Source organism: Bactrocera neohumeralis, chromosome 3 (assembly GCF_024586455.1).
Source record: "Bactrocera neohumeralis isolate Rockhampton chromosome 3, APGP_CSIRO_Bneo_wtdbg2-racon-allhic-juicebox.fasta_v2, whole genome shotgun sequence".
Taxonomy (NCBI): domain Eukaryota; kingdom Metazoa; phylum Arthropoda; class Insecta; order Diptera; family Tephritidae; genus Bactrocera; species Bactrocera neohumeralis.
The window spans coordinates 28,950,127-29,094,305 of record NC_065920.1 but is presented as its reverse complement, the minus strand read 5'-3'; the positions used below and the strand labels follow the sequence as shown (position 1 = coordinate 29,094,305).

The following is a 144,179-nucleotide window of genomic DNA, read 5'->3' as shown; positions in this document are numbered from 1 at the left end:
GTACAAACTCTGTGCCAGTATTAAAACCAACCAGACTTCACTGCAAGATAACCGGTTCTAGAACGAGGGCAAGAGAAACTACCACATGCAAGGACTCCTCGCGTGTTGGAAACTACGTCACTGTTTGCAGCTATAAATTTGAAAAAGTGGCAGACTATGTATATCTTGGAACCAGCATAAGTTCTATCAAAGCTTAGGCTGGAGATCAAGCGCATATTAACTTTCATCAGCAAGTGTCACTTTGGAATCGGTAGGCAATTAAGAAGCAGACGCCCCTTCCGACGAACTAAACTTACGCTCTATAAGTTTCTCATTATATACGATATTATTATACGACACAGAAGCCTGGACGTTGACGACCCGAGATAAAAAAGCATTTGTAGCATTCGAGCGAACTGTACTTCGCAAGATGGAACCACGAACTGTATGAGCTCTAGCGCATCATGGATATAATTAAGCACATAAAAATCCAACGAATGCGCTGGTCAGGACATGTCGTATGCATGAATGGTGATGATCTAGCGAAAGACTCCATCGATTCGAGTTGGGTGGACAACAGAAGAAAAAGAAACCATGCGCATAGCGACCTGTATGCACTTCGGATGTACAACTGGCGTGACCTCGCAAAGTATAGGTGCAACTGGCAAAGTTTTTTGTTTTCGGCCCATGTCAACCCACGGTTGGCAAAGAAGAAGACACGATATTCGAAGGACTGAGTAATATATTGTCCTATGCAATCGCATAAATAGTGGGCAAACTTATATCATATTGTAGAAGTTCACGCAAGTGAGGAAAGTTCTCTCAACGCCATTCACTTGGGAGAGGCCAGAAATGATTATTTTACATATTGCTCAAGCAGCTCAAGACTTCCGGTCTTATACTAAGTATCCTCTGTGTAGCCAAAGAACATCCGATTGCAGTCTAGCTAAAGTGAGATGGCGAACCATCCTCTCCAGGGTTGTGCGCTGGGTTTGGTACTCGCCATGTAAAAAACGCCCTAAATGAAAAGGAAACAACAGCCTCTAATAAGAGTCTATCGAGCCTACTGTGTAAACCGTAAAACCCACCGTCAACAAACTTAGTAGACCTTATCAGTGTGGCTTTAGGCCTGGAATTCAAGAATTGACCAGATATTCATAATGCGCCAAATCTTGGAAAAGACTCGTGAAAAGAGGTTCGACACAAACCACCTTTTCGTCGATTTCGTCGTGCTTTTGATAGCACGAAAAGGAGCTGCTTTTTTCCTGGTGTGTCTGAATTTAATATCCCCGAAAACTAATACGGTTGTGTTAACTGACGTAGAGCAATAGCAAAAGCTCCGTTAGGATCAAGAAGGGCCCACGAAGTACCTTCTTCTATCTTCTCTGGCTCTGAGTGTATTCGACGCAGTCCCCAACCGGGGGAAACAGAGGAAGAAGAAGACCTCCATTACGTTGGAAAGAAAAGAAAAGGTGGAGAAGGACATGGCTACACTTGGAATCTCTGGCCAAAAGATATAGTAATAAAAAAGCAAAAAATACTTCCACCGATTTTGGCTCATCCACGCTCTGTCCAGTTTGAGTTTGTGGCCAAGGTGCGAGTCTCTCCTTTGGTTATTTTTTGCCGAGATACTATAAGAAGTATTCATTGATAGCAGTTTGGAGGACTAAGTTGTTATTAATCAACTTTTTGGTGTCACCTGCAGAATTTGGATAGAAACTATTGTAATTATATGTCACATATACACATCCTCAAGTTGTTTTCCTACTTATTCTTAAGTTAAAAAAATTATTTAGTTTTCTTTAGGTTTTTGGATAATACGAATCGCTGAATGCAATGTATTTTTTGACTTTTTTTGCTTATCTTTTAGCAACGGAACTTGGCGAAACAATAGTGTGCGTCGGACAGACAAACACATCCTGCCACAGGATGCTGCCAAGACAATCGCAATTCAAGTACCAATCGTATTGCCTCGCAAGGGGTCATCACAATGGTTATCTTTGCAAGACTTCCGCCTTTACAATTTGTGCGCGCACTGTCCCGGCAACTGACTCCTTCCAATTACTACGGTCGGCGTTGAAGGCGGACATATGTGTGTGGACAATACGGATTTTCGAAATTGTGTGAGTAAGTTGTATAAATAAAAAATAACAACAATAATAACATTTGCATATGCCCATCCGTTTGTGTTGCTGCTTTAATTGTATTTTCATTGGGCAGAACGAAAATAAATTGAAACGAATCAATTAGTTACGTACTGTGGCTAGCGTAATCGTAAAGAGGTGTGTGTGTGCACATGCACAGCTGTTTTGGTGGCGGTCACATATTCATCTCTTCATTTTCTGATTTCATTGACCTTTCACTTTTTCCGCATTTATAATTGGTTATATATATGTATGTATGTGTGTACTTATATCCGGCAGATTTGTTGTTTCACACACAGTTTTTGGGAGTTAGTTTAAAGGACACTATTAAGTGTATAAGGGATCTGTTATGAGCGAATTTGGTTTTTGTAGCTTAAGTGGCTTACAATATGTTTACATTAAATCAATTAGAGGGCGAGGTCATGCCCACTTTTTTAAAATTTGAAGCACACAGGTGCCCTTGTTACTGCAACCAGCTGTGCCAATTAGAGTTTTATATCTCAGTTAAGTGTTTAGTTATGATACTTTATAGTTTTTTCGGTTAACGCCATGTTTGTAAGGGCTAAAACTAAAAGAGTCAGATATAGGGTTATATATATCCAAAGTTTTTACTCAAGCTACAGCTTGCACGGATAGATAGTCTGTTCCGTCCGACTTCGTCCTTGTCTCGTCATCCTGATAAAAATTGAGATATCTATATATATACATAAGATCTAATAATGGGCAAAATCGGCCTTGTCACGCCCAAAAAAGCGAAAATAAAGATATTAAAGTGAAATTTGGCACAAAGGATCGCATTAGGGAGGGGCATATTTGGACTTAATTTTTGGAAAAGTGGGCGTAGCCCCTACTAAGTTTTATACATATTTCGGAAACTACTGCTATGTTAAGAGTCGTTTGCTTCCATATACAGTTCAAAAATGGAAGAAATCGGATAATAACCACGCCCACCTCCCATACAAAGGTTATGTTGAAAATCTTTAAAAGTGCGTTAACCGACTAACAAAAAACGTCAGAAACACTAAATTTTACGGAAGAAATGGCAGAAGGAATCTGCACCCAGGCTTTTTTTAAAAATTGAAAATGGGCGTGGCGTCACCCACTTGTGGACCAAAAACCATATCTCAGGAACTACTTAACCGATTTCAATGAAATTCGGTGTATAATATTTTCTTAACACCCTGATGACATGTACGAAATATGGGTGAAATCGGTTCACAACCACTCCTTCTTCCAATATAACGCTATTTTGAATTCCATCTGATGCCTTCTCTGTATAATATATACATTAGGAACCAATGATGATAGCGGAATAAAACTTTACACGAATACGGTATTTGAAAAATATGAAAATGACGGATAATGAAATCTCGATTATCACTTTATGATGCGAGAGTATAAAATGTTCGGTGACACCCGAACTTAGCCCTTCCTTACTTGTTAATCTTAGTTTAGTGTTTAGTTATGATACTTTATGCGTTTTCGATTAACGCCATCTTGTGGGCCATCCACGTTGAGCTTTACGCTTTTGCCAAGATATCTAAATTTTTACTCAAGCTACAGCTTGCACGGATAGATAGGCGTTCACCCGGACTTCAACTTGTCTTGTCATCCTGATCATTTATATATACATATATACATAAATCTATATATAACCCTTTGCTGTACTGAAGCGGGTGCATATATCCGTTACAACAATATAGTGGTCAGAGTCGATGTTACAGGGTTTGTCTGAAAGTAATAGGACTGAGTCGATTTAAAAAAAAAATGTATTGAACCAATCGTTACAATTCTTTAAAAACTTACAAAATAGGCTCCTTCTGCGTCGATTCAGTGCTGCCAGCGTGATTTGAAGGCGTAACGGAAAGCATTCTCCGGAGTTTCCTTGAGAGCCGAGGTGCAAGCTGCTTGGATCCCATCTGTCGTCTCAAAATGCTTGTCTTTCATCGGCCTTTTCAGGCAATCATACCCAAAGATCCATGACTCGTCACCTGTGATTACGTTATTCAAAAATTCTGGGTCACTTTCACAGATGTTAAAATTTTCTTGGCACACTTCCAATCGCCACAATTTCTGATTGTCAGTGAGCAGTTTTGCGACCATCTTTACGCACACCTTGCGCATGTTCAAGTGCTCTGTCACAATATCATGAACCACAAATTTTGATAAATTTAACAACAGGGCAATTAAATGAATAGTTAGTTGACGGCCTGAATTCAAAACTTTGCGCACACGAGTCACATTGTCGGTGTTTGTCGAAGTCGCAGGTCTCCAGCACGGTCTTCATCAGCGACATCTTCCCGGCCTGGTGCCACCGAAACACAACACTTCTTGCTAAAGCAACATCTGGATAACCCTGCTAGATCATAACATATGTCTCTGTCGTAGATTTACTGAGTTTCACACAGAATTTAGTCGCATACCTCTGCTCTAACATTGCATTTTTGGCTTGCTCCACTCACAGAAACACGTCGCGCAAAAATGTTTGTCCTCACTCTACAGTCGGTGCGCGCACGCTCCGAAGTACAGTCGCGGCAGAAGAGAATCAGTATTATTACTTTCCGGACAAACCCTGTAGGTCTCGGACACTGTAGATCAAGGACACTGCAGACGTATCTCTTATAACATGATCGATTTGGTAACAAAGTTTTCGAGCCGGAGACAGCCAAGTAGCTTAATGAATGTTCTTGCACTGGAATCTAGTACTACTGACAACCATATTTCGGGCCCCTGCGAAGTCCATCAGCATCAACCCATTTGGAGAGGTTTCACCATGGAGGCTCAATTTTCAGACTGTTGTACCAAAAATGCTTTTGGTCATATCGTTCTTCTCTTCCGGCAGGGCGTGGACACAAGTCAGTGTTATGTTGAAAAATTTTATTTTGATGCGGATTGTGGCGAGACGCTCATCGACTGGTGTAAATGCCTTGACTTGCCAACGGATTCTATCTCCCACCATGAATCTCACACCAAATTTTCGCTCCTTTATATGGCCACTCTAGTAAATGCCTTCAGGACTTACTCGTCTCAGTCCTTGTACCGTCCATCGCATTTCTTGGGCGGAGGTGATGTCAGCCTTTATTTTTACGAGGCCAGCTGGGCAGTGACATCTTCCCAATGAAGAGACTGGACATTTCAGGTCCATGCTCTTAAATCATAATCTTTAATATGTTTGCAGTGGTCGTTATCGAAAGGTGGGTCTGTCATCCGAGGTTGTTGTGTCCTTTTCATTGGTGGTGTTGTTTTATATGGCGGGTGCTAAACCTAGAGCACAGCCTTGGGGAGGGCTGATTCGCCGTTTCACTTTAGCTTGCCTTCAAACGGATGTGTTTTGGCTACTCAGAGAATACTTAGCCTAAGACCGGAAGTCGTGAGTCACTCTCAAGTGAATGGCGCTTAGAGAACTTTCCTCACTTGCCTGAACTTCTACACATGAATCCATCCTCTGAAGGACTTACTTATCGGACATTTAAAAGTATTGTAGCCAAATGCTTCTATAGTAACTTTAAAAACATATTTATACGATATCTATCATACTTAAATGACAGCCGTTAAAACTAATTTTGGAGCGATGAAGTCTTTCCGCATTGATATTTTTTACATTTTTTGAGTTACAAGCACTCGATCTGAGTTAGAGATGATATCTGTTTTCGAATGAGATGATTTTTCTTGTATAGGAATATATGATAATGTCGATGGGGTTGTCTTTGCGATATACATATTTAGGTATCTTTCTCAATGATTCTTAGGCGCGCTATTTTCTCCTTATCGGCCCCTTTTTTGTCCACTCCACTAAGTGACGCGGGACGCAACGAATATTATATACAAACATATGCAAATGACTAATGACATTTTATAAAATTCACAAAACTAAATACACATAATTCTGGAGTAACCGCAAAAAATGGGGAGCAATCTCAAAGGTATTTAATCGTTGTACCATAACTGTTAATGCGACCGCAATTACGAAACCATGATCTAAGCTTTTTCTTGCCAAATTGTATTTCAAACACAATATGAGTAGCATAAACCGATAAGCATGCATCAAAGCCACCAAGAATGAGTAAAAGCTGGCAGGCGCGAAGGGGAGAAGGTGTGAAAAGTCGGCATGTTCTCGCTCATTCTAAGCGCTTGTAAGTATTTGGATTAGGACTTAGAAAAACACGTTTGTATATGTTGTGACCACACTTGGCCAAGAAATCAACTACTTCCGCAGCGGAAGCTGAAATGTTAAGGCGTAAGCATTCGGTAATTTTCTATGCCAAACAAGCTGGCAAGCGCCAAGAACAACCCAACACCGGCGCAGGAATTCAACAAGCATGTTGCTGGGCCAATGGGCGGCTGAGATTTGCCTGTTGTTCTAGGCCCGAGGTGACTTCTCACACACTTTTCCTCATGTAAATATGTTCACCATTTGTTTTGTGCACCTTTGCCTACATTCATACATACAAATATACGTACACACACATACACAAGTAGTAAATGTGGCATTATCCTTTTACCTAAAACTAATTGCACAATCAACGAGTATCTGCCAGCGCACCCCCAAAATTACACACATGCATATCTTGTATGTGTGTGTGTCTGCTAGTAGCTACATTTATAAGCATGTAAGCGCACACAGATTAAGTACATACTGCATCATCGAAAGTGTCTGATTTTAAGTACCGCAACTGTGATTTTCGTGTTGCGGCTGCTTCTGAGCGCATTAAACGGCGTGGAAAATTATGATTTATTAAAATTTCTATGCTCTTTCTCCCCAATTCTTACGCTACATAATTTCTGCTTCATTTTGTTCAATGTTTTGGCTACGAAAAGCACGCAAACTCGCGCTCTCATGCCAATGAAATTCGAATGTACAATAAAAATGGGCATTTAACTGTTCGCTTGAGTCTCCAGGCTGTCTGCGAGCGCAGCGGGTTCTTAAGGGAGTGCCACGTATGTCATGTGTGTTGCAAGCAGCCTTCATGCCGCTTCGTAAAATTACACAATTCAATTATTCTCTGCTCCGCAACGCCTCCATATAGTAAAAATCCTAAGGTCGGCGTTCGGCCGAAGCGGCGGCGGAATGAAGTTGTTGCGTCTGTTCATCGATGATTTGCAGATTTTATGATTTTTTGCTGATAGATTTCTGTGAAAACGTGCCAGAAAGCTGATTGTGATAGTGATTGAAGTGATAATAATTATACTAACTCAATAAAAAGGGGAAAGTTCACACGGGTTTAGGAGAAAAGTTTGCTAGATGCCAACATATGAAGCAATGTGCGAGCTAAACAAGGAGAAGTACAAAGTTAGTGGGAAAACTGATAGAATTAGACAGCGAAAGTTAGAAGTGTTGAAAAATGGAAGCAAATTAAATGAAATCTAAAGCAATTGAATACGAGTAGGTAACCATAAATAATAACATAATCATTACTGCTATTCAAGTCGACTTTATGCCGAATACATCGGTTAATGTGTGAGTTATGATTGTAAAATTGCTTGGAAAAATTTTATCAATATTGCCTCAATATACCCGAAATAATGATTTTCGACTTCTCATCTGACGTTAAACAGTTTCTTCTTTCCAGAAACACCGCTTACGCGATTATAGCCGAGTTAAAACAACACGCCAGTCGTTTCTTCTTTTCGCAAGGTGGCGCCAATTGGAGATACAAACTGCAGCCAGGTCGTCCTTCTCCACCTGATCTCTCCAAAGGAGTGGAGTTCTTCCACTTCCTATGCTTTCACCAGCAGGTACTGCGTCGAATACTCTCAGAGGTGGAGTGTTTTCATCCAACATGACCTAGCCAGCGCAGCTGAACTAAGTTATATCTCGTACAGCTGATCGTTTCATCGACTGCGATATTAGCCATTGCGAAATCGCAAATTGTGTTCTACAAGAGTACGTCCCGGTCTTGAAACCTTCCTTTAGTCGCCGCATCTTATCGTAGAATTTTCGAGCATTACTCCTGTCGACCAGCTTCTCAAGCCCTTCAGACTCGTGGTTTTCGTCCTCTTTCTATTTTTATCTGCATATCCGTCTCGCTTCCCTCTTCAACTCTCATTATCTATTGTATTTAATGAGCTTGAATTGCTGACCCACAGTTCCCCTATACCGAATTGCTGCTGAGTACCCTCAGGGTGCAGAAAAAAAAAGTTTGTGATTGTAACTTCTTAACGTCGTTCCTTCCTTGTCTTTGTTGACGGAGTGTTTTGCTGTACAGAGGCGGGTGCGTAAGTTCGCTACAACAAGAACGAGGTCCTCGGAGTGTACGAACATCAAGGACACTGGAGACATGTCATCCATCTATCACAACATGATCGATTTCGTTTTGAAATTTCCGATCCGAAGACCGCCAAGTTGACGAAGTTTCTTGTGCTGGAATGTAGTACAACAACCAACCATACTTCGGACCCCTGCGAAGTCGATCAGCCTCAATCCATTTGGAGTGGTTTTGCAATGGAGGCTGAATTTTCCAACGGTTTTACCAAAGATGCCTTCTTTTGCCACCCTGGAGTTAAAATCGTCAAGCACAAATCCTTTATAAGATCACAAAAATTTCTTTGAAAGTATAATGGAAGTATATTTGGTCACATTTAAGCATGGACGAATACAATGGAGCCTCTGTCGATATAGACAAAATACTGGATTTAGCAAAACTAACTTGTTTATATCAGCTAAATGGACGACGTCGAAGAAGTAGTTCAAGAATCAGCAAGTACCCTTTCTAATGACGAGCATAAGAAAATAGTTGAGCAAGAAGAAAAGAAAAATATTAACAGCAGTGATTTTGAAGAAGAGAAATATAACTTTCCATGGCATTTGTGAAAAGAAGTTTGAAAATAATTAAAATTTTGAAAATTGGAAATACAATATGGACAGAATGATCTGACCGAAACACAATATGGACAGAATGATCTGACTGGCTTAGAACTTTAGTTGTTTTTATAAAAATACTCGTTTATAACGGGTGAACCAAGAAGAGTTTTTTTTTGATAGCTCACGCGTGAGTCAAGCTGTCATATTATTTTTGTTTCCCCATCATGAAAAGACTTACGCCTGAACAACGTTTACAAACCGAAGCTGAGAGCGTACTCGAAGACCGTGGAGAGTCGATTCGGCGCCATTCGCAGTAACTCAGACTAACATAAGGAACGGCTATTTTACGTCGAGATCTTAAATTGAAAGCGTAGAAAATACAGCTTGTCCAAGAACTGAAGCTGCACAATCTTCCCAAAGGACATCGCTTCGCTCTCTGGGCTCTTCAATATTTCCAAGAGGATTTAACATTTTCGAGCCAAATTTTGTTCAACGATGAGCCTCATTTTTGGGTATGTAAACAAGCAAAATTGACGCATTTGGAACGAAGAGCAACCTGAAAAGATTCAAGAGCCAGTTTGTTTGTGGAATCAGCGGTTCATATTTCTTCAAAATAATTCCGATGAGAACGTAACCGTCGATGGTGACCGTTATCGCGTCATGAGAACCGACTATTTGATGCCTGAAATTGAAGCTCGTGATCTCGGCGACTTTTGGTTTCAACAAGACGATCGCAACAATCAATGGACTTATTGTGATAACACTTCGGTGAGCAGATAATTTCGAGTTTTGAGCCGGTTGATTGGCCACCAAGTTCGTGTAATGTCACACGGTTAGAATGTTCTTTCGAAAATAATAAACATTCCCCACTAAATTTTAAGTTTCCGTAGTTTTTCGTGCAAGAAGCGGGGAACCTCGAAATGGATCACCCTTTACGTGTAATGTTTGATATTTATATATATATAATTATGTAGATCAGTTGAAGTTTGAAAAAAATTTTAAGAAATTATAATGGTAAGTTCCGCGTGGCCGCAAGTGTATATATGAAGAAAACGTTAGACAATTTGGAGTGGCATTTAATCATAGCTAATAACTTTCGAAGCGCCCTTGTAAAGTAAGGCGCACAGCTTTTGCCCTCTAATCTGAAATTGTTATTTAGTTGGCAATTACATTTGCATATTTATGAATAATGAACGCTAACCAGGCTTTAAGCAAATCATACCACTATACTAACATATATGTATGTATATTATTGGTACATGCATAGTTATAAAGGTGTATCTGTAGGTGACCTAAAGGCCTGAGCAATATACAAGTACTTCACACACATACATATGCGTTTAAGCACCTGCGAGTGTAACGAATTCACGGGTCGCAAGCGATTGTCCACACGCTGCCCTGAGACGCTGAAGCGCAGACTCGTTTTCAATGGAAATTATTATAATGAAAATTGCGAAGAGAAGTGGCAGGAAGTCGCTGTGGCGCACTGTCTTGTGCGGCCCTTCATTAGGCGCTGATTGCATGCAACTTAGCCAGCGTACTCCGCCCGCTTGTTGCTTGTTGTTGCATTACTTAGTAGTGTCCGCGTGTGGAACAAAGAAGACAAGACGCTCGTCAACGTCGTCAACGTCGTCGGCTGTTGTCGCGGTCGAGTGGCGCGCATAGACATTGGTCACGAACGGAAGTGCTGATAAGGCGGCCAATGTTTTAATTCGTGCTCTCGTGCTTAATGTCCTTTTGTCGTGCTCAATGTCCTTGCGCTGCGTTGTCGGACGTTCATCATAGCGCGTAGCGAGCAAGCACTTGTCCACCACCTTCGGCCGGCGGTCCCGTCAGCCCCACATAAAAAAACACTTAAAAGCAGCTTTGTATGGCACTCAAATCGTATAAAGTATATATATAAAATATATTATATGTAAAGTAGCATATTCAAATGGATTTTCTCGCGCGTTCTTGATGTTATTTTATATTTATATTCTTTTTGATATCCATATTTTTTGAGTAATGAATCACAGACATTACTTGCACTCGTGTTACGAGCGACAAAATACCGCACGCAAATAGCTAAAACATGAGATCATACTTTCTGGTAATCAGGCTTTTCGAGAGTGGTTCTGTGGTATAATTAAAATGATAAAGTGCTTAGAAGATTGCCAAAAGACGCAGAAGTGTGGAATTTCAGAATTTTATTTAGTATGTACATGTATGCTATAAATTCCCGTTATGCCGATAAGCTGTTCCTTATATTCTCAAAAATATTTATCTCTGTGGTGAGCGAACTTAGAAGTTAAAATAGTAAACCACATTTAACTTTTCTTAGTAGATATGTCGAAGCTGCGGAGAATTAGTTATGGCTGAGGCTCAGCACATTTACAGTTGGCACTCATACATATCATAGCTACTGTAGTGTTATTCGCAGTGTTATATACCACATGAAAATGTATATACCATTTGCATGTATAAATGATAAGCGTGTGTCCGTCTGTATATACGCTCATTTTTCGGAACCGAGATATCAACAAGAAATTTTGAATACGCCCTTTTCTCACCAAAAATCTGTTCATTTTTCGGAGCCAACGATACAGGACACGGTTGACTACGCCATTCTAGAAGAAGAACCATAACGAACAACTAATAATTTAGTCGTCATACAAACTCACCGACCGAACTGAAGTCTTTGTATGTATAACTTCTTTATTTGACAAGTTTTCGTCCCGGTATTTGGCACAGATCATTTGAACTGGCCGATCAAAATCAAGAAAAAATATCATTTTATATCTTTTAAGCTATAAAGAATGCACTTGTGAAGGGTATTATGGCTTCCGGTGCAGTTAAAGTTAGCGCTCTTTTGGTATCCACATTGTGGAACTTAAAGTAAAATAATTGCTTTATTTCTTAATTTATTATTTTTAACAATTTGGAAACTATGGTTGAACTATTTTTGATATATGTTGAGAAATTTTGAAGTTTGAGAAATGCACCGCAACCTGTGGTCTATTGTGTCCTCTCCTGTTATCACAACACTTCGTTTAACCAGTCAAAGCAAAGAGGCTTCGAAAGCCGAAACAGCTTCGTTTGTCGAAGTCCAGTTACTTGTTACCAGTGGCGTTTTCTAGTGGCCTTTTCCTCTTTTTGTAGCCCTTCTCGAAAAGTGTGGGGGCTGGGGTGTGGTCCGGTTCTATCGGACTGGCTGCCTCAACTTGTTCATTTCCATTGTCGCATCTATGCCCAGGAATCATTTCTTCATTACCACAACTGGTAACCCCGTTAAGAATTTTATGCACTTCAGTACTATTGTTGACTTCATTTTGACAAACTAGATTGCCGGAAGTGCCACTTGACTATCACAGAGAATGATCATACGTTCCCGTTTCTCGCTGCACATCTGCTTATGGCATACACCTAATTTTCAAAAAATGCTGATGGATAAATTTCTGTCATTTACATATTTTTCAAATACCGTATTTTGCAGTTTTATTCCCAAAAGTTTGGCATATATACTTGGTATCAGCGTTATATTATAGTAGACACGATTCCATCTGCTGTTTTCCCTTTTCAGCGCAAATTATCTTGGTAATGTCGCCTTTAGGAAAGAATGTCAAGGGTAGACTCTCTCTAATGACACTCTATTCCTGAACGCTTATTACCATGTTCATACCATGGCCTGATGACAGCATGGCTAAAATAAATCATATCAGTCTCTGCACTTTCGTCAGTCTCATATACTCAACGTTTAAACTGAAGTAGGTTATATAATATTTTTAGACAGCTACCGATTCTTTTAAAATATCCTTACTTCGTAGAAAAAATCACCTGGTTATATTAAAACTCAAACGTGGTGCTCCATAACGTCGTTTTAAAAATGTCAGCAAAAATTTATAAATTAACTTACTGGCCCAGTTTTGCGGACGTACAGGTACTACTGTGAGAAAAAAAGTGAAACTTTTTTCATAAATTTTAAAATTCTTAATTTATTCTTCACAATCTATGTCGCCCCTCAAAGTAATCCATTTTGGCCCCAGTACAGTACATTTGTGCCAACGTTTTTTCTAATCCTCGAAACAGTTGTTAAAGTCAATCTCCGAAATAGTCTGTAATGCTCGCAGCGATTCACGTTTAAAGTCTTCAACTGACTCAGAAGTCACACGGAGCTAAATCGGGCGAATACAGTGGTTGCGGCATGATATTGGTCGAAAATTTGGCGAAAAACACTCGAAGAGTCAATTCAAACCATCGGTCCATAATTCCGGGTTCTTTTTACGAATAGCATCGCGCAAACACTCAAATAGTATGCCTTATTCACAGTTTGGCTGCACCACACCTCGGAAATCGAAGAAAACTCTCAACATAATTTTCATTTTTGTCCTGATTTGACGTGTTTTTTCGTCTTCGGCTTGCCTTTGCCACGAAATTCGGCCGATTGATCGTCTGTTTCCGGGTCGTAAGCATAGTTCCAAGATTCATCGTCAGTAATAAAACGTTTCAAGATATTATGGTGGTCGGAAAGCATTGTTTCACACATGTTAACGCGAGGCTGTTTTTTGAAAGACTTGAGTGATTTTTGAACCAATTTTTCTTTGACTTTTCTTGGGCCCATATGATCTTTCAGTGAGATCTCTGACCATTAGTCGTCGATTGTTTTCGCGCGAAATTTAAATTAAAAAGTCTTACTACTTTTTGCTCACATTAATATTCGTTATCAGATATTGCAATCGCCGACATCAAAATAGCTCAAACATATTCTTTCTTTGACTGACTAAATTAGAAAATAAAAGTTTTCAAATTTAATCATTAAATTTAAAATGGACTTCATGTGTGAATCTTTAAAAAAAGTTCTCATATACTTTAGACAACCTTCACTGAAATGCATACAGAGTGGAAATAATTACAATTTCCTTGAGAATTGATTTCAGCTGCTTCACTACTTTGTATACGTGACTTGCAACGATAACAAACATCTGCATACTATGTATATGTACACTTCATCTCCCTCTGTAGAGATATCTGGCAGATACAACATATACACTTGGTATATTTGTTAGCACTGAGGGTATCATATAAACAGGGGGTACAAACGCCGCGTCAAAAGGGGTTAGGGATAGTCAGAATATTCAAAAAATCAATTTTGCGTTTTCTTAAAACATAATATCTTAAAAATATTCTCCGAAGTAAATCCGACAAATATTTTTCGTGTTGTTCGATAAATAGCAAAGGTTTTTTGGGTGCTCTGGAACGTTAGTGTTTAACCTCAAAACCATAGTTTTTGAACTGGCGACCACTGTAGCTCAAAAATAGCTAGAGAGTAGATTCAAAGAAATTTTTTTTGGAAATTTTTATCCCGAACACGCATATAAGTATGTATGTATAATCTATTTATAATACAAAATTTTATTCTAGTATTGATTTTAGACGCTCTCCAAGGATTAGTGTTGGTCACCGCAAGGCTTTTCGTTTGGAAGTGGAACTGTTTGTGCTGATCCATTACTTTTAAGTTGTAGACTCGGACTACACCTAACCTCATTAGAAAATATTATATTTAATAATGTATAGAGTTTTAAATACCGATGTTATTGAAGTGATCACACTAACAATGAGATATCGACCTCAATACCCAGCGAGAAAAGAGGAAGTTCTGAACTGATTCAATTGTTGCTATATTTAGCATTATACTTAATGTAGCGTAATCGATATCGAAATCGCAGCTACAAACTCTATCCATACCTTAGATATGTACCATATAGTAGTAAGCAACCCTGAAAATATGTCAAAATTTTGCAAATTATCTCGTCCGGTTATTCAAAATTCCAACCAACGTGAGACTCGCATACTATTTTTATATTTAATTGTCCTTAAAAAAAATGAAAGGAAAAAAAATTACACGCAGTGTTACCACCATCTTTCTTTACGTATTATTCGTAATCGTAAATGCGTTTGGCATGGTCGTCTGGAATAGGGGGTCTCGAATCCGAGGCTCGTTTCGTTCGTCATTGGGGTGTCATTTTTAATGTGGCGGGTCCCAAACCCAGCATACAACCCTTGGGAGATATCGTTCACCTTCTCACTTTAGCTCGCCTTCAAACGGATGTCCTTTGGCTGCTCAGAGGATAATTGGGCTAAAACTGTAAGCAGTGAGCTGCTTGAGTCATATGTAAGAGAATCGTTCTGGCTACTCCCAAGTGAATGGCGATCAGAGAACTTTCCTCACTTGCCTGAACTTCTACACATGACTCCAACCTCCAACCATTACTCAGTTTATATTTTGAAAATGCTTTATCAACGCACTGGAAGCGAAGTAACGGTACCTTTAATGCTTTATGTCTTGTCCCTGTATTCGAACCGAGTTTTTTTTGGTTTTGAGGTTGTACCTTTGCCCTCAGTTACCTGCGAACCTGACCAACAAACTCTTTAGTGGGATACTAGTTATACTGTATGCGGCTTCAATATGGATCAAGGCGGTAGTTATATGCTTGACCGTGCTTGGACTTACGCTTATTAAGAGCTTTCCGAACGATATTAAGGCCGCCTATATAGATAACATGTGAGCTTGGATTTCTACTTAACCCAAAAACTAAGTGATAATGTGTGCTTTAGAATTACAATTTTCGGAATGACCTTAGTCTGTACTGTACGACGTGTTGAAGACTCTAAGCACGTATTAATGAAGAATTTGATAGCACTTTTTTATGTGTGAGTCGTCTGTTGAATGGAAAGCTTTTGGTGAAGCGTGAGCTCTAATTATGAGAAGAAGGAAACAGCAACAGGTTAGCTCTAACTATGACTATGAGTGAGGCATTTACAACAGATTAGGAGTCAGTCGGTCCGTGACATAGAGGAGACTAAATATCTTCTTCTTTCGCAAGAAGTAATACTTATTAATTAGTGGTTCAGTGAGAGAGATATGAAATGGGAGTAGGTTAGGTTGTGCGGATTAATGGTCTGTAATTCGGCTGTCAATATTTTTCCCTACAATTTTATGGAGCAAACATTTAAAACTACAAATATGTAATTTCTTCTATACTCAATCTTCTTGAAACAAAATCTGAAAACGGAAATTGCGGGTCAGAGTCAGGTTTTCTCAGGCGATGACCAACTTGTTCGAATATGACAACTTAAACAGATTTGCTTGGCTGCTTCGATGTTCCTACGGGGTATGGTGTTCCATACTTTTAGGTCTCGGTCCAGATTGACGATTCGATTGTGTTAAAAGTATTTCACCAGAACAAATCTCGCAAATTGATCGCATTTTTGCGGCTGATATATGCACTTGTTTACGGATAAAAGCTAATTATACAAACGATCATCGAATGGATCGGATTACTTCGGTTATTGGCGTTTCGTATGAAAACAGATGCACGCGCGAGATGCACAAATCAGGCAAATCCAACCACAGACTGACAAATAAACAAATGTAAGTATGAATGCGAGTATAGTCTCGGTACTTAGCTTCGGCATTGTAATCGAGAAGTAATTTACTGGCGAAGAGAAATCAAGTGCCACACTTACTTACAACTTTGATGTGCGTAAAAATAGCAAAACAACAAATGGAGGACTGAAAATTTTATGCTCGGGTTTTACGGGTATATACGTCAGTATGTATGTGTGTCTGCATGTACTACAAAGATCGTTTTCCGCTAAGATGCGCAAAAAGCTCCTCAATGCAATGCAACAGTCGCACCGAAAGGCGGAATGTTTGTTGTAAAAAGTCAAACGCTTCACAGAGAATGGGAGCATTGAAGCTGAGCGGTAGCTGGAGATGCCTTGAAAACGCCAATTAAAATGTTACACCGACCTGGGCACTGATGGTCGTAATGCGTCACACAACTCAACGTTGGAGTACCTGTCCCCACAGCCGCTACAGCGCAAGCTAGTGATGATTTGCACACAAAAATGGCAACTATGTTAGCGAGGCGGGGGTAGCGATGGCTTCTGTGGCTAGTGCTCGTTGGCGATGGCGGCGGAAAAATGGCACAATCTGTATGAGCATGAATCCCCTGCGTCGTCACCGGTAGCTGGAGCGCAGGCAGGGGCAGAAATGACGGTTGATGGCACTGTGATTTGCGAGTGTTGCATTTCGTTTCACTTTGTGCTCAGCAACGCAACTCAGGCATAACATTCACATCTGAAGAATTCATTTGCCGCACATAACTTTATGCTGGCGCGTGTATGCATATTTTTGTGTGTGTGCGTGTATTGGAGGTGTGGACCCCTCAACTAGCGTGTGCCGTTACTTTGTCGATATTCGTGGAATATGATGAAAAGGTAAAAGGTATTCAAGTTAGGTCGGTGCTTCAAGTGTGCCACTTCCAAAGCGCCAACCAACCAGGCCAGCAGTCGACGCTTCGTCGTGGGTGATTTAGTCAAGCGTGTGGAAGAAGCGGCCATTTTGTGGGACGCTTGCATGCTTCAATAAAGTGAAGAGTTGGCAAATGTGGTTTTCAGAGCTACTTTTTTCAAACTTACGCACACAAAGACACATACTTATTTGAAGAGGTGTGAGAGTACATCTCATTTATATTGCGTTGTCACCATTTTTTATTTTTGAATTCACACTTTGTTTGTGAAAAAACCGTTAACAGCTATCGTATTAACTTCAAAAACTGTATTAATTTCGAAACACGAAGTTGTAGAGCCACCACTACTAGTTAGTGAAGCAGAAATATTCCAGAATGCCATAGCCAGAAAAATTAAATTCAGACATATCAAACAGAGCCTTAAAGGAAGCCATGAATTTAGAAGCAATTTTATTTGCAAATATGTATAATGTGAACTTAAAAGAAGTGATGTTCTCAGACTCATGGAAAATTCAGCGATTGGTTCTACTTTGTAAATCAGAATAGTGCCCGGTGAAACCTTCATCACATCGAGGTCTGTTCATGTTTGATTGGCAAAGTGTTCGAAAGCATATTAAGAAATCGCTTGGAGTCTGCACAGCAGAAAGTCGGCGGATTATCAGAAGGATAATATAGCTTTGTGAAACAGAGTTTCACCATTGAGGCACTAAACAATGTGATTGACACTGCAAAATACGCAGAAAATGAAGATAGATGAAAAGCCGGGACTAAAAAATATTGCGCGTTGATCATCCTAGGTGTGAAGAATGCTTTAAGGCTAGTAAAATTAGCAAACATAATCGCATAATCTCAACACTATTATAAGTTATTTTGAAAATAGACTATTCGACATATGAAGGCCTCAAGTCCAGTTTTGAGTGGAGTACCACAAGGCTCGTTGATAGACCTATAGACTTTTCGACATATGAAGGCCTCAAGTCCTGTTTTGAGTGGAGTACCACAAGGCTCGTTGATAGACCTCCTTCTTTGGAGCCTAATTTATGATAGGGTGCTAAGGAATCATCCACCAAAAGCCGTAAAATTAATCATATACTTGGATAACCTTATAGTGGTAGCAGTGGGACGTAGATGGCTTCCGGAACAAATTCAATGAGTGCACTAACGGCGTGTGTCAGTGGTTCCTTCCCATGAGCTTAGAATTGGCAAATCACAAGAGAGAAGTTTTGCTTATAATCACTAGAAAAGTGGAAGAAAAAATATCGCTCTACATAAAGGAGTCACAACTGTGGTATCTGGGATTAAGTAATTTAAGAAGCATCTGATAAAGCGAATAAAATCTTAAATGCAAAAAGGTGTGTGCGTTCCAGCCCGCGATTTTTACTTGCAAAGATAATGAGATCAGTTATGTCGTATACGGCCCCTATATGGATCCAGACGCGAACTCGCGCGACTAAACAAGTCATAAGCGCCGAAAACAGAAGAGAGAACTAGAAGCACAACAATGTGGCAGCAACAGTGGCAGACCTCATTCAAAGGACGGTGGGCCCATAAACTGATACCGGAAACTTTATGAAGAGACAATTAATTCGTGGATAAACAGACGACATGGGGATCAACTCTATTTAGATAAGATTTGGATATAAACTATGCAAAATATAGTGAAAAACAATCTGGAAAAAACTTCGAAATAATATGTTAAGAGCTACTTCGACGGAGGCTATGGGAAAATCTGCATTTATATGGTTACCCTAAGGTCTAAACGAAAACAAAATTCACTGCTACGTTGGGCGACACAATATTGGTAGAATAACTTAAGCGTTAGTACATAGCTATTGAAGAATTTCTAATAAGTAGGCTCTCATAGTTTTGTAACATATTAATTGTCATCATGACTTTTCTCATATTCTACATTAGACTATATACATATACACATACATATGCATATATGTCATTTGTCTTGTTGCGGTCGGTCAGTCGCGCTGCGTCGATTATTTATGCCAACCACTCTTATTATCCACGCTTTCAAGTGTCTGTGCATCTTAATTGCGGCGGGAAAGTGTGAAATGCGAGTACATCACAGCACTTAGAGACACTTACATAGCCTATATTCAACTACATACATAAGCGTTTACCTCCACAAAGTCGGTGCACTTCAATGGATATGCCTAATCGTGTCATCTATTGGGAAACATAAGAAGTTTGAAAGGCGTAAAATTGTGTTTATATACTACTTGAGGTCGACTACTTAAGAACTTCAGCTCCAATATTACATCTGTATGTAAACATTCATATATGGTATACTTGAGTGTACCATACAAATACTCGTATGTATGCTTTTTCGTGTGTTTGGCTGGGCCACACAGTTGCACTCGTATTTATTGTCCACGACTCGAGTGACCGCAGATTGATTTTTATGACTGTGTCGTGTTCGTTTTTGATGAGAATTGTTTCTTAATTGTAATTTGCTTCACATTGTCGTATGAACTCTCCCATAATTAGTTTGGGTTTAAATATTACAATAAGAAGAAGAAAAAAATCAATTAAAATTAAATAAGCAAAATAAAATAAAATTTTATTAAGAGACAATTAATTTTTATACCCTAAGGGTATTTTAAACTCATATAGAGTTTGCTTTGATGTTTTTAACATCTAAAAAGAAATGTTGGACACCCTCCAAAGCATAAATGACCCTGTCAAAGCACTATGGGTCAATTGAATGGTTTTTGAGGCAAGAAATCACAGGAAGCAGCTAGAGCCTCAAAATTTAGTACAGGTGACTACGATGGGCATCTTACTCTTCGATAAAAATCTCAAGTCGATCCGCCCTAACCACGTCCACTTCTAGTAACTATATTGTTTACCATGTTAAAATTATTAGAATGCCCACTTGCATTGACCGGAAAAGTAAGCTTAGCAGTGGGAGAGTTAATAGAAAACACGGTACTTGGATAATGGAGCATTCTGCTAGAAATAAAATTTTATTAACTAATCAAATTATTAACATAAAACCATGAAATTAAATAAGTCTTCTTTTGCTAGTGATCGGCTTACAAGTTAATTTGTGCTTCCAATGCCATCAAGATTTAATTACACTAAAAAGAGAACATTAAATTTTATAAAAGTTAGTATATTATAAATAACTCGTACTTCAAAATTGTACCCGACAACTGAGAAGATTTTGTTTCCGTAAGTACGTTCAAAACTTTTCCATCAATTAAAGTCATTATAAATTCATATTTTACTGATATTTTTCTACCATTAAAAAAATATTCTAAGGGCTCAAGGTTTTTTATTTGCATATCCAGATTGTTTTTTTCTTTCAAAATATGTTCCTTCGTTTCCTTAATAAATTCAATTTTAAGTGGTCGGCAAAAACGAACAGATTGAGGTGTACGATTAATCAAAACGGTTTCATGATGCGACGTGATTAATTTTAGTGGTATAATTGATGTCACAAATAACGAGTTATCTAAACTTTCTGGGGTATTGCTGCTGAATATTTGTTTAAAAGAACTTTGTCCTCTGGAACCGTCGAAACCATAACTTAAAACCAATCTGACATCACTCAGCTCATCTATTTGCATCAAAACTTCTTCTTGGGATGACAAAATTCTTGTTGCTGTATGGTTAACCAAGCTCTGCTGAGGAATTTGTGCTGATGATTCCGTTACCGATAGTCCATCAGGTCGGCATTGCAGTTTGCACTCTTGTATTTTTTGGTAATGTGGATAAATATCACAGTTTCGTGAGTTGCTCATTGCCCGAATGTTTATGTACTGTTGCTTTGTTAAATTATTTTCTATCAAAAATAGTAATGCTTCCTCGGGGGATAGTGGTAGATGGAGATGAAGCTGCTTCCTATAAAACAAAGTTTAAATTATTTGCTTTTGATGCATAAGCTGATATTGAAGCAGCATGGACCAATAATTTGGTATCGTGACCCTGCACGGACGACACTTCGGAAGCAAGTTTCCGTTTCTGCCTCGCACTTCCCTCGCTGTATCCAACATGAGGGCGACCTCTTTTGTTTGCGACATCACTCTCAGAAATTTTAAATTCAGTCACATTTGATAGCCATAAACTTTCGTTGTTCTCAAATCTCTTCGCACATCTTTGGTTCTTGTTCCGCTTTTGGGTAGCATTTGCACAAAAATTGTTAATTTTCTTTTTGTTTGATGCCATACATTCGTCATCCACACTTCTATTAAATTTCTTGAAAATCCAGTTGACAACAATCGTAGCATATCGGTTATTATCTAACCAAAATTTAACTATATCCGTATTTTTTATTTTTACGCAATCTTAAAAGGAAAATATAAATAATTTAGAGCAGTTGGGCTGCAGTTGGCTGCAGTTGAAATTATAACCACATGAAAGTACACATCATAACCTTTCTCCACATATATATTGTTCAACAAATACGTTCCAATAAACAAAGTACTACTCCAAGAAACACGAGGTCAATAACCAAAACTCCACAGTAAATACGACACACTTTGATGCAACAAAAAATTTACAACAACAACATTTTTATGAAACTTATTAATAACATTTTTTTTTACATACCTGAATTAACATTTTCCATTTTATAAAAATTGTATACAATTATAATATTTTGTTACACAATGGATTAAATGTTAGGCACTATAAAGGCTAATGTCAGAAAACAAAACCAACCAAAAAAAACTACAACTTTGACAGCTTGGCTTTAAGGCATGGGTTGCCACCTGACTCTAATTTTTGTATTTTTGGGTATTTCAAAATGTTTATTACAAAATGCCATTATCCTTTTTTTGAAATAGTACATCTTAAAAATTGATTTTTTGCCTCAAAAACCATTCATTTGACCTATAGTGCAAAGGTTAAAATATGGCATAACAAAAGGGGCCAAGTGGGATTTTGCTCTAACCAGCATATGGAAGCAGGTAACTCGGTTTATATCATCTGAGTAACCAGTTAGTTAGAAAAATTTGAGAAAAAAAGGCAGATCGTAGCTAAAAACACAATTTCGCAATTCCGTAGCTATATGCTATAGTTAGACCGAAAAAAGGCAGATCGTAGCTAAAAACACAATTCCGCAATTCCGTAGCTATATGCTATAGTTAACCGATCTGATCAATTTCTTCGGAGATTACATTGTTGCCTTAGAAAATAATCTATACCAAATTTGGTGAAGATACATTGTCAAATGTGAAAGTTTTCCATACAAGAACTTGATTCCGATCGTTCAGTTTATATGGCAGCTATATGTTATAGTGGTCCGATATCGGCCGTTCCGACAAATGAGCAGCTTCTTGAAGAGAAAATGACGTTTACAAAATTTCAAAAGGATATCTTAAAAACTGAGGGACTAGTTCATATATATACAGACAGACAGACATACACATGGCTAAATCGACTCAGCTTGACATACTGATCATTTATATATATACTTTATAGGGTCTCCGATCCTTCTTTCTGGGTGTTACAAACTTCGTGATAAACTTAATATACCCTGTTCAGGGTATAATGACAACGAAATGTAAGAAATATTTATTTTTATAGCGACAGAAAACCTTTCACGGAAGGCAGCGACCTCCAAAACGGCCTGGTGCCACCGAAAGACACCACTTCTTGCCAAAACAACATTTGGGTAAGCCTGCTTGTCATATCAAACATCTCTGTCGCAGATTTCCTGAGTTTCAGATAGAATTTAATCGCGTACCTGTGATCTAACGAACGCGAAAATGTTTGTCCTGACTCTCCAGGTGCTCGGAGACAACTGTCCAGCAGCTGATCGTTAGGAACACCTTCTACCGAATCCAGTCGGTGCGCGAACGCTTCAAAGTACAGTCGCAGCGGAAGAAAATCAGTCTTATTACTTTCCTGACAAAACCTGTACATAAATTCGCTCAGGTTGTCATTGGAATGAAATGTGTGGAAGACCGTTATAAGCAGTAGATCGCTATGAATAGCACCTATGTTGTATAATAAAATGAAGAACTTTAGCTAAGAGACTATGCTTATGAAACCGGTTTTAATTTCATTCAGATATCTCAAAAACTGAAGAACAAATTTATGCAACCCTAAAAAACTATGTACGCCTTAAAGCTCAACATAACCAGCCAAGTGAGCGTACTATTCGCAACACCAGCACCTATCTTAATACCCAGCATTCATTATTAGATCATATTCGACTGAATAGACCACGCTCACGACGCAGTGAAAAAAATAGAGGAGCCGTAGCTGAAACTGTACACGAAGACCGTGGAGAGTCGATTCGGCGCCGTTCGCAGCAACTTGGACTGACGTAAGGAATGCATTTTACGTCGACATCTTAAATTGAAAGCGTATAAAATACTGTCTGTGCAAAAACTGAAGCCGCTCGGCCCTCCTAAGCGACATTGCTTCGCTCTATGGGCTCTCAAAAAGTTCCAAGAAGATCTGACGTTTTCGAATCAAATTTGTTCAGCGATGAGGCCTATTCCTGGCTCAATGGCGTCGATCCATATTTATTCAAAAATGATGCCGATGAGAACGTAACCGTCAATGCCGACTGTTATCGCGCCATTCCCCCTGCGGATACGTGGGGACCCCCTCAGGGTTCGGGGGGGAAACCGAATATACCCGCGGTAAGGCATGCCTGTCGTAAGAGGCGACTAAGATCCTGGTCACCAGTCCAGAGCTGTATGGAAGCTCAACTGGTCGTAGCTTCGGCTACAAGGTCATACCAAAGACTTTAACCTGGTACCACGGGGAGCAGTAGCCCCTGGAGTTCGCTCCAGTCTGCTCATTGGGTTTGGCCCTTTGTGGAGATTCGTGGTGGCTGTGGTTAAAACCCAAATCGCGGGAAGAACTGACTTTGTCAGTCGAATGTGGAGTTGCATTACAACCGGGTGCTGGACCCAAAGTACGGCAGAGGTTTTAGATGGGCCTCGAGCCCTACCAAGGTGGTTAGTGTGTCCATGCCACACTGCCAATTGGTACTGAAAATGTTTACCCAGTTTTCAGGGCGCTGATCGACGCATTGTATTGATCCGTTGTGCTTTTGAGCACCGTGGAGTTAAGCTGTCGACAGCAGGATCCCACGTTAAACACAATCAGACGTTGTTATCGCGCCATGATAACCGACTATTTGATGCCTGAAATTGAAGCTCGTGAATTCGGCGACATGTGATTTCAACAAGACTGCGCCATTTCCCACACATCGTGTGATATCACATTGTTAGACTTTTTTCTTTGGGTATGTGAAAAGTCTAAGTCGTCTATGCGGACAATCTCGCTTCGATTCACGCCTTGGAGCAAAACATCACGCGTATCATTCGCCAGTTACCAGTCGAAATACTTGAACGAGTCAACGAAAAATGGACACAACGTACGGATCATCTGAGACGTGCCGCGGCCAACATTTGAAAGAGATAATCTTCAAAAAATAAATCCAAAGAATTTGAATTCTTTTGACTGATAATAAACATTATCCATTAAATTTGAAGTTTCTGTGATTTTTCTTCCCCAGTTCAAGGGTATTTGTGAATGTAAAAATGGTTGATTCCGACAGTATGGTAGTTTGAAAAAGTTTCGCATAAAAATCCATCGGGTACTACAAATAAAGATACTTAAATAAAGATAATATGTCATATGTTTATGAAACTATAAGTGCTCAGGTAAGAAATTTTCGCACTCAACTTGTCGAAAATATACGTGAATGACGTTTGTGGCCGAATCAAGTGAGCCAGGATATCCACATGGGTGCATATGTAGATATGTAATTGTATATGGCGTGACAGTGTTGAAAAAGGCTCAATGGATATGCTCGTATGACTATGTAGAACGCCAAAACTAGTCAGAGCAGCAATAAATGCGCTTAGAATTGTGATTACATTGGGCGGATTTAGCCCACATAGGAAAATTTAGACACTTTGAAGCGGGCTTGTTGACCAACGAACCTATTTCAGTTCAATTAGTTGCCATATCGCTGTATACATATCTCTATATCATTAGAAATTACTTTATTAGAGTTGCAACGATTTGGAATTTGTTCCAATAAATCTAATAATATTTGAAATCTTTCCACAGCCTTCGTTAGTTACTTTGTCAGGTAACAGTTATTAGTATTTCTTACAAGGTAGACAGTGACATATTGACTATGTCCAAATAGCCACTATCAAGCACTTGTGCGCCACACGTGTGCGCTGAAAAAGGCTAATCTCAACATGAGCAGCAGTAAAGGTGTAACGCCGATTGTGAGGGCAACGGCAAGTAACCGCAATCGGTCAACATCCGGTGGCCGGAAGATGGCGGGTGGTGGTCGTGCAGCGCTCGTGTCCATTGAAATTAGTCTTGGTGCGACATACATACATATACACACATAGATATATATATATGTATATGTAGAATGCATATTTGGTATTTTCTCTTTTGCTGAAAATTATGTCCTTATCTCACTTCCTGTCGTGATACAATTTTCTATCATAATATTTCGTTTATGACGACTCAGTTGGGCGTTGGGTCGCCTGACTTTCGTAATAACTGTCTTAGCGTGGAAATAAGAGCCTTTGGAATTTCTCGCACTCAACCACAATAAGTCTCGCGTTGGCCGCACAAAATCGATATGTCCCATTTCATTGCATAAGGCGTATGATAAATGTTCGTCGTGCACGATTGCTGATGACTGACGTGCATCTATGAGTATTTCGCCACACAGTCTTCCATCTTTGTGACATTCTCTAACATTCTGCGTCGGCCATCGTCCATCATCATTCGTGCGCCACCGTCAATTGGTGGCCTACAATTGGTGAGCCGCAAAAAATGCATAATTTAAATAATCGCCAGCACACACTCGCTCCTTCCTTCCGTTTAATTGGATTGGTCGCGGGTCGTTGGACGAGCGTTGCTTCATTTAGCCTTTTGCGGTTGGTTGGTCATTTCGTCGTTGTCCACTAACACGCAATCTACTTCAATTGCGATTTAGTTTCCACTTTCGTGTCGCTCCTCCAGTGGGGTGGCGAGTGGAAACTTACTGATAAAATGACCGACCACATGCTAATGTACTTGGACGCTAACGTCGCTGCCATCGTAGTATTCTATGCCGTGCCATGTCTCTAATTTACGACGCTTGTCATTAAAGCTATGATGGAAAGTGGATGGATGATAGGGATCTCTATGACATACAATAAAATGCGCAGGAAGTGGCCGCGCAAAGTGGCGGTGTGAGTGTGGGGTTGGCCGCCATTATTTTACGAAGAATCGTGCTGCGAATGACATGATTTTGCAGAGACATTCTGCGTTGGTGGTGTGGTGGCGGGATGAGTGTGTCATAAAAGACAGACAGAGAGAGACAAAAGAAGTAGTCCATTAAATGCGCTCCAATAATGACAATAGTGGAGTCACTACTTTTGTGGGAGTATATAGTTTTATGTTGGCCAAAACGGAAATGAGAACGAGAGTTCTAATAAAAATGGTAATAAAAGCAAGTTATTTTTAATTAATTCGGGGAAAAGAAATTATTGAAGGAAGGACTGCACTTTGAAATCTTTAAGTTTTGATCTTAAATGGTCGTTATAGCTAGTGGAATTTAAAGATCTATTGTCAGATTTGTATTTGCAAGAAAAAAGCAGGTGTGTAAGAAAATATTTCTGAAAGTCTTTATAACCAACAACAATAAAAAAGTTACATCGAAGCTTTAATACCCTTAGCAGGTGCATTTTTATACCATAAGGGAGTAAAACAAGATGTTTAGATAATGGTCCGATCCGAAAGCGCTGCATTGAAAAAAAATCTTTGTCAAGTTTCGAAAAGATATCTTGTCAAAAGAAAAAGTTTCCATGCAAGCACTTGATTCCGATCGTTCAGTTGATTGACAGCTATGCGCTTCTTCGGAGATGACATTATAACCTTAATCCATGACATATTTCTTGAAGATGTCTCGTTAAATGGCAAAGCTTTCCATCCAAGAAGGTGAATCCGATCATCTGGTTTATATGGAAGCTATATGCTATAGTGGTTTGATATCGGCGGTTCCGACAAATGGGTAGCAGCTTGATGAGAAAAGGATATGTACGAAATTTCCGGACGATATCTCAAAAACTGAGGGACCAGTTCGCAAACAAGTTGCGTTCCAAAGTAAACAGGACTTAAAAAAAAAAACAGAACAAATGGGTTTTGCGGCAAAATCAATTTATTTTATTCAAAATAGTCTCCTTCTGCTTCAATACAGCTTTTTGCACGGTCCAAAAGCATGCCGAACGAGTGTTTTAACTCGTTGGCCGGTATGGCCGCCAGTATGCCGGTGCAAGCCTTTGAATGGCCTCTACGTCTGCATAACGCTTTCCTTTCATGGGCAAATGCATTTTTCCGAAAAGGAAAAAGTCGCACGGTGCCATATCAGGTGAATACGAGGAGTGGTTAATGGGTAAAATGTGATTTTTGGTCAAATAATCGGTCACAAGCGTCGATCGATGAGACGGCGCATTATCGTGCAACAAACGCCAACTTTCATCTTCGCGATATACGGGCCGAACACGTCGAATACGGCGCATCAAACGCTTCAAAACTTCATGGTAGAATACCGCACTAACGTTTTGGCCTGGTGGAACAAATTCTTTGTGGACAATACCCCTGGAATCATAAAAACAAATCAGCATTGTCCTCACTTTTGACTTCTCCATGCGCGATTTTTTGGGTTTCGGCTCGTCCGGTGCCTTCCATTCAGCGCTCTGGCGTTTCGTTTCGGGATCATATTGGAAACATCACGTTTCGTCACCAGTCACAATATTGTAAAGGAAGTTTTTGTCCTTTTTGACCCCTTTAATGATGTCCTTCGAATGTTGGTTTGTGAGCAATTTTTGGTCGTCAGTCAATTTGTGCGGAACAAACTATGTGCACACGTTCCGTAAGCCCAAATGTTCGGTCAAAATTTACGCACAGTTTCGATGGAATTTCCGGTGATCACGGATTTTTATTGGCCCATAAGTTGATCGTCATTTATGTCCTCACGACCACTTTGAAAACGTTGAAACTGCTCATGCACTATGCTACGGGATAGGCAATCATCGCAATAAACTTGTTTCATCAAAATCCTGTGTAACATAAATAGGAGAAAGTCTCTAAGGAACCACTAGATCCTTCCGCTGAAATAAGTTATTTTGATTTTTTCAAAGTTCTCATTATCCGGCAAATCATTCATTCCCTACTATCAAAATCGGCATTTTCAAAGGCAGAGACCTAATTATATTGTTCCAATTTTCCTCAAATCAGGTTTAAGGTATAACTGGTCAATTGAAAACACATTTTTTGGCATAATTGTTTTTTTTTTTTATTCAACATACATAGTTGCCTTCAAGGGTGATACACTCATTATAGCGACCTTCCAACTTTTCGATACCATTTTCGTAGTATGATTTGGCCTTTGCTTCAAAATAGGCGTCAGTTTGGTGATCACCACTGAAAATTTCTCCGTAGGTTCTTCCCAGCCGGCCTTCGACTTTTCTTTTAAAACGTTGAAACCATTCGACTTTCAAACGCTTCAATTGCGCACTTTTCTTGGAATTAAAAAGAAAAGTAAAATTTCCCGCAAATGTCGAGAATTCGGCTCAAAAAGTGACATTTTCAATTGAGAATAAGTTTGGAATGCAAACAGATCTCTACAAATATTTCGTTGGGTTAGTGTTGACGCAAATGTTCAAGATCGATATAAAACGATTTAATCGACCAGTGCTTGACCCTAGAGACATCTATTCGAAAACGGCGGAAGCAAAGTTGTAGACCTAATATTTCGAGGATTTCGTCCCCTTCCAATGGGCCAATAATGCTATGTAATAGTCGCTGTTCTTTCTTCCTTTTCAAGTAGTCAATAAAAATTATTCAAGCGACCCAATTGCGTTTACTTTTGAGTTTTTTTCTTCTTTGGAAAAGGGTTTATCGTATGCAGTCCACTTAGATGATCCATTGTCAAAGACACAAAATTCTGTAAGTCACTCATCATCACCGTCCTGCTATATGGTGCAGAGGCATGGACGATGACAACATCTAATGACCCGACCTTACGAGTTTTCGAGAGAAAGTTTCTGAGGAAGATTTTGGTCCTTTGTTTCTGATTGATCATCTCCATGAGGGGAATACGGCGGCATTGCATTCGATGCAACGATGGCTTGCTGTATGAAACTTGCAAAAATTCGACATTCCTCATAGTTTGAAACGCATCTTGTTAAGAGACAGCAGCTACGCCAAGGTCAGCATCGGTCGCCAAAAATGGATGAAACACATCCAGTTCTGAAAGTATTCGACGGGTACGGAAAAAGCAGTGGAATAGGAAGACCTCCACTTCGTTTGAAAGTTCAAGTAGAGTAGGACCTGGTTGCACTTTGAATTTGGAATGGCTCCAAACAGAAAAAAGGAGAACGACTAACGCAAATGCGAGTAATAGTTCGGCGCCAAAAAAGTATTTCAGTTTTGACATTTTCAGTTAAGACACTGTGCATCTTTCTGTGGTCCGTACTATAAAATACAATATAATAGAACAATAGAATGATTTGATGATGAAATGACTGGCGGAGCATTTTTGATGTACTTTTTAAATGCTCAGATTCCAAAGGGGCATTGTTTCTTTATTCTTTACAACTCTGAATTATTCATACTCTTCTCAAATCATACAAATCGCGATCTATCACAAACATTGCTTAGGTTATTCAACTTGAGTTGACAGACAACGTGACCAACACTTGATCCATTCAGTTCATGCACAAATTTTCCAAAAGCCTCTGGTTCGAAGCTACGCTCTATGTGATTTTATAGTAAATGTGGTTTATTACTTCAACATTGAGTAATTCTAACGATGCGCTGAGCTCAGACCGCTGCCACACAGCGCATCCGATGGCAATGCCTTGAAGGTGGTCTCTACAAAATATTGAATTTTGCTGGGATATTAAAACCAAGTCATCGCATGTGAAAAATCCGTAGTTTGTATGTAAGTATGTTTGAAATTTAAGATGTTTAACCTAAAAAGTGTCAATGCAAATACATACACGTGCATGCCACTGATTCATTGAATATACATATGTCCTCCTCAATACAGCGACTGACTCGGTTTGTCACATTACCCCAAAACAATTACCGACACAAAATATTATAGTGCAAATATTCAGAACGTGACAAATTGAAAGCGCGCATTGCAGCGAAGCAGAAACTACGACTACGTGTCCAAATTGCCGTTCGCATTGTCGTCGCTGTCGTCAATATTATCTTCGTCATCCATCCAGCTCCGCAAAAAAAACTGCTCGCCTATTGCCAACTGCTCCACCACCCATTCTGTCATGCATCCGTCGGTCCGTACATCCAAATGTTTGCTTTAACAGCTGCTTCATCAACGCTTTGTCCGGCTGTGTGCCACACAGCAGCTCTTTTGGCGCATGCGTAAATTTGGGTTTGTCGCCTGTTTCTTCGTTGCTGTCCGTCCGCCGTTCATGCTTTTCTGCATCCAGTGGTTCTGTGTGTCCAACGACAATGAGGCTTTGACGACCACTTCCTACTAACCATCGTTGCTTTCGGTGTGCTTGTGGGTATGTGAGGTAGGTATGTTGTTGCAACTTTTTCATTCATTGCGCGCTCAGTGTGTAAATAAACCATTTTGGTTGGAAGCGTATACAATGTGTCGAATACAGCACAGTGACGCAATCTTGATACTAACACAAATTTGTTGAGACGGCCAAAATCAGTTTCGGCTGTGTCTCCTGGTTCGTCGAAGGTATAACTGCCGAGATGCTTCAACCTGGATGTTGGCACTTCACCTTCTTTCATACATTTTTGACAATTTGCATCCGACTGAATTTTTTGCCTTACACCAAGACTGCCTATTGGATAATGCTTAGAAAAACTCCAACGATGGCTGCAAGATGAACTTTGGTAAGGGCAAGCAGTTCAGTAGATCTCCTACCTTCAACTCTAGGTCAGAAGAACCTTGCATTCGTACACCAGCGCCTGCTAAGCGCACGCGGGGTCCATAGGTTCAGTGCTAGATCGCAGACAGCGGAGACTCGACTCGTTCCCACTCCGATGTGAGCGGGGTAGGGATCACTTATATTTTAATGGAGCAGGCGCTGCAAAACTGAGTTGGAGTTAGCTGTCTTGAAGAGAACGTTAACCATGAGGATTTTGATGTTCAGAGAATACATCAATCAGTGGTCACTAACAAAAGTTCGTGCATAAAACTGAACCTAACCGCCATTGGAAGTAAGAAGAACATGAACCAATAGTTACTTAATCTAAACATCTTGTTCATGTTCGTCCTTCGCTTTTAATTTATGAAATTTCTGAGAAGTTTGTAATTTTTGACTCTTTGTTCGAAAGACTTTATCGCCGGATTTCCAATCGTTTGGGAGTATTTCTCAAGTTTTATGAACGTGTTGAAGAGAGTATCATTTTGAGGTGTTTTTACTCATGAAAACGATTAATGTGGAATTAGTATAAGTGACAAAGAAAACTCAGAAACGCGGAGAACAGTTCTCTCGAATGATCCAAGTGCTTTACCATCTTGATTCGTCTTTGTCCATGGTTCTGCGCCATATAATAGGACGGAAATAATGAGTGACTTATAGCATATAGTTTTTGTTCGTTGAGTGAGGGATCAAAACTAAGACTTACCGACCTAAACGGGGTTAGATCTCCAAAATAACAGCGCTTGGACGGATAAATCTGAGTCAATTCCGGTAACACGGAACCGGCTGTTGTAGGAATTGAGAAAAGGATCTACTTTTCAATTGGTTTCCGGTCCAAAAGTAGAACCTCTTGGAAATAGTTATTCTGTGTTTGATCTCCAGGCTTATAGATATGATACTACAAGTGTGATACTTGTATGTAACATTTTAGCAGTAACTGAAAACTAAGGATATGCTTTAGAAATATTTCTTGTCAGCTTAAGAGAACGAAAACGGAAGAAATACTCGTGACTCTGATAACGGATTCCAAATGAGACGAAGATATGACGGTTCAGCAAGTTTCAGTTATCTTTTGTTGACGTAAGAGTTTTGCACTAAATTTACAAAGTTAGGAATCTGCGACCGTTTCGTGAAGAAGCCAAAAAGTATTCTTTCATATATGAATTTGTGTTTGTGTGTTCCATAAGAAATCTGGAAAATAACGATTTCAAATTATCAGAGTCTGATGAAAAGGAACATATTATAAAATCTTTATTTACAATCAGTCCTTCGCAATAAGTAAGCAACAGAAATCACTTAATCACTTGGTGATCCAAAGACGATTTGTAAATTTTACAATTTAGAACCATGAACGATTCATCAGAAAATGAAATAAATTATAGTGAACTAAAATTGATTTTTTTTCAAATTGGGTTTATGCCGTCACCCTTTTCGGAGGACGATTTTTCACCCTAAGTAAAATTGTCTCTTTCGGACGACCTTCTCGCTCTCGTCCTTATTTATATTATTGTTTTTATTGTCAATTCATGTTTTAAAGATCCCCACTCAGAGCCGCTATTCACCTCTCGGAAAGGTAGTCGCCTTATATGGGGTCAAGCTTATCTCAGTTACGAGGCCAAGACACATCCTTATGAGTCAATGCGTTCAGAGCCGACAAGCGCAAAGGAGCAGTCATCAGGATAGATCTACCAGATCAATTTAATCATGACGGGAGGGAAACGTATTCCGTAGCTTGTCAAGGTTTCAACGGGATGGAGACAGCTTTGGCATGCCGCCATCCGCCGTTCGCAGCGTGTCAGCTCTGCATTCTTAGGTGGTCAACAGCCCAGAGTACAAACCAATCCATCTGGTAGTCCGAGCGAGATTCATGTGTTGCCAAGGGTCAGAAGTCAGAAGGAGACTAAAGGCAGTGGAGTCCGTAGGTCTTTCAGCGTTACTTAGGATGCACCGCGCTAAGGCGAACCTGCTCCACATCTCTCAGGAAAGATTTAAATCACCAATGTTATGAAAAAGGCAATGACACAGTTCCGGAAGCAGCCACGCGTTCGGAGTCGAATCTACCAGAATTTTTGCCGACTAAGAACTAACAAAGACTGTTTAAGTTGGAGAGTTCTTTGAGGAAAATATGTAACAATTCTGCGTAAGTTCGAGACTTCTTTGAGGTTAACATGTAAATTTAACGATTTTTAAAAACACTCCTTAAATTAAATAATAATCTTAATTACAGGATTGGCTCGCTGTTATACAAATTTAGATGCGAGTTTCCAGTTTCAAAACCACTGAGTCCACTGTCTTTCTCAGCAAGTGTACGTGTACATATTAACAGTTATATATGTGCGCGGCTGTGACTAGGCAAATACAATGGCTTTGTTGGTGTTCACTCGTCGTTCGCACTTTATAGCCCGACACAGTGCAATTCAATAGAGAGCAATGCCGTTAACTTCACTTCTGTTTGGTTAAGTTCAGTTCGGTGTATTTTCTGTAGCATGAAGTAGCTGCGCACAGTCATTTGCTCCTGATTACCGTGTCGAAGATCATAAATTTGTTTATGAGCCACTTTTTACGAGTTCGCATTGTCAACGCTACGACGAAGGAGCTACAAACGCGCAGCGCGGTGCAACGGGCGGCTGGAGCTACGATGAGCACAGCATAATGGGGAACAAATAAATATACATATATGTATGTATGTATGTATGTATGAATATATATGCATATGTGTATGCTAAATGAGCTTAAAAACCAGCACAGTGGATATAAGCGTTTGTAGACCGCGCGTCAGCCGCGCCGCGGCATTTCAATGCACCGAGTTCACAATGAAAACAGTCAGCGCGCATGATCGCGGAGTCTGGTCTGAGTGTGTATGTGTATGTGTGCGCGCGTGGTTTTTGCGTGGCATAAAGCAGTGCATCGAGTGTCATAACTTTTGACCAAATGAAGACATAAACAGACCATGCAGTGCGCGTCGCAGACAAAAGATACAAGGGTAAACGACAACAGCCGCAACAACAACAAGCGCGCAAAGAAAACATATTGAACCAGTGCTTGTTTGTTTTGTTGGTTTGGTTCGTGGCGAATTCGCTTTTAACTTTTAGTTTTTGTTTTTGCTGCTGCGCTTTATAGCCGCGCGCACACACACACACAGAAGCCTGCGCGTGTATTTTATAGACATCGGCGAAACAGTAGTTATTGGCAGCTGAAAAATCAATTTACTTGCGCTTAAAGTTTTATTTCTTTGACAGTTTCTAAAGATGTTTACACACTACGACCGCAGACGCCGCGCGAAGTTGGCTGGCAATGCGCTCCTAATGCAGGCGTACGTGTGCGCGCAATCCACAGATAAATATATAAATCCTGCATATATATATAAAGCAGATTACATAGCGCGGCTACAATGTACAATATAATGCTTTCGTTTGCTGTTGTCTTGCTTAGTCATTGGTCAGCGCGTTGACGCGGCACGCCGCGCGCGTCTGCTTGGCTGCTATTCTGTGTGCACTATCATTTTAGCCACCATTGGTAGATATGATAAGACAGCGACACACGCCACGCCTCTAGCTTATTGCTTCAGCACTCACCTCCATGTGAAACCGTGCGTCTGACAGACAAAATGTGTTGGCGCTGTTTGCCGACGGCGAAATGAAAGCGCCGCGAATTTTCGATTAAACTGTGTAGCGCCGGATATTTCAAGGACCTGCACACAGCTCTGAAAGAAGTGAAATGTCGACCACCAAGCGCTGCGCTGACCTTGTGGCGCCTTGTCTGCCGCATTCAAAGCTCTACGCAAAGGGCGCGCGTCAGCGCGGGTAGCGCACAGCGCGAGCGTCTGCGGTAGTTGTCCTCTTAACACACTTCATTAGTTGCAAAGATTGCAAAAAGCATATATATGACACACAAAGCCATGTTAATTACCGTAGTTGCCACCGTTTATTTCAATATTCGCCGCACTCCGGGCGAATTGGCAGCGTGCGCGCCAAGTACAGCATGCATGCCTACCATATTGCCTGCGCCAGTGCTGCTCATAATCAATCTCGCACTTGCCGCGCCGTCATATTTATTGCTTCATATTTCCACTAGCAAATGCCGCTGTACACTCAGCCAAACATAGGCATGTATTGGTATGTGCTTATAGAGTTTAGCTCCACCTCCGTGTGCTACTGCGCAGACGCGTAAAAAGCGCGCTCACACTTTGCCGCCGCGCGCTCGCCTGCTGGCTACTACGTTCGTGTCTGCGCTTCGTTGTGGGTGAGCGCTTGGCACGACGCGCCGTTGTTGGCTTTGTTGGGCACCTCACTATTGACATTCATATATGTTGTTGTTGCGCTTGTTGCTGCTTCTGCCGCTGCAAGTTGTTGTGGTGTTAGTGATGATGGTGTTCGTGGTGATGGTGCTGATGACAGACATAAGCGATTGTCGACAACAACGACGAGCAGCAGCGCACACGCTGAGATAATTCTGAGAGATAAGCGCCCGGCCGACCGACCCATGCCCGCCAGTCAGAAGACAGCATTTGCGCGCTGTGCTGCGCTGCGCTGCGAGTGTTGTGGCCGCGCGCTGTTGGTGTGCGTGCACACATACACACATGGCAGCACTTAGAATGCCGCTGTGGGGTGCAGTTGGGGTTGGCTGCGCTTTTGTGAAACAGGATGCCCATCACGTCTAATGGCGCGCTGTAGCCACTCGACTGAGTGTGAGTGTGTGTCTGTGTGTTTTTCTGTATATTGAGTAGGTGGCTGGTTTATCTAGTATTGTTGTTATTTTTTGTTTTACAAGAAACACATTTTAGTTGATGATAAAATTCCAGCGCTGCTGGATTTGACGAATGGGGCGGTGTAAGTGGCGCCAGCCCTCAAACTCACTGAAAATTTCCATTCATTTTGCTATATACAACAACAATAACAGGGGCAACAACAACAGCGGCATGGCTGTTATTTCCATTACAACGGTGCCTGCAAATTACTGGCGTCATTTCGAGTTGTAGCATTTTGGTGCAATAATAAAGGCAACTGAAGCAACAATAACAACCAACAGTCAGATCCGTTAGTCGCAGCAAAACTGCAGTTCAAGATAAATAATAAAAAATTAATATTTCATTATCTGAAATTGTGTGGCATAACTGTCAGACTCTGCCCACCGCCGCCTCCGTGCGCTGGCATAGAATTTTCACCACATTTCCTGATTATTCTCAGCTTTCAGCACCAAAATGCACATTTATACGGCTGTATGTGTGTATGTGTGTGTATTTATACACAGATTACTTTATTTTATATTTTTCATTTCTGTATTTGTTCGGCAAATGAATTTGCTCTAGCGTTAGTAGGCGATAGGCGGGTGGGGATTTTTCAATGGGATTCTCATAAATTGAGTCAGGGACGTGCGGCGGAGTGGACGAACGGACGCATGGACAAATGCCACAACTGCGTTCAGATAAATTGAAATGTTTTGAATTGGCATGAAATTAATTATTGATTTAAATATGCATTTGTGTGTGTGTGTTGGTGTGCATCTAGGCATTGTGGCTTTCTGAGTACACAGCCGCATGCACAGCTACATTGACTTGTAGGCTAAATTAAGCGCTAATATTTAATGGAGAATTTCTATGTAATTGGAGATCTCTAAAATATGGATATTTGCGATTCATTAAATTTGCGTTAAATGAGGAAGAATGCGAAAATTTAATATCCTTAGTTGTTTGTCTGAAGAAAAATTCATGTGGACTGCAAATTAATTAGTAAATTTATAAATACACAAAAAAACAGGCTTTTTGTAAGGCAAAATAACACAAAGAATTGAACTGCTCGCACATAATTGAATATTATATGAGTTTAGAGCTGCAAATAATGCATTAAAAAATAAAATTAAATAAAAACAATATAAAACGTTATCTTTGTTTATATCAAAAATAAAGTATTTACCCTTCAAATACAAATCTTCCACACAAAAACTTTATTTCGTTGCGTCACTTTGTATGACAGCTAAATGATTTAGTGATTTGAGCTAAATATTTTCTTTAGAGATTATACTTTATTTTTTAGTAATAATTCGAGCCAAATTTCGTGAAGATATCTCGGCAAATAAAAAGTTTTCCATACAAGGACATGCTTTTGCGATTGTTGTCTCATAAATTGAGAGATGGACGGACATAGCTAAATCGACTCAGCTCGTTACAATGATGATTTGTATATATGTATGTATATAATTTTAAGATTCTGTGTCGTTTCCTTCTGAGAAAGCAAAGAAAGGTATGTAAAGTTCATATACCTTCTTCGTGGTATAATAATTGAATTAACATTTGAATTAATATAAATTTTTGTAACACTGAACATCTTAATTAAAAAATAATAAAAGAACATTTAATACAAAAACAAGTTTGTACAATTTTTAAGTAGAGCTCGTACAGAGCTATCGGATGCTATACTCTAGAATACATACATACATATGTACATATACCGGTAAAGTTACACAATCAAACCATTTATGTTTATTAATTTTGAATTCAATTTAATGTTTTTTTTTTGTTTTGCAATATCTTATTATTTATTAAATCTGCTTTTATTTTTTTAATTTTTATTTAAAAATTATAAAACAAAAAAATAGTTTTTGTAAAAAAAAAATTATTGCATTTTTATAGTTTTTATTAAAAAAAAATTATTACATTTTTATTTTTAAAAATATAAAAAATATTTTTTTATTTAATTTTTTAATTTTTTTTAAATAAAAAAATATTTTTAAAAATAAATATGTAATCATTTTTTTTAATAAAAACTATTTTTTGTTTTATATTTTTTTAATAAAAAAATATTTTTAAAAATAAAAATTTAATAATTTTTTTTTAATTAAAAAAATATTTTTAAAAATTAAAATGTAATATTTTTTTTTTAATAAAAACTATAAAAATGCAATAATTTTTTTTTAATAAAAACTATACTTTTTTATTTTTTTAAAATAAAAATTAAAAAAATAAAAATAAAAGTTATAAAATTTTTATTTTTTAAAATATTTTTTTTTGTAAATCATTTTTATTTTTAAAAATATTTTTTTTTTTATATTTTTAAATTAAAAATTAATGTTTAACAATTAAAATCAAATATCTTTTTTTATTTAAATTTTCAAGATTAAAATATAAATTTTTTGTTTTTTTAAATCAAAATAAAATTTTTAAACCGAAAAAACGATTTTTTTCATGGAGCAATTGTTGAAGTTGTTTGAGAGTTGAAAGTAGTCGCTGATTTGTGTTCACTCAATGAGCTATCGTTGAAAGCATCTCACATTAAAAGCAACCATTTGAATCTATATATGACCAAAAAGTCTTTATTTACTTCGTCGTTGGCATTGAAACCATACTCGGGTCGAATTTTAATCGAACCTTGAAAAGATTATCATGTATTCAAACCAAAAAAAATTTCCATATAAGTTATGATAGCTTAACTTAAATATAAAAATCTCAAATGTATGTATTTCAAAATTATCCATACACAAACACTAAATCGCTTATTGGCATCTCTTTTGCATTTTCTGAGAATATTTACGTCAGTAATGTACAAATATAGTGTTTTTATACCATCAGAAAGTAGAGTTTTCAAAGAACATAAAGATTACCACCGACTTTTTTAAACATTCTAATATTTCGACGTCAGAATTTTTGATTAAAAAGTAGAGACTTTTTCGATACCAAGTCAAAATAAGAAGACAAAATAAATATAGTGAAGCGTCATAACTGTAAAAATTTCATGAACACAACGTTTTCATTATGATTTTCATACAAAAACAAATCCTATAACTGGACTTGAGTACGTTCCAATGATCGGACACGGATACTATTTCGGTAATATTTCGTGCAAATAACCTGTGATAAACGAACAATATTTTATAAAATTTGTCAAGAAAAATGTGATTCATTTCGAGATTTCCTACTTTTATAAGAAAAACACAGAAACATCAGATTTAATGGAGAATGTTTATTATCGTTCGAAAGAACATTCTTTGGCATTTGTTTTTTGAAGATTATCTCTTGCAAATGTTGGCCGTGGCTACGTCTTAGATGGTCTACCCGTTGAGTCTAATTTTCGATGACTCGTTCCAGCATTTCGACTGGTAACTTTCGAATGACACGCATGATGTTTTGCTCCAAGGCCTGAATTAAAGCTTGATTGTCCCATAGACTTTAGACTTTACCAATTCCCACAGGAAAAAGTCTAACGGTGTGATTTTACACGATCATGGTGGCCAATCGATCGGCCCAAAACGAGAAATTTTCTGCTCACGGAAGTGTTCTCTTAATGAATCTATTGATTGATGCGATGTGTGGGAAGTGGCGCCGTCTTCTTGGAACCAAATGTCGCCGAGATCACGAGCTTCAATTTCAGGCATCAATTAATCGGTTATCATGGGAAGGCTAGCGGCTTGAGTTCACGCACAAGCTGTATTTTGTACGCTTTCAATTTAAGATCTCGAAGTAAAATGCACCAGATCGTTCCATACGTCAGTCTGAGTTTCTGCGAACGGCACCATATCGACACACCACGGTCTTCGTGTATACTCCCTGCTACGGCACCGTTACATTTTATCCCAACGCTTCGAAACTGTTTTTATATCTTCATAGCATTTTTATAGCTTTTCCTTGCAGACCTCGCTATTGGGCCAGTAGGTCGGTGGTTGGTCTGTCGGCTGGAAATTCGCATTTGAAAACTATTATCCAATACAATAAAATAATGGGCCGTGAAGAAGATCAAAACAATAGTAAAATCAAAATGCGGCGCGTGCCGAGTCTGCTGCATTGCTTCTGATAGATGCAATAAGATTGAAATTCACGCGAACGCGCGATGCTGCGTCGTAGCTGCAAACGACCACAGCGCTTTTTCGGCCATAAAATTTTGCGCAAATTCATTTCCTCACTAATTGCGCTAAAGTGCTCTAAATTTTCCAGATATTTATTTGCTTTATGAAAATTGTGTTATAATAAGACCGAATTACGGATAAATTTTCAATTGTGGAACAGCTGAGGAGACGACTGTGCCTGTTTCCGCCGCAAAATGAGAGTGCGTAAATATAGACATGCGCATATCTCGTACATAGGTATGTATAGTGGCTACAAACGTTCTCCATATGGGTTTAGGGAATGTTTTCGTGGATTTCGGATAGGTTAGTCTGGTAGGCTAATTAGCAACACATAACACAGTTTTGGTCTTTAGCGTTACCAGATGGAGTGCGCACCTCTATGTATTACATGAAGAGTAGTCTTTATTTAGGAGGACTGCGCTTGACTTGAATTTTAACAGATACTATAGTCTCACTAACGATAGCTTTTCCAGTGCCTCATATAGTACTGTGGGACCCCAAATGCTTGAAGCACAAGGGATACTCCATAGTTTCTCTGGTGCTCTTGTAATTTCGGTCTATCAGCAGGCATGTGCTGCCACCAAACTGTGATCAGTGAGTATTCCTATCATGTTTCTACATTCTTTCCTATCTAGTGTAAGTAAGAACTTTGCGTGTTTCTGATCTACCACTGTTCTTATGACTTTTGCAGTTTTGCACCATATGGGTCGTTCCATCCGTCCATTCTTGATCTTGCCTGTTATGCTCTTGTCTTGATCTTTGTATAGACAATTCATGAGTTTACCAAATTCGATCACGTTTCGGTTGATAGCCGTACACCATTCTTGACAATCTAGTCCCTTATCTCATTGCCCTACAAGCCCTTGTGAGCTGGCACCTATAAAAAGTGAAGTCTCTGACACTCTTCACTTCTGCTCTACCCCCAAGACACTTTTAGCCGATATTCAAAACGAGATAAACGCCTTGATTATTTCTTGGCTGTCCACGTAGATGGTTATTCTGGCGGTGCCCGCTAATGCTTTACAGGCCATGTCCGCGGCATTTCCAATAGCATAGACCTTTCCTTGAAACATACTGCAGGGTTCGGCAGCTTAAAAGACTACTGTATGCCTAACTCTGGACAGTACATCCCGGCACCAAATGCCTTTTTCATTTTGGACCCATCCGCATAAATGTTTATTGTGTTGCGCGCATTCAACATAACTTTTCTCTTACTTTGTCTACTCTGAACCGTCTTTCCCAATTGAAAAATGGGACCTTGTAGACGTTGCTTGCCAAATGGCCAGTACCCACCGAGCTTTCATCGACGGTTCCAAATGTAATTAAGATATAAATTAAATGTAAAATGTATGATTGTTGGCTAATGTCGGATAAGGCTCGCTAGGATTGCGATGTTGATCATCCCTACGAAGCTCATGGCAGTCCCGCTTTAAACATTGGTTCTTTGTATTGCCAAAGCTCTTAGGTATATATAGTATATCAAGCGTAAACTCAAACAACTCTTGACTGTAAATAGTCTCAATTGGCCGAACTGCATGCAAGGAAAAACATGAAATTATCTCTTTTATACACCTGCTAGAATAGTAAAGAAAAGGACGCGTTCATTTTATTACTTTATCTTTTAGTGATTTAAGGGAAGCATTAAATGTTAGTGAAAGTCAGAACTATATTTATTTTCCTACACTTTTGAGTATTGCTTGGTTTACAAAATCTGAGAACTTGGAGCGCCGTACTTAAAATTAGGCGAGATCCCGCTGTTCCACTTTCCAAGCTTGGGTGATGAGGGTGAGTTGATTATGTACACCCTGTTTAGAATAGATGTCAGTGGTGTTAGCAACTGTTGCCTGCTGTCAAAGTCACCAACTCATGAATATTTTTGGTAGATGTTAGCCAACAATGAGCGGACATTAATACGCTGGCATACTAAGAACGCCGCGATGCATGTGAGTCCAGCGCAGGTGAACTACTTACATATGTATAACCATACATACATAAATCCGCACGCATGAGTCCCCGTGTGTGCATGTGATATTCAAAGTATCTGTATGGTAAACGTCAGCATTTTAGCTTGCGTGACTCCATTTGCATAAAGCCCACATCATCCAATGGAAGGGGTGAACTTCGCGACTAAAAAACTCTGTCGGCAGCTGCCCCACGTGTGTCGCACGCGCCATTCTAACACTAACGCTTAGTCGTCCAAGATTGTGCTGGTGGCGCTGGTGCCTAGGGTGGTAGTTCTGGCGCTAACGCTTGTGCAAACTGTCCTTAAAGCGGCGTCGCGGTCGCGGTCGCGGTCACAACGCTGATTTGCATTTTGTTGTTGCCACCTGACACCGCGTGACGCTCAACCACATAGGCACTTTGGCAACTGGCTAGACATTCAACTAGCCAGTCAGCCAGCCAGCTAGTCAGCCACTTGGTCTCTTGGCCTTCCACCTTAGCTCAATTGTACTGCCACTTAAGCGCTCACTTAGTCAGTCACTTTGCTAGTCAGTCAGTCATTTGGTCCGCTCATTCATCTATTCGCGCAGCACCACGCGGGTCATTTAGCCTTTTTCACTGGACTTTTGCAGTCGCGTCTTTTGTTTTTGTTTTGCGTGCTGTCTGTGTGTTTCTGTTCTTGCAACCAGCTCCACACCGCCCTCTACGGTCGCCACTAGTTGTGTCTCTTCGTTTGCGTTTTTGCTTTGTTTTTGTGTTTTCTTGTGTTTTTTGTTTTTGTTTTTTAGTTAGTTTGTTTGTTGTTTGTTGGGGGCGCCCGCCGAAGAAGTTTCGCGTCAGTCGCGTCTGAGGTGCTTCAAGGGAAACAGGTGCCATTGCCGTTAGTGCTGATGTTACTCGCGCAAAAAGTGCCGGTGCTATGTTTAAACGCCGCTGGCCGTTTTCCTTCGTGTGTGTGTGTGTGCGTCGGGTTGTGCCACTGCTGGTCGGCCACTTGGCCAAGTGAATTGAAAACCGAAAAATGCAAATAAAGTAGAAAATACTAGCTGCTGCATTAAAAGCAAAAACAACAGCTCAAACATAACAAATACTCAGCAAAAAGTGCCGTTAAACGTTTAGTGCGAATGTGCATAATGACGCGAAGAGTTTGGCAGCCGACTGACTGTGTCGTGGGGTCTGCGTTGCAAATTCACAAATAAATTTTGCGACTTTTGCTCGAGTTTTTGCGAGGGCTTCGTATGTTCTTTTGGAATTCGAATGTTTTTTGGGGCTTTATGGCGACATTGTTGCCACATTCAAGGTGAAGATTACCTGTAATTTTCAAAGGGTGCGATTTTACTGTTATTACTCCATCTATGGTGTTTACTCATATAAATAATGGGAATTAAATTCCAAAACGATGTGCATTAGATGAGTCTTTGATATAATATATATCTGGCATATAATGCATGATATATTTACTCTCCTGGCAAGCCAAAAATGAGAAGTAAATAAAGCGCGCAGCGCGAGGTATTAAATTTGAAAAAATGTTGATTTGATTTCAGTGCGACCTTTAGTAATCCCTGGAGATTAAACAAAAATTAATCGAAGAAGAGGTTTTACTGAAACGTTCCAAAGCACCCGAGAACCCTTTACCAATTATCAAATAACTCGAGAAGTATTTGTCGCATTGACTTTAAATTTTCAGACAACATTCTATGATTTTATATTTTAAGAAAATACAAAGGATGGGTAGTCATCCTTAAGGGGTTACATGAGTTTCGTCGGGTAAAAACAGTATTTTTTCAACTGTTTTTCTCATATAAAAAATAAATATTTTATTAGAATATTTTATAGTTACAAACACACATTGTTAACAAAGAAATTCTGAAATTTCTGTAAAAAAATTTTTTAACTCGTCCATTGCGACGCGACCCCACGGAAAAAAGATGCGCCCGCATTGGCAGGATAACTCCTAACAGGATCATTTAAGGTGAAAAAATACGCGTTTTTGTTAAAACCTTAGCTTAGAACTTGGGCGAAGGAAAAAAAAACAACTGAAAATTTGATTTTAGGTAGATATTTTCACAAAAAAATGAAAATTTCAGTGAACATTTCGTGAATTTTTTTTCACATATTTGTAATCGAAAATAACCAAAGTCTTTAAGAACTGTATCTCATGGACCTATGTAAAATTTCATGAAGATTGGTTTGCTAGTTCTCGAGAAATCTTGCCAACCGACTTTAAAACACACAGTTTCGAGAAAAACACGTTTAAAGACAGCGGACTTAGCCTAGCTAGCCTCGAGCGCACAAGTTCTCAAGGCTATATCTTCGAAACTATTACTCGGATAACTTAAAAATTTGGACAATATTCTAGAGGTGTTGTAGAATTTAATAGAACAAATAGAACAAAAAAAATAGTTTTGAAACCCGTAAACCCATGTAACCCTTTAAGATGTTTTACATATTAACCTATATATGTGCTTTAACACTAGATATACCAGCGATTGATAGTATACCTATTTATACCAAACCAGTCAAAATGACTGTTCTTAAAAAGAAAGTGTTTAATGTGGTTTCCAGTCTTTATTTACTTTTAAATACATACAGTATACATATATACAGTAATATAAACTTTGTAAAATTAATTCTTTAGTTATAACTAGCAAAGTCATGATATCATTACGAAAAAAAATATTACACGTAGTAGAAATTTTAAATTGAAATACCGAAAACAGTCATTTTGACTGGTCTGGTATATCTAATGTTAAAGTCAACCGAAAGTTCCAAAATATTTATGTTATATTAGGTCATCACAAAAATGTTCTCCCCAAACTTCAATACTAGGCTTCAGGGATTGACCGAAATGTTCGGTAAAAAATTAGTTGTATACACTGGGGTCCACATGTTTGGTGTTTGGGTCCTTGAAAAGTTAAAGTTCCGTTTCGACAATTTTTGAGCGTTACATGAAATGTATTCGGGACAGTATACGGGAATTTTTGTATTCCAATAACTTCATTGTGGTTTGAGTTGTATACTATAAGGTGAAAGAATCAGATGGAATTTAAAAGTTTGTTATATGGGAGTCAGGCGTGGTAACAGTGTTCTGGTGTTGCAGATCTTACTATGAGATATTATTGTTCAATATGTGTTTAACAAATTGTTCAGGAATATAGTAATTATTATTTTGGGCTTTAGTGAGAATAAACATACTGATGTTATATACAGAGTTTTTAATAAAGCAAACCATTCATTTCTTTTGAAATAACTGGATATTCTTGGTTTTCAAACAATATTTCTAAAATGGGTTGCTTCTGATCTTAGTAATAAAACTAAACAAGTTATATTTAACGATACTTTTTCTGATTTAGTTAATGTCCCTTCAGGCATTCCTCAAGGTAGCCATCTTGGTCCAATTCTGTTCTTGTTATTTACTAATGATATGTCATCTGTTATTAAATATTCAAGTTTAGTTTTATTATATGCTGACGATGTAAAACTCTTTAAATCATATACTTTAAATAGTGGAAGATGTCAGTTGACAGACTTAAACAACTTAGTCTCTTGGTGTGTTAGAAATGATGTGCCTTTCTCGTAGATCTGTAGCCCCTACTTCATACGTAATGTAGTCCATGGCGACCAGGCAGTTTACTTAAAAAAAGAATTACTTTATCTACTCTTAATAAGTAGCATTTAAAAATAATAAACTTACTTTAACTTAATTCTTAACTTTGGCTGTAAAAATTTTTGTTTCTGTAGCTGAGCAGCTTAAGATCGCAACGTTTAAAAATTCTCCTGTCTCTTCTGAGCAAATTCCGCTCGTTTGCGGATTGTGTCCCTCGCATCGGTTGCGCGGGAGGAGGGTAGTCGTTGGAAAGTATTATTATTTTTATTATATGCATATATTTATGTATAAATCAATACTATATATCGCAGACCTCACAGTTGAAGAAACAATCCAATATTGAAACCAAGAAGTGCAATACTATGCTAGTTAAGTAACTGACTAATTATCAAATACGAAAAAATATCGAAATAAATTATTAATGAGAAACGAGAAATTCCAAGCGAGTACTGGTGCGCGAAAAAAGGTTTTTATGTCATCAATAATCGATATAATTATGCGATCCAAAGCTTTTGCGCGCAGACTCAATCAAGGTAAGTTTAAAAGTCTGTAAATACCATATACATATCTAAAAACAAAATTTAATAATAAAAAATTTGTCACAAAACAAATTAAAAAAAAGTGAAGAAAGGAAATTATATTTTTATTGGTAAAGGAAAGGTCATCGGCAAATGCATATCTTCAGTAACAAAGAAAAGAAGATTAAAAAATCTGGGTTAAGCTTTAAAAAAAAATCTTTTATAACAGCACCAATTATTCCAAGTAGCCTGAACTTAACCTTTCTTGACTCGACTTGTATTTCGAAGTGTTGAAGCTTCAAATTAAATTTCGCCATCAAAAGCTTGCAGTTTAACGTCAAAAATGTATTTCTCTCGTAGCAATGTCTACAAAAACTGATTGACATTCAAACAAATTCAAATTTGGCGGAACTAAATCATTTAAAGTATACAATTTTGCTCCAAGCGGTCATTAAACTTTTAAAGTTGTGAAAGTGGTCATTAGCTTGAATTTTTTTTTTATTTCTTTCAAATTGGCCGCGGCTACGTCTCAGATGATACATACATCAGTTGAGTCAAAATTTCTTTAACTGGCGAATGACTCGCGTGGTGTTATACTCCAAGTCCTGAATTGAAGCGGGTCTGTCCGAGACTTTACATATCCCCACAAGAAAAAGTATAAATGTGTGATGTCACACGATCTTGATGGCTATACGACCAACTCAAGACGTGAAATTATCTGCTCACCGAAGTGTTATCTCAATAAATCCATTGATTGATGCGTGTGTGGCAAGTGGCGCAGTCTTGTTGAAACCAAATGTCGCCGAGATCTTGAACTTTAATTCTAGTCATCAAATAGATGATTATAATGACGCAATAACGGTTGTTGTTGTTGTTGTTGTTGTTGTAGCGGCAGAAATCTGCCGAGTTCACAGTCCTTGCCCGGATAAAAATCCGGATCCATTCTGGTTACGTAGACCCGACTGGGCGCAATAAAGGTCGCCATTAACGGTTACGTTCTCACTGGCATCATTGTGGAATAAATATAGACCGATGATTCCACCGACCTACAAACCACAACAAAGCTTTGTTTTTTCTGAATTAATGACGAACTCTTGAATATCTTCAGTTTGCGTTTGTTCCAAATGCGGCACTTTTGCTTGTTTACATATCCATTGAGCCAGAAATGAGCCTCATAGCTGAACAAAATTTGGCTCGAAAAAGTCGGATCTTCTTGGAATTATTCAAGGTCCCATAGAGCGAAGCGATGTCGCTTGGGAAGGTCGGACAACTTCAGTTCTTTTACAAGTTGTATTGCGTACGCTTTCTATTTAAGAGCTCGACGGAAAATGTGCCAAGTCGTTCCATACTTCAGTTCGAGTTGCTGCGTACAGCGCCGAATTGACTCTCCACGGTCTTCGTGTACACTTTCAGTTGCGGCTGCTATATTTTCTTCACTGCGTGCTGGACGTGATCTATTCGATCAAACGAATACTGGGTTTCAAGTATTGCGATTAGAACGCTTAGTAGTCCGATTATGTTGACCATAAATCGAGCGAAGCGCACGAAACAATACGAATCGATATTTGGCATTGAGAAAATTTCCTTCCCAACATTATAAAAAGATGATAAAATTAAATCTGAAACGAAATTATTGCGTTTGAAAATTAATGGCGAAACAAAAAACAAAAAAAAAGAAGGCACTATAAAAAAGTATGACACAATTTTTGTGATAAATTATTTCAATAAAGTTATTCTTGTTGTAGAATTATTTTTATTAATTTATTTTGAAATAGCATGTTGGCGATAAGTCACTGGTCTCATGTTAAAAGAGAATAGGAACAAATATCTGTATTCTGTATTAGGGTGGGTTAAAAAAACGAATGTCTTTTTCGATTCGTACGCTGAAAAATTGCATGATAGATATGTCTAAGAAGGGATCTTCAAGTATGAACTCTTAATCGTAACGGAAGGTCTTCTGACTAACGTTTTTCTATTTCTTCAAGTAGTTGTAGATGGGATACACATTTTTCTGATAAAAGGGAAAAAATATAAAGTCGTTACAATTAAGAGCTCATACTTGGATAGCATTTTTGAGTGGGGTTCATCAAACAAATTTTTCAGAGTAACAAGCGAAAAAAAATCATTTTCTTCACCCTCCCTAATATATTATATTTACAAACCCTACACATAAGTATGTATTAAGATATATGTAAATACATTTGCGGTCTCTGTAACGCTCAGGCTCTTCAAATACAAATGTATGTATGTATATTGTATATAGTATATATATACATGAAAAAGTTTTAAGATTAGTTGGCATCGAGTTTGGATCATGAACCAGCGCACATTCACGTGCAATTTCTGATTTTCTGACATGCTAAGGGTTCTAGTATAAAATTGAAAATAATTTTTTTAATTTTTCATGATACTGATAACCGGATATCTGTTGATATGAATAAATTCGAGATAGTTCGGATATCAAGTTAATGTTAGTTAACTATTCGGATATTTGTGTTCACGAATTTCCGGTTAAATTCCATATTTTGAAATTTCTTATTATAATTCCACGGAAATAATGGGTTGTCAAAAAAGTCTTGCGGTATTTTTATTGAATTTTTTTTTTTATTGAAATTGAAATGAATTTTTGATGACTCATGCCCAGCTCTTGACCGATGCTACGGCTGCTCCTATGCCGGTCTCTTTCGACCAATTCAGCGATTTTATGGCAATTTTCGACGACAGGCCTTCCAGAGCGTGGCGCATCGTTGACCATCGTTGTGCGGTGGAAATGGAAACTGTATCGGGTCCATACACTGCATAAATTTTATTGGCGGCTTGAGATGCATTTTTGCCTTTATCGTAGTAGTACTGCGACGCTATAACTCACGAACGACTTAAAAGAAACGACAATCAATCAAACACGTGTTAGCGCGTGAAATGAGCTTTCCAAAAAGGTATAGCATGACCCGATGCGACGATAAAACTAGAACTAAGCGCTTTCAGCGCCAACTAGCGAAAATACCGCACGACTTTTTTGACAACCTATTATATGGCAGCCACAAGGCGTTGAGAAGACAATTACCAAGTAGAAACACATTTTGCTTCTCGTAATGTTATATCAAGAATTCTTACTAACTAAAACTGTAAAAATATAATAATAACAAAAATTTGTGACGAAACATAAAAAGATTTTTATATGCGCACATATGTACATATATTTATATCCATACTCTGGCAATAATATCTACTACTTCGACTTTATCAGCTTCCAAAGTTCTAAGAAAATACGCAAATATTTAAACCTTACTTATGTATGTATATTATGTATATAGTACGAGTACATATGTTGTATAGAATGTGTTTAAAAACAACAACATTTAAATATCTAACTGATAAGCGCGTGGTTGGCGTCCATCGGTTCGCTGGCATAGTGGACTCGGTGAAACCCCAGTTGTAAGATGCTGCCATTATAAATAAATGTGTACTAAATGCTTATGCGTATGTATTTGTTATTGTAGTGACATTGCAGCCTAGTTTCGTGCTATCAGCAAGCACGTCCGATTACGGTACAATCGTTCGGTGTGGTGACAAATATTCAAGTAAATTAGTCTTTTTCTCCTGGGCCGTCGAAAATTTCGAAATCTCGAAATTATTTACTAAAGTCTTGTGGATTTTGAAAAATGCAACATTTAGATAAGAGGGAAGTGGAGATTAGGCGTTGCCATTTTAATAACGAAAAACCGCATTGCAAATGAAAAAAGCATATGGAATTTAAAATTGGGAATAAGGGAATTAGGTGTGGCTGAAGTCCGGTTTCGCCCATTTGCACACTGTACTATAAGCAGAAAAGTTTAAGTAATGTCTAGAGTTTGTTGAAATCAAATCATTTGTTCACTTAAATGAGACACGCCCATTGTCCAAATTTTATACTGGTTACTATGAAGTCCTATTGTACCACGGATAGTGTAAATGCATTTATTCATTGGGTTATCACATTTTTAGTCGTTTTAAACAAAATCGTTATATGGAGAGCGGGCGAGGTTATTTCAATTTACTTATTTTTACGCAGTACGTGGATAAGCTAGGGAGACTTGTTCTCAGCAAGTCTGGTGAATCTACTTTAGTGGTTCGTGAGTTTTGTGTTTCAATTTATTAGAGGGCGGGATAACTGCTAGTTTTTTAAATATCTTTAAATATGGATGCCCCTCCATACTACGACGCTTATCGCCAAATAACAGTTTTGTATACAAATTAATAAGCTTTCTAACAGCACTTGCTGATAGTATTCCAATTTCGAGTATATCTATCTGCAATATGATTTGTCCGACTAACTCGTTCCTTCAATAAGTATCTTCTTCTTTATTCGCAGCGAGGTCTGCAAAGTGGTTGCCTGTAATACCAGTAGGCACATTACTTGGATTTTCTTGAGGGGCACCGCGCGTTTTAACAGATTATAGCCGTGTTTGCAACCAGTCGATTTGCTGTCTTATTCCTTTTCGCTGTTTGCCGCCAACTAGAGAATCCAATTGCAAATAATGGACTTGGAGCCATAAACAATAACTTCCAGCCATTAGTAATTAGATTCCAGTTCAGCAAAGGTTTGTTGAAAGACTTCGTTTGGTGTGTTTTGCTTGGACAAAAACATAAGCTTATTCCAGGATGTCAGTGGTGAATTTCTCGTTACGTAAAATATTATTTTCTGCACCTGTGATAGTTGTATTTAGTAATGGGTTGGTGTTCTCAGCCGTTTTCGCAAGAATTTGAAGCGAAGAATCTATAATTTTGTCCGACTAACTCGTTCCTTCAATAAGTATTTTCTTCTTTATTGGGGTAGGCACCGCTTATAGTTATAGCCGTGTTTGCAACCAGTCGAGGCAGTCGTTATTCCTTTTCGATGTTTGGCGCCAACTAGAAATTCTAAGTGTAGCCAGGTCTTTCTCCACCTGGTCTTTCGAACGGAGTGGAGGTCTTTCTCTTCATCTGCTTCCCCCGCGGGTACTACGTCAAATATTTATACTCTCGCAACAAAGTTGCTAAGGAGAGTATTATAGTTTTGTTCACATAACGGTTGTTTGTAAGTCCTAAAACTAAAAGAGTCAGATATAGGGTTATATATACCAAAGTGATCAGGGTGACGAGTAGAGTTGAAATCCGGATGTCTGTCTGTGTCCGTCCGTCCGTGCAAGCTGTAACTTGAGTAAAAATTGAGATATCATGATAAAACTTAGTACACGTATTTCTTGGCTCCATAAGAAGGTTAAGTTCGAAGATGGGCAAAATCGGCCAACTGCCACGCCCACAAAATGGCGAAAACCGAAAACTTATAAAGTGTCATAACTAAGCCATAAATAAAGATATTAAAGTGAAATTTGGCACAAAGGATCGCATTTGGGAGGGGCATATTTGGACTTAATTTTTTTTGGAAAAGTGGGCGTGGCCCCGCCCCCTACTAAGTTTTTTGTACATATCTCAGAAACTACTATAGCTATGTCAACCAAACTCTATGGAGTCGTTTCCTTCAGGCATTTCCATATACAGTTCAAAAATGGAAGAAATCAGATAATAACCACGCCCACCTCTCATACAAAGGTTATGTTGAAAATCACTAAAAGTGCATTAACCGACTAACAAAAAACGTCAGAAACACTAAATTTTACGGAAGAAATGGCAGAGGAAGCTGCACCCAGGTTTTTTTAAAAATTTAAAATGGGCGTGGCGTCGCCCACTTATGGACCAAAACCATGTCTCAGGAACTACTAATCTAATTAATTTTACAGCAAAATAAAAAAATATGTAAGTGACGGATAATGAAATCTCGATTATCACTTTATCATGCGAGAGTATAAAATCCCAATCTTTCACTCGAAAACTCGTAACGGCGACTCAAAAGATCTTCCATGTCTCTGCACCACAAAGCAGGACGGGGATAATGAGTGACTTGTAGAATTTGGTCTTTGTTTGTCGAGAGAGGACTTTACTTCTCAATTGCCTATTCAGTGCGAAGTAGTACCTGTTGGTAAGAGTTATTCTGCTTCCGATTTCGAGGCTGGCATTCTTGTTAGTGTTAATACTGGTTTAAAGATAGACGAAATTAAATACAGCTTCAAAGTTATGACTGCCAAGAGTGACGAGGGGGCCATTCGCGAGGGCGACGACTTTTTGTTTGACGACAGCAGATATTTGCTTCGCTTCATTATCCAGTCTCGAGAAATCAGAACTAACGGCAGCGGCGTACGCTATTTAAAGGGTCATTAATTATATTTATCAACCTTACTAATAGAAAAAAATAAAAATAAGAATATAGTTTTAAGTCTGCTATCATAATTTCCTTCATCCGGCAGGTATTTTGGGGCTTTTGCAATAAATCCATGCGCCCTATGCTTTATTTTCGTTCAATATTATTATCCTATTTCATCATTTGTTAATCTATAAGTCTTCATTTTTCAACATTTTAGCTTTGCTTTTCGAAGTACGTGAAATTCGATTGTCACTCCGATATTCTATGGCTAGACTATATTATATTGATTATGTGTATACTTATGTACTGGATATATTCCAGTACGTATGTATGTATGCATGTGAATACATGGGGAAGTTTATGTGTGTGTTAAGACTGCTCCACAGGTCTACTGACCATCATATTTACAAACACTCACTCACTTATTCTTGTACAAATTAGTTTATTTGGACTTTATCTGCCCGAACCGTTATTTAGTCCGTCCAGTTGTCATTCAAGTCACCTGTGAGAGTGTGTTAATTTTTATTGCATTAATAAAGTAAATTTTTCTACAAACCTAAATACATACCTACATACATATGTACATATGTATATCACATACTCACACAATTCTAAAGCTACGCATCAAGACAGTATTTATCTTCGAGAATACCAACGCTCCGATACGATCGATTTTTTTGAAAAAGCTCAGCGGGCAATAAATTTCTTTGATACGACGAAACAATATTCGGAGGCAATAAATTTTTAACCAGTCCAAATAGCAACGAAATTGAAGCCAAATCATTGCAATAACAAGTTGCTGGCGGCTAAGCGGTGTCTTAAGCAATCGCAAGAGACATTATATTCTCTTTAGCGCTGGTTTAACCAAGCACAATAACAACAATTTTTGGTAAATATAGCAATATAACTGTATATCAATGACAATTGCAGTCATGTGTTTAATACCGTTACGTATGTGTGTTAGGAAATATGCGAGCAATAAAATATTTGGCTTGATAACGATTTATTTGGTTAGCCTGTCTTCTTTTAAGGAAATTGAGTAATCGTGAGTACTTGTTGTACACAATTATCAGAAGCTCCAAGCCAGTAGACCCTTCTGTAGTAGCAGACGATCTTCTGCCTAAACTAATTTATGTAAATACTGAGTCAAACCCTGTAGAAATGATTCGTTGCACGGATCAAACGAAAATATGTTGTCAAGTTTGGGCTTCCATGGTTTTAATTCGTCGCATAGTCGGATGTGAACTCTTTTACTCCATTTTTGCTACACTTAGGCACAATAGTTTGACCTACATTTCGGGAAAATAATTTCTAAAATTGGAAGTGCCATAGGCAACAACAATACTCTTGGTGATGGCTTCATATAAACTTCAGAAAGATCTCTGGCGTAGCTTTCCGCTGTTGGCATATCAAATAGTTGTAATAGATCTGGTTGATAATCAGTTATAATCTAAAGCCAGATATGATTATAATTTCTATATAATATGTTTGGAATTCCTAGTTTAATAAGTGAAGCTTTAATGAAAAAACTGTAATAAGACTTTAGGCGCTGTGAGCTTATACCCGGATGGATCAAAATTAAGAGAGAGTATAGGAGAATAGAATGTAGATAGGAGAAGTTTTCTGTCGGAAGCTTTTTATCAACTGTAGTTTCAGACTACTAGACCACTGTAGCGTCATTCAAGCGGAGCATCTTCGGAGTGCATCTTCCTTCAGATAGGTCACTTCGATAGCCGAGCTGCTATACTGACATTGAACTCACTAACTGTGCGCTCAAAATAAGTCAAAGAGTTCGTGAACTTTTTAGCGACAGTTTCAGGCTACCTCCATATTAGGCTTATAAGGGTGCCCGGACACAACGCAATTGCCGAAAACTGCAAAGCCGATGCCCATTAACCCAAATTCATCTGGTTGGAAGCGAGTTGGTTTTCAGAAATCCTTTTACTATATAACGCTGGTTTTATTGGACCTCCAGTGAGTTTGACAAGCGCTGGTTAACAACCAGATATTGTGCAAGTGCAAAATGCTTCTGACCCAGAGTGAACCTTGAGATGTCTTTCGAATTAGTAAAGTCAAAGCCGGCGCAATTCCAGGTGTGTATATTTTGTGTGACACTATATGGAGGAAGGCGAGGTGTAATTTTCTCCTCTAATGCTCAGTTTTTGCCAGTTTAAAATTGAAATATCTCCGTAACCATACCTAGCGAAAGGGCTGAACTTGGTATTAATCGCTTTAATAAATTTGTGGAGAGATCAAAACGCTTCGTCGATCTTAAGGAATCTGGTGGTATAATTTTGAAGTTTTTGGGTAATAAGGAAGATCCATCGATTAGGATCAACCCTATATCCTAATCTAACTTTAGCAATGTTTGATCACAAGTCAAGATTGGCGGTCAAGAAGGGTTTACTATGTGTATAATGGAAATTGCAGGGAATCTTCTACAATGATCATACATACGACTATACTCTTAATTCAGACCTGAACTATCATCAGTTGAACTGTCTGAGGAAGCATAATTCAGAAAGAATTGGAGTGCGGATTGCATTCCGCGAGGAGAAGGCTTTCGTTTTATGACGAATGATTTTGCTGGTGAAAAATTTGCCTCAAGTGAAGCTTGTGGAAATCGACTCTCCTAGTGTTTGATAATATTGACGAGGATTTAAGATTGACATTAGGAAACTATCTTCAAGATTGCAGCAAGATATTGAACAAAGCGGAAAGACCTTAATTTAATAACATAAAGATAAAGGTCCCAAACTCTGCGCACAGTCCAGAGGAGGAATGGTGTGCCTTCTCACTGTAGCTCGCCTTCAAACGGATGTTTTTTTTTGGCTAACCAGAGTATAAAAAGTTGATCTAAGACCGGAAGTCATGAACTGCTTGAGCCATATGTAAGAGAAGAGTTTCTGGCCACTTCTAAGTGAATGACGCTCAAAGAACTTTTTTCACTTGCGTGAACTTCTACACATGGCTCCATACTTAAAGTCGTATCTCGACAAAAAAGTCTCTATAAGTCACTCATTATTCCTGTCCTGCTATATGGTGCAAAGGTATGGACGATGACAACATGTGATAAGTCGACGTTACGAGTCTTCGAGAGAAAGATTTTGCGGAAGATCTATGGTTCTTTGCGCTTTGGCAACGGCGAATACCGCAGTAGATGGAACGATGAGCTGTATGAGATATACCGCGACGGCTATGCTGGCTAGGTCAAGTCGTTCGAATGAACGAAAACACGTCAGCTCTGTAAGTAGTAAGAGGAAGACCTCCATTGCGTTGGAAATATCACGTGGGTTAGGACCTGTCAACATTTTGAATCTCCGATTCGCGTATACAATATACAGACATATAGACTGACATGGTTACAACACAAAAATCAAATTTAGTTTAGCAAGAACAAAATTTCATTGCATAAATCGGTTTACTAATTGATATCTAGTAAGGAACTAACCGACAACTGTCTAAAGTCCAGACGAGCTTATGAGCCTCTAAAACATATGGCAGTGAAAATATGCGTAAATAAAAATCGCAATGTCAATATTCTCTCATAAATTGACAATTTTGTTTTTTTAAGGCAGGAAATCGCCCATAAACAAAGAATAAAAGAGTATAATAGAAGGCATTATTTTTTCGGCAGTATCGTCTGTTAGACATTACTATTATCAGGCAATCTAAAAAGAATACTCCAATACTGGGGCACATTTAGTCTGAAATGCTCGTATAAATCGATCGTCGTGATCGTAAACCATCGATGATAACGTCAAGCGAACGTACTGAAGTACAACGTCGATGTTGTTGTTTCTACTTCTGCCGAAGACGAGTGAAAACAAGCGCCAATTTAAAATTTGGTAATATTATTGTACTTATTTATATAATTTATGACTTCCACCTATAAAGAAGATTTTCATCGTTGGCTAAGCTCATAAAACACTATCTACAATTAGACATTTACCAATCGATATTGATTAGCGGCCAGCAAGGAGTAAGTCGCGTAATGTCATGCCCAATAAAAAATTAAAAAAAAAACAACAAAAACTTCATAATAGTAGGTGAAGAGCTTTTCGTAAAGCACATTTGCGACGTTGACTAATTTTAGAACCCACACACACACATACACAAGCAAACTCATGTACTTAGACCACGTCACGCACGCGTACGTATTTATGTAGGCTTCAACCGCTCTGGATTGTCTTGTCAAATGAAGCATAAGCAGATAACACCTGTGTATCATATCTATTTATTTGGTATAAAGTCGCATTTAAAAGGCATTGTGCTGTGACACGCAGTGATGCTTGCGAGCTGACATTCTAAGGCTGTGGACAGTAGGCATAAAATTTATGGTACCTGCTTTTTAATTTACAATGTCAGTGTTTGAATTTCTAGGGGCATGATGAGACGACATTTTAAAAAGTTAGTAGAAATATCGATAATTGGTTCATCGATTAAATATTATATATATGTGACCTGGTCTACGGAAAGGGGGCTTAGGTGTCAATTTTCATTTTTTAGTTGATTCGGATGGAAGATTTTTTAACAGACTAGTTTTCGCATATATATATATTATAAAGTCACCCGGAAGTTCGGAACTCTTTGCATTAGGTATATGCGGGCTTAGGGAAGTGTTGACCCGTTTTAACCCACTTTTGATACACAGGGATATCAATGCCAGGAAAGGATTATTTAAGAATTTTTTGGTCAAAAGCCAACTAAAGATTCTGGGGTTCATACATTAGGTGCCGAGGGGCTTGAAACTGTTTAGTTTGTCTCCTTGATTTGTGTATTGAAAAGTGAAAGCATCACTGTGCCTCTTTTCATAGCATAAATATTTTTATTCTGATTTTGATCGGTCACTTTGTATAGTAGTCATATGCTATTGTAATCCCATCTGAAATATTTTTTTTGGAAATTGTACCGATACTTTTGCAATAATCCCTGTCTAATATAGTGATGTTATCTCGTCAAATGTAAAAGTTTCCTATGCAAGGACTGGATAATGATTGATTAGATTGTTTATATGGCAGCTATAGGTCTTTGCACTTCGATCTCTGTCGAATAAAAAATTGTATGATACAAAGACATGTTTACAGGGTTTGTCTGGAAAGTAATAGGACTGATTGTTTTCCGCCGCGACTGTACTTCGAGAGGATTTGGTAGAGGGCGTTCCTAGCTAACGAACGAGCGACTGGTTAGTTGTCTCCGAGCTCCTGATGAGTCAGGACTAACATTTTTGCGCCAAGTGTTTTTGTGAGTGGTGCGAGCCGAAAATGCAGTGTTCGTTAAAGCAGAGTTACGCGATTAAACTCTGTGTGAAACGCGGTAAATCTGCGACAGAGACGTTTGATATGATCAAGCAAGAAGTGCTGTGTTTCGGTGGCACCAGGCCTGGTCCCGACTTATCTTATAAACCGCTGAAGCTACAACAACCAAATGTCAAAGATATAAAATTTTAAACACGAGATGCTACAGGACGGCTTTATGGGATCCAGTGTAAAATTTTGACAATGAGCGTGGTACCGTACCAAATTTGGCACATATCGTTATTTTAACACAGCAATTTAAAATTACAGCCTGAAGCCTTGTATCTGTATAAAACCTTACACAAGTAATGTGCTTAAGTCAATTCAATTTACCCCAAAAAATTGTCGATATCGGAACATAACTATTCAAGCTCCCACAAACGGAATATGTGAAACCCAGTGCGTATGGCTGACTTTTTGCCGAAAAGCCATTTGAGGCTGATTTTAGCATAATTTACGCTGACAGGAAATAAAATATGGTAATAAAACTAAGGGAGTCTATAACCTGCAAAATAAATAAATTTGATAGCAAATTTGATTGCAATCCATTTACGATTTCGTCGAACAATGAAGTTGACCACAAGCTCTTCTTCTTCTTCTTCTTCTTTAGTGACGTAGACACCGCTTACGTGGTTATAGCCGAGTTTATAGATATATAGACCTTATAGTAGGACGGGGTGATGAGTGAATTGTAGAGTTTGAGCTTCGTGCGTCGAGAGCGGACTTTACTTCTCAATTGCCTACTCTGCCCGAAGTAGCACCTGTTGGCAAGAGTTATTCTGCGTGGGCATTGTTGTTGGTGTTAATACTGGTTCCAAGATTGCTGAAATTATTACGACTTCGAATTTATGACTGTCAACAATGACGTGAGAGCCAAGTCGCGAGTGCGACGACTGTTTGTTTGATGACAGTTAATATTTTGTCTTGTCCTCGTTCACTACCAGACCCATTTGCTACGCTTCATTGTCCAACCTGGAGAAAGCAGAACTAAGGGCGCGATTGTTATTGCTAATGATACCGATGTCATCGACATACGTCTGCAGTGGTACACTTTTGTGAAAGATTTTACCTTCTTTATTCAGCTCTACAGCTCGAATAACTTTCTCCAGCAATAGATTAAAGAAGTCGCTCGATAGGCAGTCCTCTTGTCTGACACCTCGTTTAGTATTGAAAGCCTCGGAGAGGTACTTCCCGATCCTGACTGAGCTTTTGGTATTGCTCAACGTCAGTTTACGCAGCCGTATTAGTTTTGCGGGCATACCAAAATCAGATATACCGGCATAAAGACAGCTATTTTTCGTGCTGTCAAAAGTAGCTTTGAAATGGACGAAGAGGTGGTGTGTGTCGATTCTTATTTCACGGTTTTTTTCCAAGATTTGGCGCGTGGTGAATATCTGGTCAGTTGTTGGTTTTTTAGGCCAGAAGCCACACTGATATGCTCCAATCAGTGATAGAACCTTATATGCGATGTTGAGAAGGCTTCTCCCACAGTATTTGGTCCAGATTGTGGAGTCTCCCTTTTTGTAACAAGTCCTTTTAGTACTTGTAATATTTATAGATACATGCATACGAAAGTTCATTTATATAGTATGTACATAATTTATATATAATTTGTATATAAAAATATATAATATACAACTCCATATATGAATATATGTACTAAATATTGTGAAAGCTATTACAGCTGATACCGAAGATAGCTCATTAATTAGGCGTACAAGTGTTTTAGCTGTACGATCACCACTTCATAAATGGAGCTTTCAGCGAGTAGCGTGTGAATATGTGTGCGCGCAAGTGTATATGTTTGTGCTGAGGCATGCTTAACTACGTATACACCAGCGCCTACATTTTCTAAGTATTCAAAGTTTATGCTATATATACATACATACAAATCTAACAACAATTGTATGGGTGCAAGACTTCTATCTATTTTAATTTGCCCGTGTATGGGTTTTTCACAATTTTAGTTTAGTCTCTTCGATTAGATAACGGTTATGTGACACCAATACATGCGCACTGAATATTTATAAGCATTTGCTGCTTGCTGCTGCAATAACCGTTATCTTTTGGAGAAGCTCGTCTATCTATTCGTGTGTTTGTACGAGGCTGAGTGTAAATGCAAAGACTCGCGTGTGTGTGTGCGTGCTTGGTGGGTTGAGTGGGCTGTGTTTCGGCTTGTTATGCCGCTGTTGCGCGCTACGAATACCAAAAGCCAGATCACACCAAAGCTTGCCGTTACCATTGGCGGGGCCATTTGGCGCACAAGTAAAGCAGACATACCGCGCGGTCAACCGCATTCGACGCGAACCATACGCTGCCTCCGCGCTCGGATAAACCCAAAAAGTGTTATTTTGACATAGAGGACGCAACGCGCCCGGATAAATGGACGTACGCGGATTATCGCTAAATATTCTAAATACAACAACAAACACATACACGTAGATTACGTTTCATATACCAACATACTCACTCATACACACACATACGACCGCAGTACTTGTTGCTTATAATTGTACTGCGGCGTTTGGCGAATCGGCAACGCCGCCGATCTCTTTGTATCTAAGACGATTCTAATCCGAAGTGCAATCCGCGCGTTATGTAGAGCAAGTGTAAAAAGCGACGCGCATATATATTGAAATTAGATACATATTCGTTTAGCAAGTGTATTTGTGACTGAAGGCTGGAAAAAAAGTCAACGAAACAAAAGGGAAGATCAGTAGCAATTATGTGGAGCGGATGTACCGCAGTCAGTGGCAACACAGCGTCGCGCGCGATCTGTGTCAAGTTGTGGGGTACGCGGCAAATGTGCCAGCGTCGGAACGGCATACAGTTAAACGGATATATTCTATGAACTAAAATATTCAAATAGATACCGCGTACTAAGATTAATAAATGAGGATTGAAATGCGACCTAAGGTTTATGGTGCCCCAAACTAATACCCGAAACTTGTTGAAAAAGCGTTAATTGTTTGAAAACGTGTTGCCAAAGTAATCGTGGTGTACATTTGATTGTAAAGAAAGTGAAACGAGCGTGAAAAGTGAAAGATCTAATGGATTGAAATCTATTGACAAACTTTAAACAAAATATTTTCGTGTGAAAGAGTTCATTTCTTATAAGAAAAAAATTGAAAATACTGTGGCAGTTGTGGATTTAAGCCCAAAACACTCCGAAGCGGTAAGTACTTGATTTAAGAATCCACTAGACTGCTGTGACGTTTTAGTACAAAAAGTGTAGCACATCATTCTTCAAAGCTCCGCACCCACTGAGATAACAAATGGAAACTTATTTTAATTTTCAGCCAACGTTGAAACTTGTTATGTTCTATTTTTGTGAGGTTGGAAAGTACTAAAAAAAATTTTGTTTCAAATTGTGTTGCGTTGTGTTGTGTTGCGTTGGTCAATGTAGTGTGCTGCAAGCTTAAGATCTCCTTCAAAGGTTGTGAGATGCTATGAAAAACTTGTTCTCTACACAAACTCATTATGAAAAAAAAATTAAAATACTAAGTTAAGTCACCAGGTAATGATAAAATTAATGCGTTTGCACGTAACGCGTTATCCGAAAACGTAATCATTATGATTGTCAAGCTTTTTAACGGAATGCTCAGACTTTGTCATTACCCATCGCAATTGAAATGTGCTAAGGTTATTTTAATTCTTAAACTCGGAAAACCTGTACATCCGGTTAAATCTCATAGACCAATTAGTCTAATGGTAATTATCAAGAAAATATTAGAAAAAATATTTTTACGTAAGCTTTTGCGAGTTTTGGAAGGCATACAGCATATTCCGAATCAACAGTTTGGTTTCAGAAAATTTCATGCTACAATTGAACAATGTAGAACACTTCGTAACTAATGCTATTGAAAAAAATAAATACTGCTCTGCTGTGTTCCTTGATGTCCATAAAGTATTTGACAAAGTCTGGCATTTAGGTCTATTATTCAAATTAAAAGGAAAACTACCAATGCTGTATTATTTGCTGCTAAAGTCTTACTTGGACAAACGAACGTTCTGCTTAGATGGCGTGATGCTGAATCTGATTTGAGACCTATAGGTGTACTTGCTGTTATGCTTAAGGCAGTGACTCGCCTCTGTGCTCAACATTCTTTAAACAGCAGACCTTCCATTGGTCAACTCTAACTCCACAATGACGGCAACATATGCTGATGATACTGAACTTCTAACATCAAGTGGCAACCTTAATAACCTTATACCCCCTTCTACTCTAGAATTTTGAAAAATTCGATTTTTTTTCATATATTTAAAGTTTAGACCCTTAAGAACATATCCTCCAAAGGTTTTTTAAAAATTAAAATTATTTTAAGAGCTACAGTTACTTTAGTGACGCAGTACCTAGCCCGGTTCGGCCGTATCGAATTTTTTAAACGCGTTTTCAAGTTCTCTATACAACCGATTTACTTGAAATTTTGTGTGAACCTTCTTTATATAATCCTTTATCGTTCCTACCAGCATCGTGTCAAATTTTTGTTTTTAATATTTTAAAAAAATTCAGGAATTTCAAAAAAAGCGTAAAAACTGATTTTTATTTTCAGGCAGTCGCCATTTTTCAAAAAAAAATTTTTTCGTGTTCCCTGAGGTAGGGACTATAACAGCATCCTTACTGATTAAGAATTTCTTTTGATTTTTTTTTCAGACCACCAGGAGAGTCAGGATCAATGTCACCAGGATGCGCCATTTTTTTTTTTACACCTGTATCTATTTTAATTTTTAAATATAATTCAAACTTTTCAAAATAAAGTTCTGGGTACCATAGTGGGGGTTCCTTTCTACCTGAGAAACGAAGTCCTCCACCGGGAACTAAAGTGGTTTACTGTAAAGGAAACAATCGAAAAATTTTGTAGACGGTACCTCAACCGTTTGGGGAGTCACGAAATGATACAATTGGCTGTCTTGTAGGATCCAAAGTTCGTCAATATCAACAACCTCCATAGCAAGTACGAAAAAGTCATTAATCATATCTCCATGGCTCTCTCTCTCAACTTAACTTTTGAAAAAAATATGGATTATGCCCATAGCGTACATCAAAGAGTGACTTTTGGAGGATGTGTAATGCCGTCTCAACATGAACTTTTGGTTTAGCATTACTCAAAATTCGACAATTTTGTGCAACCAAAAGGAAGCTTTATCCCTGGTTTGAGCCTTTTGGCCGAACTCAAGTTCTTTCTTCACGTTCTTGCCCGAGTTGGATTTTGTAAGCCCTTAAGCTAAGATCCTTCTAAAAAATCTTCTTTAAAGTAGCGCAGTTTTTTGAAAAAAATAATGAAAATCATTCGGAAGTACAACTTTTGTGAGATCCTCTTTCCGCCAAGAAACTGCTCATTTGTTGGAAACGTCGATATCGGATCACTATAGCCTGTTGCTGACTTGGCAATCTTAGAAGCAGAAGCATCAAAGAATTGCCGTACACTCTTATAAAAGATGGTACCTTCTCCATTAAGTTCTGCAGCTCGAACTATTTTCTCCAGAAGCAGGTTGAAAAAGTCACACGATAGGGAATCGCCTTGTCTGAAACCTCGCTTGGTATCGAACGGCTCGGAGAGGTCCTTCCCGATTCTGACGGAGCTTTTGGTGTTGCTCAACGTCAGTTTACACAGCCGTATTAGTTTTACGGGGATACCAAATTCAGACATCGCGGCATAAAGGCAGCTCCTTTTCGTGCTGTCTAAAGCAGCTTTGAAATCGACGAAGAGGTGGTGTGTGTCGATTCTTCTTTCACGGGTCTTTTCCAAGATTTGGCGCATGGGGCATATCTGGTCGGTTGTTGATTTTCCAGGTCTGAGGCCACACTGATAAGGACCAATCAGTTTGTTGACGGCGGGCTTTAATCTTTCACACAATACGCTCGATAGAACCTTATACGCGATGTTGAGGAGGCTAATCCCACGGTAGTTGGCGCAGATTGTGGGGTCACCTTTCTTATGGATTGGGCATAGCACACTTAAATTCCAATCGTTGGGCATGCTTTCGTCCGACCATATTTTACAAAGAAGCTGATGCATGCTCCTTATCAGTTCTTCGCCGCCGTGTTTGAATAGCTCGGCCGGCAATCTGTCGGCCCCTGCCGCTTTGTTGTTTTTCAGGCGGGCAATTGCTATTCGAACTTCTTCATGGTCGGGCAATGGAACGTCTGCTCCATCGTCATCGATTGGGGAATCGGGTTCTCCTCCTCCTGGTGTTGTGCGTTCACTGCCATTCAGCAGGCTGGAGAAGTGTTCCCTCCATAATTTAAGTATGCTCTGGGCATCAGTGACTAGATCACCTTTGGGGGTGATCCTGTGATGTGATGTACCTGTGAAGAATATTATAGTTTCTAAAGTTTCTTTTTCTCAGCAGTAGATAAAAATAATTGGTGTACTGGCCACTGGTTACATAACTACATATGGTACAAGCCAGGTTTTTTGTTCTACAGAATTTAAAAAAGATGTAATTAAATGAAGTTTTTATTGGTTTTGTGACAAGTCATTCAATAGTTTGTTCGTTTAAGATTTTTGACATAAGACTTTCACTTCAAATTTTTTTTTCAACCTAGAAGTAAATCTGCGGATACCCAAATGATAATAAGTTTACATGCACATCATTTAAATAGCATATGTATATATTTTATTGCATGCTCGCGCATTTTGAAGACGAGCAGCTGATAAAACTGACAGCAGCCCTTCGGCTGAAGAGTGCTGCCACCGCTTATCCACGCGCCTCAACGCTTCCGGTGGCCTGTGCCATTAATAAAAGCGCACATGCCAGCATACCGCACATGTCCATATGTATGTAGTATATATAAATAGTAGCGCATACAATCATATATATAGACAGCGAGAGATACTCTCATTCATTGAACAGTTAAGCGCATTGTCAGCTGCTATCGTCGATTGCAATTGCATATCCTGCGCCCGCCCTCCACTCGCCTTTCACGCGCACACAAACACACACAATTCGAGATCAGACGGAGTTCACAGGCGAGCGCCTTGCCGTTTGCATGTTGGGGCAAAAATAGCTATGCGTTCTTTAATGCTAGTTGAGATGCGTGAAATTTGGAAGGTGATAAGAAAATCGAGCAGGAAAAAAATTACAAACAGTGATCTTCTTCGTCTGAAATTGAGAGGTTGGAAATATTTTATTAAAGCACACTAAATTCTTATATTTTAAGAATTAATCTCAAGGGTTATAAAAATCGCAATGAAGTCAAAGAGAGAGTGGATAAGCTGGTTATATTCGACAATTTATTTAAAGTGTAAGTTTTTCGAGATGCCTTTAGCAAAAAGCTTTTAAAAAAAGGAAAAACTATAATTTGAATATTTGACAAAAAAAGTGATTTATGATCTTTTTAATTATATCGATGCTCTAGGTAGATAGGTATATTGAAGTTTGCATCGCAATCTAAGGAGCATAGTGCTCTTACTTCTTTTACAACGATCACTGATAAATTTCAGTATCCAGCTGGATGCTATTAAGGCGATGTCATCCCTATTCGAATATATAGATCTTAGGGTCTGCGTCTACAAATGTCGCATGTCGCAGAACCATCAGATTGCAAAAGGGCTATGTCCATTTTTAATTGCTGATTCTTAAGCCTACAGTGCCCAGTGTAAATAACACTGAATTATTGTCTCGAAATGTTAATAACATTTTTAAACCTGGCGAAGTTGTAATCACATATTAGCAACTTTGTCTGGCGCAGGACTGTAAGTTGTTGCCAATACATTTCCCTGTCCACTCTCTCCAACTGTCGGAGTAGCTCTTATATGGTATGAGTTCCCAGGGTTCATTCCCAGTCACTCCTTTTGTGACCTGCCACACATATGAAGTGCAATCCTGATAGACTGTTCGGCCGTTCTATGCACTCCTGTAATTTCATAAGCTGAGATCTCCTTAAATGCAGCATGACTATCGGACTTGGAAGATGCCCGGAAAACGTAAAAACGTCCTGCAACACCTGCACCAACGCCTTTTGACTTTTTCAAACCGTCAGGGTACCACTTCATAGTGCTGCCTTTAGCATTAAGTCAAGCTTGAAGTTATTCCATTTAGCCTTACTAGCTTTGGTAACTTTAAAATTTCCAGTGAATTTAATTTTTATATTGTTGTCCCTCGTGAGAAGAGAGATTAGTGTTTCATCACATAACCCATTCATTTGCTGGGACGAAACAACCTTCCCTCTGTCGTACTCTTATGGTCACATTTGAAGCATTGTATATTTAGCTAATTGACTAATCAGTCAAACATTATAGGTGGAGGGGTGTGTTTTCCAACAAGATTTCTAGTGCTGCCGTCGGACAAGTCTTTGCCTCAACTTTGATTTTCGATAGTTGAGGTCCGACCGAAACCTGCGATGCTTTCGAAGCCCATAACAACGCTCTATTTGTATATGATAATCGGTCTTACGATCAAGGTGTACATCCATCTGATAAAGCTTGGCTGGCAGCTTTAGGATTTACCAGCCAGCCAGCTTTTGTAGCTTTGACTATGCTTGGATCTACGGGCTGCGTTCACTGAAGAATGGAATCCATAGTGAGGCCCATATATTTGGATCTTCTAATACTCCGCCGCCAAAAGTTAAGCTCCACAGTGCTCTAAGACAGGCTTTGACAGTGAAAATCTGTTGTATAAGCGATATGCTCGGAAAAGTTGCCATGAGCTATTTGAAGTTAGGATGGTCGTCATATCCGATTTTTTGTTATGAACTTAAAGAAATAAGTTCATATGGTTGGCTAAGTATCTTTGACTTCGATTCTACTACACTCCAATGTGTGGTATGAGTTTAAAAACTTAACTCCTTTGGTGAAAATAAACAGTTGTTTTGTCCACTTGTTTGGCTTGTTTGACCCCCTCTTCTCAAACCATTTGTTTCTAGTTTGCTTGGACCAGACTTCCATCTAATGTGGGCATTTAAGCATATTTGCTTTTTGGACGTAAAGTGTGTTCATTACAACTGGTCCTCACATGACCTGTACGGAATTTAAGAAACCACAAACCATTAGTTTCTCTGACGTAGAGAATGATTTTAGGACACATGAAAACATTTTTAAACCCTGAAATGATCAGCGTATAAATGACGTCCGTTTGCTTGTCTGCCTGTTTTTGAGATATCGATTTGAAATTGTGCTCACATCCTTACTTCTTCAAGAAGCTGCTCATTTGTTGGAATCGCCGATATCGGACCATTATAGCATATAGCTGCCATACAAACTGAACCATCGGAATAAAGGTTTTATATGGAAAACTGTTTAATTTGATAAAATGTTGTCACGAAATTGTGCATGAGTTATTGTCCGGGAGAGCGGTGCAATCTTCGAAGAAATTGTTAAGATCGAGTCCCTACAGCATGTAGCTGCCATACAAACTGAGCGATCAAAATCAAGTTCTTTTAAGGAATCTTTGGTGGTTGTGAAGGATATTTTAGCTTCGGTGTAACCGTTTAATACTTACCGCGAATTGCGCGTTAGGTACATGTGGACTCTGCATTATAGAGGCTGGTATAGGTTAGGTTCAGTTTTGGTCCTTTGCCAGACGGAATTCAGTTCCTAAGTCCAAGAGAAGTAGTCACCCTTTACGATGCCTGCGCTTGTCATGAATTTTAACTTTACGGCCTCATATCGATACCTCCTCCAGTGTATCATACCATGGGGATACCAGTTGCTTACAGCGTAGTCTTGCCATTGCTGGACAAGTGCACAAGATATGTTATATTGTTTACCTGGTGTTCTGCTCTAAACATTCCCTGCAGTCTTCTCGATCTGTCAGTTAGATTGACTAGTTAGTATTCCGATCATGTTCCTACAATCTCTTCTATCGAGAGGCTGGTATAACTTCGAACTATATTCACTCGTGTCTAGCTTCGCCTACTCAAACTTTTCATTATGCCTGGTGTACCAACCAAACTGCACGGAATTTAAATCGGTTATTTATGCTTCGGTTCTCATGCATTTCAGACCACTGTGCTCAATCTGCTGCCACAAGTCACTAGTATACATACATACATGTAATGCCATACTATCACCTCCAACCTCTTGCAAGCAGTGATCCTGAGAAGTATACAAGTAAACTTTGATTTCTATTCGAAACGGTGAATAAAGTCATTTTTGCCGAACAATTCGTCGTTCTAGTATTTCTATTGTTTGGCGCGTTTGTAGGGCCTAAATGCGTCTGCGTGTCTGCGAAAAAGGACGACTTCCGCTCTCCACAACACAATGCACATCCTCGATTCGCGATCGTTTCGCATTATAATTATGATTTCGTCTGCTTGCCACGCCATTTCGGCTGCTTACTTGCGCTAAATGATGTACGCGCTTACAGTTTTACGCTTATATATGTATGTATGTGTGTGTGTGTCTTGGCATTCAATTCTTTGTATGGATGCTTTTTCATTATTTGAATGACTTTTGAGTTGACTTGATTTCAGCTTCACATCTGATTACCGACACAATACTTCATGGAAGCGGTGGATTACCTTCTTTGCATTTCATGCATCTCACATGTGTATGTGTGTGTGTGTAAGAGTGCTCACAAGTGTGTGTAAGTGCGATTGGCGGGAATTTTTACAAATATCTACGCGCTTATACATATTTACTCGGTATGCGCGCGGTCCACTTGGCCCTGACGCGGCGGGTCGCCGACGTAGAAGTCAACAATTTACAAGATACTTTGGCAAGCACACAAGGCACAAGCACAATAACAATGTAAAGCAAGCGGCATACTTGTGTTTGTGCGTGTGTGTGTGTTTGTGCTTATTACGGCATGGCCGACTGTTGATTGCGTTATATGTACTTGCAATTGGATCGACGAACGGATCACCACTCGACACTGACGGAATGTCGACAAGATCGAGCGACTATTTACATACACATGCACATACACATGCATAGAGCAGTACATAATGTCTCATATGGCTGTATGTTTGTAGACTTGTTCATGCACGCGGTGGTGGCGACGCGCTTACTGCGGAGCTAACAATGGCAAATCGCTTGCTGGCTGTCCTGTAATTACGGTTATGCGATAAAAGCGTGTGAGTATTTGTGTAATTTTTAAAAATAAAATCCGAGGAAAGATCGAGGCTCATAAGTGCGCGTCTTGTAGCGGAATCTACATACATTTGTATATACATATACATATATACATATATATAAGTATAAGTATATGCATGCCCGTGTATATGTAAGCACGTCCGCGTTATAAATACAAGTATGTTGCTATGTACTTGGCAGCGTCTTGATTTTCAAAAGTTTTTTTCTGATTCGCGCCACAACGTCGCAGTGGCTTCCCGCCGAGTTAATTACGGACACATACACACACACACATACATATACAATAAATGCGTTTAGTTGAAACATGCCTTCACTTTGGCAATCAAATCCACATAGTCCAATAAATAGTTTAGCTTGTTTTGCACCGATTGCCCTGCAGCACATTTTCCTGTCTTCCTTTCAAGCGCGCATTTGTTTTTGTTGTTCTAATTTTTGTTTTTGCTTTTGCCGAACTTTGACAGTTGCTGTTTGACGTTTGCGCGGCAAATATCCTTGCGCGCCGCCGCTCTGTTGCTGCCGTCCCGCGGCGCGTCAGCTGAAATCTAGTCCAATTGCTCAGCTCGCTTAAGTTCCTTCAGTGACATTCCGTAGCACTTGAGCCCGCGCGCACCACACTGTGCATTTTTGTTGGGAGACACCAAATTGAATGAAAGGCATAGTCCTTTTGGATAAAAAATCGAAATGTTTTGAAAATTGCAAAAGTTCATATAAGCTATTGAATCAATATGTGCTATTGTCAATATAAGCGTATAACTGTTTATTGTTTCGATTTTGCAATATCGTAGTTAAACGTTTGCCCTCCACTGAAACCCATAATTATTGTGAAAGCGAAAGTGAATTTTGAATTTGTCGCAGTTATTATGTGCCGGCGCTGTTTTCGACTTTTTGTTTGAGGAATTTCTAAAATTTTTCCAGGATAATACTTATTTAATCTGAAATTTCATAAATATTTTTTCCCACACTTTCTGGTGTTGCTTGATACTTGCATTTGAGTTTATTGAATTGGTCTCTCGAAGAGCGTTCTAGTAGGTTCCTCCTCTTCTTCTTGGAGGTGGAGGTTTTCATCTTCCTCTGTTTCCCGCGGCGTGTACCGCGTCGATTACTTTCAGAGCTGGGGAGTCTTTATCCATTCGGACGACATGACCTAGCCAACTATGTCAATGTCAAGACAATGTCGTCATATATCTCGTACAGCTCATTGTTCCATCGACCGCGATATTCGCCATTCCCAATACGCAAAGGACCATAAATCTTCTGCAGATACTTTCACTCGAAAACTTGTAACGGCGACTCAAAAGATCTAGTTCATGCCTCTGCATCATATAGCAGAACGGGGAGGATGAGTGACTTGTAGAGTTTGAGCTTCGTTCGTCGAGAGCGGACTTTACTTCTCGATTGCCTACTCAGTCCGAAGTAGCACCTGTTGACAAGAAATATTCGGCGTTCGATTTCGGCGCTGACGTTGTTGTTGGTGTTAAGACTGGTTCCAAGATAGACGAAATTATCTACGACTTAATAGTTCTGAATGTCAACAGTGACGTGGGAGCCAATACTGTTTGTTTGAAGACGGGAGATATTTCGTGTTACCCTCGTTCACTACCAGTTCCATTTGCTTCGCTCCCTTAACCAGTCTAGAGAAATAAGAACTAAAAGTAATATAGTAATTTACTGATTACAAAAGTCTATAAGCGAAAAAGATGACACTACAGTTGCAGCAGGACGCACTTCGGACTATAACAAGATGTCTTCTGATGTCTCTCGTGAAACCTCTTCATAGCGTGGGCAGTTTGTCCTCTATTAAGGAGCATAATACACTTCTCTACAGGTAGTTTCTGTTCGTGCATGTTTGCAGAAACCAACCATGCAGTCACCTGCTAGAAGCGAAATCGCCACCTGCGAACATAAGGGAAACTTTCCGCCAATATATCAACGAGCTTGAACAACGAAACGACCAAATTTCGGATTCGCGTGCTGAATGTCATTCACAGTGGATTTGTTAAAACCTTCATTGACTTCCTCTCAGCGAATGGCGTATTTGGAGTTCAAACACCACCCGCAGTAAAACAAGAGCTCGAGTTGCCGCGTGAAACCAGGTGGACCACCTACATTGCATAACTGCGTTCTGGATATTGCAGCAGATTAAACTCCTACTTATCCAGAATTGGCGCTGATAAATAAACCCATATCTGCACACAATGAGTTCTCGCATGACACAAATCACTTCTTTGCATGCCCAATGAAACCAACTCACGTAAAATCCTTCTCCCTATGGTCCGAACCCGTCGAAACAGATCATCTACTGGGCCTGCCGTTAACTGATGCCGATGAAGGTTAACTAGTTTTTTTCTCCCAGCTAGATAATCGCTTCAACAACAGCAACAACACCGCAGTCAATTTTCAGCCTGAATCCTGATAAGTTGCTGAAGTGGACGGTTAATGACAATACATATTTTCTAGTTTAGAATCTATCCTTCCATCATCTGGAGCGACATGCATTCGTCTTTTTAACATTGTGAGACCTTAACATAATGGCTAGAGAACGTTATCACTCGGAGTTCGATTCGAAAATAGTCTACAAGTTTGTCTCGGCATCTGAAATCAGTCTTATACAATATAAATACGTAAGTAAGATTACCGCGTATGACCTTCTGAATTAATTTTTGGAGTAATAGAAAATAGTTCTTAATGAATAATTTTTAATAGATTGACGTTTCTTGGCGCTAAGACATCGTTTTTAACTATCATTTGCTGTATTTTGAACTGCTTAGACTAAAAAAGTGAATATTTTTTTGGTTCAGAATAAATAGAGAATTTTATTATGGAAAAGAAATACCTCCGGAAAAATCTTAAGAGGACTATTAAGCTATCTATTGATTTGCTTCCTGTTCGGGGCAGCGGCGTTTTCAATATAATCTTGTATGTTGAAGGTTTGGCTATACGTATTCTGCTGACTCCAGAATAAAATTTGATTTTTTTACCCCGACCAGGGTATATTAAGCTTGCAACGATGCTTGTAACACCCAAAGGAAACATGAGAGACCAGATAAAATACATAAGTATATATTAAAATGATCACTGTGACGAATTGAGTCGATTAACTACGCCCATCTGCATGTCCGTGTGTTCGTTTTTCTGTATATACGCAACTAGTCCCTCAGTTTTTTCAGATAACCCTCGTTCGAAATACGTACTTTTCTAACGTCTAGAGTGGTCAGAACCACTGATTTTTGCAGGTCGACTTAAATTTGGCCTAGCTTTTTTAACCGGAAATTCAATCGGCGGCCGTGTGACGACTTTTTATTTTTTTTATTACTCTTTCTCTTTTTTCTGGACATCTCCATTGATAGTCTGCGTTCCAGAACGGTGTTTGTTAAACCTTCATTACAAGGAAGCATGGAAAACGCGCTGGAATCAAGAGCTCGAATGACCGTCGTGAGAAGTGGAACCTAGGGGACTCTTACTTTGTCGCAGATTAAACTCCTAATCCGATTGGCGCTGAAACCGAAACGCCAAATCATGCACACAATGGTCTCACATGACACAAATCGCGCATGCCCAATGAAACCGAAAAATTCCGAACCCGCAAATAAACAGATTTTCAAAGCCGATGGAATCGTCCACAAAGTTTTTTTCCACCGGGAAAGTCTCATGAATTAATTTTTGTAATACTGAAAGATTGGGAAAACGAGTAGTGTGCGCCCAGACATCGCTGTCATACATCACTAAATGATAAACCGCCCCAGCGTGAACCCTTTAAAAACAGGTCTCGTTTATTTGACTGTTTATTATTCTAAAACAAAATCGTGGTAAAAAGAACCCGAATTAATTTTTGGAAATTTAGATTGATAGACTCGAATATGTTACGAAATGGAAAACGCGCTGGAATCGCTGCATAGCTAGAGAATACTTGGAAGGAATAGCAGAGTTGGAAAAATTTTCAAATACGGTTTTTATCGGGAATCAGTCCCATTACTTAATTGTCATACAAACTAAATGATAAAACCCGCGGCCTTTAAAAAACTCGTTTATTTGGCAATATATTTTCTGGAAATTTGCATAGACTATAACCAAAGGCATTACTACAATTCCTAGGCAAATTGGTTAGATCGGAGTACTATAGCATATAGCTGCCATACAAACTGAACGGTTAAGATCAAGTTCCGATAAAATTGTTCATATGAGATCACTCTAGTATAAAGCTGTCATACAAACTGTCCGATCATAATTAAGTTCTTGCATGGGAATTTCTTTATTTTTGAGGTGAAAGACACACATTTAGCTTTATTGCCACCGGAGTTAACTTGTTTTCTAATTTTTATATAGGTGTATTCTCTTAATGTCGTCTAATACAATTCCCACTCTCCCCAACTTTCTTCAACTAATTGCTCCAGCAAAAACATCACTGCACTTGTTGTAGCCTTCTACTTCTACTCGACTATTCACTACAATTGCACATACACATACATACATTTATGCTAATGAGTAGGTATGTGTGCAAGCCTTCCATATGCCAGTGAATATAAATTCACATTTTCTTAATTGTATGCAAATCGCCCAGAAATTGTCATAATAGGTGTCAAATTTGTGCGAGCACACCGCAGCACCCAAAACAATTCAACAGCTTTGCTTTTTTGCCTTTCGGTGGTGTAAGAACTCGCGCCTGCAGTTAGCTCATAAATTTCGTGTAAACTTGCGCGAGAACACAAAACAGTTGCCACATTAACAAACACACCGCATAATTCACGCGCTGGTGAACGCGGAGCGCTGAGCTAACAGTGGAAGACACATGATGGCATTAAGAGATGAGCCGCATAGGGAAATTAGTCGGTATGTATGCCTGCATAACGGTAACGGCCTGTCAAACAAATTAGCGCGACACGAGAGGTTAACATTCATTGTTGTCTTTCTTATTTGCTTGCCGAATTTGATCGACACATGTGTGTGAATGTGTGTAGCGGTGGCACCACGAGTGACGCCGGTACAACGGTTGTGTCATCAAACCCATTTCTCCTGCGCGAACAGTTGTTTTACGTTTTTTTTTTGCTTTTTGGTTATGTAACTAAAGGATCTAGTTGTGTACAGAAGGCACCGTAACGAAGTTAGGGGATGAACACACGCGGGCGCATCCTGTTTGTCTATGCAAAGCATACAATTAGGGGTAAATGTGTGAGTGAAGGGTGCTAATAGCGTTAAATTAAGATGAGAGCGACAACGCGCTGCCAGACAATAAGGCAGATAGTCTATTTGCATTTGACATGGATATGGATACGGTGCATGCAACACACACACACACACGTGGAATGAAGCGCGCACACCAACAGCACACAATAAAGGCGTTCAGTCACAGGCAATTGAGCGATTGAGTTGTGTAAGTGAACGGGTTAATCCTTTTCGTAGCCAAGCAGGCGTGCAAAGTCAAAAACTATCGAAATTGGATTTCGGCGAAATCATGCGTTCGGGCGAAGGGACCGAGTTCGCATTATGCTCTCGTCTTTGTGCTCAGATTTATTTCGGTTTGCCATCTCCACCTTAGTGTGTATCACTAACAATGCGGTAAAACTAATAAATTTGATTTGATTTAAATTACTTCGTTTGCTTTCTATTTGAATATGTAATAATTTGTAGATGAGAGCTCTCGTTGACAACGCCCATAACTTAGCGCAAACGAAGGCTGCAACTTTGCTCCATTCACACTTCGTTCAGTACTGTTATCTTTTGAGTTTCAATAAAACAAAAGAGGTGAATTTAATGACATATTTATGAGCCTGATTTGCAATCGAACAAAAACTGCAAGTATTCATATATTACAATGATATGAGTTGCCAAAAAGTTGTTAGATTTTACTGTTGATTTTTCCGGAAAGGAAAAAGTGGCAGTTTAAGATAGAGAATATACCTATGTGTACATATCGTACGATAGATATGTACATAATATATAGGTGTGACTCGAAAAATATTTTCAGTTATATAAATTTCTGTTGTCTTCTTGAAATTCATTTTCATCGCGTCACGTAATCACTAACCACTACCCAGTTACTAAAGGGAAAACACAGAAACTGTAAATTTAATTAAATATGTTTATTATAATTTAAATGTCTATCCGTTGAGTCCAAATTCGATGACTCTTTCTATCATTTCGTGTGGTAAGTGGCAAATGACAGGCGTGATGTTTTGCTTCAAAACTTGAATCGAATCGGGATTGCCCGCATATCAATTTCAGGCATCAAATAGTCGGTTCTCATGGCACGATAACGGTCGCCATTGACAGTTACGTACGCACCGGGATCATTTTTGAAGAAATATGGACCAGTGATTCCACTGACCCACAAACCACATCAAACCGTTGTTTTTTCTGGATGAAATGACAGCTCTTGAAACACTTCAGATAGCTTTGCGTCCCAAATGTGGCAATTTTTCTTATTTACAGTTCCATTAAGTCAGAAATAAGCTTCATTGATGAAAAAAATTGACTCGAAAACGTCGGATCTTCTTGCAACTTTTCAAGAGCCCGTAGAGCGAAACGAAGTCGGTTGGGAAGGTCGAGAGACTTCAGTTCACGCACAAGCTGTATTTTGTACGCTTTCAATTTAAGATCTCGAAGTAAAATGCACCAGATCGTTCCATACGTCAGTCCGAGTTGTTGCGAACGGCGCCGAATCGACTATCCAAGGTCTTCGTGTACACTCTCAGTTATGGCTGTTATATTTTCTTCACTGCGTGCTGGACGTGATCTATTCGGTCGAATATTATCCAATATTGCAAGCTGAGTCTCAAGATGGATGATGGTGTTGCGTATAGTACGCTTACAGAACGTTAGTTTTCGTATTAAAGTTTCGTAAACGATTTGTAAACGTTATTCAAGCGGAAGTATTTCCATGATAAATTGCCAAACAACACTCAACAGAACTAATACAACAACTTGACACGAGTCACTCGTGACCTGCCAAAAAGACTATTGAATAAAGTACCTCTACTTGGATCATCCATTATAAGATATAACAACCCAAACCGATATGAAATGTTAACTGCATTCGATTTTTTTATACTCTCGCAACAAAGTTGCTAAGGAGAGTATTATAGTTTTGTTCACATAACGGTTGTTTGTAATTCCTAAAACTAAAAGAGTCAGATATAGGATTATATATACCAAAGTGATCAGGGTGACGAGTAGAACTGAAATCCGGATGTCTCTCTGTCCGTCCGTCCGTGCAAGCTGTAACTTGAGAAAAAATTGAGATATCATGATGTCGTGAAACGTATTTTTTGGCTCCATTTCAAATAATTTTTGAAGTGGGCAAAAAAAAAAAGAAATGGCACAAAGGATGAAGTTTTAATGAATTTTTTTCGATTCATCGAAAGATTCATAATTTATCCAATAAAATATATGTGGAGTTAATATGTGTCTAGTTAGTTTAAAACTCACGAAACCTCAGGAAAATCATATAGTTAGAAAGAAATAAGGGGAACCGATTATCAACCCGAGTTTCATTCAATACAAAATGACACTATGCTTCAACCTAAAAGCCAGTTGGTGCTAACTCTTCGAGTTCACTGCTTTAGGGAGATGAAAATATCAAGAAAAACTTATCCAAGTCATATTATCAATATTATGAGACTGACGAAAGAAATATCCACAAGGAATCAAAATTTTTTTTAATTGAATTCTATTATTCCTCTACCATTTTTGATCCAGTACCACTTTGGTTGTTGAATTTCTTTAGTTGCTTCAAAACAGGCATCAGTCTAGGCAATTTGATTTAAGAGACGTGCAAAATATGTTGTTTTTCTTCTTTCGGTCGAAGAAATCGGCGACAAGCACATTACGGAGGTGCTGCCCCAAGTGAAACAACGTGCACTAATTGGTTTCGTTCAAATAGGGCGACTTCGATATTAACGACCGTCCGTCTGAAGAAAGGCCAAACACCTTCGAAGATTGTAAATTGGAGACATTGCTTGATGGTGATCCTTGTTAAAATGCAAGAATAGCTTGCTCTGGCATTGAGAGTAACCCGCCAAGTCATTTCAAAGCGACTACATGCGCTGGAAATTATTAAAAAACACGTAAGGAAGGGCTAAGTTCGGGTGTCACCGAACATTTTATACTCTCGCATGATAAAGTGATAATCGAGATTTCACTATCCGTCATTACATATTTTTCAAATACCGTATTTGTGTAAAGTTTTATTCCGCTATCATCATTGGTTCCTAATGTGCATATATACATATGTATGTATTATACAGAGAAGCCATCAGATGGAATTCAAAATAGCGTTATATTGGAAGAAGGCGTGGTTGAAAACTGATTTCACCCATATTTCGTACATGTCATCAGGGTGTTAAGAAAATATATATATATCGCATTTCATTGAAATCGGTCTAGTAGTTCCTGAGATATGGTTTTTGGTCCATAAGTGGGCGACGCCACGCCCATTTTCAATTTTTAAAAAAATGAAAATTGGGGTGCAGCTTCCTTCTGCCATTTCTTCCGTAAAATTTAGTGTTTCTGACGTTGTGTTTTTGTTAGTCGGTTAACGCACTTCAGTGATTTTCAACATAACCTTTGTATGGGAGGTGGGCGTGGTTATTATCCGATTTCTTCCATTTTTGAACTGTATATGGAAATGCCTAAAGGAAACGACTCTATAGAGTTTGGTTGACATAGCTATGGCAGTTTCCGAGATATGTACAAAAAATTTAGTAGGGGGCGGGGCCACGCCCACTTTTCCAAAAAAAATTACGTCCAAATATGCCCTCCCTAATGCGATCCTTTGTGCCAAATTTCAACTTTAATATCTTTATTTATGGCTTAGTTATGACATTTTATAGGTTTTCGGTTTTCGCTATTTTGTTGGCGTGGCAGTTGGCGGATTTTGCCCATATTCGAACTTACCCTTCTTATGGAGCCAAGAAATACGTGTACCAAGTTTCATCATGATATCTCAATTTTTATTCAAGTTACAGCTTGCACGGACGGACGGACGGACAGACGTACGGACGGACAGACAGACATCCGGATTTCAACTCTACTCGTCATCTTGATCACTTTGGTATATATAACCCTATATCTGACTATTTTAGTTTTAGGACTTACAAACAACCGTTATGCGAACAAAACTATAATACTCTCTTTAGCAACTTTGTTGCGAGAATATAAAAAACAGCGAGAATTTATTTGCACACCTCATGTACTAAGTTAGCCACGAAGTTTGTAGCAACCAGAAGGAAACGTCGGAGACGCTATAAAGTGTACTTAGTGTATACCTAAATGATCAGCGTGACGAGCTGAGTCGACTTAGTCATGTGTCCGTCCGTCTCTCTGTATTTACGCGAACTAGTCCCTCAGTTTTTGAGGTATCTATCTATCTGAAATATCGCCAAACAACTGTAGCAGGTAGCTTCCATACAAACTGAACGATCAAAATAAGTTTTTTGTAAGGAACGCTTTTTTTATGAAATCTGGCGGAGATTTTCTTCCAAAGTAAGATTAAAATCTCCGAGGAAATTGTTCAAATCGAGCAGCTATAGCATATAACTACCATGCAAACTGCCAGTCTAGGAGAATTTTTTTCAGCGACATACAAAACAAAATTGTTCGCTAGATTCTTATTCTTCTTCCGTAGCAAGACAGTCCTGGGCGGACCATCTACATACCTCCTCCAGAACTGCACTTTCATCTCTTTGAGGTCACCGACCACTGCATCTAACCATCTTTTCTATGGTCTGCCCTTGGTTCGTTTCCGTATTCGCTGAGCTTTTATGAATTTTATGATATTTTGTTCAATAATAAGGTTTTTATGCTCGGAGATAATAAGATATACATATGCAATCTTCCAACATCGTTGGACTATATATTTTCCTTAGTATTTTTCTTTGGAAATTAGCTATAGGCTTCACCTCAGTCGCCTTATCGTCCAAACTTCACAAGCGTATGTCAAGATCGGACACAGGAGTGCATGATAAAGAAGTGGATTTCTGGGTTTCGAAATAAGTTTAGATAAGATCAGCTGAGCAGATTTTTTTAGTTTGCTATCCATTTGGTTTTGTCGAAGCTTAGGCATGATAGTCATCTCTATGCTTAACTTCTGGGCTTACTTCAAAAGAGTCAGATAGATTTAACGCTAAGATCGAAGTCTATTAACTGTATTGGCAGAGAACTGTTTCTTTGATGGCTGTAGCCGGTCTTAACAGACCCTTGCAGCGAAATAGTTCACAGAACCCTGAATATGAATGTCGTCTCTAGATAGATTGAGACACTGTTAACTCAATAGTTATTTTTTCGAAACTTACAACTGCCTTGTTTCAGAGTGCCTGGTTACTCAAAATACTTCTGCGAATTACAAACTCCCTTACGTTCTTAAATAAGAATTTTCTTGAAAAATGAAATCTAAAAAAACTTGGCTCAGGCTTCACTTTATCAAAACCACAGAAACATTTAATATGAGTAAATAAATGAAAAAAGTTTATTTTTAACATTAAAGAACGGCAGCATTCAACCAAGACGAATGCTTTCCAGATTCAACCCAGCAGTTTGCAATCATGTCCATAACCGATAAGAAAATCCGCTTATTAAATGCCCAAAAATGTTATTGTACTAAACCACAGAACACAACAAATTACAAACCGCACTGCACGTCTCTTCCCCCAACGACAGCCCAGCAAACAAGTTAGGCCGACGAGTCGACAAACCCCCACACACGACAACTGAAAGAAGCTACACTTTGAACTCACAAGCACTGTGAGCCCTTTGGTTGTTTGCCAAGTGTGGTTGCCGATGGCGAGGCTGGCGTGCACGAGGGAGGGCAATGAGCAGCGACAGATACTCGCATTTTGCTCGTGCAAGTGGCTGTGTGCCCGAATTGTTGTGCCCTCAGGCCATACTTTGGCTAACCTTGCGCATTTCGCAGCCACCGACACCAACAGCAACAGCAACAACTACAACGACACCGACCCCTATACATGCGCTCGTACTCACCTGCCGTGCAGTGAAAAGTTTGCAATTATTTGCACCACACAGCAGCAGACGCTCGCTGCTGGCTCGTTGTCTGACCCCCAGCCTGCGTCGTGCTGCTGGCATTCGCCTCTTACCACAACCCACAGCCCACAGCATGCCACGGTCTATAACGACCCCGTAAAATACATAGAATCAGCAATCGTACGCTGTCGGCTAATGTGTGAGTACGCTTTGCGCAAGCTTCGGCTCGGCAAAACGAAGGGAGGACGATGCTGTTGTGCGCGTTGACTTTGTGGCATGGTGTGTACTCATCACCTGCTGCAAGCGCTGTGGGTTCGGTCAACCACAACCGCAAACACATTTATGCTGCGCACAATAGCAACAGCAGCAACAACGACAACAACAACAAAAGCTTGGCTTTCAGCCACCCACCAGCGCGCCCACCGGTGCTCTCACATGTTGCCAGCTGCTGTCGCATCTGTATTGGATGAAGAGCAAACGAGTATCTGTATCTCTATGCTGGTATCTGCCAGCGCTGCTGGGCTTGGCGTGTGCCACAGAGCGAGATACCAGACATGCGCCAGGACGATTGCGAGCATGATGACAATCGAGACAAAATAGTCAGCCAACCGACCAACCAACCAGCCAAAGAAGCACCAACCAAACAACCACCCACATGCGATTGCCATCGCATGTATCTACTTGCAACACGGCGCTACTTGCATATACCGACGCATATACACATTTTGTTGCTGCAGATACTGTGGCAAATGATAGTGCTGCTCTCAGCGTCGCGTGCTGCGTAGGTGAGTGCGATGTGGCATGATGCGCCTCGCATGTCCTCGCAATGTGCTCTGTCTGTTTGTTTACGGATGCGCCATTGGATGTGGCAACAATGCAGTCGACTGCCAGGCAGGTAGTTGTTTGGCACATTACTTATAGTTGTTGTTTTTGTGAAACGCTAGGATGCGCTGCTAGCGCTCACCTCAATCACTTGCCGCTCATGGCGTTGCATTGGCTGTGAACCGGCGCATCCTTCGTTGTATCATTCGCGCTGCTGCTGTCTCTGCTGTTGTCGCTGAGCGCATCCACACAGCGCTGCATACCCTCGCTGCCACAAAAGCAGGCAGCAAAAATAAATAATACACACACACACACACTCTCACAGCTAAATAATGAATGCGAGGACAATGTACACGCCCTATTATCCTGAATTCGGTGTCTGTTGCTCCTCCCAATTTGCCGGGTTCATTTTATTTCACATCGCTGCGTGTGTGTGTGTGCCTGCTGCGTAGGTATGCGTGCACGCTTGTCTGCCGGCGCTAGACGCTTTTGCGCTGCCCGATGTCTGTGCGCCTGTATTTATTTGGTTGCGGCTCATCCACGAGAGTCTTTGTAAACTTTTCTGGTTGGAATTTTATTTTCACATTTTTTTGTGCCAATATGTATTAGTATGGTATGTGTGTACCGTTTTGTTCGAAGTTTATTGTTGATGTTTTTATTTTCACTTTTCTTCGCAGCCAACTGTGCGCCATGAAGCGCTCTCACCGCGCCTGAGGTGGTTCCGCCATCCAAATGCCTCACATATGCTCATAGTTGTACTTCAGCGCACACATTTCGCCCTATAAATGAACGTGACACACTCACACATTCATATGTATGTATATTTGTGTGTATGTCACATATATACGTATATGTGTATGTGTGCCTTTGTGCTTCCACCGTACTCATAAGAGCAAATAATGCATCCATGTTTTATGTAATTATTTATTTCGGTTACATTAAATACATACAATAAATAAGCAGTAAGAACGCGCTGGATACGCGCGGAACCAAATATTTTATACCCTGGCATGTTGACAAAATTTTTGTATTTTTAGGATGATTGAGCAAGCTAATTTAATGATCTTCTTCTTTACTGAAGTAGACACCGCTTACGCGATTTTAGTCGAGTTATCAACAGCGCTCCAGTCGTTTCTTCATTTCGATATTCCAAGCGTAGCCAGGTCCTTCCCCACCTGGTCCTTCCAACGGAGTGGAGCTCTTCCTTCCAGCGGAGTGGAGGTCTTCCTCTTCCTCTGCTTTCCCTGGCGGGTACGGCGTCGAATACTTTCAGAACGGGAGTGTTTTCGTCCATTCGGACAACATGACCTAGCCAGCGTAGCCGTTGTCTTTTAATTCGCTGAGCTATGTCAATGTCGTCGTATATCTCGTACAGCTCATCGTTCCATCGAATGCGATATTCGTCGTGACCAACGCGCAAAGTACCGTAAATCTTTCGCAGAACTTTTCTCTCGAAAACTCGCAACGTCAACTCATCAGTTGTTGTCATCGTCCAAGCCTTTGCACCATATAGTAGGACGGGAATTATGAGTGAGAGTTTGGTTTTTGTTTGAATTTAATAAACAGATTTTGAAAATATACTTGTATACTTCAACAAGTTCAGATCGAAGAATGGATTATTTAAGAATACGCTTATGCTTTTTGCAAGTAATATTTGGTTCCAATTGGTCAGTTGGAAGGGACACCTTTTCCACCTTGATCGGGTTCGAGGCGAAACCTAAAACCCTTGCTATGAGTCTGGCACTCGGCCGCAGTGGGACGCCACACTGAACTGAGCACATTGGAACGAACCCCAAGGACTAACTGCCCCCGTGCTCCCCGGAAGGAAACGTCGGAAGGCTATAAAATAAATATATAAATGATCAGCATGACCAGCTTAGTCAACTTAGCCAGGTCCGTATGTCTGTATATACACGTGCCAGTTTCTCACTTTTTGATATATTGATCTGAAATTATGCAGAAGTCTTCTTCAAGAAACTGAACATTTGTCGGAACGTAGCCAAAGCGGTTTTTTATTTGACGAGATCTAGTCACGATTTGGCACTTATATTACTTAGGTTATTGTGTGGGAACTTTTTTTTCTTCTTAGTGATGGGTTTTATAGCTTCGTTGTAATCGAGGTTAACGTTTCTTCTTCTCTTCGATTCAGTTCTAAAAATGGATAATTTAAGAACACGATTTTTTTTTTAAGTTAGCTATAACCCTATTTACGGACGGCTCAAAGCTTGGAAGAAAGTTGGCGGAAGGGTATATTGTCGGTAACTTTCTATGAACTTCAATTTCAGACTTTCTGTCTATTGCAGAATTTTTCAAGCCGAGGTTGCTATCATTAAGGTAGTAGAAGATTCACTGCTACAGAATGCAGCCTTTCTCAAAGTAGGGATTATCCATTCTGTTAGCAGTACAGCGATACTAACCTTGAAATTTTGGCCCAAGATCTATCGTAAGAGATCAGTGAAGTCTTTGTCCACAATAAGTTGTGTCTAAAAAAAAAGTTATGTGTCATTTTCCAATATCACTGAACCATATATTTTTATTAGTATTTTCCTTTGGCTAAAGATAAGATCAGCTGAGTTTTTTTTTGGCTTACTACGCATTTGGGTTTGTCTAAGATTTGGCATGAAAGGTCATTTCGTTGCTTAACTTCTGGTTTACTTCAAAATGGTCAGAAATCGAAGCTCATTATCTGTATTTGTAGCGGACTGTTTCTTTGATGGCTGTAACCGCCCTTAGCAGACCCTCGCAGCGAAGTAGTTTACCGATCTCTGAGTATGCACGCCATCTTTAGATGAATTGAGACGCTATTAACTCAATTTTATTTTCAGAATTTGCCCTCAGTAAAGCTAGCCTCTCTTTATTTGTGGGTTTTCTATACTGTAAGGTTGAGAATCTTACCGGACGCCAATTGCAGAAACTATATGAAAACTTCTCAACACTTTCTGCTTGTTTGTTCCGGGTTTACGAGATAAAGGCTTCAACACTTGGAAGCTCAAAGTGTCAGATATGCCACCCACCCAACTGGTGGGTATAGAAATTTAATGCCTAAGCACATTTGTTTTGATCGAAACGTGCTTTGCTGGCTTATAAGAGTGAATTCAGGAGATATATTTGTATGGCTTCACAAAGGACTGCATATAGTAGTCCAAGTGCGATCTCTGTTTAAGCCATCTAACCGAACCTAACTTAGTTATATTCCTAATTGGTGATATATAATATTTTTATAATATAATCACCATTTGTCGAAAGTTTTATTTCACGATCTTTAGCTGGAACGTATTTCTCAAAATTCTGATGTCGTTTACCGATTCTTAGCTGAATGCTATTTTAATTATAGTATAGTATAGTATACCAAAATGCTTTCCCCATTGTTTTAAACTTCGCCAAATTATATCTGCCAATTATATCTGAAAATTTAAACGCAAATAGGATTACATGATTAAATATGAAAGGAGAACACATTCGGGTGTACATTTTATACTCTCGCATGATAAAGTGATTGATTTTTAATTTACATATTTTTTTATTTTGCTGTAAAACTAATTAGATTAGTAATTCCAGAGATATGGTTTTTGGTCCATAAGTGGGCGGTGCCACGCCCATTTTTTTTACTCAAGTTTTCAGCCATTTCTTATTTAGTGTTTCTGATTTAGTCGGTTAACCACTTTTAATGAATTTAATTTAATGCATTTCTTCCAATTTTGAAATGAGCAGCGTATTATTATTCAATAAAAGTGAAAATTTCGACTTTCTAACTTAAAATAATATTTCTAACATTCTTATGGAGCCAAACCAGTTTCATCATGATACCTCAATTTTTACTCAAATTATATCTGAAAATTTCAACTCTAGCGCAAATAGGTATATATAACCCTATTTGACTTATTTAAGATTAAATATGAAAGAAGAAAAAAAAAAAAAGATAATTGTGCTAATTTCATTTAGATATTTCGCTCCTTGTTCGCCTTTGTTACTGAATAACGACTGTTATATTTGAGTTGCCATTCAGCCATTTTGTTTTTCACCGAAGTACCTCCCATTGCTTGAAAGTCTTTATCTAATGCCTTAGTATTTATACTCGCCTTTTGTCTGTTTGTTTGTGCTCACATAGAATGGATGCTTTCACATCCTCTGCTGCATGCTCTCGAGTTGTGTACATCTCATGCTGTGCAGATTTCTGTTATTTACTCACGTTGAAATTGAGGGTACAGATGATTTACATTGTGACATTAAAATACCCGGAAATCATAATGTACATTCCTCGTTCTGAACGACCTTCGAGCACTTCAACTGTAGAAAATATTAAAATAGTGAAAGATATGGTTGGCTTGAAAATCGTCAGAAAAGTGTTAGAGAGATGGCAAGAGAACTTGACAGGGGGATAATCTTTGAATGAGACATAGGTTTATGAGTTGTACATCCAAAAAGTCAACAATCATCGGAATGGAGGAAAAAGACGAGCCGAAACCAAAACAACTACGCCAAAGCCGTTAGAAAAATAAAGGTGATGCTGATTGTTTTTTCGATATTCGTGGTTTGGTGCGTCATGACTTTGTTCCGAAGGGACATACCATCAACAAAGAGTTCTATTTGGCTGTGTGGAGGCGTTCCCGTAAGAAGATCGAATTTGTGGAAGAACAATTCAGAGATTTTACACGATGATAATAGAGCCAAAAGCGCAATGAATATCATCGATCAACCATTATATTCACCAGATTTGGTTCCGTGTGATTTTTTCTTGTTGCCCTAACTGAAATTTCCGCTTCGTGGAACCCGTTTTCAGTCGATCGAGGAGATAAAGCAAAATTCGCTGAAGGACCATCCCAAAAAGTTCTTATGAAAAGTATTTCAAAGACTGGAAAAATCTGGTGGGGATTACTTTGAAGGAGACAAAATAAATATTGATGAATAATATAATATTTTGCGCTTTATTTACAACTAGGGGACTCGTCGTTACTAATACCATCTATATGATTTCTATTATTAAGATGACGACTATTAGTTAAGAAGATATAGCATTTTTGGTGAACCAATCATTTTAAAATGATTCTTATATGAATTTTGAACAAATGCTTATGATTTAAAATATAATTTTTGTATTTATGAATTGTATTGAATCTATCTTATGTATCCTATGTCCTTACCCTGGTCCTAAGCTACCTCCCCACCAATTTTCAGCCAAATCGCTTCAGCCGTTCTTGAGTTATAAATGGTGTAACGACTTTCTTTTATATATATAGATTTACGGGTACTTTTTTATCACAATGTTCCAAGTAAATGTGTAAATGCCATTGTGTCAGATAAGTTTTAAGCTCAGATCTGTCGATATACAGAAAAAATAAGTTCCGAAATTTATAACACTATATCAGGCTCAGATGGCTTTCAGATATTTCGACTATTTTTTCGATTTTATAAGTATTTTTATACCTATCTTATGAACGTTTTACATCAGATTTTAAAACTTCAAAGCATTTTCTCCACAACTCACGTTTTCAAAAAGTGTGCCCCTCATAACTTCGAAACTACAGGAGATGAACCCTTGCCTTGACCAATAAGCCAAGCCAAATCTGATGAAGATATTTTGTTAATTGAAAAAACTTTGACGGAAATCGCTAAATCGACTCAGACTCTCACTCTGATCATTTATATCTTTTTCCGACTGTAAGAAACATCGTTGCATGGTTCTATACTTCTAGGCTTTGTCATATGACATATTTTTTATGGAGTTATTCCATGTTCATTTGAGAATGTCAGAGTTCGCTGATCAAGGCCATTTTTGTATTACTTAAAAGGCGAAACAGGATGCTGTATTTCTTTGAAGCTATTAAAAAGTTCGGTCCGCAGGCGACCTTTTAGTATCAAGTGCATGGGATCATCTCATGTTACCAGCTATTGAGGAAGTAAAATAAAGAAAAGGTTAAGTTAGATAAGGTTAGGTTAGAACTATCATAACAGAGATCTCACTTGCTCAGCTTAGAACGTCGGTTCTATATAACAGACGATAAGAACTTTAAAAATAGACAAAGCGCTTTGAGCCTAACACAAACTTCTTGAGACGGTTAATGTCAGTTTCGGCAATGTCTCCTGGTTAGCCGGAGGTAAGATCGCCAAGATATTTCAACCTCAGTCTTGCAAAGGCTTGACGATAGAGCAGAAAGTCCCTGAATATTTCCACTTTCCTCCATATAAGTTTGACAACTAGCGTCTGACAAGATTTGTAGCCCTGCCACATGAATGCCTATTGGATAGAGTCCAGTAAAAAGTCCTATAATTATGGGAGGAGGAACTTTGCTAAGTGCAAAAGGCTACTAATAAGATCAACTCTATGCTTTAGAATGCTTCCAAAGAGACCATTCCATTGTCGATCGAACTCAAAGTCATAGTTTTCCATGCTGAAATTTAAAATTAGTTTTTGAACTAATTTTTTAACTATGAAATTGTCTTCTAATGGAAAATCTTTATCGATAGAACTCTATCGGAAAACAAAGTATTTACTAAGAATCTTCTAGTCTTTAATGCTATAGACGTATGCACAAAAATCCATTTCAAATTGGCTTCCACCTTATTTAGCTATAAGTTTTGTGGGCGTTATTTTTTTCTTGGGCTTGGGGGCAAATTAATATTATATGGCTTTTGTAAACATTGTCAACAAGCTGAAAAGTTAAATTGACTTGCTTAACAACACAATGAGACTCTTCAAAATCAAATCTCATTCATTGCCAACCGCATGCTCGTTTTAATGCGCTGCCAACTCGTCTCCGCGCCACAAATCCAATCAGAAACGGATGAACAACGGCAACGAGCGTGGGGAAAACCATATTCGATTTGAATATGCTGCTGGAAAGCCTTACGTAATATGCCTTTATAAATATAGATATGTGCATTTGTATGTGTAGATACACACTGCTATAAGGCAGCAGATAAAATTATTTGTGTAAGCAGATTTCCGAGTATATTCGATAGCAGGACATGCATGCGCATATGTATATTACATATGTACTTGTATGTGGAAGCTCACATATACATACATATGTATGTATGTATATAGATATACTTATTTACATACATACATATAAGCTTAGGCATATGTACATTATGCCCACCTGCAAGCTAAAGCTGTCTATAACGAGCAATGAGAGAGCGCGCTCATCCTTGAGCCTATCATCCTAGGCAACCATATCCGTATCCGCAACTCGCACAGTCTCACATACACACCACACACACATGTGCTGCCACAATTGCCGCAATCGGCTGGCCATAGTATTGCAATTGCATGAGTTCTAGTTTTCGTATTGGAATTCGTATCCTGCGCACCGAGCGCTGCCCATTCATCCACGGCGCCGCAATCCGACGCCATTGACGCCGACGTCGTAGCTACTATCTCGCCGTCGCTGTTGCCGTTGCGGCATATTTGCCAACTTGGCATTCATTCGCAAACGTTCACTCGCCGCAGGCACGACGATTTCCCAATTCGAACGGTTGTTGTGTGTTCCGTGCCGTGCCGTGCGCTTTGTTGCTGTCGTCGTCGTCGTCGTCGCAAGCGAGCAGCCGGCGTGAGTGTGTGTGCGCTGTCGTCGTTGTCAGCGCCGCGCCGCTATACGCGCTTACACGCGTTTTGTTTTGTTGTTGTTCGTTGTGTTGCCATCATTTTCGTGGTTATTGTGGATGCAACATTTCGTTATTGTTGTTGTCGCGTATTTATTTTTGCTTTGATAATTGTAAATATGTTGCGATAGTTGTAGCTAAAGCTGTGCGCTGTCTTTCGACTCGTGTGTGTGTGTATGTGTTTGAGTGTGCATGGCTGTGTGTTTGCGTTCATCCCCTGCTGTTTGCGGATACGAGATGCAGATAGTCATCGCAACGAGACACGCTGATGCTACCACCAACCATTGACGAGCAACAACGCCGCTTTGCACAAACACACACACACAGACATATTCTATAAATAAACAACAACAAAAAGACACACAGCGCACATATGCCACCCTTCTTCAATCCCTACAGGCAGCTCGATCACTCATACACATACGCGCATAGAGCCATACAGACACGTACACTTAGTAAATATTTAGTCATCAGCCACAACATCCTCATGGCACATCCCGGTTCATCCCCGTTAAGCCACTGCACCGCTAACTGTAGCTGCGCTAGCGACGCGCATTGAAGCAACGCCGACTGAACGAACACATCCCAGCTCGAACATCCGTTTGTAGCATCCCAAACCAATTCAAATATTAAAACGTTCATTCGCCTTGGGTGTTGATGTGTCTGCGTGGTCGTAGTCGTGGACGTGCTCGTATCCGTTTGCAGCATTTCGTTTTGCTTTGGTTTGATTTAGTCTTGCGGAGACAACCGGCAGACAGACAACTCACACAGACCACTCAGCGCTCGCAGGCTCTGCGATTTTCACTGCTCATACGCGCATTCGTCTTTGACAAGCGGTACGCACGATTGACTAACTAACTTCGGCGTTCGCAGTTAGTGCGAGTTAGTGCTCGAGCGTTTTGCGACATATTTGTGTGATTCTTGAAGAAGTCGTGCTTGACGCGTACGCACTCGGTGCTAGTGTAACTGTAAAAAGTTGAAATTTAAACAAAAAAATATAAAAGAAATAAGAACTGAAAAATCATTGCTTTCAAGAACTTCATGATAATTTCAATATTTTGTGGAATTTATAACAAAAAATATGTTTAATTTCGGTTGATTTCGTGTCATTTCGTTGAAAAGCAGCTTGCGGTTTTAAATTATTCAATTACTGACTGGATAATTACAAGTGCGTCTGTGACTCCGCAACCACACAATCACAGCTGTTGTGCGAAATGAGCGCCGGAAAGTGCTGGAGTACCAAGAATTTCCATTAAAAAAAGCAAATATTAAATTATATTTAAATTATGAAAAATATGTGAAAATAAAATTAAATACTTGGAAGTAATGGATAGTAATGGAAAGTGTGGTGTGAAATTTAGAAATTAACTAGAAAAAGTACAATTCGTGGAAGTTCTAAAAAGGCAGCCGAATAAAGGGCAAAGTACTGCTGAAATGTTATTAAAGTAGTCAAATTATAATTACCAATACATATGCAATTACATATGAAGTACAAAAACTGAAGCGTGAATTAATCGATTTTTATATGCGACTACTTCATAAAAATAATTTATAAAAAATTTAATTAATTAATTACATAATTAAAAAAATTAATTAATAATTAGTGCTCATTAATTACATAATTATAATTTAAAAATTAAAAAAAAAATTAAAAAAAATTAACTAATTAAAGGAAATCACTTTCAAAACATTTAAGCAACTAACGCTCAAAAAGTTCCCACATTTCATGCTGGTACTTCTAAGGGTTAACTAAAAATATAAATATGCATTGTTCACACAAATGAATTATAATTGAATAATAATTATAATTTAGCCTATCATTAAATTGAGCGCGTCATAAATTCTTAAATTCGCCAAAAGTAATCAGTGTTCAACTCAAGTTGCAGTCGCCGTCGGCATATGCAGTATACTTGCATGACTGCTTAAACTAAATAAAAAGTAAAAAGTACTTAATTTAACCATAGAAGTTATAAAAACCAAATATTTGGGATTGCAACGCGCGGCTTGAATATGATTTTCGATCGCTATGCTGTATCAGGTACGGTTACAACAAAATACGCTATTTTTCTCAGCATTAGAAGTAACTGATTACTAAGTAATGATGCTTGTAATGTGTGGGTAGTGCGGCGAGCTGTTAAAACGAATATTTATAACTTAATTTAGTTAATGTTTTTTTTTTTAATTAATGGTAATGGAATTTTTAATTTTTACTTTTTTTTACAATTAATGAGCATGTAATTTGCGCTCAGCCTTAATACTCGTACGTTTTTCTGTCTGTATATACCCGAACTAGTCAAATAGTGTTAGAGATATCGCGCTGAAATTTTGCACTCTGTCTTTTTTTCCAAAAAAGCTGCTCGTTTTTCGAAACCGCCGACATTGGAGCACCATAGCATGCACATATCTAACAGACGAATATACGAATTGAACGATGGAAGTCAAGTTATTGTGGGGAAAACTTTTTCATTACACGAAAAATCTCCACAAAATTTGGTATGGGTTAATGACGGAGTTCACTGTGCAATCTTCGAAGAAATTATTCATATCGCTTTCAGCATATAGCTGCCATACAAACTCAAGTAGATATCTTCACAAAATTTAGTGTAAAGTATTCCAGCATCTTAAGGAATTTTCAAGATCGGATCACTTTAACGTATAGCGCTCATATAAACTGATCGATACAGTACTTATGTTTTTTTTTTTTTTGGTTTCTAAGGGGAATCTTCCAATGATGCTGCCTCTTTCGGGATCACACCCAATCAGTATTAACTAACTTTACTAAACTTGCGGGAACAGTACGCTTACGTACTAAATCCTTAGCTCCTGCTGCTTTAGCTTGTATTTGGACCTGCGGGACCGCCGTTAGGCATTGCTTCGCACGACCAAGCTTGTAAAAAATGCCTCTTCACAAACCTTTTGCGGGATTATTTAGCTGCTCTTAAGCTTCTTCGTTCTCTTATCCTGAGTTCTTGGATCGCTGTTGCAGCCCACTCTTTTATTTTCGCTATTTCATTTTCGCCCAAACCAGCTTTGTTTGCAGCATGTGACTTATAATATTGTCGGACGTCAGCCTTTGGTTTATCAATCGTTCGATGGTGGTATCGTTCGATGGTAGCTCTCTCTACTACATATCTCGAGCAGGAGAAAAAGATATGCTCGGCGTTTTTATCCGCACTGTTGCAGACTGAACACTTTTTGTCGTCATCGTGGCCAAATCTGTGAATGGATGTATTCCCTAAAACAGCCATGGCCTGTCAAGAATTGCATCAGATAAAAGTCTGTCTCCCCGTGTGGTCTCTCAATCCAGGCTGGTACGTTCTTAATGAGCCGATGCGTCCATTTTCTTTTTTTTGTCGCATCCCATTGTCTTTGCCACTCTTCGTGGTTCGCCTGTCACTTCTTTTTTCATAGCTTTAGATTTTTGATAGGCTCTACTTAAGTAGCTCTGAGGTCATTAAAAACGGCGACATAAGACCAGATTTTATATTGGCCGCTTCATGTGAAACCATTCTAAACGCACAGGCCGTTCCAATAGCACATAACCTGGACACTGCCTTCGCCTTATTGTCATTTGTTTTTTGGCGCAGTGCTGTCTCTCATATAGGAGCAGGGTACATCAGTGTTGACTGGCTGACTTTAGCCAGTAGTGCTCTCCTACTTTGGCTATGGCCACCATTGTTTTTCAAGGATTGCTTTGAAATTCAGTCTCGTATCAATCGTAACGCCAAGGTACCTCAGGGAATTATGCGTTGTGACGTTGTATAGAATATTTTTTTTGTGTTTCGTAGTATATTATGACTTTGGTTGCCCAATTTTTCATGGCTTTTCTTTTTTCGACTGATTACTTTCTTCATTTCGCCTTTTTAATGTGCACGTAAGATCCAAAATTATAGAAACGATTATAAAGATGAGTTTCACATAATATATCCCTGATATTCTGAAATATTCTGAAATCGTGTAACGTTCGGCAGCGATTAAAAACAAAGGAATATTTGTGAAATTCTCTTTGTGAATTGCAGTTCTTCAAACAAAAAAGCTTTGGAAAATTGTGTCTCCTAAATCTTAAAATACTAGTTATGTCATACTTTCCGCTGCAGTGTGGTTTCGTATAAGAAACGAACTCGAATTTATTTTCGCTCAATAACTATCAATAGAACAACATTTTTCAAAACGATTTCCGAACATTTACATAATTCTAGCGCATGAGAATTATTCCTCAAATCTTTTTATGACCTTACAGCAACAACAAATTGTAAAAGAATTTCTGTTAATTTAAGGGATTACATGGGTTTCCTCGAGTAAAAAACATCTTCTTTCAACAAAGAAGAAGGAAATTTTATAATTTTTGGAAAAAATATTTTAAACTCGGCCATTGCTACGACATTTTCGGTGACCTCTCGGAAAAAAGACACACACGCGTTATCAGGATAACTCCTTACAAGATCAGCTAAAGTGAAAAATACATGTTTTAGTTAAAACCTTAACTTAGAACTTGGACGAAGGAAAAAAAACTAAAAATTGAATTTTTGGCATACATTTTTAGAAAAAAAGAAAATTTCATTGAAAATTTCCGACATTTTTTTTTCAAATACTTAGTTGTAATCGAAAAAAAATCCTTCGTCCAAGTCTTTAAGAATTGTTTCTCAAAGACCTGTGTTAAATTCAATGAAGATCGATTTGAGTAGTTCTCGAGAAATCTTGCCAACCGACTTTAAAACACTTCTTCTTCTTCTTAATTGGCGTAGATACCGCTTACGCGATTATAGCCGAGTTAACAACAGCGCGCCAGTCGTTTCTTCTTTTCGCTACGTGGCGCCAATTGGATATTCCAAGAGAAGCCAGGTCCTTCTCCACTTGGTCCTTCCAACGGAGTGGAGGTCTTCCTCTTCCTCTGCTTCCCCCGGCGGGTACTGCGTCGAATACTTCAAAAACACAGTTTCGAGAAAAACGCATTTAAAGACTTAGCCTAGCAGCCTCGACCGCACAAGTTTTCAAGGCTGTGTCTCCGAAACTATTCTAGAGATGCTGTAAAATTTAATAGGACAACAAAAAATTGAGTTTTTGAAACCCGTAAACCCATGTAACCTCTTAAAAATATTTTTCATTTCATTAAGAAACCACATTTATTGGATATTTAAGGATTTCGCTTGTTATATGCCACGATATCCTTAACAAAAACAACAGAGATCTCAAAGAAGTGCGGAAGTACTTTCCAGTTGAAAAGAAATATTGACAGTATAGAAAACTAAAGATCAGGTTGGGTCATGAATGACTCGGACTTTAAAGTTCCAGACTAAAACCATTTTCCTTACACATAGTCAGAAGTCACACTTGAGCGTTGTGCGATGCTGTGAGATCCTGCAGATAAGCGACTATTTGCTTAGAACTCCTATTTTATTACAACCTTTGTGCAACACTATTTACACACACACACACACACATTCACATGCACATATATTTGCTTTTGGCGTGCGCTCATGTAATTTGACATGCGGATGTGAATCCTTGAGATAAGCGCTATGCAAATTTGCGGTCGGCACTCATTGTTCGGCGCAACTGGTGAAGGTTTTCACACTTAGCGGCCTAGTTTAGAGACAAACCGGCTAACGCCACGGCTGCGGCAATAAATGCAGAACTTTGAACTAATTTAAACAGCATAATTGTTGTTGTTATTTTATAGATTGTTTGGCTGATTATTTAGTTTTGGCTTGCGGTTATTTGCGTAGCGTACTAAATGGCGTTACAAGGTGCGCGCGGCCACACACATGCCGTGTACAGTTATAGATGCAGCCGGAAATGTGTGTGGTCCAACGCACGGCGGAAGGCGGAATGCGCAATTTAGTGAAGATCAAACAGATAACAAGATGTGATAGATAATGAGGTAGTTTTCACTAATAACTTCGAGTTAGAACTCTAATGATACGGGTTCCCGTACATTTGGTGATTAGAGCAGGTAAAACTATAGCAGCTTAAGCCCTTACACATTCGGTCTCAATCCCCACTTTTATAAGGCATGTCAGCATTATACTAACGGAGTTAGATAAATAAATGAGGATTGCACCGCGACCTAGAGTCTATGTTGCCCTTAGTAACTAGTATTTTACTAACGGAGTTGGGTCATGCATTTTCACATCAAGTTTGTGAACACGTCTCTCCTTACATTGTAATCCTGCCGAAAAGCTTCTATAATGAATTTTTTTTTTACTGAAATATCTGATATAGTCTCAAATATAAGTGTTTTCTAGATTCTAGATATACCCTGCACATGGTATATTAAGTTTACCACAATGTTTGTAACATGCAGCAGGAAACGGAAGAGACCCTGTAATGTATGTATATATGTACACGTGGTAGTCCCTTAGTTTTTGAGATATCGATCTGAAATATTGCCACACACATATCTTTCTATCATTATAGGTGCCACTTCACCTTAGTTCAACATTACAGAGAAACTGTTCATATCGGACAACTATAACATATAGCTGCCATACAAACTGAACGATGAAAACCAAGTCCTTGTATGGAAAACTTTTTTATTTTTCAAGGTAAATTTTCGAAATATAATACAGATCTTTTTTTATACCCTTTTATGGTATAAAAAATGCAATTGTGAAGGTTGTAACAGTTTTGTCGTGTTTTATTGCAACTGGAGCTAAGGTCTCCACACTTGAATTAAACGCCTTTAAAATTAAAATCGTTATGTTATTGTTTTACTAAACAAATTACTTGAGTATTTGCCATAGACAGATACAATGTCATGTCGAATATATCGCTTATCTGAATATGTGTTTGTTTATTTTGTCAGTGCTATATATTTATACACGATTATCTGAATGACTCTTCCGATATCGGATCGCGCCTGTCAAACGGTTTGTTTATTTGTATATTAACTGCCTTCTCATCGTCTTCTCCGTCACATATCATATTCTATTTTGCAAGTACTTTGTAGTTGTTGTGTGTTGTGCTGTCTTTTGGCTCTTCAGAAACGCTGAGATTGCGAAACTGCCCACTTTGGCTCGTTAACAACTTTGTTGCCGCATTATTTGTTGTTACTGTAATTATTGTCAACGAAAAATCGTTGACAACGATGACACATCGCTAATCATGTACTGTTATATTAATGTATGTATGTATGTACAAATATGTATATGTGCACGTCGCTAAAGAGATCCACCAGAAGAGATAATGCCAGTCCTGTCTATTGACTTGATGTCAAATCGGTGACAATGCTGCCGTTCAAATAGACATACATATGTATCTATTTAAGCAAACACACAGACACTCACACACATACATGCATATAAGTGCCGTTTTGTGCCGTCAAGAAGCCACTTGGCCTTAACTAATCTCTATCTTGTCTCTGGTACAAAGTAAATTGGAGTATTCACGCCGTACATTTCATAATTATTTACAGTTGTTTGACACCACAAATTAGCTATGTACGTTGCTAGATACCGTTGTATTTCGGTTGTCCAAATTTGTTTGATTAATTTACGATATTTGTATCTTATCTGGCGTTTGAAAGCAACGATAGCACGAAGTGAAAACACAATTCTTCGATGATTCAATGTAAGACATGCAATTGAAGAGCCTTTCGAAACGTCCACATTTGGATTGATAAGCACAGTCGACAGACACTAAAGAAAGTTATTTTTTTGTTTTTTGCATTTCAAATTTCATAGAAGTATCGAGCGCTTGACATTGCAAAGTCGTTTTCTTCTCAGATCACTTCATCGTATAGTATTTTTTTCATCATATTATAATTGACTCAATACGATAACGGTACATATGAGGCAACATTTAAACAGCCCATAGCTTATGGCTCCCTTGGTTTTGCTGAGAGAACCGACGGACTTCGCATTTAACAGAATCAGCGCTTGCCGATATAGTTTCTCGGTTCTCTCCAGCCTTATTACCCTACCGTCACACGTGGGTACTAACGGGTTGCAGTATGTGAGGATTGCCTCCACCTCACTCGCTGAGGAAGGTTCAGCTAGCAACCAGACGCGCTCCATCGGTACATGCGCTGTTACAAAAGACGGTAAACCCAAGATCGATCGCAAGATATCTGGTGATATCTTTGCCCTCAGTTAGGCTAGTCTCTCCCTAGTTTTGGGGTTTTTAACAAGCCATTGCTCTATTGGCGCCAAGCAGTAAAACTAGGAATCCTACCAGACGCCATCTGTAGAAGCTGTATGGAAGAAGATGAGTTGGAAACAACTCAAAACTTTCTTCTTGACTGTCCGACGTTTGGTAGGTCAAAACTTAACCACTTGGGAACGCTTAGCTTCAGACATCCCACCGAGCTGGCGGGAATGGAAATTAAACGTCTGTGCTACTAAGCGTTTTGCCAATTTATAAGTTCGAACACCGGAGTTCTTCTTTTCTACGGCCTCACAAAGAACTATATATAGTAGTCCATGTGCGATCTTTGATCAGCCATCTAACCTAACCTAAGGTCAAACATTTTCTGTTAACATTTTTACTGAAATATTTTTTCGATTATCCTGAATAAACCTTTAATCAAGTCAATAAAAGTCAAGACTAAGTTAAAAAAAACGCTGATTGTGTTAGTTGAAACTTCTAAAAAATTAAGATATCACAATTTTGCTCTTAATTAAAACTAATTCGAACTCATCACCTTTGGCGAGTTGTTTTCGAGATTTAATCGAATGTTTTCAAGTGTCGATTTCTTTTGATGAGTGCTGCCGAATTGAAAGCCCTCGGCCGAGTAGTAATCACTACACTCTGTTTAATTTACTTAGACGCGACTATCGTGAAAACGAGATAGAAATACTTAAAGAAAAGAAAAATAGATGAGGATGGCACCGCGACCTAAGGTTTATTGTGCCCTTACTCACTTTAAAGTATCTTTGTGAAGGGGTAAGATGTAGTCAGGGACATGAAAAGTTCACAATTTTAAATAAATTTTGGCCAGTAAATTATTTTATTATCTAAAAGTAAAATTATAGCATAATTTAAAAAGATTTCAACTTGACTTGACAGAAATTAAAAAAATAATTTTGAAATTAGTGACTGTTTGTTTTGATTCAGTTCCAAACGAAGTTTCTTGTGTCGACAAGCACTATTCTTGGAGATTTTTATAAAATCAATCGAACAAAAAAATTAATTTTTATTAATATTTAGTATATAATGTATTGTCTGGTTGAAGCTTTTTTAAATAACAAAATGGCGGCTCAAGAATACAATTTCTAGTTTGCCGGGAATAAAATATAGTATAAATTATACTATAAAAAAAAAATTAAAAACAGTACTTAGTTGAGGCACTAGCTTTTCGTGTTTTCAAAAAGTTGTATGAATTTCATTGAAATCTATCGAGCGGTTTCAAGTTTCGGTGGGCATTAATACAAAAACGTCGTTTTGAGAGAAGCGCAATTAAAAGTTTACTGCTGCTAGCTACTTACTCTCGAACGTTCCAGAGCGTCCAAGAATTTTTTTTGCTAATTATCGAATATCGCTAAAAGTATTTGTCGGACTTATCACAAATTTTCAGAAAATATTTCTAAGATATTATGTTTTAGGTGAATTAACAAAAATCGATTTTACTGACAACCAACCAATCTAAATATCTGACTCCCTTAACCCCTTAAGGCATCGGCAACATTCTTGAAATACATAAAACCGGCATTTTAACAATGCCAACTATAGAATTCTTGTATATAATTTGTGTTCAATAGATAGTCCAAAAGGTATCGATTAAAACTACAATGAACTAAAGTACCGATATATTGATCGGCATCGTGTCTCAGGACTATAAACCTTTTTTTTTATGAACGCTTATCCGAATTTCAAATATGAACGTTAGTTTCAGAACATATTTACAATAATATTTATATTTATAATTCAGCATAGTACGGGCTTTAGTAGACAGTAAACTATATAGATTTTGAGATCTGACGTCGTAATTGGACATTTTTAGTTATTTTAGTTTTGATTAGTCCTACAAGATTCAGCGTACTTTTGAGTATGGAATACGACTCAATATCGAGTCTGCTGAAAGAATCGAATACCATCGATTATTTTGAAACTCCAGTTTAATAGAAATAATGCTAGCCAAACATTATAAATTAACACATATAGTATGTGGTTAAAAAAAAAAAAACATTTTGAAAACCCATGACAGATTGAAGTTTTCAATAAATTATACGCCTATCATAATCATAACTATTTCACTTCTATCAATAACTTCTATTATGAAATCCATCTCTATCGATATCTATGTAACTCCAGCGTTTCTTCTCTACTTTCTTTGCAGGCAATAGTGGCGACGAGTACGAAGCGGCGGCAGTGCGACACCTCAATTTTGTGCCATTCTCCAATCACCACAGCAATCACTTCAATCACCAACTCCCCCTGCAGCATCATCTCCACCAACAACAAACACACCTGCCAACGACGCCACTGACAGCGAGCGCCGCACAGCCGTCGTTGAATTACGAACGCGGCGAACACAAGCGCGAGAGCGGTGACCTAAACGTCGCTAATGTCAACGCCAGCGCCAACGTCAACGCCAATACAATTTTACAAAACGGCCATAATAGTGCGGCGTCATACGATTTGGACGCATCGCCACTTTATGCGACACCAATTGGGGCGGCATATCACAATCATCAGCAGCAGCAGCAGCAACAGCAACAGCAACAACACAATCACAATAACAACAAACAGGGCATTAACTTGCAGCCACCACAACAAAACCAACCACACCTGCCGACACAAGCGCTTGCAGCAGCGGCAGCCGCCACGTCCGCCACAACGCCCACCTCCGCGTCCGGTACAGCGCATCCAATGTACAATTCATTCTTTGGCAGTAAAGCGCACGCGGAAGACTTCTTCACGCAGCTGGCGCGTTTGCGTGGACGCGACGATTCCGTAAACGGCTTGGATATACGGGAGCGCGGCGTGTACGCGAAGGTGCGGCTTAGCCGCGGTACGCGTTACGGCCCATTTGTGGTGAAGCTGTGCAGCGAGCCGACGGCGCCCAGCCTGGCTTGGGAGGTAAGTGCGCGCCCATGTGTGTGTGCGTGTATGAAATCAAGGCGCAGCTGACGCTGATTAATTTAGTTTAGTGGGAAAACGCAGCGATTTTATTCGAAATTTGCACTTATTTTTGGGTGAAAATTCGTTACTGAGCACCGTTTGCTTTGTTGTCGTTTGTTTGGTTGACAATTTTTCCGTTGCTTAATCCTTTCGCATCTGTGCGAAAATTGCAAATGCGGATCGCATTACCGCCAGCGGTCGCAAATTGCATAAATACATGTGTGTGTGTGTGCGTGTGGCACTGAAATTTAATCCCATCAAGCGTTACCCAAAATTACCACAGTCCCATTTTGCACATTTTCGAATAATTATTTCGCTCGCATCCTTTTTGGGTGCAAAAATGCGACAAAATCAATGAAAATTAAGTGATCAAGAAAATATTCGATTAAAGTGCGCTCAACAGCGCCGAGTTGTTATTATTGTTTTTACTTCTGTTGTTGCACGCATCAGTTGTCAATCAGAAAAGCGGCTGCGAATTGTCACACCGTCTCACCGCTGTGTGACAAGCGGCCCCTGGACTGATAGCATAACATAGCGCCGAGTCTGCAATGAGATAGCAGCGGATAGGAGAGTGTAAGGAAGCGCGCGCACACAGTGGCAACGGATATGTTTAGGGATGTGCCACAAACCGGAGCTAATTTCCGGCACCCAAATGCGTGTGTGTATATGTGAAAGGCAAAGCGACGACAACAGCGTGTGCAAAAAATACGCGCAAATCCACAAAGTGTCCCTCAAATGAGGCTTAAATTCGCCAACGAGCAGATAATACCAATTAGGGTCCGACATGCAGCATTACGTGCAGACTACAACACACGCAGCCTGCTCTCCCCACACAGCTACATATGCACACACACACACACACAAGTGTTGGTGACTACCTCACTTCAGCTATCTTAGCTCCGTTGCTGTTGTCAGGCTGCCTGTCTGTCATCCCATTCATCTGCACTTTTGCTTTCCGTCCGTCCATTGCGTTATTCGTCCTTACTGTATACGTAGATACGTATGCATGTGGGGCGCTACCGTTTGACAATCCAATCAAATTATCGCGCCTTACGCAGATGAGAACTGCGCTCTGTGTGTCGACTTGACAATTGTCAATCATAAAAATTTCTAAGTAAACAATAACAACAATTTCCAGGTAGTTACATTCAACTCTGCTTTGCAGTATTCAACAAGCAAGCCACTCGAGTTGCAGCCTACTCTACAAATTGATCCTCACGCTTTGTTAGACGCTTAGGCGACTTTTTTTGACATTTACTTCCCTTCCAATTCTGTTTGTTATTTCTCAAAATATTTGCGAAAGCATGTGTTTTGCTCGGGATGATCCCCGAATCAACTCGTAGCAGGCGCTCGGCATTTGTTGATCCAGTTTTTTGAGAATTTAAAAATATATTATGTAGGTATCAGAGAGTCAGTGAGCGCGCTTTAAAGAGAGACTATGCTTCCATAAAATATTTTTTTTAATTGTCTTACGAGAGCATCTGAGGTCTCAGCTTTAAAGTGAACAAATAAGAAACCTTATGTAAAGGTTGTTTTAGAAAAGAAATAATGTTACACGGGACCATGGTCCTGAAGTTCTTATATTCTATCAAGGTTTTGTTCCATGATCTTTCATTCAGTGAGATTACAGGCTTAAATTAAGGTATTTCAAAAATTGATTTAGATATTTTGGTGTAAAAAACTTTTAGAATCATCATTTCCAAGACAATCGCTATAGACAAAGATGAATCTATGATCTAGTACTTATAAGAACGGTATATTAATCTACATAAGTCTTGCTGAGAAGTAGTTACTTTGAAGTTTTAGTTAAAATTACAAGCGAAGATGTCCGAAAGTTTCCGAATACGAACGTCTTGTAAAAGTTCATTCACTATAACGTTTAGACATTACTGTAGACTGAACAGGGAAAGGTTAGCTTTTATTTTGCTACTAATCCAATAAGGTTTTAGGTAGGGTCCTACTTGTACTTGAAGCCAAAATAATTGATCTCTCACTGGATCCTCTTAAAGTTGTTGGAATCACCCGGTTTTCAATAGTAAGGACCTATACTCTTGAAAAAGAAGGGAAATATAAATTAAACTTGAAGGTAATGTTACAAATAGTTGGACAAATGAAGTGTAATATGAATCAGAGCCCTTCTGCAAAATATTGAGTTCTAAAGTGATTTTCATAAAGTCGAAAAATTCAAAAATTTCAAAATAATTTTATTAAAGCTACTTAATGTAATTAATGATAGATCGAAAAGACTGCAGGAAATGTTTAGAGCAGGGCACCGGAGAAACAATGAAGCAACTCTTGTGACTACGCTGTAAGCATCTGAGATCTCCGCGGTATGATACACTGGAGGAGGTATCGATAGTGATTCCGCAGAGTCTATTAAAATTCGCGTAAAGCACAGATATCCTAAAGGATGACTATTTCTCTTGGACCTAGGGACTGATCTTCATCTGGTATCAGAAAGGACCAAAACTAGTATATGCGTGGCATATTGGCCTACCAGTTTAACATAACCTTATCTCCTAACCTAATTAATGTCTGGAAAAGTTTGATAAAGTTGAAGGTACTAACCTAGTTGTCACAACAATCGTTCCAAGAAACTTCTTTTTATACATTTGCAACAACATTTTTTATAACGGTATATGATTCATATCAAGCCTTTAAACACAGTAAACAATTTGTGATAAAGCAATTTTCTTCTTAATTCGTCAAATAGTCGACAGCTCATACTTTAGTTAGATCCGAACTAAAACTTTTAGCTCAACAAACACTGTCGGCATAGACACTTTAACTCTGCCACGGCCACGGCAGAGACAATTTCCCTTCAAAACACAAAAAAAAAATTGGTGAAAAACAACACTTCACTGAAACATCATACCGAACAAACAGTGACACACTTTTCCCATTGCAAACCGATCAGTGACGAGATCGAGCGATCAATTCGGCAGCAGCGCCAGCGCGTCGGCATCGAATTCGTGAGCATGAAACCGCTGGTGTGAACATCGTCATACAAATAGTAGATTATCTGGTGCGTGTAAATATTTTTCTTATTGTTGACACACATTTGTAGGGGTTCTACATCGCATTGTTGTTATTATCTTACCTTTTTTTGGCTTGCGCTTTGTGAAGCCAATTTTCAAAATGTGAAATGTGTATGGATGGACATACATATGTATGTGTGGAGATAGAGTTCGTTGAAAGTAGAGCAGAATCGAGCTGCAAATGCGCCGGGCAAACAGTAATTGTATTTATACCTTTGCCGTTTCTAATTTGCGACACCAAGCGCCCCATACATTCGCAACGGATTAAACTGATCTTCCGATATTGAGTTGTCAGTTGTCAGTTGTCATCTGCGACTGTGACTGTCTCTTCGGCTGTGTGTTGCTGCTTGCCAATTGTCCTGCTAATCCCTAGAAACCTAATTGCATATGTTGGCAATTTGATTCTTTACCCAAGAGAAGTTGTTGTTTCCTTGAATCGTAGTGGTAGTGTAGATAGACTGGTATGCTTGGTTGCAATCTGTAAGTGAATTGGAATATTAAAAAAATATATTTGCAACTGCTTGGTCAATTATATGAAACAACTGAAGTTCACGTTTTACTTTTCGTCGACAATCAGCAACTTCATTTACTTGCGTCCAGCTTCATGTCAGAAAGTAAACAGTTACCTGCGAGGGAGTCATGGGAGGGAAGAACTCCCTGGAAGCGATGGGCGGTGAGCTTTTTTACGGATTGTTCAAAACATAAGGGGAGTGTTGATGGAGGAATATCCTGCAGGAACTTTCCATTAGCTTCAGTTGTAGGTTTCGTGAACACTTTAGCGTCTTCCAAGCTGAAGCGCCAGCTCTAAAAGTAGCTATAGATGTACTGTTTCGGAGCACAACCTCCTTAAGTCAGAGTGGTGAATATCCACTCCAATAGTAGGGTAGTGATATTAGCTTTGAGTTCGCTAACTGTGCGCTCAAAACTAGTGAAAGGATGTCTAGACTCTTTCCCTCTAACATAGAGTTATCTTATGATTAGACTGGTTTGTATGCCAGGCCACAGCGATATTATAGGAAACTGTAAGCAGATGATATTGCTAGGGCAAGTTTTACTTCAATCTCAATAAATGGGAAACGGGAACGGAGCTCAGTTGGTATCTTGTAGTTCACTAGTTGGATCGGGATTCTGGCATTAAGATTGAACATCTGCTACATTAGCTGTTTGGAAGAAGATGAGGTAGAATCATCTCAACACTTTTTCCTCGAATGTTCCGCTTTTAACAGGAACCAAGAAAAAAGAAATAAAACATCGAAGCGGATTTGTGATATGTTCAGGTCGTTTTTGCCGATAGCTGATGTCCACCCACAGGAGTGTTTCGTATAGCTTCAGAAACCAAATCCAAACTAGTCAGCGTTACGTTGATCTCAATGTTAGACTGTTAATCACTGTTGTTTGTTTCATTAGATATATAGATAGATAGAAAATAATGGAGGCTTTGCACTGAGACCTATGGTCCATTGTGCCTTTCTCGATATCACAAAGGTCCAGCACTCTGAACAATTCCAGGAGCTTGCTGGGCGCGAGTGAGGTGATGTGATCCTTGTTCACGTAGATGGAACCTAAGGCCCTGAGCCTGTTTCTACAAATTGCTGGGCAATCTAGAATCAAGTGTTTTCAATTTTCCTGTTCCATGTCGCAAAACCGACCGTTTGCGAAACAGAAGCCTGCTGTCTGCTGCCAGTGCCGTATCCCCACCCTCTCTTCAGTGCGGTGTTGATTTCAACCGATTTACTCGCTTTGCCGTAGGTAGAAATGCGGCGAGACGCTTGCTCCAAGTCTCCATTTAGACATTGACGGAATGTATGGCAATCGGACAGTGCTCGGTTAAAACCTATACAACTGTGGCGAGACGAACTGAGAGCATATATTTAAATTACTCTCATGTACTCCACTACGAGCCAAAAGGATTTTGCAGCCTTGCAAGGGCTGACTGCCGACCAGTGCTCACCGAGGATTCAAGTCAATTGCCTTAGTTTATAGGGTTAAGTCTGAGGTTTCCTGTCGCTCCGTCATGATGCGCGATGTGACAGCGTCAAAGTTCAAAATTTATAGTGAAAAGATGAGAGGGTCGACTAATTGCTATGACGAGTTAATACATTAAAGATCTCAGCTTCTGACATATAATTTACGATGCAACAAATTAAATTGTTCCACATTTTTTCCATGACCTCGACAATTACCAAATTGCTTAACTGTCACAAAACTTTATAATTAAACCTGAAAAGTCAATTGATTTTCTACCAAAAATTGGCAGACAATTAAACTCGTTCTTCTAAGTAACATCTATGCTCATCCAAAAGGATTTCCCAGCAATCAATTAAATCCACAAACGAGCGGATAAGTAGCCTAACATTAATTATGAGAAGACAGCAACACATGTTAACGCGCGCCACAAAAGACAAGACACACGGGAAGAAGGCACACACAGGCGAAGGAAGACGCAAACGTGTAGGTAAAGAAAGGATAAGAAGGAAGAACAAGAAGCGGCAACAAAACCAACAAAGGTCGGCTTGCTAACTAGGGTGTCAAGGCGCAGCGGGACTATGCGGCTACTGGAATTGGGAAACCGAAGATAACTGCGCGACGGGTTGTCTGCGCTGTACGCCACGTAGCGCGCAGAGCGTTGAGGGAATTGGGATGCGCACACGTTATTTTGCGGTCACGCACAATTTATCAATTTACAGTTACAATCGAAGCGATAATAAGAGGTTAAGCAAAGGCTTAACTTGAAGTGCTTGTCGATGTGTGTGTACGGAACCGTTAGAAGCGGCATGAAATGATGAGCTGAGCCGCCGTAAATGTGACTATGATGACTCCTTCAAAAGATCCCGCTGGCATTCGGCATTGCTCCCGCCGCGCTGAAGTCTCTTGAGATTACGCGAGCATTTAGTGAATTTACCAAACAATTTAATTTGTAAAGAGACATTTGGCGTGCCACACACCCCCAAGCCGCCAGGCAGCGACCGCTGCGTTTGTGTGCATACAAAATGCGAAAAATATGGAAATCACAAAAAAGTCAGAAAAAAACATGAAAACGCGAAAAACACAAGTTTCGACAACAAACAATGTGTTGTACAACAAATCGTCTCGACGCTGCCAGCGTGCAACAAACAATTGGAGTGCAAAATGCGCGCCGCCGTTGCTGCGCGGCCAACAACTGTTAAGTGCACACTCAGCAGCAGCAACAACAAAACCAACAACACACACACAATGTGTGCAGTTGTTTGTTGTTTTTTTGGTTTTTTGTTCGCAACGCACCGAAACTCTTATCTCGCAAGTCATTCGGAAAAACGACGTTTCCACAAAGTGGCACATACGCGTAAGCGCTACAGCGCGCGGACGGACATGTGGATAAACGCGCCTAGCTACGCGCACCACATACAGGCGGCGGCGAGAAGGCAGGCAGCGCATAACCGTAACCGCGTGTGCATGAGTACGCGCACACGCTCTGCAAATTGAGCTAACAACTCAATTCTAAGCAAATAAGAATTGACGTCGCTCCGTCAGCCGCCAGCCGCGGGGAGGTGGGCGCACGCAAAAACAAGCTGCCGCACATTAATACACTTGAGTACGAAGCGTTTAATGTGCATTTTGTTGTTATTACACTGCTGATTTCCGCGTGCGCCCTTCGTCTGTGCTCGGCATTAGCGCGATAGGCGCATTTTCGCACTGCTCATGCACTTCTAATGCTCACCGCTGTTTTTTATGCGCCCGATATTTCAGTTAATGACGCACAGCCGTCCGCCGGCGGTCAGATTTTTTCAACATTTTTCATTTTTTTTACGCAAGCTTGGCTCAATTTGTCTTTTAAGGGCCATGTGACACTGTCGTAATTGGCGGGCAATGAGGCGGAAACGCAAGCGGTTGTGGGGCGAGCAACGCGTTAATAATCATAATCATGTATGTACATATGTGTGTGTGAGTGCGCGCAAATTCTTACTTAGTGCAACCACAGCATAAGTATGTGATTTTTGGCTGTAATTGGTGATTTTGACATTGTTTTTAGCGCAGCAGGCGGCACTCGATTTGGCCGCGGGAGGCGGCATGTTGTTGAGCTTAAGTCGGTTTGCAACAAAAAGATGCTTCGGTGCGTTTGAGAGTTGATTTAGTAATATTTGTCAGGATTGAAAACAATTATTTCGGTTTAGAAATTAATGCGAGAGACGTGGATCATTTGTATGGCATTAAGTTGGTCAACTTTAACAAAAATCTGTACAATATCTTCCATCAAAATGCGATCGATTCGATTTCTTGTGAAGAAAAGAAATATATACTTTTTCACTAAACCATAAAGAAGTTATTAAGTTCCAATAATATCTGTTTTAAGCGATCAAATTTTAAAAACATTGTAACATTTTTTTTTTATTGTAAGAAGAAGTATTGAAGGGCGGAGGGTGGAATTTTAATCCGCTAAACCTAATCTAAGCACAATTCAACACTATTCCACGGAACTATCCGTTAAGCATTACTTTCTGGGAGTGACTGAACATTTTAAGTTTATTCTATTGTGCGGACTGACGAACGTTTAGTCTGTTGAAAAAGTCCCAGTTTTGTCATTATTAAAGCTTCACAGTCAACTTACCACTTCTCAGCGAACCGTTTCATAAGAGTGGCGTCAAATTTTCGACTAAAACCACCGAGCGTAGTTTTTGCTCTCGTATTTAAAAATAAATAAAGCGAGGGCAATAAAATAAAATAAATGTTCAGAGCAGTTTGCTCACGTCGGCCAGTTCCGACTAATTTCATTATGGAATCTGTAGAAGTAGCTTTTAAAGAACCCATGTTCGCAAGATATTTAAGTCAAATGGAAACCCTGACCCATGTCGACTGTAAATCTATGATTGAATGCCTGTTATTATTCTATGTATTTAAGGGGCTATACCAGTACGACGCATGAAAAATTAGGCGATTTTCGTGAATTTTTTTTTTTAAAAAGTACTAGATTGAATGTTTCAACGTTTTATGAACGTGATAAAGTAAATTTTTAGCTATATTAAAATTTATTTTTTTTACAAAAATATTGAAAAATAACGGAGTTATGTGCTGTCTGCGGAAGTGCCGAAAGAAAGGGCCTAACTGCTGGCTTGATTCCGGTCGAATGAGTAGCTGAAACAAAAAAATTCAAACTGTTTATTAAACTTAAATTTATTTTCTATACAATGAACTACAATCTTTGAAAAATATCAAACATTATGAAAATGATGTAATTTTGAAAAAAGAAAATCTTTTTTTTACGAAAAAAAATTGTCGTTTTTTTAATGCCAAATTGACAATTTCAACCAATCAAAACGATCGTAGTCAAATGTATTCAACTATATTTAGTTTTTTTTTGAAGTCGATCGGTCAATTTCTCGTTGAGTTATGATGTCAGCAATTTTGAGAAAAAACGCATTTAAAGTTTCACTTATATATGTTCGCACCTCTGAGCGGTGGCTGTTTAGAACGCTGCCATTTAAAACCTTTCACAGGATATTTTTGAAAAAGCAAAAAAAAAAATTTTGAAAGTGTCACACTGGTATAGCCCCCTAAGTCAAAAGGAAGTCGACTGTATATCTACGACTAGATATTTGGTATAAGTCTTTGGGTCCAGCATTCTTAGATGTTGAGAATTATCTCCGTTACTGTTAGATTTTGGTGTTCTTATTACTCTTTTCTATCGCTGTCGATACTGTTTTAGGCGCTGTTAGCTGATATACACGCTCGAGTTCTCTAACCGGATGTCAATGAGCGGCATATTGGTTAATACTGCGGCAGCAGCGGTTTGTTACGATCCGGAAAGCAGCAATTTTTTTGTTTCGCAAAAAGTCGTTGCACTGTGGTTTTTGATTTTGCATAGGATTTAATGTTCTGAGACTTGGATTCATATTGAAGCCTCCTTTAATATTACTCAGTTCACTACTTTTGCGATTAAAAGTCGCTGGCTGAACTTTTCCTGACATATACGCAAGCTGCTCCTTGAATTTAAATCTTGAGTCTAATATTACGCACATACTTCAATTGTGACTGTGAAGTAATCTTGCACTCCCCTGTGGGGAATAATATTCCTTCCTTTACCTTACTGGTGGTTTTTGTAAACATTTTCGTATCTAATTTTTGGATAATAAAATTGTTTGCTCATTTAAACTTTAGAATATTATTTCACATTGGACATCGTCTGCATAATTTTTTCATTTGGTTTCACCAGCCCACCCTTGCTTAAGTGATGTATGTAATATGTATAGTACGTTCTCTCCGAATGCTCAACCACTTCAGTTGATCATTTTTTAAATACTTTGCATACCACAAAATGCTTTAGACTGTGGATTTCGAGATCTCTTAGCACCTTGTTAGTGTTCGGCTCCTTAAAATTGTCCAATTGGAGTTTTCGTAATAATGGTATCTACAAAATCTCTACAACAGTTTCGCTTAATATTGTCAATTGTGCCTTAAAAACTGATAGAAACCTTAACAGAATAATTTTGGTAGCATTTTGGGTAATTAATCGGTGACTTAACCTACATATAGGTCTCTGACAGGGTATGATTGCAATGTTATCGTGCTCTTTTTTGAATGATTGTTGATGGATTTAAATAAATAAAGTTTCGGTTGGAATTATCAATTGAGGCTTAAGAATTCATAGAAACTTTAACGGCATCACTCTGGTAGCATTTTGGGTAATTTATCGGTGACTTAACAGGTAGCTTGTGGGGTATGATTGCACAGCTGTCATAACCTTTTTTAAATAAATGTTGATGAATACGCGATTGTGTTATATTGCTGTTAAATAAAGCAATCAATTACTCACCACTGCTCTACTTTACTTACCACAATTGCTGTTTCGGGCATACACATACAAACTTAACTTTGTATAACACTTACGTTGCTAGCTACGGCACGGCAGATGGCGCTCGCAATCGCTCTAGATTTTTTATCTAATATACATATGCACATATGTAAAACGTGGTGTGTTGAATATTTTTTTAGAAAAAATAAAGTTAAAAAAATGAAAAAATTAAAAAAAAAAATAAAAAAATTAAAGTTAAATAAAATAAAAATAAGGCAAATGGAAAAAGTAAGAAAATACTTCAACTTCAGTTGCACACAAGGTATATACGTAATAGCATATATGTATAAATAAAAAATTTGCGATACAAAATTTTTTTATCGGTCAGTTTGTTTGGCAGCTGTATGCTATAGTATTCCGATCTGAATTTTTTTCTGAAATTATTGATTTAGACAACAATTTTTGTCAAATTTCATTAAGAAATCTCGTCAAATAAACAAATTTTCCATACAAGGTCCTGATTTTTAACGATCTGTTTGTATGTTAGCAATCTACAAATCCCAAAATAACCCATATATCGGCATTATAGGCCTACATTATCGTTTATGCCATTGTATTGCCGCTACATTTCCATGCTTAGTTACAATAATACTTACTTACATAACTTTATAAACCCAATCAAACTTCAAATTAAACGCGACTTTTCGCAACAGGTCATTGCAGGTCCACACTTCCGCGGCTGGTTGGAGCCGTCACATGATGTTGCGACGTGGCTGCGCAAAATACGCGCTGTCGACAATGACGGAGAGGCTAATCTGAAGAACTTCCTGGTGGCAGGATATGTGAGTGGAATGCATTTTTTAACAACAACAAATACACATTTAACTTTCTTCTAAATAACACTTTGATTTTTCACAGCTTTGGTATGAAACAAATCGTGATATAAACGCCGGCGAAGAAATCACCATCGATGGACGGCCGCGCACACCCATACACCTAAACGATGGCTTCGCCAATGGCGGCGATGCGGGCACATTGAACGCGACGAGTGGCTCGCTGCAAGGCGATGATAAGAGCGAACGTGATAATGGTGAGTGAAGAACGCCTCTATTGATAAACTAATCACACAGAGAGGAGACACACCACAAATACACACTGTTTGGGAAGAATAGAATACACTGATGTGTTGTGAAGAATAGTAAGGGTCATGTCTGGCAACTAAATTCGTTACTTTTTAACGCATTTGTACATTTATCTGCCATTTATTTGACTTCGATGCTGCTGTCAAGCTTATCGCGATGCTGCAGCGGCTGATCCGCTGGAACGGGAAAATGAGCAGCTGTGCAACCACAACGGAGGCCAATTGAAAAATGATGCATACTTGGTATGCGTTGTTGTTGTTGGTGGTGGTGTGTAAGGGCAATGTTTGTGCTTAGCAAATATGATTGGCGATTAGTGAGCGCAAACATGCAATTGATAACGCGCGCTGCGGCAATACGCGTGACTTGCCACATGGCACGCGTGTTGCTGTTGTTGCTTACAACGACGAACATGTGGGCACAAGCACATATGTTGTGTATGTGAATATATACTGGATGCTGCAATTACTTGCAACATTATTCACACTTTGTGCAATCACACAATTGCGCATGTCCTGTGGCAGGAGCTGCCAGCTTTAGGCTTGATCCTCGCAGTCGTTTGATTGCCGCATTACAAGGCAGAGTTGACAACGCGCTTGCGAGGGCGCCAGTGGAAGGGTTTGTCAAATGTTTGACACTGCCACTGTACATCAGTGGCTGCGATAAGCATCAAATATACAGTTGTACATGCTTCAGTAGCAAGAACATAATAGAAATTTAAAGCCAAGAACAATAAATGAAATATTAATAACAATGTGAGAATAATTATGAGACATGGCGTTGATTGTTTGCGGGGATTTCAATTTAAATTTACACTCTCCTCCTTACACCCTTTACACCCTACACCGCGCGCCCTCCACATGCGCACAATGCCAGTTTCATGGCTGGCGCGCATTATGAGGCGACCGCATATGTTTTCGTTTGTTATTAAAATGCTTGATAATTCCATTAAGGCTTTGCAGCAAGAAAAAAAACAACAACAACTATATCAATATCAAGTTAAACAACCACCATTGATGCCACATTGCAGCATCAGCGCAATCAGTCTGACTGCCGCGCGCTTTCAGGCTCAGAGACCAGTCAGACTACTGGCTTGTGTGGCGATCAGGCGTTCAGCCGTGCACAGGAGTGTTGACAGCGCGTGACACAGCTACATACGTAAGTTTGTTGCAGCGCGTGACTGTAATTGGCAGCCAGGCGTCGACAATGTCGCCTCATCAGCGGCCTCATCAAGGCAAATACGCTCAAAATATGGCATACGCTCAATTTAATCGTGATCCGGGTATTGGGCGCATTCATAACTTATATTTGCATTCGAGATTCATCGCTGATAAGTATTTTTGTGTGATATGCATATATAAAAAATACCCTTCTGCTAAAATAAGCTGCTCACTTGAAGCTATTATATGCACAATGACGTATGAACGACAAAAATCAAAAATTGCCAAAATTGTCACGTAATTAAAAAAATTGAATCGATAGTAAAATTTTCTTAGTTTTTGGTCTGACAAAATTCGATTTTTGATCAGATAAATACTTATACTTATACTTATACTGATTGCCCTTATACTTATACTTATACTTATTTATACTTATTTTACTTATACTTATACTTATACTTATACTTATACTTATACTTATACTTATACTTATACTTATACTTATACTTATACTTATACTCATACTCATACTTATACTTATACTTATACTTATACTTATACTTGAGGCGGCTAATATCTACTCCAGCCCATTCATCGGGTTCGTAGAAAGTAAAGAGTGCTTTAACCTTAGTCTGGCGAAAGCTGGACAGTAAAGGGTAAAGTGTCTATATGTTTCCACCTCATCTTCCTCTATGCAACTTTGACAAGTTTCGTCCTTCAAAATCTTTAGCCTCACCGCATGAGTGCGAATAAGACAGTGTGCAGTTGCGGCTATGTGAACCTTTTTAAGAGCTGGTATACGTAGTTCCAGGGATCTTTTAAGTTCCACTCTAGGCCGGAATGCTTTCGCAACCCTGCACTTGCACTTGCTGGCTAAAAAGTTTATGTAATCGCCGTTAAGGTGCTAATCCAACGGTAGGCCCAGGAAACGTGTTGTTTCGACAAGACCGGACTATAAGGAAAGGGGTGTCAAATGTGTAGGGTTAGCTTGGTATGTAAGGAGGTGGTTGGAGTCATGCGGGGACTCGTTGCAAGCTGGACATATATTTGGTATTTCGGGGTCGATTTAGGATATTCTAAGTATGAGTTTAACCTGCTACAGTATCCAGAACGAAGCTAAGCAAGGGTTACTTTCGATTCGCGCGACAACTCGAGCTCGTCGTCGGCAATGGGTGGTGGTTTGACTCCAAGTACGTCATTTACTGAGAGGAAGTCAGTCTTATGTCAGTTCTGCTTCAATCAGATGACTGCAGGGATGATTTCTATGAAAACATCCCAGAATAAACTGCTTGGGGAGGACCATGCAGGCCTCACTGTGACTTAAAGATTTTGTTGCGGCTCTGTTATTTGGCAATGCAAGTTCTGGTTCTTGACCAAAACTTGCTGAACTCGCGCGAGCCCATTGGTTCAACGCCCGCATGTAAGAAGATAGGGGAACACCTGCTCATTCCCAGCCTCATGGTATTTGTGTAAGGATGCTCTTTCTTGCAAGCTCATTGGCTTTAAAGTTTCCAACGATTCCGCTGTGGCCAGCATCCAATTAAGTTTAATGTGGTTTATAGGTAAAATACGCGGAAAAGTTTTGAGATGTGCTCACTTGTCACCAAGTAAAGTGTTTCAAGAAAACTTTAGGAGTTAAACTGATGGAAATCAATAAACTGAGCGACTTCACTTAAGAAGCCTGTGAGATATCGATTTCTTTTTTCATACTATATGGGGCCCTTAAGCGTATCGCTCTATGAAGCAAAGCCAGCTCCGTCTAATGATAAAAATTTCGACGGATTGTCCATAATAAATAATTTCTCTCCTTAAATTAACCCAAAAGTAGAGAAAAAGAACTTTCTGAATAATTTTCTTAAAGCCTCTTGTGCGGTTGCGAGATCCTTTTGGCGCAAAGTAGAACGTAGGAGATCTACTAAACTACTTATTTGCCCTTAGCAAAGTTCAAAGTCCGTAGCGGACGCTGTACAATTGACATTCATGCGGTAAGGCAAAAGATCCTTACGAACTGAAGTAGACAAAGTTGTTTGGAGAAGGGAAAGGTGGAAACATCCAGGCAATTCCTCATCCTTTGTCCAGCCTTTGCAAGACTGAGGTTGAAACATCTCGGTAGACTTATTTTCGGCGAACCAGAAGTCATAGCAGAAACTGGCGTTAGGTTAGGTTAGGTTTAACTGCTAGGCAATAAGCCACGCATAGACCAATTTTGGTCCTTTGCGATACCAGATGGAATTCAGTTCCTATGTTCAAGAGAAGTAGTCATCTGGCGTTAACTGTCTCAAAAAGTTTGTGATATGCTTAAAGTGCTTTGTCGATTTGTAAGGGTCTTATGATCTATTATATAGGAGTTTTAGGTACCACAATGGAATGGCGTTCCAAGCTTTCCAAGTGAGATTCCTATCATAACAATAACCCATTTTAAATGGTTTGTTAGATGTATGTTTGGGTCCACGCCAAGTCAAAATCTAGATCGAGTTTACTACTTTGTCAAAATTCAAAATCTTGAATTTTCTTGTAGACACGATTTTGTTTTTGTTTTTTATATATAATATTTTGCCGCATTTATTCAGTGCTTGAAGTATTGCATATTTCGCCTTGGTGAGCCCACTGTGCGCCAGCTACAAAACCATCACGACTAGTCAGTTCAGTAGCTGTTGGCTATCATCACTAGGCAGTGGCATTATTCGACAGCTTAACTTCGGTGATTACACGAGCCTATTCACACATGCAACATATCGCATACATATTATTACATATGCACAAAGCAGTCTTAAACAGACGCAGGATATGTTTGCTCATTTTATATTTTCAGTATTTTATTAGTTTTTGTACAACAACGCGACTTAACTGCGGCGAGTTGCGTTTTTGACGTTGTTGTTGTTGTGGTTCGCATAGTTATTAAATGTACACATTGCGGCAGCGCTGCCTTGTCGTGCGGCCGTTTGACAGTCGCGGCACAATCGCCAATCAGCGCGGCCAACGCGGTGGTGGTGGCTGCGTTACGGCGGCGCATGCGTGACGCGGTTAATTACAAATATGTGGGATTTATGCAGCCAAATTGAACGCGCCACAATCAAAGCCACTGCCTGCATGTATGCATGTGTGTGTTTGTGCCGTGTAATGCGTGTGATTGCGATTGCGATCTGTTGATTTGGCTGCTGATCGCTCGCTGGCCGACGCTTGTGCGTTAGTTCGCGCGCTTATCCTGACGGCGTGATAGGCGCTTAAGGCGGTGGTAAGCGACCGTTTGACACGCAACGCCCAACAGCTCAGGATTAATTTCAATAAAATTGCGCACATTTATATTGTGCATTTCGCTGCTTCATTTCTATGTAAATTAATAATTCATGCAGCCACTGACATACATACACATAGAAGAGCGGTACGGTATATCACCTTGACGGCAAGGTTCTACTTTTGTAACCGTTTTCGCGCGAGAATTTCCCAACATTCACCAGCGCACCTGCCCGACAGCGGTGACTTACTGCCCGCTGCCTCGCCGCCAAATATTATACAACGGACTTTACTGACTTTCCGGTGTTTCACGTGAAAATTCTTAACGTATTTTAACACAATTTTAAGTATGTGTGTGCATGTATGTGTCTACTTATTACTTCGTTTCGTGTTCTGTAATGACATTCAGCGATTCTTCGTTCGTGTTCCGGTGCACTGCGCACGCACTGCACACCCCTTCTTGCAAGGACTTCGCGCCAGAAGGACATCTGGTTAAGACCCTTGCTGTTCGTTCGCTCGTTGGTTCGCGGTAGCGCTCATGTTGTTAATGTGCGTTTTTCAGAGTTAATTTGATTCACAAATTTTTAATTTATTTGAAGAAAATTCGTTTGCCATGTCATGTGGCTTACCAATATGTGTGGTTGGCCGGTGTTTCCGTATTCGAAGAAAACAGTTTTGTTCAAGGCCAGCTTGCAAGTTGTGAACGTAGCTAAGCAGGAAGCGATCCTAGCTTCTTAAATTAATCTTAGATTTGTTTAACTTTCTACCATTATTTGCACTTTCTTATGGTTTTAACATAAACATATACCAGACATGCTTGCCGCTGAGCATCATATGACATTTGGCTGCTTTCTTTATGAAATTTAGTTCCCAGCTTAAGACCTAGTTAAGGTTGGTGTATCGGCTGTATACAGCTTATGGTACCTTAAAAGCTATATAAGCGCCTTTAAAGGGTGATCCATTTCGAGGTTACCAACTTTTTAAAGAAAAAACACAGAAACTTCAAATCTAATGTTTATTATCATTCAAAAGAACGCCACGATTACGATTCTTGCGGCGCCGCGATTTGATGGTACCGATGGATAGAGAAGGTCCTCAGGATTAAAAAATATATACACATATACTGTCCTCAGACGCATAGTTTTCGAGATATTTCACTTCAAAGTCATGACAAATACCGCCGCAAGAATCGTAATATTGCCAAAAGAACATTCTTTGGCATTTATTATTTTTAGATTATCTCCTTCAAATGTTGGCCGTGGTTACGTCTCAGATGATCCATCCGTTGAGTCAAATTTTCCATGACACGCGTAATGCTTTGTTCCAACGCCTGAATCGAAGGTGAATTTATCTGTTCACCGAAGTATTCTCTTAATAAATCCATTGATTAATGCGATGTCTAGAAAATGGAGCCGTCATGTCAAAACCAAACGTCGCCGAGTTCACGAGCTTCAATTTCAAGCATCATAGTCGGTTATCATGGCGCGATAACGGTCGCCATTGATGGTTACGTTCTCATCGGCAACATTTTTGAAGAAATATGGATCGATGATTCCATCGGTCCACAAACCACATCCAACCTTTGCTTTTTCTGGATAAAATGGAAACTCTTGAATATCTTCAGGTTACTCTCCTTCCCAAATGCGTACTGTTATATTGTTATTTTGATTCAAAATTGCGCCTACTAGGGCAAACTTTTTCAATAGGGTTTTTACAAACGTTAGAGACTCTTGGAACTCATGCTATCTGAGAAAAATTATAAACGAAGCATTAGCCTACATACCCGGATTATAAATAAAAAGGAAAATATTTAATTATTCATCAATATTTATTTTGTCACCTTCAAAGTAATCCCCACCAGATGTAATATACTTCTGCCAACGATTTTTCCAGTCCACGAAACACTTTTTGGGATGGCCTTCCGGTTCTTCAGCGAATTTTGTTTTATCTCCTCGATCGACTGAAAACGGGTTCCACAGAGCGGCAATTTTAGTTTGGGTAACAAGAAAAAATCACATGGAGCCCAATCTGGTGAATGAGGTGGTTGATCAATGGTATTCATTGCATTTTTGGCTTTAAATTCGGTCACAATCGTGGCTCGATGCGATAGTGCATTATTATCGTGTAAAATACATTAATTCTTCTTACACAATTTCGGTCGTTTTCGACGGATGTTCTCACGCAAACGCCTCAATACGACCAAAAAACTCCTTATTGACCGTTTGTCCCTCCGGAACAAATTCACGATGCACCAAAGCACGAATATCGAAAAAAATGAGAGCATCACCTTCATTTTTGAGCGGTTTTGGCGTGGTTTTGTATCGGCTCTTTTTTCTCCTCCCTTCCGATGATTATTGACTTGTTTGCGTGTCAAACTTATAAATCCATGTCTCATCGACAGTTATAATGCTTTCCAGGAGTGTGGGAATCGGAATTCGTACGTTCAAGCGTGTCCTAAGAGACCTGTTTACGGTACTCTTTTTGAAAAAAATTTAGCTTTATTGGAACGAGTCGAGCGAGAGCGCGTTTCATACCCAAAATGTCCACCAAAATCATTCGAACGGACTCGCGATAGATGCTCTCTTACCATCTCTCTAACACTTGCCTAACGATTTTCAAGCACCATATCCTTGACTTTTTAACATTGTCATCAGTTGAAGAAGTCGAACGAGGCATATCATCAACGATCTCTTGACCGTCTTTGAAGGCTTTATACCACTCGAAGGTTTGGGTTTTTGATAAAACTGAATTACCGCAAGCCTTTTCCAACATTCGCAACGACTACTAAGGTACACCGACTTAATCAGTTGCTGTAAACAAACTGGTTAACAGATCGTGCTCACATTTGGCATAGCAATTGAAGACAGTCCTACCAGCTTAACAAAATACAATTTTGGTAACATTATTTAACTGAGGAATTTAATTACAATTTCCGGGTCTTTTTTTGACACCATATATAGCTGCTATATAAACTAAACGATCAAAATCAAGCTTTTTTAAAAAAACTTTTTTAGTTAGAGAGATATCTTCACCAAATTTGACAGAAATTATCGTCCAAAGTTCGGACCAATATACAAGGAGTGTTCCAAAGTAAACAGGACTTTAAAAAAAAACAGAACAAATGGTTTTTTTGGCAAAAACAATTTATTTTATTCAAAATAGTCTCCTTCTGCTTCAATACAGCTTATTGCAAGGTCCAAAAGCATGTCGAACGAGTGTTTTAGCTCGATGGCCGGTTTGGCCGCCAGTATGCCGCTGCAAGACTTTTGAATGGCCTCTACTTCTGCATAACGCTTTCATTTCATGGGCAAATGCATTTTTCCGAAAAGGAAGAAGTCGTACGGTGCCATATCAGGTGAATACGGGAAGTGGTTAATGGTTAAAATGTGATTTTTGGTCAAATAATCGGTCACAAACGTCGATCGATGAGACGGATTCTGAGCAATTTTTGGTCGTCAGTCAATTTGTGCGGAACACACCTTTCATTAGCCCAAATGTTCGGTCAAAATGCGATAAATCGATGTTTTGGAGATACTCAAATCCATTTTCATGAATTTCAATGATGATTTCGGCAGATTTTTGATGAATTCACGCACAGCTTCGATGGAATTTCCGGTGATCACAGATTTTAATTGGCCTTTGAAAACGTTGAAACCACTCGTGCACTCTGCTAAGGGATAGGCAACCATCGCCACAAACTTGTTTCTTCAATTGAAACGTTTCCGTAAAAGTTTTACCAATTTTGAAACAAAATTTGAAGTTGGCTCTCTGTTCGAAGCTCATTTTCGCACCGATAACACAAACGTACCGACACTTAAAACGCAATAACTTTACTTTCAATCAATGAAATGATCGATAAAGATAGCAAAATCTAACGCGCTGGTCGACATATGGATGGCGTCACCAGGCGGCGCTAAATTCAAAAAGTCTTGTATACTTTGGAACACATCTTGTAGCTACAGCTACCATATAAACTGGCCGCTCAAAATCAAGTTATTGTATGAAATCTTCCTTTCTTATCCCTTTATGGAAGAATTTATTATACTAAAAGACTTCAGTTGAACAAATCCGTAAAAATATTTAACATGTAATGATAATGCATTCGTTTACTATTCGTTGAATTTATATAGTTTAGAATATAAATATACAATTCTAAAATATATAAATTCATTCTTATTTGCTAGTTGAAATGCTAGAAATTAAATTCATTAATATTTCATAAACAGCTATGAGTGGAACTCAATCTATCTGCTAACTCAGTACTGATCATATGTTATTAAAAATGCAGTATATTTTAACGATGAGGTGATTTAATTAAGTGGAAAAATTCCATAAATAAACTAGATCACCTACAAATCAAAACACGGAACTGCCTATTGGAATTGCCAACAAACGCTTACTCAACGCTTGTCACTGTGGCCAGCTGCTTTGCATAAATGCGGTTGGGAATCACATTTCACGGGAAAAGTCAGAACGCCGATGAACACAGCGCACACTTTAGTTCCGCTCATCCTTCTAATGACCGCAGAGAAAGAATTCACCGGAATACATCCGTTAGCTAACAAAGCGGAAAACTAATCGCATTGCTCAATTTTACACAATGTCATTTCGCTAAGAAATTTCGCATAAAAATAAGGCATTACTTGCATTAAAATTCAATTAGCGCGTCATAGCTGAGCGCTGGCCTCAATTTGCGCTGACTAAGTTGAGCGATTGCATATCCGCTTCGCGTTACGCCTTCGCATACAAAATCATACATATATGTATGTATGTAGTTAACCCTTTTGCGCATGCGGATGCGCTCGCACTTACTTACATACAAACACACACACATAACATTGAGTAGGCGCCCAGCTATTGAAGCGTAGAATCAATCATTTGCTGTCGCTTGCTGGCAACCGTTAACACAATTGACAACTGCAACAGTTTGGGCAACATTGGCATTGAATTCGAAATTGATTTTTCGAGAATTCGAAATTGAGCAGCGCGCGCCAGCGCTTATTGTTGCTGCAATTGAAGACGAGGTTGCAATGGGCACGCGAATGCCGTGATGCTGGCTGTCAGACAATAGCTGCGGGCATGGAACGCTTCCCACCGCCGCAGACTGCCTGCTGTAATGACAACGAATTTGCGCGACTATTGCCCAACTGCACACAAACAACAATGTACGGGCACAAAAACAAAATGCGCTGCGCTAATCAACGTTGCCGCGTAACTCTTTCGTCAAACTCTGAGGCTGTGAGGTGTACATGAGTGTGTGTGTTTGTGTGCTAATGCGCGCGCATGCGGTTCTCCGCGCCTGATTTGGACACTCAATTTCTAATCAATGTGCCATCAATCGTCACGCCGCCGATTGTCATCATTTATCACAGCACCTTGGCTTGATTGGCAGCGCCACATTGACTGCGGCACACGCGCCCAGCACGTACCAACCTCTAATTCAGTGTTGCAGCGCTGCTGTGTCCATTGTTGGTGCGGTTGTTGTTATTTTAGTGTATGCGGCGGCGAACAATGCATCAATGATGATCTTAATTTGTGCGCTGATGCTGCGATTAGGCAACATTAACTTGACTTCAAATGCACATGGTTACAAACACGCATGCGCGCAGCTCCCAAAGGATTGCATGAGGGATGGCACTCGCTGTTTATCTGCTGTCACATATGGGAAATGAGTGATTGGGCATGGGTATACCGAGTTGTTTGTGTGAGGCGGAAAAAAAGTGTGAACTAAAGTCACGTGATTAATTGTGCGACGAGATATAACTTTTAATTTAGTTTTGTGATATTTGTGATAAGCATTGCAGAATAATGAAAATGTTGTATGTCATTTGATAAAACTATTATTTTCATTGGAAAAATGTTCGAGTTAGTACAGTAGCATCGTATCTGCCACTTTTCTAGAGTTCAGGGATTGGATTCTATCAGAAAATATATCGAGTATCGCGATATAAGGATTATTGGTTAGTTTTAAGTCGCAATTATTTTTAACACAGGAAGGACACAGCTTGGATCCTATCTTATAATTATTGTCGTATCAAAAAATGAAGGCCTTAGGGGTAGACACAGCACTGGCCCTTCTTCAAAGAGACAGCGTTACGAAGAAGTTTGAAGTTACTCTCGGCGGTAAGGCGGAATGGAGTGATACAACGCTCGACTTACTATTGAGGGGCAGCACTATCCAGTGTTACAGTGACGGCTCGAAAACTCTGGAACGCATTGCAGCAGGTAATGCGGGACCGCATATCAAGTTATCCATACCAATGAGATATTTTCCGAGCATCTTTCAAGCAGAAGTCTTTGCTATAAGTCAGTATGCAGGAATCAATCTCCAACGCAACTATCGCAACCAGCGTATCACTATACTCAGCGATAGTCAAGGGGTACTAAAAGAGATCTGAGCTTATGAAGTCAAATCGCTTTTAGTGGACATGTGTATAAGAAGCCTGAACCGCCAATTAGTTTGCAACCGTGTATATCTGATCTGAGTGCCGGGGTATAAAGGAGTAACCGACATTGAGCTGGCCGACAAACTAGCTCTGCGCTCTGAGACGGATTCCAGGATGATGGGGCCAGAGACATGCATTGCGGTGGGGTCCCACACCATACAGGAGTTGGCTCTGGCAGCAGGCAACAAGAATACGCCACGCCAAATTACTATTAGGAGGCTACAACTTAGCAAGGTTTAGAGTTATGATCCTTCCTCGAGACAAATTCCTACTCCTTGTCGCGCTCTTTACTCGGTACTGCAGACTCAAGAACCACTTGCCCAACCTAGGCATAGACTCTTGAACAAACTGCTGGTTTTGAGACTTGGAACCGGAAACTCCGGGACACCTGTGCATGAGATATTGCACTCACTAAAAATTTTCTTCAATAACTTAATTGTTTCGTTGGCAGTATGGCATGTAGTCTTGTTGGAACCAAAGGTCGTTCATCGCTGAACCAAATTTTATGAATATACTTACTATCGCGTATTAAAAAGAAATGTTTGAATATTCCCATGCAGCCATATGGCACGACCATGATAACTATCTTAGAAATGTTCGCCAAATTTGAATATTCCTTGTCAGCTACGAGAAGTTCCCACAAGCGACGCTTATTATTCTAATTAACTTTATCACAATTATGTTTGTTTTTGTTTTTCCTCGAACATCTTATCATTTCCTCATCATTATACCTGCCTCTTCTCGGAGACCATTTAGTACTTGGGCAGTTTAATCGTGAGAACTCCGCATGCTTTGTGACTTATGGCTTATTTTCTTACACAAATATTGCACACCGTCCCTGAGACAACAAGAACATCCCTTGCTGGACGGTCTCATGCTCGGCGCACCATGACCGAGTCATCATTTAGATCAATTGTAGCGCTTAAAATTTGGCTTTTGACCCTTCTTGCGGTGTTGTCACAACGCGCTACGCTGCCGCAAACACAACCCCCAACAACTCAAAATCATACGCGCGTGAGTGTATGTGTGTGTCGGCAAGGCAACACCTGTGCTGAAGCGCTACCGCAAAAGGCAAAGGTGCTATATGACTTTTCGGAACGCAATCCAGCGGAACAGTGGTGGTTGACTTGGCCCTGGCTTGCCTTGGCCTGACGTCTTGCCCACGTAAGTGTTTCGACGTTTCATGGCATGCAACAATCTGCAAGCGTACCCCCCACACACGCAGCGGAACTGGACGACCTGCTGCCTGAATTATGCATAATTGTGCTCAGCTGAGTTGAGCGTTGTTGAGTTGAGTTGTATCGGCTTGAATGGGTTGTTGAGTCAGCTTTCGAAGGGATGTTTCGTGGCAGCTCACCTGCAGGACTACACCTGTGTAGTTGTTGTGCATGCAGACCTGTGCAACCTGTGTTGCAGTCCTTCATAAGTGACAAGCACTGCACAATAAAGTATCCTGACAATCCCAACTTGACCGAGTCACCTTGGTTCGTACGTACCGTCTGTATTGACTTATCCGACTGACTTGGTGAACTAAGGTTTTGACCAACGCTTGTCTGGGGCAGACATATGATTGAATTGAATGCATTTTAACAACACTTGCTGATCTGTTGATAGCCGTTAGGTCCCTTTGGGATCAAGTAGAGCAGTGCCCGCACTTCGACCTCTGCGCTCAGCAATTGTTGTTTTCATGCACGCCACCAAATGAGTTCGTCCATAACAGCAACAACAATGGCTGTTTGTGTTTGTGTTCTGTATTCTATTTTATTTTTATCGAGTGTTGTTGTTGTTTTTGGTACGGCGGTCAAGTGTCAGCACACTTGCCCACATTTGAAGTGGAATTGAGTGTAAGCCAGGTAGTGTCGCGGCCGCAGGGGTTGTTTATTCGGGCCAATTATCTATTCACTTTTCTGACTTAAATGTACTACTAACTATTATTAATGCTGTTGTTGTTGTTGTTGCGTTTATTGTGTGCCATATGAGTGCACACGATTCATCATTTACATATACTCATGCACACACACACACACATGGCGCTGCTCGCATTCACTTTCGTCGCGGAGCGCGAGTCCTGTGTGAGTCCTTCCGGTCCGTCCGCGTTTTTGGACTAAAGAGTCAATTGCGCGGCCTTAAATGGCACACTTGTTCCTCAAAGCGTCTAGTGAGCGGTTGTGTCCATCCCGAAAATCTTCAGTGAAAGTGTATAAAAAAACTTGAAGTTCAGTAATTTTGTGTTTTAATTTTTTTTCCAATCGAGAAGTTTGTTGAAACTGTCGTGCCTTAGTTTGAAGTGAATTTTTTGCGGTTTTTGCCTTGTAAGTACATTATGCTTGTATTATATAATGTGTGTACAATAATTGTTGCAAAAGTGAAAGGCTTATGGATTGCAAGAAAACAGATATCAGTAATTTGAAAATTTCGGTGTAAAATATTATTTTATAAAGGAAAAAATTATTTCTGAAATATCGAACTGTTTGAAAAACAACTAATAAGCGGTCCTAAAAAATTTTGGTATAACAAATTTGTGTGATTTTTGTTTGAAAATCAGATTTTTGAAATATTTAATATCTTTTAAATTAATGTGTATTTTAATTTTAGGAAGCGTTACAGAATTTTTAAAATTTTGACAAAAAATTTTCAAAAACCATTTTAAAATTTTCCAAAAACACAAATTTAAGAATATTTGCCGTACATTTTTTTACAAATTAACAGAAAAACCTTTTATAAATTTTTCTATTTAATTTTATTTTTCTAATACTAAAATACATGTCGAGGCAAAGTCGTCTTTTTTACTTGAGCTTTAATCTTAATTTCAACACATTTGTCGCATTCTTCGCCGTTTAAAAAAAAATTAGTTAAAAATTTTCAGATATATCTTTCCATTTTTTAATTTTCAAATATTTTTTTAAATAAATGAAAACTTTTTCTCCTACTTTTCAAAAATTGTTAAGAGAATTATAATTAAAAAAAAAATAAAAAAAATTGTTGGTTCGAAAAAACTTCAATTAATTTGACAACTATCCCTGCTAATCCCGGAGTGGGCCGATTTTTTTAATATCTTTTTTTTATTTTTTTCATTTTTTGAAAATTTACATTTTTTTTTTAAATAAAAAAAATATAAAAAAAATCGGCCCCCTCCGGGATTAGCAGGGATAGTTGTCAAATTAATTAAAGTTTTTTTCGAGGAAAAAAAAATAAAAAAAATGGCGAACTTACAAAAAAAATGACGATTTTACTTTAAAAACCGATTATTTTATATAATTGATCGTGTTAAATTTTTTTCGTGTATTTTTTCGAAAAGTTCGATTCAAAAGCAAAAATTTAAAAAAAAGGTCCCCAAAAGTCAATTTCTACAAAAGTTATGGCTATTTGAAAATTAAAAAGCTATTTTTTTGAAAAATTCATAACTTTGAAGTTGGACAAAAAATTATGAAAAAATTCTCAAAAATATTTTTCAAAGGATTGAAAAGGATGGATAAGTTTCAGCAAAATCTAATAGTGGTCGATTTGGTATGGAATACCCCATATATAAAATTAACAAAAAAAATTGGCAAAATAAATTTTTGAGAAAAAAATATTAATTTTGTTTTATTTATTAAAATTTTATTCTCAAGCCAAATAATATTTTCTAATTTCTGTGTTTTTGAATTTTTGCAAATAAAAAAAAAATAATTTAAATATTAAAAAATTAGTTCAAACAAATATACAATTAGTACAAAAAAAAATTAAAAAAATTTGAAAAATCAATTCTTTGAAGAAAATATTTTATTGATTATTTTTTATTTATTCAAATTTTATCTTAAATGTAATTATATTTTTAATGCATATTAAACTTTGTATATTTTGGTGCTTATTTTTAGTATTTTTTTTTAATAATTAATAAAAATAATGCATTCAAACTAAAAGATAAATTGAAAAATTCTGTTTTGAAAAAGGAACATTGTTCTATACAAATTATCATAATTTTAATGTTGTTGATATGACTAATGTCAAAAAAAGAATTATTTTACTAAATATTTTTTTAATTTATTAAATTTTATTTTAAAATTTAAGAATATTTAATATTTTGTATTTTAGTTTTTTTTATATTTCAATTTTAAAATAATAATTTTAATATTGAAAGAAAAAATCATTTTATTATTAATTTAATATATATAAAAAAGTTTAAAAAAATTAACGCATCAATACTTGAAAAAAAAAAAAAATTATTATTAATTTTTTTATTTATTCAACTTATACTTTCAAGATCAAGCATATTTTTCATTCTTAACTAATTTTGTATATTTACTTTCTTAGTATTTACAAGTGCTCCAAATAAAAAAATAATATTAATTTAAATATTAAAATATCAAATAATTAATTTCAGAAAAAAAAATGCAAAAATAAATTTTTGATTTTTTCTCCTTGCCATAATATATTTAATATTCCCCAAGTCGCCCATTTCGGTATGCAACTTTCAACTTCGTCCAAGCCGCACTAAATAATAGTAATATCAAGACAATACCATCAGCGGTACAGCCCATGGCTGCCACATTAGAATTAAAAAGCATCCTGTTACGCGAAACAAAAAGACAATACAAATAACAATAATAATGTTAACAATAACAACAGCTGTTGGTTCAGTGATTTTATCGGCGGTGTATTCATTAAAAGTGGCGCGGCCATTGCACCAGCTACAAGCTACCAGCAAGCTGCCGGACCAAACGCCAGAAGTGCTACAGTGGTCTAGTGCTCCGAACTGCTCACCCACGTAACAGTGGCGTATGTTGTTGTTGGCCGACACACAGCGCTCGATTTGCTGGCGAGTACAATAGCGGACTGCTACCGATTGTTGTTGTGATTGGTAGCCAACAATTTGGTAGTTTTTTTCACGCCAGCTAGTCAGTAGGCGTCCGCCACGCTGGTCAATTGACCTTTGATGAGCCCAAAATTACAGCTGCAACTGGTAATTTCCTGCGGTTGTGGTGCCCGGTGGCGTTGCAGTAAGTACGTCGCCACAAACTCATGCCACAAGGCAGCTGATGCTGTGGCGCTGTTTTGCGGCGAAGAAGCCGCGGTGCAGCGCAGTTGTTAACGTGGCTTTTGCTGCCACCGTGGCGCTCATAAATCATTTGCCGCAAGCGCAGCGCCCGCTACTGTGCTCCAAGATATGCATGTAATGAGCATTGTACTGCCGAAATATGTGTCAATAATTTTATTGTTGTTGTGTGTTTTTTTTTTGTTTTTGTATGAATGTTACACTTTGGAATTATTCGCCTATTCAACGATTTCTTTTTTATTTTCAGGATCTCTCTATAGTGGCGGCAACACCACAGGCGACGACGAGTACAACCGTGAGCGTTCGTTTAGCGAGAAAGCGGATTGCCTTGATTTGACCGACGACGAAAACGGTTTCGACATACGTTGTGAAGTTTGTGATAAAACATTTCCGGAGCTAGACGAGTGAGTAATTCATTTAACTATATTTTCAGAGTTCACAGCATATAGGCCTACATAAAATATTCGATATTTGGTTGCTTTGAACAGTAAACCATGCCAAATTTTGTCAAGAATTCTTGTCAAATAAGAAAGTTTTCCATACAAGGACATGACATGGTGGTCCGATATCGGCGGTCCTGAAAAATAAGCAGCATCTTGGGTAGAAAAAGACGTGTGCAAAATTTCAGTTCGATATCTCATAATTGATGGACTAGTTTGCCTATATACAGACAGACCACTAGATGGACATGCCTAAATGGACTCAGCTTATCACGCTGATATTTTCTATGTTCTTCTTAGTTCTCTGTAATTTCATTTTGTGTGTTACCAACTTAATGGCATTCCTCATATTGCCTCTTCAGCGCATAATAATAAATCTTTGCCAAGAATTTCCATTTCACCACAAGTTTAAGACAATAAAATTAATCAATTCAACAAAGAGCGATAGTTTAACTCGTAGACATGAAATATTTTTGAAATAATCAGTTCTCAATTAATACAACACCAACCCGCATATTAACGACACACTCGTCCAAGCGCTTAACCCATCCTTAGGCAAGTTATTTCTCCACTGAAGTGTGCTATGATTATCGCAATCAATTGGATTGTGTTGATAATTAAAATAACCCTTTGCATTTCTAAGTTCAATAAGCAATGGACATCAGATAAAAGCAGTTCACAATTGTATTTATGTTTAGCTTGTTAAGAAGTAACTGTTAATAATAGAGGACTATGGCAGCCAATCGATTGCTTAATCGAATTATCGCTGTTAATTACACCGGCCGTATGTGTCATCAGTGATAATGAGGCAGCAATTAAATGTGTCAATCTAACGGTAAATGTATGAGTATCTACAATACACTTTTAGGTATATACTTGTATATTAGCGGCTATTTGGATTGACCTTGACTAACCGCTTGTGAAAAACTTACTTCCTTTTTTCCCTGGTATCTTTATTTCTTCATGGTTCGCTTGCCGTCTTAAGAAGTTGGTTGTACTGTTCATGTTTTAGCTGAGCTTAATGGCTCACTTAAATCTGTTTGATTTTCGGATGAAGACAACTAAGTAAGGAATCTTACATTGTATTTGAAAACTTATGTAGAAAAGTTTTATATATAACAGCTAGTAAAAGCGCTTAAAGGTTAAGGTGTTATCCTCGCTCGTTTCATTCGAACCGCAGAGAATACACACAACAAACACCAACATAATAACTACGTGAGGGGTTCTTTTTGTATTTAAGTGTGTAAACCCAAAAGGAAACGTCAGAGGTCTTATAAAGTACCGGGTTTTCCAATAGGTATGATATGATTTCTAAGTGTCGTTTCGGCCATTTTGAATATGTCAAGATCTGTTAATTTTTTTCATTTCATTCAGTAATATTTACAATTTCATCATACACAACAACGTTTACAGGTTATTCAATTCCATTGTTAAAATAATAATTTTCCAATTGCAACTTTTCATGCGCTGTTGCCATTTTACGGCCGCAATGATCGTCCACCTGTGCCCGCTATTCGTCGAATTGCTGAAAATTTAGAGCGTACATTTTTTTTTACATAATGTTCAAGTACCAATAAGTCTTAGAACTGCTCGAAGTAATGAAAGTATTGCTGCCGTTCAGGCAAGTCTCGCTGAAGACCACCATTTGTCAATTCCACGACGTTCTCAAGAATTGGAACTGTCTCAAACCATAACCTTGCCAACAACCAGAATTTTGAGAAAGGAGTTAGGCTTGCATTCCTATAAAATTGTTCTCATTCACGAACTGAAGCCATTAGACCACCGTAAACGTGGTGAATTTGCCGATTTGGTCTTCGAACAACTTGAAAAGGCAACTGGAGAAGATGATTTTCTAAAAAAATCGTTATTTTAGAAAACCAAAAAAACTGTCGATTCTGGTGCGAAGAAAATCCACTAATTATTTATAAATAACCATTACCTTCACCTAAATTAAAAGTTGGTGTGGTTCTGGTCTGGTGGAATCATCTTCTTACTTCTTTCGAAATGAAGCTGGTGACACCACTACTGTCAATGGAGAGCGCAATAGATCGATGATAACTAACTTTTTGTGGCCGCAATTGGAAGAAGTTGATCTTGAGGCAATATATGGTTCCAACAAGACGGCGCTACGTGCCACACAACCGAGTTATGGCAAGAAAAGCTTAGAGTTTCGATTATTTTAGGTAATTCTGACATTATTTGGCCTCCAAGAAGTTGCAATTTAACCCGATTAGACTACTTTTTGTGCGGTTATTTGACATCACTGATCTTTAGCAATGAACCAGACTCTCGTCAAGTTTTGGTAGTCAAGCTTTAGAAGTCAATATTGATATTCATGTCGTATAGTGCGACTAAATTTGGTGAAAAAAGTAGTCGAAAGTTAGGTTTATCAAATTCGTTCCATCCAGATATCCAGAACTTAATTACATCGATTATACTTGACACTAAATTTGAAATTCGTTAACAACTATTTTTTTTTTTTTTTTGTGAAAGACATCACATAATTACATATGTAACAAGAAATAGCCCCTCAGTTTTCGAGATATTGATCAGAAATTTTGAACTCATCATTTTTCCACGAAGAAACTGCTCATTTGTAGGAACGGCCGATATCGGAGCCTCATCTTTCGTGATATGAAGGTTGAGGTTATAATATAATGTGGCCACTTTTGGTAAGCAGAACTGGGGCTGTGGGATGAACAAAACGTTATGTTATGGTGTCTATAAGGTATAGATACCATGCAAACAGAACGAACGAAATGAAGTGGTTGAATGGAAAGCTTTTTCTGAAATTTGACATTTGTCATTTATTTGCCATACAAACTGGTCGATCAAAGTTCTTGTAAGGAATCGTTTGTATTTGTGAAGGGTATTATGGTATAGCAGCGGTGCAACCGAAGTTAACATATTTACTTCTTTTGTTTCGCCTTGCCACAAAATTGTCACAGTATACTTTTTACAACAATAAAAAGAATGTCATAAATCCATACCGCTCATTAACATTGCTAATCACTTTATTTGCCCACAACACATTTCTCCAATTAACACAAAGAACTCAACAACTTGGTAAACAACGGTGAATTGTCAAGCAAATTGAAATGCAAATATTTGTACGCGAAAGTGATAAAGTGTTGGCGTTTGTTTGAAGACACCCCTGAGTGTCTTCCAAATCGAGTGGAATCAGTGCAAGTCTTCGTGTGTAAGCGCCGTTGTGTCGCTAAGCGTTGGAGCACACGAGCTTATTTGCGCGACAGTTAAAGTCAATTGTTGAAGTGTTGATATATTTACTTGCCACCGCACATACATACATACATTCGCATACATATGCAGTGATTGAGCGCGGCTGAGCACGACGGGCACACAAGCACAATTGAAATACTGATTTGTTTGCACAGTCAAGAGACGATAGCGGGCGAGTTGAAGTCATGCGCGCTTAGCTGGTCACTGTGCCACCGCCGCCGCATGTAAAATATGGTAAAATACTATATAAGTGTTCATGTGGAAAGTAGAGTAATGTGCAGCAGGATGTTTCATCTGGGCGCCGGACGGCCCTTCGTGTGCGCGGCTAATGCATATTTTAGATTTTGTGCCATTATTAAATGAGCAAGTGCGACGGCACGCAACAGATAACTCGCCATGCCACTTCATAACACAGCGAACACATGGCATTCAGCGCCGCTGGAGGCAACATAGATGTGGCAGGTCCTTTCATTGATATTTTCTCCATTATAGAATAGCAAAAACCAGCACAAAATAATATTTTTATTCAAGCAAAGTTAACGCTAACAGACAAACGCTGAATTTCACCTGAGCGCCACATCCCCAAAGCGGTCAGTAATACAAAAAAAAAAAAAATACTGAGAACGCCCCACTTGAGAAGCGCGCTCAACACACCACATATGCCTTCATAAGTACGCGCTCGTATGTCCATTATTTGCTTGATTATCGCCGCTTTCCCGTCATCCTTTTTGTTGGCGCTCTTATCTGATATTTGTCGTGCACTCATTCATTTTGATGTACATGCAAACCGCCCCAGCAAGGCAAATAAAATCAAACAACAACGCCCTCAGCCACTCAACACCCACGCGCGCACTAACACACGCCTTTTGTAAGCGCTGCCGCGTAGTAGCTTGTATTTGCCTATTGACATGTGCTACCTCATTACGCGCGGTACTCCAACCAACCCACAACCAACAGCGCAGCGCGCCCCACTCGTTGAACGCCCGCGCGCGATAAGCATCTTCGTTCGTCAAATTGTGAGTTTTTATATTTCGTATATGACCGTTATGCGCTGTGTGTGAGCGGACATGCACATCAAGGACACAAATCCTGACGTTTCTGTTGTGCATGGCTTCGAACAGCTGCGCTCGCCAAGCGATTTCGGTCGGGATTGTACATATTGGAGCGGCGCGATCGTATCGCACATTAAATATTGAACATCATTTGGCTAATTGTTGACAGGCGAACCAGTAGACAAATATTTAGACAATAGCTTTGGCGGCATTGAGCACATTTATCATGATTGTTACATATGTAGCGTGGCGTAGCAAATGTATTTATCAACTATTTGTGCTGCTTTTTGGATTTTTTTATTTATACTCAAGTATTAATAAAAATAAAACTTATAAGTTTTTAATTTCGAATTTTATTTTCTAGGTTGGACCATCATTTGGTTGCTAAGCACTCGTTTCGTAAAGACGAGTTCCCCTGTGAGTTGTGCAACAAGCCATTTTGTCATCGTCCTTTATTACTGAAGCATCGCGCCTTAGAGCACAACGAAGTTCGAAAGTATCCCTGTGAAAATTGCCCAAAGGTAAGTTCCAATATATTTTTCATAAGTATGGCATATAAATGGATAGGGAGGTTTGAGCTTGAGGTTAGCAATCTTAAAAGTATGAAGGGATCATGTTGGTCGACATCTTTATTTAAATAGCTTGTAGTTTTATTTGAATTTATGTTTAATCAGGTTTAGACTTGAATTTGGGTTTTCAGATTGTTCATTATTAGTCTTTCAGGTATTATCGGCAATTGGTAAGAAGCATAGTTTGACGAACGTTCTAGTTAGCATGCCGGTTAGCATGTGGAGTTCAACTAATCGGATAGGAACGTCGAAGACGTAATGTAGCCTAACTATGGATCCGAACCGATGTAATGATGGGTATAGACAACCGTTATGAATGAACAGAACCTTTATGATTTGGAAATTTGGAAAGCTTTCAGGCGCCTTACTTCGGTACCTCTTGTGGAAATTCTCTATATACACCTCTTTCAATCGGCTGTTGAACTTATGATGGCGAATTTTACAACTTTCTCAATGGTTTATTAAGAATAGTGACTCTACACCTGACTTAGGTATGAGCAGAATAGCTGCTCCTTTAAGAAAATGGAATTGATTTAAGATTTCAAAATCAGAAGGTTCATAACGCCACTAACCAATGCATATTTCTGTCGAAGAAAGTAAAAATAAGGAGTCGAATCAATCAATCTTGCTTTCTCCCTTCAATCAGCAATTCTTTAATATTTTACAAATACTTTAACAGGCGTTTCTGTCGCTGAAGTTTTTTGTATTGTTTATTTCTTATTTCTTATTTTTCTCCACCGCAGCTGTTCGCTGCCAAGTCCAAGTGTGCCACCATATCGGTTTCAGTGGTAGCTTTCATAGATCTCTCGGAACATCGGTCTGGGCTGAGAACACAAAACTTCGCCAGTTGCCGCGATCCTCTGCGAGATTACGCCAATTGTATATCAAAAATGCAGACAGGTCGCTACGAACTTAGTGCTTCCTTTGGAAGTGTGCGCCCTTGCTTCTGTTAACCATCACGGATCGAAGAAGCTTTTCGTTGGAGTTTCTAGATTTTCATTTTCTAGACGAATAACATGTTCTATACACCACCTCCGTTGCATTTTTAGGCGCTTAATTATATTCATGTCCCCTTATAGTTCATGTTTTCCTCTCCTTTGATATTCATCGCTCACACGGACGACTCCAAAGACCTAGCAGAGAACAATTCTCTCAAATGCTCAAGTTGTTTCCTCATCTCGGTCCGTCATCGGCACCGTATAATAGAACAGGAATGATAAGAGACTTATATAGCATTATTTTTATTCTTCGAGAGAGGAATCTGCTTCTCAATTGCTTACTGATCCGAAGGTAGCATCGGTTGGCAAGAGTTAGATTATTGGTAGAATTTATGCTGGTACTGAGATATCCAAGTCCTTAGTTTTTTTAAATTTATAGCTGCCAAAAGTGATGTAGCTCATAAGACGGAAGGAATCATTGTATGTGGCCTCCAGATACTTTGTCTTGCCCTCGTTTAACACAAGACTAACTTGATATTGTTATGGCAGAATTCCTCCAATTTTACAGTCTTTGGCGGGATAAAAATCCGCGTTCGTTCCGGTCACGTAGATCTGACCGTCGTGGGAACGACCGACCTCTTTTTTATCGCTCTTTTTGCCAAACTGGAATAGGCTGTGAAGACAGCTGTTGTTATGGTCTACGACATCAGTATCACCTGCGTACCCCAGTAAAACTATATCTTTAGAGTAGACAGTGTCATTGGGGTTCGTATCAATATTTCCAGCATTATATTTAGAAAGGCGCAAGTAAAGATTACACTGGCTTTAATCTCGTCTAGTATCAAACATCTCGGAGAGGTCTTTCCAGATTTGTATGGTATTGATGGCGTGCTCAACATCATTCTGTATAACCGCATGAGTTTCACAGCGATACCAAATTTAGACATGACATAGAACAGGAAGCTCCTTTCAAAGCTGTCGAAAGTGGCTTTAAAATCAACAAAAAGTTGATGGGTGTCTATCTGTTTGTCAATGTTATTCTCGTGGATTTGACGTATTATGAAAATCTGGTCTCTGACAGATTTGCTAGGTCTGAAGCCACACTGATCAGGTCAATTCAGGGCATTTGCCCGCAATAACTAACGCGGACTGTGTGATCTCCTTCTTGTGGATAGAACAGCGTGAAAAACTCGAAAATGAGCAAAAAGTACTTCACTTAACCGCATATATTACGAATATTAGAATATAATTACACAGCTAAACCTTTCGTTGCGACTGAGGCCTTTACTAGTTTCATTATCAGCAATCGTGAACACGCGTCTACTTATGGTTGTATTTAATAAGCGTACCACGTGTTCATGTCCTTGTAAACCACAGCGCGGTGCGGTAGCCAACAGTAGTTGATCATTTGTATGTACATTAGTCAATCTGCGAAATAGCCATAAGCGCGAGCACATTTCTAGCAAGTGGCAAATGAAGCTGCGGCTCGCGGCTTGCGGCCCGCAGCTGTCAGCTCAGACGTGTTTTGCCGCTCAAACGAAAGAGATTGTCCGGCCAGTGTGTGGCATTGTAGAGCAGCACAGCGCCGCACCCCGTGCCAGCTCACCTGTGCGCCGTATTCGGCTGCTTGTTGTTGACTTTGAAGAGACTCCGCCTCGTCCATTTATCTTCTTTGTGACAATCTTGCGCCTCGCAGCAACAACACACCCTTGCCATGAGCCATGTATACCGCGGTGTTGCGTTATGTAGCGGAATATGTTTTCAACAAATCCAAGATTACGTAGTATGCGTTAATTTTTCAAAAGCAGGACGGTGCTGGCGGTGTGTTGGGGGCTCAAATAAGAAAAGAAAATAGTACAATGAATGAGATAAAAATTAATGGAATGTCACGGTGCTTAATGCTTAAAGTGCGAAGATTGATCAACCAGCGCCAAAATGAAACAGTTAAGGCAAATCAACAACAACAACGCCAATAACAAATAGACCTGAAAGACCAGCGTCATTGTTAAGAGCGTTTGGGAGGCGGAGGAAGGGCGCAGTGGGGACGCCATTTCGAATCGCAGCAACGACAAATGTCAAAATCATTGATTTCATTACAATGTGGCATTTAACAAAGTAACGCATGAAACGCGCAACAATGAAGCGCTGGAGAATTGTTAGTGAAAAAAAGTATACTCGCACTATAAATCTATGAGCGATGAGGTGCTGCGCTGCCAACGCCGCTGCTGACGTTGCCGTGTTGATAATGCGGATGATAAAATACTTTTGATTTCTAGTAGATCAATAGCCGGCGGCCACTTACTTTTGAATTACCACCACTAAAGCGGAATACAACAAGAAGAAAACAACCAAAGATTAACAACAATAACAACAATTGTAACTTGAATAACAACAAACACCATGAAAACAAAAAAAAAAAAGACAACACCAAATTGAAGGCAAAAAAAGTAGACTCGAAATAGAAAATCTCCATGCATTGTTTGAATATCAAAAATAACTCGAAAATGGAAAAAAATGTCGAAAATTAGACAAAAGAAAAATGAGTTTGAAATATTCAAAATCAGGGCGTGTACTCACCCAAAGTACTTAAAGTGTGGTAATGATCAAATTTGGAGCTGTGACGTCCGCCCGCACACTTCAAAAAGGTCGAAAGGTGTAAATAAAACAAAAAAAACACGAACGTTATTGAGCACTTGCCACGATTGATGGTGAACTATGAAAATACACACACATACATATGCGTGCATAAAGCGGCAGCTAATAGCTGGACTTAAACGGAAATTGAACGCTGTTGCACTGCAAACTAAGAAATGACGTCCCTAACTTGACTTTAGCGGCAGCTACGACTTTTGGAGAATTTTTTTATTGAGTTAAGCTCAAAACTAATTTACCGTTAGACTGTTGTCTGAGCTTTTGAATATAAGTATCCTTCTTCCTTTTCTTTAAGATCGGTTGAGAGTTCGGTTGAGTGCGCGAGAAAGCGAAAAAATATCGAACAAAGGATCTGTCTCAAATTTTGTATTTCTAACCAAATTTCGAATGTTGGAAAAGGCTTACGGTAATTCAGTTTTACCAAAAACAAAAGCTTGCGAGTGATAGAAAGCCTTCAAAGGCGGTCGAGAGATCGTTCAAGAAATGCCTCGTTCTGGACTACCTTCGACCTCTTCAACTAATAAAAAGAAGTTAAGAATATGGTGCTTGAAAATGGTCAGGGAAGTGTTAGAGAAATGCCAAGAGAACTCGACATCTCTCTCAAGTCCGTTTGAATATTTTTGATGGATATTTTGGTTATTAAACCCGTTCTTACCCGACTCGTCCCTAAAAAGCTAATTTTATTTTCAAAAAGAGTATCGTAAACAGGTCTCTTTGGTCCAAAAACTCAATGAATACTATCATTCAACCACCATATTCACCAGATTTGGTTCCGTGTGATTTTTTCTCGTTCTTCAAACTAAAATTGTCGCTCCGTGGAACCCGTATTCAGTCGTTCGAAGCTATAATACAAAATTCGTTGAAGGAGCTGAAGACACTTATTAAAAGTGTTTCGAGGACTGGAAAAGTGTAGGCCTAAGTGTATAACATCTGGTGGGGATTACTTTGAAGACGGCAGAATAAGTATTGATGATAATCAACTTTGAAAACAGAGATTTGAGAAAAACGCGTTTATAGTTTTAAGTAACCATACAGCTGGTCTCGAGCGTGGAAATTTTCAAGGCTGCATCTCCAAAACTATCACTCGGATCTACTTAAGCAGTTAGGATAATATTCTCGAAATGTTATAGAAATAAATACGAGAAGAAAAATTCGACTTTTTGAAGCCCTGAAGCACATGTAAACCCTTATTCACAGTTAAACGATTTTCCTACTGGGCAGCAGCTCAATTTGATGGCCAATGCAACACATCAACAACGCAATCAAAACGACAGCAAGCCACATCATAACTGCACACTAACGCACACATATCAGCTGGGCTAAGTGTGGAAATTTGGTTTGCATGTCGATCGAATTGTGGGTCATTAGCAGTAAGTAGGTTCTCGGTGGTTGGAAACGTCTTGAAAGATGCTTTTAATGGCTGACAAGCAGCGGTAAGTTGTGGTTAGGCGGCATGCAACAAAACATGATTTGTGTTTTGCTACTTTACCGTTCAAACGGTCAACGGTGGAGAATGAACGATCGATCGATCGATCAAAGCAACGGTCGTTGTTGCAGCAGCAGATGGTCGCCAGGTTACAGTTACGCAGCCATTACAGTTATGGGCGCATTGTGATGAGCTTACGCTGCGCGTGACTATGCCACGCCGCGGTAATTGTTTCAGTAGTTAACGTGTCGTATGCATTGTATACGCCGACTGATCGTGCCACAAAATGAGCACAACTCCGAAGATACACCCGCAATGCGTAAGCAGACAATAGCGTGGTCTTATTACGTCGCAAGACTGGTCAATTGTTGGGCTGATCGATCTTGCATGGTCATTTCAGAAATTAAAAAAGATTTCTTTCAAATGCTCATCAAGTGTAGGCTTTGTAAGCGCTACTTAGGCGCGTTAGCATATGTAATGCTTGGCGAGCACTTTCAGAATTCAATGCATTTTCTTGGAAACACGGACTTGGTATGCTAGAAGACGTTGTCGGTGGCGGTGACAAAGCAGCAAATTGAAAATGTCGAAATAAAAAGCAGAGTGGGTGCATACGAAAAATTCCTTCTTGTTGGAACTGCGCTTCGCGGTTAGATAGCGTTAGCGCTGCGTTTGCTTCGTTGAAGAATTCGGAGTACGTCATGGCAATGCAAGCCCAAACGAACACGCTGATTGCCGTTGTGGAGCAGCTTCAGCGCAGCAAAGCTACTTTGTGTTAAGCAATCGACGGCGGGTGTTGAAGCGCCAACCGTGCAGACAGTTGATTTTGTCGCACACTGACACAGGCACATCAGCATAACGAGCGCCGCGGCGGCTGGACGTTTGGCCGCGTCAAATGGCCATCGCAACTCAAAGCGACGCGCATAACTCAAATCAACTTGGCGCAGAGCGAACGCAATCAATTCATTTTACGCCATTCACACTGAACATATCAGCGAGTGCAAAATAAAAGCAACAAACAACGCAGCGCTATAATAAATAACAGGCGCTCGAAGTGAGTTTACGTTCAAAAGTGCTTCAGCGAATGCTTCAATCGACTTTACACTAATCCTTTTGATGTTGTTATAGCACGAGCTATTCTTGTTTCGCCATAGAAAAAAAATAGAAAAATAAAAATCAAATAAACATACATGCAGAGGAATGAAAGACAACAAACAAAGCCTTCACGGCTTCACGGCTGTACTTCGATCATCCGCCAGCACCGAATCTAATGCGCACAAAGGCACATACTCCAGCGCGCGATAGAAATGTATACGAGCGAACGGACGGACGGACATACAGACAGACAGACAATGACAGGCAGGGAGACATTGCCAGTCAGCCATACAGCTATTGAGGCAGCTAGCGCGTTGGCCAGGCGCGCTGCCAGCCGGTGCCATTATGACAGCATGATTAGGCATAACAGTTTCATAAAAGCAGCAAATCGTGCGCGGGCCCCGTGTCCGTAACGGCAACGGCAACAACAACAAAAAATAGCAACAAATACAATTGCAATAACAACGCTAAGCAAAGCGTCCCTTACACGCCCGCGCTCAGCTCAGCAAACAAAAAGTCACAGCTTTGCGCTAGGTGCTGGCTGCGCGGGCGGGCCGCGGCGACTTAGTGCCAGCGGCAAGCGCAACAAATTCGCGCAAATCTTTCTATAACACATTGCTTGTTGTTGGCTCTTGGCAAATGCCCCGCAAGCAGTGCCGTAATCTACACCTGGCCACTTTGTTTGTGTCATTCTACCGTCTGCTTCAATAGCGCGGACGGGTTTGCGCCTGCGCACGGCCAAGCGCTGTCGAAAAAGCATTTACCTTGCTTTGCTGCGACATTTGTTTTTGTTACTTTTTTCGCGCGCGCGACACGGACCAGCGACAATTGTAACAATTGAAGGTAATAATTGTGGTGGGTGGCGGCGCTGACGCAGCGCGTTGCTCTGCTGGACTTAGGCGCTGCTCTCGATTTGGCACTTGGCAGCGCGCTGAAGTTGCTCTCGTTTATCTCGAAATTTGCGTAATCTTTACCACTGCTTGACTTTTGCGATTCTATTATGCCTTTTAAGTATATTAGCCATACGGCGTCTGTGCTGTTGTTGTTGCTCCTGCGCAGCCAGCGCGCAATTTGCATATGACGCAGATCCGTTTGGGCGCGCATTACCTGTTTCAAGTTTTTGGGTTTTCCGTTTCATTCTTTGGCGTTGATGTTTTGTCACTGCGCTGGCCAACACACTTGTTGTTGCTGCTGAAAACCGTTGGTATGATTGATTAATTTCATTTCCATTTCGATTTTTGCTTTTGTTGCACTACTATCAAACCACACACACACACACACTTTCACTTACCATTTTAAATATTCAGCCAGCAAGCCATGCGCGCTCCAGTCGCGCAGTTGTGATTACCGTTCAAACGGTAGCATGGCCTTAAACGGCTGCAGAGCTGCCACTACTTCGCCTGCTGACTGGCAGCTAATGTGAAAAAAATTTGTAGTACTCATTTAGGCCTGCCAGTGATGGCGCACTCAATTTCGTCTATCTGTAACATGATTTCGCATTGCCCAACCCCCACTACAGCTTCCTCAAAGCCTCTCGCCATACAAACGACGCAACTGCCTCACCCCGTTTCGACGTGCTGCTTCTTTGCCGTTGTCTTGAGCCATGTACCTTCACTTCGCTTGCCGCACTCGGCAAGTAGGCAACTGCTCGGTTGAACTCATACCGCCATCGCTGCGCGTCGTCTCGCATCTCCGCTGTTCGTTTCGCATTGTCTCACACCGAATTTGGCCGCGTCCGTTCTCTGTTACGGTACATTTAAGGTCGCCATATGCTTTTTGATTTCGATTTGACGCTAAGCGTAGCTCATTTTATAATTTTGATCTCTTTTTTCCAATTTTTCGTTGTAGTTGTTTGTATGCTTGTATATTATATTGCTTATGCGATTAATCTTGATTGTGTGTAGCAACCTACATACGAACAAGCAGTACTTCTGCGTGTACTCCCGTCTCATTTCATCATTTTCATTTTCGTTTCGTTTATTTTTTGGCACAGGTATTTCGTGATCCATCGAATTTACAGCGGCATATTCGTGCCAACCACATCGGTGCCAGAAGTCACGCGTGTCCGGAGTGCGGAAAAACATTTGGTACATCGTCCGGCCTCAAGCAGCACACGCACATCCACTCGTCGGTGAAGCCGTTCCAGTGTGAGGTGTGTTACAAGGCGTATACGCAATTCTCGAATTTATGCCGTCACAAGCGCATGCACGCCGATTGTCGCATGCAAATCAGATGTCCTAAGTGCGGTCAGAGCTTCAGCACGGGTACCTCGTTAACCAAGCACAAGCGTTTTTGTGACCCCACCAACGTGCCGCTGCCACCACAGCCCGTCTCAGCCGGATCCGGTGTGAATTTGCCACCACATTTGCCGACGCACCAACAGCAAGTCATGCAGTCTCGCGTCTTACAGTCGATGAATGCGGCCGTCGCCGCCGCCACGGGTAATACCAATGGCACAAGCGCTGGTCTGCCAGGTAGTGGCATGTCGCCAGCCGACCATCCGTTCGTGCTGTTTCCGCCGTTCTTTCCGAATTTTCCAGCTGCAGCCGCTGCCTACGGATTGCCGGGCATATTTCCGCCAAGCTCAGCGCAGGCAACCAACTTCCCGTTCTTGTTTCCGAAGACCAATTTGGACATGTGCATGCCGGGTTTGCCGACGTCAAGTGCTCACAATACATTCAGCAGTTTGCCGTCTATTAAGGCTAGACGGCTACACAATTTGAACGCTGGCGAGAGTATGCGCTCGGGCGACGTATCACCGCCGTCGAGTGAGCACAGTCTGAAGCAATCGAATAGTAACGCTAATGCCACACTAAGTCTAGCCACGGATACTGATGAAGAGGGCAAAGTACCAACACCACTTGCGCTGACGTTGGCTTGTAATTCACCCAATTTCAATGCCAATCAAAACAGTTTCTCCACACACAATCCAAGTGATGAGGAGACCAGCTCGTCTGTGGAGCTAAAGATCACACAAAATGAAGACGTCGACGTGCAGGAGCAAGAAGAAGTTGAGGAGCCAGCAGATATGTCAAAGTGTGAGACCAGCACCAACAAGCTTATGGAAGATGATAAGGTAAGCTACTTGAAACTCCACTCAAAAATCACTTGCGCAGCCATGCAACTAACATTCCTACTATCTCTTTTCAGAAATCGATTGATATAATGAGCACTCCACCACCCGCAGACCCGTCGGATGAGGAAAACAGCAAAGCCACCAATAGCGCCGCTGCTGCGGAACTGCCACTCGATTTGAGTATAGGCCGCAAGCGCGCACGCACCGCCAGCTCCAGCTCAACTGCCGACACACAATCGGTACATAGCGAACGCTCCAGCAATCAGGCCACACAAGGCGAGCACAAATCTGACTGCGAGCAGCAACCCGAGTCCAACCTAATACGCGCACATCACCATAAATTACTCAGGCGTTCAAGCCACAAAATATCAAACCGTCGCTGCGAGAAGCTAAATCGTACACCCTCTATTACCGCCTCGCCTGGACCGACACCGTCACCTTCGCCACCCAGCAAAGAGCAAGTCAATTTATTGTCAAACGATGTGAATTCCTCAGCGTCGGCGGACTTTGATTGCTTGCAACCGTTAGAACGAAATCCGCTTTTCTTGGAGGAGATCTATCATCGTTCGCGCACGCTAAACGATATCTTTCCACGCCCGTTTCCTTTTTTAGGGCCAATGGGCGGACGGCCAGCCTTTGATAGAGCATTACAATGCTCTGACATGCCGTTTCCGCCCGAACCGGTTTTTCGCAAAAATCTACTACCTGCCGGTCTCATCGGCAGCATGTTGGCCACGGCCTCCGGCAAAATCAAGGATCGCTACACATGCAAGTACTGTGGCAAGGTGTTTCCGCGTTCAGCCAATTTGACACGTCACGTGCGCACACACACCGGCGAACAGCCCTATACGTGTAAGTACTGTGATCGTGCTTTTAGCATTTCGTCCAACCTGCAGCGTCATGTACGCAATATACACAATAAGGAGCGTCCGTTCCGCTGTCATCTGTGCGATCGCTGTTTTGGTCAGCAAACGAATCTCGACCGACATCTGAAGAAACACGAAGCCGACACGAACGGTTTGGGTATTGGTTTCGGCGACTCGCCCTCCTCCAATGAGGCCGATCGCGAGGACAACTATCTCGATGAGATACGCTCCTTCATGGGCCAAGGCACATACAGCGAAGAACAGTACACACCGACGAGCATTGGTGGCGCCGAAAACGACACCGACTATGCGGGCAGCGATGCAGACGTGGAGTTATCCGTCTCGCGTTCATCCTCAGTCGATGCTGCGTTGGCTATTGGTAGTGGTGAGGATGCCGTGCACGTAAAGCAAGAGCCGTCGGCAGATGCGACGAAGACCAGCGACGCGGTCGATGTAAGCTCGTAAGCGAGCGCGAAGGGTTGCGAAGTGTTGCTTAGCAGGTGTTAAGTGTTTTGAGTAAAAATTACATAATTAACGGTCGTTGTCGATGTGTGGGTGAAACGCACATATTGCGTAGCGCAGTTGCGCGCTGAGTTCTGGAACGTTTACGTCTATTACGTCAATAGTGATAAAACTGTGCGCATTTGCTCGTGACATACTATCAAACAGCTGTGTTGAAAATATTAGCATAACGAATTTTAAGTGTATAAATCATAATTGTTGGACATAAACATACAGTTTCACATACATACATACATACATGTGTGTGTGTCTGTGCGTATATAGTATTTAGCTGAGCGCATTATATGCAAAGTATCTAAACTACAGTTGTTTTTGTAATAAGTTTTGTTAAATTTACTAGAATGTACTATTAAATCTAAATGAATTCTTGATTAGCTAGCAAAAGTCAGGAAAGTTGAAAATCAATTTTTTTGCTACCAAAAAGTGTAAATTGGGCCTCGCAAGTCCAGTGATTTGCACTCAGCAGCACTTGAAAGCGTCAATAGCGTATTTGTTTAGTTGTAAGTGCCACAAGAAAATATTAAAATTTAAATAAATAAACAAAAATGCGCAAATAAATGCATAAATCTTAAGTAATTAGCAGACTAAGTAACAAAAGTCACTTGTAAATAAATATGATAATAATGATGAAGGAGGTTAATTGTATGTTTTGAGACAACACGCGCACATAATACAATTATATAAGCAGTATATGAGCAGAAATACGTATGTAAATGTTTAAGTAAATAAATAAAATTTGATTTTTGTAATTTGTAAGCGTAAACCAATCGTTTAATAAATAAATAAAAAATAAAAAAACAACAACAACAAGAAAAACGTTAATTTTGGTTGTATGGGTACTCTAATACCCTTCACAGGTCACATTTTGCGGCATAAAATTATAAAATAAATGAAAATAGAACTTTATTCTGATTTTGATCGGTAAGTTTGTATGGCAGCTATATTATATAGTAGTCCGATCTGAACAATTTCTTTGTATATTATAGCCTTGGCCACAACTATAGGCTATGACGAACTTAGTAAAGATATCTCGTCAATTGAAAAAGTTTTCCATACAAAGACTTAATTTTGATCGGTCAGTTTGTAAGGCAGCTATATTATATAGCAGTCCGATCCGAACAATATTTCTGGATATTATAGCTTTGGCTAGAACTATAAGCTATGTTCAACTTCGTGAAGATATCTCGTCAAATGAAAAGGTTTTCCATACAAAGACTTGATTTTTATCGGTCAGTTTGTTCGGCAGCTATGTGCTATAGTTGTCCGATTTCTGTGATTCCAACAAATGTATAGCTTCTTGGTGAAAAAAGAATGTGTGCAAAATTTCAGATCGATATCTCAAAGACTGAGGGACTAGTTCGCGTATATACTGACAAATGGCCTGACTAAATCGACTCAACTCGCCAGGCTGACCATTTATATAACGGGCGCTACAAAAATTTGAAATGAAATTCTTTATTCCTGTGAAAGTACATTCGATGCCATTACATATGTATGGAACTCGATTTCTTTTACATGGCCACCACGTGCACGCTTGTAGAAATCCAAATGCTGAACCCAATTTTCGACGATTTTTAAGCATAAATCGGCCTATACTGCTGCAATTTTACATTGATATTCGTACGAAGTTCATAAATCGGCGCTGGTTTGTTGGCATAGACTATAGACTTGATGTAGCCCCACAGAAAATAGTCTAACGGCGTCAAATCGCACGACCGAGACGGCCAATTGACTGAGCCATTTTGTGAGATAACAAAATCACCAAACTTGGTTTTCAATAAATCGTTTGTGACATTCGCTGTGTGGCTTGTGGCGCCTTTCTGTTGGAACCACATATTTTCCGAGTCTATAACATCCGATTCGGGCCAAAAATAGTCGGTTATCGTTGAGTGGTAGCGATTTCCATTCACAGTAACTTGATCATCACGGAAGAAGTACGGTCCAATGACGCCGCATAAACCACACCAAACCGTAATTTTTTCGGGATGCAATGGTGACCCATGGAGTATTTGTGAATTGCTGCCTGACTAATAACGCATATTTTGCTTTTTGACGAAGCCATTCAGCCAGAAATGAGCCTCATCGCTGAAAATGATTTTTCGATGAAAATTCGGATCATTTTCAAGTTGTTGCTCAGCTCAATTCACGAACATACGACGATTCTGATCGTCAAATGGCTTCAGTTCTTGCATCAATTTAATTTTTTAATTCAAAATTCGTCACAAAACGTCACAGAGATGCCCAACGCTTGAGAACGGCGTGTGAGAGATCGATTTGGATTTTCATCAATTGATGCGCTAGCGGCAGCAATATACTCGACACTACGGGCACTTCTTTGTCTCACTCGCAAGGGAACATTTCGTAATGTGCCTGTGAATTCAAATTTTTCCACTAGACGCTCAATTGTTGATCTGACAGGACGATTATGATGACTGTAAATTGGACGTAG

General features: G+C 39.4%; 1 protein-coding gene across 2 annotated transcripts; it reads left to right on the top strand.

Moving 5' to 3' along the window:
• Positions 1–45,846: 45,846 nt before the first annotated feature.
• On the top strand, positions 45,847–142,528 carry LOC126752900 (transcription factor hamlet). Of its 2 annotated transcripts, none has more exons than XM_050463925.1 (8): positions 45,847–46,042; positions 98,255–98,997; positions 109,557–109,685; positions 109,762–109,933; positions 126,105–126,261; positions 130,954–131,110; positions 139,260–140,342; positions 140,417–142,528. In XM_050463925.1, the coding sequence occupies exons 1-8, from the start codon at positions 45,931–45,933 to the stop codon at positions 141,671–141,673; spliced, it is 3,810 nt and encodes a 1,269-aa protein (XP_050319882.1). In that variant the 5' UTR covers positions 45,847–45,930; the 3' UTR covers positions 141,674–142,528. The 2 variants fall into 2 exon arrangements, with proteins under 2 accessions (XP_050319882.1, XP_050319883.1); XM_050463926.1 differs by lacking the exon at positions 45,847–46,042 and adding an exon at positions 87,929–90,016.
• The last annotated feature ends 1,651 nt before the right edge of the window (positions 142,529–144,179 follow it).

Excerpts from the sequence above, each read along its gene's own strand:
- LOC126752900 (XM_050463925.1), top strand. The coding sequence starts at position 45,931 with ATGAGAAACGAGAAATTCCAAGCGAGTACTGGTGCGCGAAAAAAGGTT. Across the intron at positions 109,934-126,104 it reads TAAGAGCGAACGTGATAATG|GATCTCTCTATAGTGGCGGC; the intron begins GTGAGTGAAGAA and ends TTTTATTTTCAG. Across the intron at positions 131,111-139,259 it reads CCTGTGAAAATTGCCCAAAG|GTATTTCGTGATCCATCGAA; the intron begins GTAAGTTCCAAT and ends TTTTTGGCACAG.